The 136876-nt window shown below is 36.3% G+C and overlaps 1 protein-coding gene and 6 pseudogenes across 1 annotated transcript; 1 reads left to right on the forward strand and 6 right to left on the reverse strand.

Moving 5' to 3' along the window:
* Positions 1-5961: 5961 nt before the first annotated feature.
* On the reverse strand, positions 5962-8817 carry LOC125838378 (uncharacterized; annotated as a pseudogene).
* Positions 8818-29498: 20681 nt separating this feature from the next.
* On the reverse strand, positions 29499-31947 carry LOC125838332 (uncharacterized; annotated as a pseudogene).
* A 764-nt stretch (positions 31948-32711) lies between these two features.
* Positions 32712-40728, reverse strand: LOC125838379 (uncharacterized; annotated as a pseudogene).
* Positions 40729-45211: 4483 nt separating this feature from the next.
* LOC125838380 (violaxanthin de-epoxidase, chloroplastic-like) lies at positions 45212-47469 on the forward strand (annotated as a pseudogene).
* A 5272-nt stretch (positions 47470-52741) lies between these two features.
* On the reverse strand, positions 52742-93951 carry LOC125838381 (uncharacterized; annotated as a pseudogene).
* Positions 93952-96218: 2267 nt separating this feature from the next.
* On the reverse strand, positions 96219-99232 carry LOC125838382 (uncharacterized). Its single transcript, XM_049517454.1, has 7 exons — positions 98931-99232; positions 97774-97951; positions 97350-97530; positions 97191-97274; positions 97002-97109; positions 96504-96776; positions 96219-96320 (listed from the first exon to the last, which is right to left on the reverse strand). The coding sequence occupies exons 1-7, from the start codon at positions 99214-99216 to the stop codon at positions 96219-96221; spliced, it is 1212 nt and encodes a 403-aa protein (XP_049373411.1). The 5' UTR covers positions 99217-99232.
* A 1747-nt stretch (positions 99233-100979) lies between these two features.
* LOC125838383 (uncharacterized) lies at positions 100980-103409 on the reverse strand (annotated as a pseudogene).
* Between the last annotated feature and the right edge of the window lie 33467 nt (positions 103410-136876).

Genomic DNA, 136876 nt, shown 5'->3' on the forward strand with positions numbered 1-136876 from the left:
CAGAACTCGGTATGATCATTACAAATTTATAGTTATGTCATTTGGACTAACCAATGCTCCTGCAGCTTTCATGGATTTGATGAACAGAGTGTTCAAGCAGTACTTGGACTTGTTCGTTATCGTCTTTATTGATGATATCCTCATTTACTCTAGGAATGAGGAAGAACATGCAAGTCATTTGAGAGTTGTTCTGCAAACTCTCAAAGATCACCAGTTATTTGCAAAGTTTAACAAGTGCGAGTTTTGGTTACAATCAGTTGCCTTCCTTGGGCATATTGTGTCTAGTGAAGGAATTCTAGTAGATTCCCAGAAGATAGAAGCAGTGAAACAATGGCCCAGACCTACCTCTGCTACAGATATCAGAAGTTTCTTGGGTCTAGCGGGCTATTACAGACGGTTTGTGGAAGGATTTCCATCCATAGCCTCTCCATTGACTAAGTTAACTCAGAAAAAGGTTAAGTTCCAATGGTCAGATGATTGTGAGAAAAGCTTTGCAGAACTGAAAACTAGATTGACTATAGCTCCTGTCTTGACTCTACCAGAGGGTTCAGATGGTTATGTGTTCTATTGTGATGCATCCAAAGTCGGCCTAGGTTGTGTGTTAATGCAGCGAGGTAAGGTTATAGCTTATGCTTCTAGACAACTTAAGGTACATGAGAAGAATTATCCAACTCATGACCTCGAGCTAGCAGCAGTGGTGTTTGCACTGAAGATTTGGAGACATTACTTGTATGGTGTTCACGTAGATGTGTTCACAGACCATAAGAGCCTTCAGTATGTGTTCACCCAGAAATAGTTGAATCTTCGCCAGAGAAGGTGGCTTGAGTTCCTCAAAGATTATGATGTGAGCGTGCATTACCATCCGGGTAAGGCGAATGTAGTAGCAGATGCCCTTAGCAGACTATCCATGGGTAGTGTAGCACATGTTGAGGAAGAAATGAGAGAGCTAGCAAAGGATGTTCACAGATTTGCTCGCCTAGGAGTTCGTCTTATGAGCATATCAGATAGTGGTGTAACGGTTCAGAATGGGGCAGAATCTTCTTTGGTAGTAGAGGTTAAGGAAAAGCAAGACAGTGATCCAATCTTGCTTGAACTTAAGGGTGTAGTCCACAATCAGAGAGTGGAGGTTTTCTCCCAAGGGGGAGATGGTGTACTTCGCTATCAAGGTAGATTGTGTGTTCCTGATGTGGGTGAATTGAGAAAACATATTCTCGCAGAAGCCCGCAATTCCAGATATTCTATTCATCCAGGCGCCACTAAGATGTACTGTGATCTGCGGGAAGTCTATTGGTGGACTGGTATGAAAAGAGATATAGCAGACTTTGTGGCTAAGTGCCCCAATTGCCAGCAAGTAAAGGTAGAACATCAGAAACCAGGGGGTATGACTCAAGGGATTGACATTCCTACTTGGAAGTGGGAAGTGATCAACATGGACTTCATCACAAGTTTACCTTGTACTCGCAGACAACATGACTCCATTTGAGTGATTGTTGATAGGGTTACTAAGTCTTCTCGCTTTTTGGCGGTCAAGACTACAGATTCGGCGGAGGATTACGCCAAGCTTTACATTAATGAGATTGTGAGGTTGCATGGGGATCTTTTGTCTATCATCTCAGATAGAGGTCGTCAGTTTACCTCTCATTTCTGGAAGTCATTTCAGAAGGGTCTTGGTACTCAAGTTAACCTTAGCACAACATTTCATCCACAGACGGATGATCAGGCAGAGCGTACCATTCAGACCTTAGAGGATATGTTGAGAGCTTGTGTGATCGACTTCAAGGGTAGTTGGAACGATCACCTTCCTCTTATTGAGTTCGCCTACAACAATAGTTACCATTCCAGCATTCAGATGGCCCCTTATGAGGCATTGTATGGGTGTAGATGTAGATCTCCAGTTGGTTGGTTTGAAGTAGGTAACGCAACCTTGATAGGACCAGATTCAGTCCTTGATGCTATGGAGAAAGTGCAACTCATTAGAGATAGACTCAAGACTGCTCAGAGTCGCCAGAAGTCTTATGCAAATGTGAGAAGAAGGGAACTAGAGTTCCAAGTTGATGATTGGGTTTTCTTGAAAGTGTCACCTATGAAAGGGGTGATGAGATTTGGCAAGAAAGGGAAGCTCAGTCCCAAATATGTAGGCCCTACTTGAAAAGGATTGGTAAAGTGGCTTATGAGTTAGAGTTGTCAGCAGACTTAGCAGCAGTGCATCCAGTCTTTCACATTTCTCTTTTGAAGAAGTGTGTGGGTGATCCAGCATCCATAGTGCCATTAGAGAGTGTGGCCCTGAAAGATAGCCTTTCATATGAGAATGTACCAGTTGAGATTCTCGATCGTCAGGTTAGAAGGTTGAGAAACAAAGAAGTCCCTTCAGTCAAGGTTTTGTGGAGGAGTCAGTCCGTAGAGGGAGCTACTTAGGAAGCAGAAGCAGCCATGAAGTCCAAGTATCCTCACCTCTTTCCTTCCGATTCCATTCCAGCTTGAGGTAATAGTTCCTCTTCAGTTTTTCAGTCATTCATGTGAAAATTCAGTCTTAGAATCATGTTCCTTCAGTTTGTACTTGCATTTTCAGCGTATTTGCATGTTCTTGGAACTCAGTTCAGTTAGAAATTCAGTTCTCAGTGTTTAGTGGTAGTGATCGTAGCCCTCTCCCTCTATTTCAGCTAGATTAGTCTTCATTCGAGGACGAATGGTCCCAAGGGAGAGATAATGTAACACCCCGTATCCGAAAATAGAGATTTCAGATTTCTGGTGTTACAGATGGCACTCACGGACACCATCCATGGACCGTAGATGGACTCACGGTCCGTGCTGTAGGTCCGTGGTTCGTGACAGAAACTTCCCCAGAACTTAGTCAGAAAATTTGGCTAAGTCCCGACTCACGGACAGACCCACGGTCCGTAGATCAGACCACGGTCCGTGGTCTGTGTCCGTGGATCGAGACTACCCTTACCAGCCTCTGACACAAACTACGGTCGACCAACACAGACCGTCATTTGATCCACGGTCCGTAGGTCTGACCGTAGATTAGGTTAGCAGCTAGTTAGATGAAAAATATTGATGGGTAAACTTCAGATGGTCATAACTTTTAGTACAAAACAAATTATGTCTCCCATTACCTATGGTTAGATAGATAATTGAATTATCTTTCTAACTCCACTGAGCTTGCTAAATTCCGACCTCCGAGTAAAAAGTTATGCCCATTTTAGTGAAGCCCTGTTGGGCAGACTCGACCTACGGACCCAATCGACGGACCGTCGATACAGTCCGGTACGTCAGTCACTCCGACAACAGCTAATTCAGGGGTCTTTTGGTCTTTTCCTATTTCATTTAACCTCTAAGATACGTCGTTTAGACCCTAAATCTTGAGGTTTTAATCAGTTTAAGCCTAGAAACATAATTAGAACTTACCTTAGTCAAAATCATTAATCAAACTTAGAAAATTAGAAGCAAGAGAGGAGAAAAAGGTCAAGAACCCTAGTTCAAGAACGCAGCGAGGTTTCTTTAGTTCCAGCCCCGAAATTGAAAGATTTCTCTGTGGAATTCGTCACCAGGTATGTGGGATTTCACTAGTGGGTTCCTTTCGCCCATTAGGTCCTTAGAATTCAGTCAGATTCTTGACTCCATGATTATGAACAAACCTAGGGTTTCTAGAATTACAGCAGATCATCATGAATTAGTTATTTAAATGTTCCAAATCAGATTATCATGTTATTGCTCAGTTTATCGCATGAATTTCAGAACCCTAGCTATGTATTTCTTTAGTTCTTGAATTACACATGCTAGGTCAGATATTTCAGTTATTCAGTTTTACATGCCTCAGTTTATGAATGCATCATTATCAGATTAATTGTTGCATTCTCAGTTTGCATGTTCAATTTCGAGCTATCCAGTATTTACAGAAATTCAGTCATAACCAGTTAACCACTTAATTCATTGGGAGTAGCATAATACCGAGTTGGACTAGGGTTCAGCGTACCCATATAGTCCCAGAACTACGAGCCAGGTAGGTGTAAGTCCCCTCTGTGGGCAACATCAGTTTAGTGATCACGCCAGCATGCCTCTATACCTCTGGCAGGGTATATTGGGTCCTCTCGATGGGGCGTATAAATCGGACTCCACATTTAGCTTATGTGGTTTTATGTCGGTTATTAGTAGCTCCCACAGTTCAGTCAGACTCTATTGCATTGACCATATTTCAGTACAGTCAGTATTCAGTCTCAACATGTTATAAATTTGGTCATTGCATCAGTTAGCTCAGTATTTAGTTTTTTCAGTATCTATATCATGTTCAGATTAGTTCATTGCTTTATTGCTTTGTTCAGTTATATGTTCTTTTAGCTTTATTCTATTCTGCATGCTCAGTACCTTTCAAGTACTGACGCATACGTGCGCTACATCTTCTCGTGATGTAGGTTCAGGTATTCAACATCCAGATCACGCATAGATCGATTCCCGATCTTCAGTTCAGCAACATCAGTGGTGAGTCCTCATTCTTCGAGGACTAGTGACATGTTTATCTTTATCGCTTTCAGTCTTTAGTTTCAGTTTTTCTAGACCTAGTTGGGGCATGTCCCAACATTTCTAGTCAGTTTAGAGGCTTATTTTAGACATAGTTAGATTCAGCTTAGTATTTTGAGTTTGATATTTCTTTTGTATTAAACTCTCATATTTGATATATTCAGTTATAGTATATGGGTATTCCCCATCCATTCATATTTATTTATGATTTAGCTTCCGCATCAGTTTATTATCTTTAGTATGGTCATGATCATGCCAGCAGGGTTAGCTTGGGATCACTTGTGGTCCTAGGTCCCGTGTCCGCGTCTCGGGGGTAGCTCGGGGCCTGACATATACCAAAGACATCAACACATACAAATAGTAAATACCAAAAATACCCTTTAAGTAGTTGGTTAAATTTAGGATTTTAAAGACAATCAAAATAGAAGTACATTTTTAAAAGCATAAATGTACAGACACAATAATGCTAACACTAAACGAAACCCCTAAAATACTCCCTAACCCAAGGTACACAAGCAACAAAAAACTCTCCTTTCTGTATCGGTAGTAAAGTAAAGTAAAAGTAAAGTAATATATGCAAAGTATCTAATATGATTTAAATATTTTTTTATCAGGCATAACAAACATTTGAGATGAGATGTAAGACTTACAATATGCCCAACACTTTGAAGTAGAATTCAAGACTGGCTTTAGAATCCTCTATTGAAGAGAATGAATTTCCCATGAGACATATATATAATAGGGGTTCAATCCAAGCAAGAACTTACAGGAAAATGAAAGAGGAGCCAAATCTTTATCTATATAGATTGGCAATACACCTCCAGGAGGTGCAACATGTGAGTAATAATATATATTTTCATTTTACAAGTTTTTCTTTTTCTAGAAAAAGATTTTAGGCTAACATTGGTGTTTTCAGAATTTGAGGTTAAGTTTAGAAAATTCCAACCTTCTATATCTTGAGGGAGGACTTCGAACCATCTTTCAATATGTACCTTTTATTTATGGACTCATTAACACCCATAGGAAAACCAAATTAGAATAAAAATATTGATGGTGTATCTAGATTTTGCTTAAAATGCAATTGAGCCACGTAATTAAGTAAAAGCTAGAATAATATATATATATATATATATATATATATATATATATAGTTGCTATCTATGTTGCTCGGACTCTTCAAAAATGTCATTAAGTGTGTGTCAGATCCTTCAAAAGTAGTGCATTTATGATAGACCAGACACGGATGACACCACATTTTTGAAGAGTCTAAGCAACTTGGGTTGTTAACTGTTCAATGAGTTATTAGTGCCGAACATCATATGTAAAACGAAATGTGACAGCTCAAGTAAGATGCTCTATTCATTGCAGCTTAACAACAAAGCTAATTACAGACAAGAGGGAGCTGCTTGGATGGTAAGCAATAAGCACCCCTCACTTCCAACTCTAAGACTGTGAGTTCGAGCCATCTAACAGACAAATATCCCAAATTAACTTCAAGTTGTTTTTCAACATTTCAAACACCAGATCTTCATCCATTGTTTGCTTCTGCATTTTTGATAAGAGAATGAAAATCAAATCAAGTCAAGTCGATGCTTATACTAAGAATACTATGCTATGGTTTTGACCAACACCAACCAATGTTGATGTATCATGCAAAGACATCCAAAATTGGAAAACATAAAATAAAATGAGAAACGTAATTGCTTGTCATCAGGAGAAGAGAACCTACATGTAACTCTGATACAATTCCAGGCATTTTCAGGAAAATCTCCTGTGTAACCTCACCAGTTGAAGATTTGAACTTAGATCGATTTGCATGTCGAAACTTAAACCTAATTGATGAATTCATATATGATTTTGCAGTTGTGTGACCAATAGCATTAACAACATATCGACCTCCTGAAGAATGGCGCTTGTTTAAAGGATCTTAAACCACCCAGTAATTCTGAGTCCAAAATTGCAGAACCAATAAGATCCTTAATTTCATTAATCTCCTCATCCTGAAAAATGTGAAGAATTATCTAAAGCACAACACTCATAGAAAGACGTAATACTACTGTAAACACTCAAATAAGAGAATTACATACGACAGTTGTGAGAAGCTTGAAATCAAGAGTTTAATCCTTATATATAAAGGAACAAAAAGATCTTTTGATATAAAATATTCATCAACATCTTGAGCCTATAACCAACATCTCTGTATTTGAATGAAGTAAATAACTTATAGATAAAACCATCTTGATTTTCTTGGTATATACAAACAATCTGAGGTCTGAGGTCTTTCCAAGAATGCTCATGTCTGCAACCATGTGGCGTACTCGGTTCAACTCAATCTTAAAAATAAGGAGACAGGTATAAATATGTTAATGACAGTAACGCGAAATTGAAGGCATAAAAGGTTTAGAGTACTAACCTTATAGAGCTGAATCTTATTATGATCTTTTGCCACAGTACATTTGCAGGAAACAGTTGATTCTGTCCTGAAGTTATCAGAAAGCTACAAAACACACGGATAAAGAAAGAATATAGTAGGACGAAGACATTTTTTAGAAGCTTGAAAGTAGCATATACCTTAACATAGTATAGTTCTTTCCCTTGCACATATTCTAGTCCGAGATTCTCCACTACTCGATTTGCTACATAGTCCATAAATGAAGGAGGAACATCCGTATGGAAAGATCTTTTCATTTTTCTCAAAGTAGTTTCAGTCAATGAGTTTAGTTTTGGGCTATCTTTACCAATTGAAGAAGTCCTGCTTCACAAAGAACATGACAAGTATTTTGAAACACATATTTGTATACGAATAACCTAACAAACAGAGGCGTATTCAGGATTTATAGATAATGGGTGCACTATTACAAAAAGGTGGATCGAAGACATAAATTTGATCGGTTAGATTCTTTTACTGAAAACCATTAAAATTTTAAAATCATAGGTCCAAAATTAACTTTTATTTATCCAAACCAGTTACAAAATCTTAGAAAGAAAACTAAAACAAGATAGATAAAAAATTCAAATTTCTAACCTCACCTAGAGAGGTGCGCCCAATCATCATCGTACTACATTATATGATACTTCGAGTCTGGGTTCACGCATCTATATTTAAATATTTTTAAAAAATATAACACTACTATATATGATTTCGGGAGGGGACCATGGGTTCACGTGAACCCGGTGACCCCCTCCTGTATACGCCCCTGCTAACAAAATAATGCTTCAAACACAACAAAGTAAGCAGCATGATACATATGATATATGAGGTGTTTGATACATGCTATAAAAGATACGAAGTGATGTTTTTCAGAACAGAGAAGTGTTAAAATTTCTAATTAACATGACGATAAAAGCATAACATGTGAACTAAACGAAGAAGATCGACTGACCCATAAAAGAGAACTTTTCCAAAACGAGCAACTACAGACGGCTTTACTTGTGCCATATCACCTTCCTCCATCTCACGTTTCATATGTTGAAATGACAAAAGCAAATCCTTCTTCACATTGCAGCAATCAAAAGCCATGGTGTTTCTATAAGCTCATTCTTTATTCCTTCACTGCAACCTGGAAAAGTATAGATATATAGCTTAATGAGCATCACTAAAGCAGAGTCGAACCCATGATTTGAAGATTGACGGGTGCACCGCCAACATCGGCTAATGCACATTAGTGTATGATAATTTTACTAAACATAAAAATATAAAACTAATATATTAAAATTAGTTGTAGGTCACGTTGAAGAAGTTGAAAACACTATACAGGTACAAAACTAGAAACAATTGACAAAAAACATTATAAGAACCAAATTGAGTAAATATCTTAAAATGTCAGCAAAGTCATTGTATCAATAAAGTAACTCAATTTAATATTTTTATCATATAAAATGACTCAACCAAATTTGTCATAAAAAACAGGATGATCAGGTTAAATTAAATCATATCATATATGTAAATATATTAACTCCAATTCTTTTTACAGTATTTAACTACTCTACTCTTGTTGAATAAAAAGTAGTACCTTGATGAGTTGGAACCAAAGAGAGAGGCTGTAGGCCTGCTTTTGTCTCAAAGGACTCTAGTGAAAGAGGTTGGAAACTGACAAGAGATGAAAATCTCAATTCATCAGCTAAGCCAACAGAGAACCATTTTAAGATAGTATGATCAGTGTAACCGATACTCCGAGTGTGAGATTTGTTATCCTTTCTCTTGTTGAAAGCAGATCTGATGAGAGACTCCGGTGCCAGAGTTGGTTCAAGCGATGGCGATCCCTTTGTTTGCCTCTTGTGTGGCAGGATGTAAGACATTATAGTTGATCACTTGCTGCTAGCTAGGTGTTTGTGTTACTCACTTGTATAGAAGAAGAAATGTAATTGAACTTATACCGTAAATTCAGGGCCGCCTCTATATGGAAAAGGGCTAACCCATCGGTGGCCCCTTAAATTTGGCACGAAGTTTCACTTGGGCACCTTAAGTGGGCGATGTTCATTTTAGACACCTCATGCAGGGTCTCGATGTGTCATTTTGACACTTTTTGCTTACATGGCTTAGTGAGTGTAATACACTTGTTGAGCGCGCGTGAAAAACCTATTTAGTCGATTTTTTAATTATTTTTTTCTTCTTCTTTCCCATTTTCAGCCACCATTTTTGCAAACTTAACTATCCAACATGGTGAATAAAAATAGTTACAGTAAAATGATGAAAAATGATGGAAACTATTTTAGAAATTTAGGAATAGACCCATTTCAAGATTAAATATTAAATTATTCATGAGATTCTTTCTTGAAAGAATTTAATATTTAAGTAGGGGTATTTGGAGAAGGCGGGGGGGGGGGGGCAGGTGTTTCTGCAAATGGGTATGGGTTTTTGGAGAAGACAATTGGGGGTGGGGGGGGGCGGGGAGGGGGGAGGGCAGGTGTTTATGCAAATGGGTATGGGTTTTTGGAGAAGACAATTGGGGTGGGGTGAGGTGGGGGGGGGGGGAGGGGGGCAAGAGTTTCTGCAAATGGGTATGGGTTTTTGGAGAAGACAATTGGGGGTGGGGTGGGGTGGGGTGGGGAGGGGGGCAGGTGTTTCTCCAAAATGGGTATGGGTTTTTGGAGAAGACAATTGGGGGTGGGGTGAGGTGGGGGGGGCGGGGAGGGGGCAGGAGTTTCTGCAAATGGGTATGGGTTTTTGGAGAAGACAATTGGGGGGGGGGGCGGGGTGGGGGGCAGGTGTTTCTCCAAATGGGTATGGGTTTTTGGAGAAGACAATTGGGGGTGGGGTGGGGTGGGGGGGGGGGGGGTCATGTGGGGATTTTATTGATTTAATTTGTTTTAAAAAAATTATTTGGGCAAAAATCCACGTGTCATTGAGTCATTGGTTACTTTATATTTTTACTCAAAATTCATTATCTACAAATTGTTTTTGACAAATGTCGTCATTTAATTCGCCACTTTACATGTCATTCGCGAGTGTAATACACACACTTCATATATTTTTGTTGATTGGCAAAAAAGTGTCAAAATGACACAGCGAGACCCTACATGAGGTGTCTAAAATGAACATCGCCCACTTAAGGTGCCTAAGTGAAATTTTGTGCCAAATTTAAGGGGCCACCGATGGGTTACCCCTATGGAAAATGAAATAAGGCATCTTTCGATAGTGTAATGATTTATGATAAAGTATACCTTTTTTTTTTGTACTATATTGTTCTCTTTTAAACCTTTTTCGAATAGAAAAAAGGATAAAATATTAAGACCATGATATGTTACTGTGCGTCTGATTGATTTTTGGAGAATCGGACAACACCTATTACTAAAAAATAAAGAAAATAGAGTTGCTCTTTTTGTGATGATGGAACATTTTGGCGCTATAAATAATAGTCATGTTAAAGTGCTTGCTGGAATACTTGCATTATATTAATGAGCATTATGACGACTTTTGAGCTTCTACTAATTACACTTCATTGAATTACGACTACTAAATTTCATTTCATTTTAACATCCAACATAATAGTGTATCAAATATAATATTTGGAAAATATATTTCATATTTTTAATAAATTTGATTGTATACCCATAAGTTTTAAAAACTATCAATAAATCATAAGTTTGTATTACATAGCAAGATAGAAACGTCGACGTAACAAGATTCGTGACTTCCACAACAATTCAATTGGATCTTCGTTGCAACAAATAACAAGTAGTGTCCATGACACTAGAGCAATGTGGTAGTTCGGAGTGAGTGCAACAAGCATCATTCCATACATCGTGAAGTAGACGAAACACGTGACTTTATTACCCTGAGCCGATTGTTCGTCATTTTTATCAACAATCATATCATCACTTTCATATTCACTGAATATTTCATCGTTGCTTTGGTGTTCACATAAAAAAATATGTAATACAACGGAAACAACTACTACTATAGAGGGTGTTTTTGTAAAAGATAAAAGTTTGACGTAGAATTTGAATTTTTTAAAGCTCCCAAATAATGAGATTTTACCTAAATACTAGTTTATTCCTAGTATTTGGGAATTTGAGTTATTTGCCAAATAATGGTATATTGTATAGACAAACACTATTTGTCAAAAAAAATTTCAAATTTTACTTGGAAAATCTATGGTCAAACGGGTCCTAAATAAATGGATGGTGATGTTTGTTGATCAAAGTAACCGGAAATAGAGATGGACGGAGGTCACTTTTATAACTCCGATGTCCGATTTTTTTGTTCTTCTTGCAAATTTGATTAGGAGATTCAATATTTTTTAGAAAGATTGAAAAATAAAAAGGAAGAACCAAAACAAACAGAGTTATAAAAATGCTTAATGGGTGGAAGAAGAACACCATTAATATAGCCTACGTGGGTGGGGTGGCGTTGCATTCTTTTTGGGTATTAACATATTATTTTGAAAAAAAATATATTTTTAATTATTTTAATTTATGCATGTCAAGTGTCATTAGAAGAAAAAAAAAAAGGTACAAGTTTATTTTACCAAAAAAAATATTTAAAAAAATTTGGGACCTATTCACGCGCTGCTATGCAGTGGGATGCACTTATTTTGCCACATCAGCATTTTGTGCTTAATAGACACATGTTTTGAACAATTTAGGTGTCCAATAGGTACAAATTCGAGTTAAGGTGTTTAACTGAATTTGTGGACAACTTTAAGGGACACAAATGACTTAAGTCAATATTTCTATCGGACAGTTCAAATGATTTTCGATATTCATGTAGGCTGCATCCAACTGAAATATATGTTGGGTATTTGTGAGTTTCTTACCATAAATGAGTTTCTATTTTCCTAAAAGGAAAGCATATAGTCTCCATATTTGACTAATCCTTTTTTGTAGGAAATTTTGTTAGGATTCCATAAATAAATGTTTGTTCCTTCTAACGTACCAGCATTCACAATGTAGTCCTAGGGGCTAGAGAGTTGTATAGGGGGAAACAGTTAGATACAAGTGTTATGTTAACTCGTGTGTAAATCTCTTGGTATTTCGAGTAAATTGTGTGAGGTTATTCTTCTCTATATTTAGTTCTCTCTTTTTATATAGTGAATTGCTCATCTCCTTTGTGGATGTAGTTCAGTTGACCAAATCATGTTAAATCATTGTGTCTTTTGATATATTTCTCGTTTGTCTTTTTACTCATAATCTTTCGAGGTTTGTTTTGCTAGCTTCCACATGACACTTAATTATTTTGGTTCTAACAATATGATCCCGAGATCCCAATCCGACCTGAACAAAAATTAGAAAATATTCCTTCATAGAAAACACGCCCTAATTGTTTACTACTCATAATACTTGAGTACTTGACTATTGCATTTTTCTGGAGATTTTCAATCAAAATAAGTCATTATTAATATCAATTCACCAAAATAATATGTTTTTTTAAAAAGTTTACAAAACTAGTATAAATGTATTTCTCATGAATGTTTTAGGTTATATTTTATTCAAAAAAATTCAATGATAAAAAGACAAAAATCTGACGGAGTAAACAAACATAAAATGTTACTGTCAGTCAGGGGCGGACCTAGGTTCACTACTAAAAAACTGCCAAAAAAAAGGCGGTCAAAAGCGACGGACTGCGTCGCTTTTTTGGTCAAAATTGACGGAAAAGCGACGCAGCCACTTCCGACGCGTTTTAGCTCGATGCTTTTTGACTATTTTTTTTAACAAAAGCAACGGACTCCGTCGCTCTATTTTAATTTTATTTTTTTTTTAATTTTCAAAAGGCGACGCAGTCCGTCGCTTTTGTGGAAATTTTATTTTTGAAAATCCCAGAAAAGCGACGGACAAATGGACGCTATCCGTCGCTATTCTGGAAATTATTTTTTTGGAAAATCCAGAAAAGCGACGGACCAAACCACGCTGTTCGTCGCCTTTTCTGCAATTCTACACTATTCAGCTCAATCAATCACACACAATTATAAATAATCTACACAAAACATAAAACAACAAACTTGAAATAATATTCAAAAGTATCTAAATCACAATTTAAATACTTATAAAGTCTTTCAAAATTCGTTTCAAAATTTCATAAATGTCCAGAGATCTAAACTAGGGAGTGGGATCTACATAATCATCCTCATCATCACTGTCGTCGTCGGTGTCCTCGGGAGCCGAAGTAGTAGGTCGACGAGCGAGGTTCATTGCTTGTGCTTTGATTTGTTAAACGCTCTCGCTCATGCTTCGTTGTTCAGTTAGTCTTCTCTGCTCCGACTCTGCTAGTGCCGATGCAAGTTGTGCTATTTGAGCCGACATAGCAGCAATCTGAACACCATCAAGGGCCTCAGCTTGACGTGACGATCCATTACCTTCTAAGCCTGACTGGAGTCGTCTTACATCGTTTCGAGAGCCTAAACCATAACATCTACCCTTGTGTGTCCCCCCTACCACTTTTTCTTTCCAAATCTGAGTGAACAGTTCAGGTGTCATTTCGACCGAAATATCTAGATTCTCAGCAACGTACTGATAAAACTCATTCTACATATTAAATATAAAAAATGACATCAATATATATACATATCATAAATATATTCACTATTAATATATATTATTCATATCAATTAAATAACTTACAAAAGTTCGTTCGTCCCTTTCCTCCACCTACACATCCGGATCCGACTCATTTTCTTTCTTCCTGACATGAGTCTTCTTGAAAACCTCCGGTTCAATGGGAGTGCATCCCAATTCTTTTTCCTATAAATAAAAACTTTATAACGATATATATGAATCAACTAATTATTTATTTAAAAGTTTGAATTAGAACTTACCATCTCTCTTGTAATTGTTCCAACGGTCTTTGCACCTTCGGTGTGAAATGAGCCACCCTTAAGACTGCCTCTAGCCTCTTTGGCTTGTTCTGATATTGCATTAAACTTGTATGTGTTCCAATACAGACCCAATTCATCAATAACATGAGGCAACATCCAATCCGGACGTTCAACACTATCCCAAACTTTCTTTAGCCAGCTAGACAGTCTGGCGGATGCCCTCCTCTCAAATGTGGTAGTAATGACCAAATTGTACCTCGGCTCCCAAGTACACATAGTCTAAAAAAAATTGAACAACGTTAATTAGATCGATAGTAAAAAAAGTAAAGTATACTAAACTTAACTAAAAAATATATACCTTAAATTCATTAAACATCGCTTGGCGTATTCTATTTGGAATCTCGCTCCAAAAGTGATAAGCCTGTGTATAAAGTCTTTCTAACATAGTCTTTTAAAGCCCGGGCAACATCCTTTGCAGGATGCCACCTGCAAAACACATAATAAATATGTTAGTTCATGTATAATATATTAAAGTATAAGAAATAAATAAAATAAACTAACAAATAGATAACAAAACAAACTTACGATGATCCATCCGGCTCAATCATAACTCTACCAAATCTGTCCTTCTAGCCAGGAGCTAGAGCAGGCATCTCATCATCTGGTGTAGCACTAGGTCTAGCTGTAAATGAGGGTGATACATCAGGATGCACAAAACACTGAGTCAATGAAGGCGTACCAGCCATAGCATCTGACTTCTCGTTACTAGAATCTCTGATCCTCATGGCAGATAACTGAGGAGGTGTACCTGTGGGAGATGGAGTACCTGCCGATAAGGGTCGTGCTAGAAAAATAGCCTATAAAGGTAGGCCCTCGTAGCGTCGTGCATGCAATGCCTGTGAAGTAGAGGAAGTACCGACTGGTCGACGGTAAATAGGATAATATTATCGAGGATCCGCCGTACCAAATGGAATAGTAAATAAATGAGTATCATGGCTGATGCGCTCTGGCGCATAAGAAATAGATCCTGCAATATCCTCAGGATCTATGGGTCTCCTAGACTTCTTAATTTTAGCCTGTTTAGTCTGGCTAACTCCAAGATGCTCGTGATGTCTATCACCGTCACCTCCGGAAGACATCTGTATTTAAATTTACATGTATAATATATATAAAAATCATAATTTAAATAAAATTAGAAAAATACACTAACTTACATATATATATACTGGCTAGCTTTCATTCTACAATATTCCTCCTCGCTTGTTTCAATTCCATCATTCTCCCATTCTTCCTCCTCAGTTGTTTCATTTTCATTATCGTCCCATTCTTCGTCATCAAATGATTCATTTTCCTCATTCTCAGACATTTCTTCCTCAACATTCAGTATCTCTTTATCAGATACTTCTTCTAATATGTGTTGAGGATGTTGTAGTGTGGTTTTCAATTCAACATCAACTTGTTGTTGAACAATTGCAACATCATTTTGATACGCCATATCTGGGACATTGTCAATTTCAATTCTTCCCACTTGCTTACTTTTTATAACAACCCACCAATCAGCTTTGTCTCTACGCAATGGATATGGAGTGTTATACACTTGTTTAGCATTTTGTGCAATGATAAAATGATCATAACTTCTATATTTCCTGGTGTGCTTAACTTCAATTATATTATGTTGATGGTCCACCTTTGTGCCTCTATGTGATGGGTCAAACCACTCACACCGAAACAATACAATTTTCTTCCTAGGCCAACCTGAATACCTCACTTCAATAATTTCATAAATGACACCATAATATTCAATAGTTTGACCAGTACCATCAACATTACCTTGTATGTAGACATCACTATTATTTGTTTTCTTGTTCCTAGAAACTTCTTCAATTTGAAACTTAAAACCGTTGACACAATACTTATTCATTGTCAGTACTTTAGATTCAGGTCCAAGTACTACTTCTTTCACTAATTGCAAATGTTGGACACTTGAGTATTCATCGTAAACCTATGTGATTGTTATTTCAAGTAAGATGATTTAGTATAACATGAATATATTATATATTAAATACTTAGTGATTGCACACTTACATAGTTTCTCAGCCATTTGGGAAATTCTGTATATATGGCTTCATTACCCCATGGGTTTACGAACAAGCTGATCATTTTACATTCAAGTATTTTGTTAGTTAATGAACACTTATTAGTATGTAATTTGATAATATATTTTTAACACTTACTTGACATATGGTTGAATCTCTGGAAAATTAAGCAAAATATGTGTCACAACTGATTGCATTTCCATATCAGTGAAGCCTCACTTTCCACACTTTTTAGATCCTCGACCATTTTGATTAAAAATTGATATCGGTGGAAATAAAGGATCAATATCGCCTTCATCATTGCGATTGGGCTTGTTTCTCCTACATGACACATCATCACCAAAGTAATAAGAATAAAAATCACTAGTTTCTCTCCTAATATGACCTTGAACAACTGATCCTTCGATCCTTCCCCTTTGCTTAATCGTTTGCTTGGAACTGCCAATTTTTCTGCATGTATATATGTATATATATGTTAATAAAAGACTTGGTGAATATATATAACTTAGTGAATATTTCAAATGGATACCTCTCAAATGGATACATCCATCTTGTTTGAACCGGACCTCCGAGGCGGGCCTCTTGTACAAGGTCAATTGGAAGATGCTCCATCACATCAAAGAAACCACATGAAAATATCTTCTCCAACTTAGTAGTAGTAACAAGAATATTTTACTCCATCCTGTCTAAACTACTCTCCAACAACTTTCTAGAACACAAATCTTTAAAAAAAAGACTTATCTCTGTGACTGGTTTCCATATCATTTCGGATAGATGGCTAAAAGAGATAGGAATTAAAGTTTCCATGAACACATGACAATCATGACTTTTCATACCTATCAATTTTCCTTCATTCATATATGTCCGCTTTCCTAAATTCAAAGCATTGCCTCTTATAACGAGCATGTCCACAAAACTTGCAATTTTCTAATTCACTATCAGTCTTGTAAAACAACATGCAACCATTAACACAACAATGAATTCTATCATGCATCAATCCTAACTTGGAAACCAAACACTTTGTCTAATAGAAGTTCTTAGGTATGTTAAACTTTGGATTAACTAGTTCACCCAAAAGATCAACCATTGAGTCCATAGCCGCATTAGGAACATTCCAATCTGATTTAATATTCATTAATCTAACCGCAACTGACAAGGTAAAATGCGGACTCCCTTCGCATAGTCGTCAGTGAATGACTAGACTCTTCTAATTGATCATAGAAGCGTCTTGCTTCTTCATTAGGAGCTTCATCAAAATATTGTTCCAGTTTCATCCCACCTTGAACCCCGAAAGCATCATTGATCATTTCATGAACCCTGTCATGTTCAACCCTATCATGTTCAACCCTAATTTGACCATGTGGTGCAATCATATTATATTCATCCAAAGGCAGAGAATTATAAAACATACCATCCAATCCATCTCTTTCTCCATAGTCAATCCATACAAAATATCTAGGCTTAAATCCATTACGCTACAAATGAACCATAAATGTATCTGGTTTAAAAAAAGTTAAGCACTTACATGCACTACAAGGGCACCTAACCAATCCATTATTCTTGAAAATGTCAAGTGTCATTGTATGGTCAATAAAATCTCTAACACCGTCAATAAACTCAGGTTTCAAACCAACACCAGTTTCATAATGCATATTATACATCCACAAACGATGATCCATCTACAAAATATAAATATTCAATTATATTATAAATTAAATTTGATAATAATTTTACTACATTAATTCATTGTTAATATATATTTATAATAATTACTTAATAATTCTAATTAAGTTCAATTACTACATTGATTCAATTTCTAAAGTATATTCAAGTTCAATTTCTAAATTAAAATTCATATTATAAAAGTTAGTAGTTATATATAAAGTGCAAATCCAATAATTAGTTATATATTCAAATTCTAATTAAGTTCAATTAGTTCAAGATCTACAAAGTTAAAGCATAATTAATTAATCAATACTAATTAATTAAGTTCAAGTTCTAGTTAAGTTGATCAAAATTAAGTTTATATTAATTCCTAATTAAGTTTTCAAGTTATTATAAATTAATTAAGTTTAATAAAGTTCTAATTATTTTATATTAAGTTCAAATTAATTAAGGTCAATAAGATTTTCAAGTACTACAAAATTCTAATTAAGTTCAAATAAAATCCAAGTTCTAATAAGAATAAAAATTAAGTTCTAATAAATTAAAGTCAACAATATTTCAAGTTCATATTCCTAATTAAGTTCAATTTATAGTAAATTCAAGTTATAATTAATTATAAGTTCTAATTAAGTTGTAATTCAAATCCCTAAAATTCCAAATTCAAACTAGCTAGCTAGTGTCCCAAATTCAAACTATTAGTCCTAAAATATCAAATATAATTTAAACTAGTCCTAAATTCCAAATTCAAACTAGTCTTAAAATCACAAATTCAAAGTACTCCTAGAATTCAAAAATCAAACTAGTGCTAAAATCTCAAATTCAAACTAGTCCTAAATTCCAAATTCAAACTAGTCTTAAAATCACAAATTCAAAGTACTAGAATTCAAAAATCAAACTAGCTAGTGCTAAAATCTCAAATTCAAACTATTAGTAGTCCTAAAATCTCAAATATAATTCAAACTAGTCCTAATTAATTCCAAATTCATACTAGTCTTAAAATCACAAATTCAAAGTATACTCCTAGAATTCAAAAATCCAACTAGTGCTAAAATCCCAAATTCAAACTATTAGTAGTCCTAAAATCTCAAATATAATTCAAACTAGTCCTAAATTCCAAATTCAAACTAGTCTTAAAATCACAAAATTCAATTAGTTATATATATAACCTTCAAGTTCTAAGTTCAATTAGTTCAAGTTCTAAATTCAAGTTAATTCATATCTAAACTTAATTATATATAAACTTCTAATCCATGAATTGGTTATATTCAAGTTCAAGTTCATATATTCATCCATGACATTCAAACATTCAACATATATATTCATGATATTCAAACTAACTTCTAACTTATAACTTCAAAATAACAATTTACTGACTAACAATCATCAAATTTTACAAAAATCACAATTCACAATCAAATTAAAGAATTTCATATTCAGACTAGCACTTAAATAAAAAAAACTGAATTCATTTGCTAACAAACACAACCAATCATTCAATAAAACACAAATTCAATAACTAATTAACAAAATCAAACAATATACCACAAATTGAAAAAATTAAAACTAATTTGATGAAATCCTAACCTTAAATTAAAGGAGAAAGAGACAATGGAGAGGGAGGGCGGCAGCAGCAGCGGCGTCGGCGGCGGCGGCGGCGGCGGAAGGTTCGTCGGCGACTTGAGCGATTTCAGAGAGAATTTAGAGAGAAAGAAGAGAGAAGGAAGAGAGGAAAAATGGGGAAAATCGCGTTTGGTATGCAGATATTTTAAAGAAAGCAACGGACAATGTCTCTATGTCCGTCGCTTTTTTATAAAAATGTTTGACCAACATTTTGACCAAAAAGCGACGGACTAAGAGACATTGTCCGTCGCTTTCTTAAAATATTTGACCAGATATTTTGACCAAGAAGCGACGGACATAAAGATGTCGTCCGTTGCTTATTTAAAAATTAATTAAACAATTAAAATTAATAAAAACGATGGACGGCGTGGCTTTTTTTTATTTATAAATAATTATTTTTAATATAAAGCGACAGACTGCATCGCTATTTATATAAAATAATTAATTATTGATTATATATATATTTGGCGCAAAAATCCGCGAAAAAAAGTGACGGACTAAGAGATTCCGTCCGTCGCCTTTTGTAAAATAATTTAAATAATAATTTTTTTTAATTAAAAGCGACGGACGGTGTGGCAATTGGCATTGCTTCATGGAGCCACGCCATCCGTCGCTTTTTTGTCCATCGCTTTTTGACAGTTTTTTAGTAGTGGTTGTGTCTAGGGGGTTCACCCGAATCCCCTTGGTCGAAAAATTACGTTATATATATAGGGCCAAATTCTAATTTTATGTGTACATAAATTAATATGAACCCTATGAAAATAAGTGAGAAACTTTAGCTCAATGAATAAGGGGTTCATCAGTGGCTTTTACGTCGTGAGTTTGAATCCCATGCGCAACAATTCCTCTTCTCTTATTTTTTTACCCTTTTTAATGCATGGAATTGGGTCAACTTTTGGGCTTGGATCATCTTCTCTATTTCATTATTTTTTCTCTTTTATGTCTTTTATTTTTCTAATTTGTTTTTGTTTAAATTTATTAGACACATTTTTTTATTCTTCTTATATCTATTAGTCATTTTATTTCAACATTATTTTATGTACAACTCTTAAAAATGATGAATTATATATATAAAGATAAATTAGATGTAATTTTATGAAGAAGGTAAAAATCGTCAATATCCTTTTAATAATATATATTTAATAGAATTCATGTAATTTCTTTTCTATTTTTTCAATTCTATTTTAGAGAGATGGAAACTAAACTTATTTGATTTATTCGTCATTTTTTTTCCAACAAGTGATGACTAACCTAGTAAATTAAACTACATGTACTAAAAAATTGACAATGTCATTTATTTATCTTCTGAATATGCATTATAATATAAGTAAATCTATACTTACACACTTTTATAGAATCTTGATAATTTTCCTAGTAATATGTGTATGAATGGATACTAATTTAAAAAAATTTTAAAATGCAAAATAAAGTTAAACATTATAAAATAAAAGTATAAAAAGTACAAGAAATTTTAAGAATGTTGAATGGAGCAGGTAAAAGTAGGAAGAAATGCTTAATGCGGTACGATAAGGTAATATAAAGTTCGTGGGTTAAGGTACATATTTTTCTTCTCCTTCTCGCTTCCTTTTTCATCCTTTAATTTTCACATGTTTTAGGAATTAACTTATGTAATACAACTGATCCACTCATATTTTTTTTTTATCAACGTATCTTTGTTCTCAATATCTTTGATTAGTTTGGTATTAACTTTTATCAACCAATGAGATACCTTGTACAAAAAGCATGTCGGGGTTACTACGCTCACCGCGCACTTACATTACCACATGAACTTTTTCTTTAAATTTCGAACCCCCTGAGCTTAATTCCTGGATCCGTCATTGCTGTCAGTAAAGTTTTATAATTCATTACTATGAGGCACGTTTTACCACTAAAATGTGACTCATAGTAACATTTCTCTGAAATGGCTGAAAATTATAATTCAATCGTGTACATGTCTCCTCCAACTTTATTCAACTTTTCATTACTAAAATGGATATATATTTTGTACATACGCACGTTCACTTGAAAATATATATGAGTTTCTGATTTTCCCTTTTCATACGTAGACATGAATATTGGTCCGGTTTAATGTTTGGCTGTTGAAGAGGAATATCGTTACAGATTTTCTCCTTTGGCTAACTCTGCAGCTACTATATATTAATGTATGTACAATATATATATATATATATATATATCCATTTTAAGAGTGGAAAGTTGAATAAAGTTAAATGTTGCAGGTACAAGATTAAATTTTAATTTTCAGTTATTCCATAGAAATGTTACTGTGAGTCACGTTTTAGCTGTAAAACGTGTTTCAGAGTAACATATTATAAAACGTTATCGACAGCTACATTTTATGTCTACTTACTCCGTCATACCTTTGTCTTTTTGTCATTGATTTTTTTTTGAATAAAATATAAACTAAAATGTTACTGAGAAATACGTTTATACTAGTTTTGTAAAAGTTCAATAAGAAATATTTTATTTTGGTGAATTGAATTTAATAATGACTTATTTTGGTCAAAAATTCATTTTCGGAGATTTTTTAAAACCTTCTTCACTTTGAAGCAAACATGAAACATCAAAACAAGTTTCAACTTTACCTTTTAAAACCTTAGTCCAGATACTCTACGGACTTCACGTTTTCAACTCCTTTTTTACACTTGAACAAATTAAATTTGTGTATTATATATGGCCCCGCAAGTTGATGGATTTATCCCATTTAAATCATCTTTACTTCTCTTCCAAAATTTATGTTAAAAAAGTGAATAATTTTATCATAGTCTATGCTACATAGCTCAAGAAAGCAGGGTACAAAATCTAAGAAATCAATAAATGGATCAAGACAATTTTGACTAGCAACAGGGGCGGACCCATATAGAATCATCCGGGTGCTCGAGCACCCATTAACCTTATATCGTAATATATATACATATATTTATGAACAAATGGTTTGATTCGTCCAATGACTCTTATTTTAAATGAGTTTAAGTGTCTAATTGAAATATCGTCAGGTAAAAGGATCTAATTTACAATCCGAATCATATATAAGGGCCTCCCGATCATTCCGCCAGCAAAATTGAAAATGAAAGAAGAAAAGACAGAGACAAAGACTCAAAGTCTTTCCAACACTAGATGATTAACTTTCTTTTAATTAAAGGGACAGTCATTATGTCCCCTCTATTTTTTTTGGTTTTTTTTTTTCATTTCAATTTATTTTTGCCTCAAATTTCTTTATCTTCATATCATTTTTTTAAAAAAAATTAAATAGGACGTTGGGCCATTTTGTTTTAATAAAAAAATGATTAATTGTCTATAAATGCTAATCCAAAAGTGGCTGGCCATCTTCATATCATTTTATTTTTACACCATAAAAATATAATATTAAGCATTGTTGAATATTTGCTATAGGATTGCAAATTTTTTACTGTAGTAATTTTATTAAAATAGACCTAGTCAACTAGCTAGCTTAATTAGGAGTTAAATTCTATTTGAATTTTGAATAAATAGTATTTTATAGATTTTAGGAGTTTAGTATTTTCAGCAGATTTTTTTGCTAAATTTTCGGTTAGAAGTTATTAGTTTTTAATAAATTGTATTCTTATGCTGCAATGAAAAATATTAGTCTTTCACATTAATGTAACTTTTCTTTCTTATTTTTTATTCCTTTAATATTTTTATTCTTTCATGCAATTTCTATTCTTTTACAAACAATTGATATCTAGAGTCATTTTTCTTAAGGGACTTCCGAGTGAAGAGATTAATTCAAAAAATAGTTTTTCATGAATGACTCCATCTGTTTTTATGGTGAAAATTATCAATTATGGGCGGTAACAATGGAAACTTACTTGGAGGCTCTTAGTCTTTGGGAAGCTGTGGAACTGGATTATGAAATTAATCTGCTACCAAATAAATCAACCATAGCTCAAATCAAGAGTCACAAGGAAAAGAAAATCATGGAGTCTAAGGCGAAGGCAACTTTGTTTATTGTTGTTTCAATAACTATTTTCACAAGAATTATGTCTCTCACATCACCAAAAAAAATTAGGATTCTCTGAAGAAAGAATATGTTGGAGATGAAAGATTTCGAGAAATGCAAGTATTGAATTTATTGAGGGAGTTCGAGTTGCAGAGAATGAAAGACTTTGAGACAATCAAAGAATACTCAAACAGATTGCTTGGCATTGTCAACAGGTAAGATTACTAGACGTGAATTTAAAGATTCAAGAATTGTTGAAAAAATCCTTGTTACAGTGTCCGAAAGATATTAAGCATTTATAACCTTAGAAAATACACAAGATCTATCCAAGATGACCTTGGCAGAGTTGTTAAATACTTTTTAGGCATAGAAGCAAAGAAAACTTATGAGGCAAGAAGTTATGATTAAAGGAGTCTTAGTAGCTAGTCATAAAGCTCAAAACAAAGGTAAAATTTAGAAATTTTACTCACCTTGTGAGCACTATGGAAAAATGGGTCTTCCACCATACAAATGTTGGAAAAGACCATACATGAAGTGTAGCAATTGCAATCAGCTTGGCCGTGAAGAAGTCATTTGCAAAAATAAATTTGAGAACCATGATAGACGCACGTGTAGTCAATGAAGAAGAAGAGAAGGAAGAAGAGGAGGAAGAAGAAGAGGAAGAAGAGGAAGAAGAGGAGGAAGAGGAGGAGGAAGAGGAAGAAGAGGAGGAGGAAGAATGAGGAAAAAGACGAGGAAGAATAGGAGGAAAGAGAGGAGGAGGAAGAGGAGAAAGAGGAGAAAGAGGAATAAGAGGAGAAAGAAGAGGAAGACGAGGAAGAAGAAGATGAGGAGGAAGAGGAAGAAGAGGAAGATGAAGAAGAGGAAGAGAAAGAAGAGGAAGAGGAAGCCGAGGAAGAAGATGAAGATGAAGAGGAAGAAGAAGAAGATGAGGAGGAGGAAGATTAGGAAGAGGAAGAAGAAGATGAGGAAGAAGCCGATGAAGAAGAGAAAGAGGAAGAGGACGAATAGGAAGAGGGAGAGGAGGAAGCAAATGAGGAGGAAGAATAAGAGGAAGAGGTTGAGGAAGGGGAAGAGGAAGAAGAAGAGGAAGATGAAGAGGACGATTTGAGCATACAATTTCTGCTAAACCAACCAACATTATCAACATAATTTCATAGTTTGGAGTTGTGCTCTTAATTTACCAATTTGAGTAAACAACCTTACAAAATTCAATTTCTAAGTTGACGACGAAGCACATGTGACCATCTCATAGATGCAACTATCATATAGTTGCTAACGGTCCACATGGCAGGTGAACGAGCCCATATTCACCTTTTTATATGTTCCAAAAACCTCAGGGGATACAATCCCAACCTTAGCTGATACAATGATACAATCATTCATAAGAACAAGCAACACAAGAGAATTCTTGAAGAATCTTTTATTTCTTCATCATATAAGTCACGTGAATTCTCAATTACTTTTGCATCACATTGGACCGGGATGGCCAATCGGTCATGCCAACTGATCTTTATTTTTCTCAAACCTCCCGTAGAGGTGAGTTATGACATTTATCATTTTTCTCAAACTTCCCATAGAGGTGAGTTGTGGCATATACCCAACCCATAATGATTTTATCACAACTTGACTCATTCTCTTTCAGAATGGTCGAGCATTCACGATGCTTATCACAAGTCACATTCTCTTTAAGAAATGGACTAATCATTTATATGTGCTTCATAAATTTCACTATAAGCACATTGTCATGCCTATGCATGACCCACCTCGACATCACTTTGAAAGGTCAAGTGTACCACCACTTTATCTTTCTTTCTTTTGATGGAGGATTTTTATATTATTAATTCACACAACGACCACTGGTCCAATGACCTTTCATACCATTATGATGATAAGAATACCTTCACAATTTGAAGGCTATTTGGAGAACCCACAATGTTCTACCTTTCATAATTACCACAATGGTGACTATTATAATTTTGTTCATCTATGCCCTTATTCATACGTTCAATTACCTGTCATCTTTCAGACTTATTATTCACTGCTACTATATTCATATGATAGAATGGAGCAATTAGACGAATTTCAAACTTATCATGTACTGTTTCCACATTTGCTATAAGGAATGGAGCAAATTCAATGGGACAAACTTCATAATTTTTCATCAAAGCCTTAGTCATCATTATATCATCACTATGGTGCATTGAGACTCAAACTCAATGTCTTACCCTATAAGACGTGTTAGACCATAATTCTATGAGACTCGAATCCAATCCTTATCATCATGGTGAATCAAAACTCAAATTGATGTCTTACCCTCTTGGTGCGATATAACATGAATCTACTGTTTTATCCTCAAACAATTTTCATTATGGTGCATCTGGACTTTAACCTGATGTCTTACCCTTTTGGTGCGATGAGACTTAAATCCACTGTCTTACCCTTAACCATAAATATAATAGGCTGAAGTACAACATGACTCACCCTTTGAGTATTTCAAAATAATCAAAAATAATATTCAAACTCATGCTACTAAAACTTTGTACCTTCTTCCATTTAAGGAATTTTGTAGCATGCCATATTCAACTAGTAGTAGTATATACCATTGGTTCTTGGTCAATGTTAGTGACCGAACACTATTGTATTCCAAATCATAAAAAGATTCTAGAAAATATATACCTGATTTTATGTATATAATACATTGATTGTAGTAGTTATCATTTTTCCTTCTTGATTCTCATAACGAGATCAATCAGAACATGATCTAAAGTAAAAAACTAAAACTTAATCTTAAACGTGTTGTAAAATATAAGCAATATACTACGAATAATATAGACCAACGATATGAAGAGTAGAATGTAGAGATCATCTTATTCAAATGTCTTCATATCTCATGTGTGTGTTACAATGGTGAATGAACAAACCTATTTATAGGTTGAGTAGTTACTCCAAAAGTCACCTTATTAAGTGTCATAATAAATAGATACATTCTCATCCAAAAAAGGTTCACATAACCTAGGGAATACACATAGATGATAAGTATAAGTTTATGGATAAACTCAATGGACAATCCACTTAGTTCAATGGATAACAGTAATCGAATTTTAAGAAAAGGGTCATGTGAGATGTTAAAATTTTTGCTCATCTATGTTATTTATGTTTGAGAAAAGACTCATTCATATTTCATACCATTATTTATTAAGTTAAATGACATATATGAGTTAAACTTCGATGAGTCTTTTCTCAAAAGTCGATGATATATTTAAGTCTTTTCTTTTTCTTTTAACAAATAATTTAATTAATAATATGGAGGAATCATAATTGACCATATGTAAAAATGATTTTGTAAAACTGGAACTATTTTCAGTTAACAAATGATGATTTATATGAGTTTTTTCTCAAATGGAAATAACATAGATAAGCCAAACTTTTAACATATGGCATAGATGAACATTTTCTCAAAAATTCGGTAACATATTTAAGTCTTTTTCCTTTAATTAGTGGTGTGACTGAATCATAATTGTCCACGTATAAAAAATGGTTTTGCAAAATCGAAATTGTTTTTCCTTAACAAATAATGACATGAATGAGTCTTTTCTCAAACTGAAATGGTATAGATGAACTAAACTTTTAATGAATAACATAAATATATATTTATTCAAAGTTCGATAATATATTTGAGTCTTTTCTCCGGAAAAAAATAAATTAAGAAAATTAAATGAACATTCACATTACTAATTTTCTTTTTCTTTTGGTTAATCATATCACCACCTTTGAAGTTAATTCACCAATTTACACACTTTTGGAGCTAGGGCCTAGAATAAGAAAAACAATTTATAATATAAAACTAAATAAAAGAAAAGTGACGTGACATTCCTCTTTAGTAAAGTATTTTATTTATCTTTTTTTTTTGACAATTTTTTTATTTACTTTTTATTATTATACAAAAAAATAAAGTCAAATAGTACTTCTTTATTTATTTATATTCTTCAATATAAAAATTTGATTATCTTTATTTTTATTACTCTCATAACTTTTGATGATTATAACTTCTAAATCTATATATATATATAATAAACAACTTTATCTGTTCATTCTTATCCTTCAACTTTAATGTCCATTATTAATTGATACTTTATTCTTTATAAAATATTATAAAATATAACATTTAAATCAATATTTTGACTTAATATTATAGTATAAAGCAACGTATTATTACTACTTTCTCGGTCCAATAATACTTATCTATTATTGACTTTGCACACTTCTTAAGAAATTATAAATAAAAGTATAATTTTATCAGAAAAATTAATCATTGATTTCCTAAAGTGGACAAATATTACTATCTCTATCCCTAATTACTTGTCCACTTTTTTTTTTTTACTCATCCCTTTTTACTTGTTCATTTTGACAAATCAAGAAAGAACAATTATTATTTTTACTTATTTATACCCTCAATTAATTATTTTGAAAAAGGTAGAACTTTTTGAAAATCTTAAAATTTAATTCACCCACTTCATAATTAATAAAAGTAAAATGATAAACTCACCATGTCAATCATTGTTTTATTAATAAATGTGTTAATTAAAAAATGGATAAATAATTAGGGTTTGAGGTAATATTGTACGTTCCAAAATAGTATATAGTAGAAGAGTCTGCAAGACTACAAGCACACGGTCGACATATGTGCGCTTTGTGGAATCTAGATTAAGTTAAATGTTATTTTGATCATTGAAATAGTTGTAGAATGTAGACAATAAAATTCGCGTTCAGAAAATAATAATCAAGAACGAAAAATTATAGCAACAATCGTATCTATTAATTCAAAGTGCGAGTGTTACAATCTCTATGATTCCTCTGAATTCGCCTTTTCAAATATGAATTCAAGGGCTTTAAAGCTTGTTCTTGAATCTTCGATGAATTTGAACTTTGAACTTTATCTTGATCTTGACTTTTACTTGAATTCAAGGGCTTCGAGCTTGTTCTTGAATCTGATGGTCTTGATCTTGATCGTTCTTGAACTTGAATGCTTGAATTCTTAAACTTGTAGCTTTATAGAGAATTTTATGGCGTTTGTACCACGGATTTTCTTTAGCTTCTTGTTTAGAATTTTCTCTCCTTTCTGAATTATGAAGACCCCTATTTATAGTTTTAGAATAGATGAGTTGTGATTGGAACATGATTCCCTTCGGCCAATCAAATTTAAGTGACATGGCATATGGGCTTTATGGAGCGGGCTTGTCATCTTTGACACATGTCATGATCCTATTCGCTTCCTGTTTGACTTGGCATGCCATGTCATTTGCCACGTGGCACTAAAAGAATGGGCCTCTTAGGATAAGATGACATTGGACTTAGTAAATTGGGCTTATCTATAGCCCAAATCAATTAATTTTGACTTTAATCAAATTCATATTTATTGGAATTGAATAATTAGCCCAATTATATTAAGTAAAAATTAGGCAAATCACATAGTATAAGAAAGAAATTACTTCCTATCCCTACTCTTTCATTAATTACCAAAAATCCCTTTTTTAGTGTCTTTCGGATACATAATATAGCAGCGCAGATACTTTAATCAAAAAAGGGCGGATACTTAAATTATTAAGTTGTTGGCACGGATACTTTAATTAATAACGGGCGGATACTTAAATTAACGGGCGGATGCATAATATAGCAGCGCGGATACTTTAATTAATAACGGGTGGATACTTAAACTAATAAAGTATCCGGTTAAGTTGAATTGGGGGAAAATAAGGGATTTTTGTATTTTAGTAAAAGAGTAGGGAAATATTGAGAATAGGTAAAGTAATGTTGTGTACTTAAGTAATTTGTCCTTATATTAATCTATAATTTATTTAGGCTAATATATTTATGAATTTAATATATTCCGAATCATTTTATAAATTTATATTTAATAAATTTTAAATGATTACAATAGTAAACTTTAATAATTTAATATATTTAAAAATTAGATAAAAAAATATTATAATGTTGTTGTTTTCATGATTTATAGTGTCATTTATATATGTTGATCGTTATTTTTTAGGGTCAGACAGAGTCTAAAATAGACAAATATGAGTGAACAAAAGTATAAGTTTGTTTTACAAGATTTTCTTTTTGTAGAAAGAGGTTTTCAAGCTAATGTTGGTGCTTTCAGGATTCAAGCTGGTTCAGTTTATAATGTAATCCAACCATCTCTCCAGATGACCCTAGAAAACTTAATATGACAACTCAATAATAAGCTCAAGTAAGATGCTTTATTGCTTAACAACAAAACTATTAATTACAATCTCATCCAATGTTAACAACAAAACTGAAAGCAAATTGATAGAAAGTGAAGGCTGAAGGGGAAAAAAAACATGGTCAGCTTGAAGATCCATCCAACAAACAAAGATCCCATATTAACTTCAAGTTGTTTTCCAGCATTTCAAACATCAGATCTTCGTCGTCCATTGTTTGCTTCTGCATTTTTTGTAAGAGAATGAAAGTCAAATCAATTATTTCAGCAATGAAGCGAAAATTCACAAATTAAAACAGACAAAGGATTATCATTTCAACAATAAAGAAGCACTGCAACATTTTGTTTGTATTTCCGTGGCACATGCAAGTTGAGGTACTACCATGACCAACTATGAATTTCTTTGAAGACGTAACAAAATATGGATGTTTTCTACCCAACAGGAAAGCAAAACCTGCTTTGAAACAGTGGTAACTTTGTGTGGATAAATCAGCAAGTGTGGTAAATTAAGGATACAATATAATAGTCTAAGCTTATGATGATAGGAACACTACAATATGGTGTGGAGTAACATCATGTGTATCATCAATCATGCAGTGACATCTAAAATTATAAAGCAAAAATAAAAAAAGAAATGCTATTGCCTGTACGGAAAGAGAACATACTCGAAACTCTGATATAATTCCAGACATTTTCAGGATAATCTCCTGTGTAACCTCACCAGCTGAAGATCTGAAATCAAATGGATCTGCATGCCCAAGCTTAAGTCTAATTGAAGAATTTCTATATGATTTTGCAGTTGTGTGACTGATACCAATAACAGCATATCGACCACCTGAAGAATCCTTGCCAATGGGCCATCTCAACTCTCAAGCCGCCCTGAACTTCTGAATCCAAAATGGCAGAACCAATAAGATCTTTAATTCCATTAATCTCCTCATCCTGCAAAAATGCAAAAAATCACTGAGAAATATCCTTGGCTACAAAGAAAGCATTAGTGGTTTTCTTTCGTTTAATTAACATAAATTCATTCTAGAGGAAAACATAGAAAAGTTAATTGAATATAACTTACAGATAAAATCATGTTGATTTTCTTGGTATATAGTATCAACCTCAGATCTGAACTCTTTCCAAGACAGCTTATATCTGCTACCATGTGGCGTACTCTGTTCAACTCAATCTTAATTAATGTCAAAGGAAGTCGTTTTGTTGACGAATGATGGTGATAATTGTTATTGCTTTTTCAACTATATAAATAATTAGGTATTTTATGACATACTAGAATATGATTAATGAAGTAGTAACTAACCTTATAGAGCTCAATCTTATTATAATCTTCGGCAATAGTACATTTGCAAGAAACAGTTGAATTAAGTTGCAACCTATCAGAAAGCTACAAAAACAAAAGGATATATAGAGCTAAAGGAAGCAATATAGTAGGAGGAAGACATTTGTTTGAAGCTTGAAAATCATACCCGTATGTTGTTTCCCTTTCACGTATTCTAGCCCAAGTTTCTCAACAACTCGATCGGTGTTCTATGTAATCCATATATGCAGCAGGAGAATTTGCATAAAAATTCCGTTTCATTTTTCTCACTGTTGCTTCACTCAATGGGGTAGTTTTCAGGGATTCTTCACAAATTGAGGAATTCCTGCACACAGAGCTCTCGGAGTAAATGTTGACAGATGCAGTGTGATTCAGGACCTAACAAGCCAATGCTTCAAAGACTACAAACAAATATTCGTGATTAATATTGAATTCAAATGACACATTGTTTCCAGTTGTTATAAATTTCTAACATTCGCCATAAAAGTTAACTTGTGATTACAAGAAGACTGACCTATAAAAGAGAATTTTTCCAAAACGAGCAACTACAGACGGCTTTACTTGTCCCATATCAGCTTCCTCCATCTCACGCTTCATATGTTGAAATGTCAAAAGTAAATCCTCCTTCACATTTGCAGCTACCAAAAGCCATGGTGTATCGATAAGCTCGTTTGTTATTCCTTCACTGCAACCTAGAAAAACATAAATATTTGAAAAAAAACTGAAATAATTAAGATCTCAGAAGCATAAATCAAATGTGAATTCATGAATCTAATGTGTATATTCAACCATGTTCATCACTGCAACTCGATCAGCAATTCAATTCAATATAGGGTTGTACACAAATCGAATATGTAGACAATTAGAAATTGATGCAATTTCACATACATTAGGAAATACATATCTAAAACTACTCTTCCGGTCCAAAAGAAGAAAGTTATACCTTCCATTAGAACCAACGATAGAGCTATTCTGTCTGAATTTTGATCGAAGTATTCTGCAGAAAAAGGTTGGAGGCTGACAAGAGATGAAAATCAAGAATAATCAGCCATGCCAACGGAGAACCATTTCAAAATGGATTTTTTCCCAGAAAAAATGGTTTTGCCGCGAAAATTGTTCTGCTCCCCAAACAACTTGAGATTAAGGCTCTTTCTGAAGGTATTAGGAGTCAGAAAATCCGGTGCCGGAGTTGGATTTAACGATGGAGAGCCCTTTGTTTGCCTCTTGTGTGGCGGAATGTAAGTCATTATATTTGATCACTTGCTTTGCAATTTTGGTGAAAACTGAGTTGCTCTGTTTGCGTGATCATGGAACATTTTAGCGGTATAAATAATATGTTAAACTGCCCGCTGGAATACTTGAATTTTGAACAGACGCATTATATTAATGAGCATTAACATCTGGGTTGATGACCTTTTGAGCTTCTACTAATTACAGTTCTACAATGGTTCATTGAATTACGAGTACTAAATTTGATTTAATTTTGAAAGCTAAAAAGTTCATTTAACATCCAACATAATGGTGTATCAAATATAATTCTATTGGACAATTCAAATGATTTTCGATATTCCTATAGCCTGCATGAACTGAAACATATCTGAGTTTCTTACCATAAATGAGTTTCCTTTTCTTAAAAGAAAATCATAAAGTCTCCATATTTGACTGATCATTTTTTTTATGGGAAAAGGTTTAGAGTTAGTTCATTCTAACTGAGCAACATTCACAATGTAGTCCTAAAGGCTAGAGAGCTTTGTGTAGGGGAGAAACGGTTAGACACAGTTGTTATGTTAATCCTTGTGTGAACCTTTTTGTATTTCGAGTAAATTGTGTGAGATTATTCTTCTCTACATTTTGTATTCTCTTTTATATAGTGAATTGATCATCTCCTTTATGGATGCAAGTCGGTTGACCGAACCACGTTAAATCTTTGTGTCTTTCGTTATATTTCTTATTTGTCTTCTTACTCATGGTATTTCGAGGTTTGCTTTGCTAACTTCCGCATGACACCTAATTATTTCGATCCTAACAATATAATCCCGAGATCCCTCAAGACCCGACCTGAGAGAAAATTAGAAAATATTTTCTGGACATAGCAAACACATCCTAATTGTTTACTGCTCATAAAACTTGCCTCTTGCAATTTTCTCTCACTTTATACAAACACAAATACAATTTATATATTTGTGTTTGTATAAAAGTGAGAGAGGTGAGGGAGAGTGGCGAGCGAGATTAGGGAGAGTGACGAGCGAGATTTCTGGGGAGAGAGGCGAATGACAAGTGTTTGCTACATATTAGAATTAAATGAAACTGTGGTAATAACATTTAATTTGAATTAATAATTTGCTATTTTATACAATTTTTCCAAATAAAAAATTGATGGTACTGTGTGTGTTTCATTAGCACCTAGTTTTGTACCATACCTATGCTTTGTCCACCGCCTTGAACTTCTTTCGTCGCATGAAAACTTCTTCTCCTAAATTGGACTCGGTCGGGTAGAAACATGTTGGAGGAACCAGTTCTTTGCTTACACTCCCCTTTCGTCAATCATCAAAATCTCGTTCGATCCAACACATTAAACAAAAATGAAACTGACCAAGTAAAACCTAATTCCACTAATACTAAAAAATAAGACCATGATATGTTACTGTGCTTCTGATTGATTTTTGGAGAATCGGACAACACTAAGGTAAAATGAACGTCCATTGTTTGCTTCTGCATTTTTTGCAAGAGAACGAAAATCAATTCAATTATTTCAGCAATGAAGCGGAAATTCACAAATTAAAACAGAAAGGATTATCAGCATTTTGTTTGTATTTCCGTGGCACATGCAAGTTGAGGTACCATTCAGACATTCACTACCATGACACGAATTTCTTTGAAGACTAACAAAATTTGGACAAATTCTACCCAACAGGAAAGCAAAACCTGATTTGAAACAGTGGTAAGTTTGTGTTGCTCCAGTTTTTTGGATGAAATTGTTCATAATTCAGAGGATAAATCAGCAAGTGTGGTACAGGATACAATATAATAGTCTAAGCTTATGATGCTAAGAACACTACAATATGGTTTGGGGTAACATCATACCATCCATCATGTGTATCATGCAGTGACATCCAAAATTATAAAGCAAAAAGAAATGTTATTGCAAGTACGGAAATAGAACATACTCGTAACTCTGATATAATTCCAGGCATTTTCAAGAAAATCTCCTGTGTAACCTCACCAGTTGAAGATTTGAAATCAAATGGATCTGCATGCCAAAGCTTAAATCTAATTGATGAGTTTCTATATGATTTTTCAGTTGTGTGACCGATACCAATAACAGCATATCGACCACCTGAAGAATCCTTGCCAATGGGCCATCTCAAGCCGCCCTGAACTTCTGAATCCAAAACAGCAGAACCAATAAGATCTTTAATTCCATTGATCTGTTCATCCTGTGAAAATGCAAACTAAATCACAACACTCATTAAATTCTACAAGGAAACATAGAAAAGTTTATTGCATAACTTACAGATAAAATAATGTTGATTTTCTTGGTATATAGTATCAACCTCAGATCTGAACTCTTTCCAAGACAGCTCATATCTGCTACCATGTAGCGTACACTGTTCAACTCAATCTAAATAAAAAGGGATTCATGTCAAAGGGAGTCGTTTTGTTAACGAATGATGGTAATAATTGTTATTGCTTTTCCAACCATATAACATACTAGAATATGATTAATGAAGAAGCAACATGAATAAAATAGTAACTAACCTTATAGAGCTCAATCTTATTTTAATCTTTGGCAACAGTACATTTGCAAGAAACAGTTGAATTAGGTCGCAACCTATCAGAAAGCTACAAAAACAAAAGGATATATAGAGCTAAGGGAAACAATATAGTAGGAGGAAGACATTTGTTTGAAGCTTGAAAATCATACCCGTATGTTGTACAATTCTTTCCCTTTCACATATTCTAGCCCGAGTTTCTCAACAACTCGGTGTTCTATATAATCCATAAATGCAGCAGGAAAATTTGCATAAAATTTCCGTTTCATTTTTCTCACTGTTGCTTCACTCAATGGGGTAGTTTCCTGTCACGCCCCGAGCCTACACCCTGAACGTGACCGACACTCGAAGACCATTGCTGGCCCCCAACCGAACCCTTGGCCTGACTTTCTTAACTCAGCGGAAACTTAACTCGACAGCATAACTCAATGCAATGCAAGGTTATAAAACAACCTAACTGATAAAATCTGGCCACAAAGGCAACTCGAGTCCCAAAATAGAATATTTACATATATACATAGATGAGAGACTCAAAACCAACTGACTGACTGTCTATGAAGCCTCTATAATACTGAGATGCATGTTGGGACAGACCCCGCAACATCCTAATAAAACAAAACCAAAAGAACAACATAATCGAGTCCTCCGGAACACAAAGAGGCTCACCACTGACTCTGGAGTGCTCAACTGGATCAACGGTGTACTGAATGCTGACCCTGGGTACCTGCGTCTGCATCGTCATAAGATGCAGGCCAACTGGCATTAGTACATTGAATGTACAAGTATGCGAGCTGGAAGGCTAAACCACAACTTAAGCTTGGAAGGAGTACAAAGGAACTCTTACCTTGGCTCTGTTCAACTCATGAATAACTGAACTCAATATATAAAGCAATAAGACACATGCAATATATAAAGCTTGTAAAATAGTGTAAACAACTTAGTTCGTTAAGGATAAAACTGTAACATCCGACAATTTGAAATAGCTTTGAAGAGGCTTAGGATTGGAAATTTTCATTTTTGGAAAGAATTTTAAAGTTTTGGAAATTTGGCTAAGTATGGAAAAGGTGAGTTTTTGGCCAAACTTTGATCGGTCGTAACTTCTAGCTCATGATGAGTTAGAAGTTTTTCCAGTTATGGTTGCATAGCCCTCGGAACGATCTTTCCAACGCCACCGAGTTTGCTCAATTCCGAGTCCGTATGAGCGAGTTATGACCTTTGAAAGTTGGGCAGTTGACAAGGAAATCCGTCCGGGAATCATTAAGGGCGTTTTGGTCTTTTCCCTAGCCTTTTATTTTGGTTTTATAAATGTGTTAGGCTGATCATTTTGATCAGTTTTACCATTTTAAAAGAAGTGAGAGTGAGGGTTTTGAGAGAAGAAGAAGAGAAGAAGAAGAGAAGAAGAGAAGAAGAGAAGAAGAGGAGATCAAGCAAGGAGATCATCGTGGATTTTTCGTCGGGGGTGATCCCTACCAAGGTATGTGAGCTTTTAGTGTTGGGTGATCCTTTCCCCCACATGCCAAACTCGTTTTATTTTCGAGAAAAGATGGATTGTGTTTGTTGAAGTTGTGAGTTGTTGTGGTTGAAGTTGTTAGAGTTGTTAAAGTTGTTAGTTGTTGAAATTATTGTTGGTATTGTTGTTGGTTGTGATGTTGAGATTCTTGATGATTTGGGACTTGTTTCCGGTTGGGGTTTTGAGTTGAAATCTATTGAATGTTGAGGGATTTCATGTTTCTAAGTGATTGGGGTTGGAACCCTTGAAGTTAGAGAGTTTAGAGTTGGAAAAATGAAGGAGAAAAGTCGGGCTTCTTACATGAAACAAGTCCGTGTCGCGGACTTGTTCCCTCTGTGAACAAAATCTGCTCCGCGTCGCGGACAGGACGCGGACTCCACTGTTTTCAGAATTTATTCTCAAAAATTTTCTTAAGTTTGGTTGTTCCAAATCATTCCTAAATCATTCCTAAACATCATGAGGTCCCTCCAAACACCAATCAAGTCCTTGAATCCATAATTAAATTCAAGAAAGTTAGTTTCCAATTCAAGTGAAGTTAAGCTTAGAAGTAAGTAAGTCAAAGCAAGTCTTTAAGGTTTTCCAAGAGTCTTCATTGAACGTTTTAACTTCATTCTAAGGCTCAAGTTCCAAGTTAAGTATAGAGTTTCAAGTCAAGTCAAAGTAAAGAGTTCAAGTAAAGTAAGGAGTAAGGAGTCGAGTCCATTTCTCCAAAGTTATTAGGGAACTATGTACTTCCCAAAGAAGTTCTAAATGTTTTTACATTTAAGTAAGAAAGGAGCCATGTTCTCCAAAGAGCCTTCGGGCTAGTTTTTGAGTAATTATCTCATATCAGCAGGAATAATTATGTTTTAAAAACATAAGAGCCAGTACATTTTTGGGAGTAGTATTGAGCACCGAGTTGGGGGAGCGTTCAAAGAACCCACAGCCCCCATAGAACCATGTTAGCCACCATGGGTAGAAAAGGGTCATGCTTTTTAGATGAACCCTTTTCAGATTAGACTAGTGGATCCATTAGGCAGTTCAGGTCTTATACCTTTGGCCGGGTATAAGATGCTCTGGCAGCGTGAGGTCGATCGCTGTATCATCACTATAGCTCTTATGTGATGGTTGTCGGTTAGAGAAGCTCCCACAGCAGTTATTGTATTTTCATACTCAGAGATTATTGTATTTTTATATACATCAGTTCATTGTATTTCTATATACATTTCAGGCTTATTGTATCTTTGTGTACACACAGAGTTTATAACATGTTTTAAACAGTCTTTCTTTATATCGCACTTGTTTTAAATTGCCTTATATAGAAAGAATGTCAGTCAGGTTGAGTTGAGTTGAGCCAGGTAAGCTATTCAGTTTCTCCCAGGTTTCCTTCTAGCCGTTGTTGCTTAGCTTTCCAGCTTGCATACTCGTACATTCCATGTACTGATGCCAGTTGGCCTGCATCGTTTCATGATGCAGATCCAGGTATCCCAGATCAGCAGCCTGTGCGTCGTTGATCCAGCTGAGCACTCCAGAGTCAGTGGTGAGCCTCCTTGCTTTCCGGAGGACTCTATTACTTCGTGTTCTTAGTGTTGTCTTATTAGGATGTTGCGGGGTCTGTCCCAACATCCATCTCAGTAATTTAGAGGCTTCATAGATAGACAGATAGACAGTCAGTCAGCTAGTTTTGAGTCTCTTATCTATGTATATATGTAAATATTCTATTTTGAGATTCGAGTTGCCTTTATGGCCATATTTTATAAGTTAAGTTGTTTTGTAATATTGCATTGCATTGAGTTATTCTGTTGAGGTTTCCGCTGAGTTAAGAAAGCCAGGCCAAGGGTTCGCTTGGGGCCAGCAATGGTCTCCGAGTGCCGGTCCCGCCCAGGGTGTAGGCTCGGGGTGTGACAAAAACGATAACAAACTCAACTTTACTTATATAAAAGTAATATAACTTTAGTGGGAGATTCTTTAACCGACAATCACCATTATGAGCCCTAGTGGTGATACAACGTTTTACCTCATGTTGCCCAAGGACTATCCTATACCTTGCCGTGATATAGGAAGCTAACTTTACTAAGTGGATCCACTAGCTTAATCTTACGGATTCATCTAAAAAGTATGACCCGTTAACTCCCATGTTGGCGCATGGTTCTTATGGAGAGTTGAGTTAATATGAACTCGTGTCCCCAATTCGGTGCTCAACACTACTCCCAAAAATACTTAGCTCGTAAGTGTTTTAAACACATCTTTCTTTATTTGAGATAATTACTCAAAACTTTGCTCGAAGGCTCACTTGGAATCGATGTTCCTTTTTCTTGAAAATTAGCCCAAAGGCTCTTTTGGAATCATAGTTCCTTTCTTACTCAAATGTAAAAACATTTAGAAACTTCTTTGGGAATACATAGTTCCCTAATACTTTTGAGAAATGAACTCAACTTTAAACTCTTGACTTAACTTGAAACTCTTGACTCTTTACTCTTTTCTTGACTTGGAAACTCTTGAGCCTTAAAATGAAGTTAAAACATTAAATAAAGACTCTTGAACCACTTTAAAGACTTACCTTGACTCACTTCTTTAACTTCTAAACTCAACTCTTAACTTTACTTGACTTGGAAACTAACTCTCCTTGAATTGGAATCATGGATTCAAGGTGTTTGATCACGCTTTATGGACGAGTTCTTGACGTTTAAACGTACCTTGGGGTGTTGGAAACAACTAGGGAACATAGGTACAATACCTAGGAATATGCATGAGAAAGTGGGGAAGGAATGGGAAGACTTGGCGCTCTGAGAGGTGCGGAGCGCCAAACCAAAAACTTCAGAGGGGTCTGGTTGGGGCTCTGGTAGGGGCGGCGCCCCAAGGGCTGGACCTCAGAGTCCCTTTTGGGGCGCGCTGGCTGGAGCGACGCCCCAACCCTTTTCCCTGAAAACTTGACTTTTCTCTTTCATTTTCCAACTCTAAACCTCCCTTACCTTCAATGGTTTCAACCCCAAACACTAAGGATCATAAAAACCCTTAACATACAATAGATTCAACTCAAAAACACCACCGGAAACATACACCAAACCAACAAGAACTACAACACAACATTACTACAACTTTAACAATTCCAACCAACAACTTCAATCAAACATAATTAATCTTTTCTCGAAATTAAACGAGCTTGGCGTGTGGGGGGAAAGAACCAACCCAACACTATGAACTCACATACCTTAATAGGGATCACCCCCGAAGAAAAACACGACGATCTTTACGAAGTTTGCTTCTTCTTCTCGTTTCTCTCATTTTCTCTCAAGAACCCTAACTCTTACTCTTTTTAAAAAGGGAAAAACTTTTCAAAAATCAGTCTTACACCTTAACATATGTCCAAATACAAGGCTAGGGAAAAGACCAAAATACCCTTACAATTTCCGGACGGATTCCCTGCCAACTGCCCAACTTCCAAAGGGCATAACTCGCTCATACGAACTCAGAAACGAGCAAACTCGATGGCGTTGGAAAGACCAATCCACGAACTTTGCAACCATAACTGGAACTACACCTAGAACATCCTGAGATAGGAGTTATAACTGTTCAAACTTGGCAAAAAATTCATTATTTTCCATACTTAACCAAATTTTCCAGATTTTTGAATTCTTTCCAAAAATGAAAATTTCCAATTCTAAGCCTCTTCATAGTTATTTCAAATTGTCGGATGTTACATTTCCAGGGATTCTTCACATATTGAGGAATTCCTGCACACACAGCTCTCGAATTAAATGTTGACATATGCAGTGTCATTCAGGACCTAAAAAGCTAATGCTTCAAAGACTGCAAACAAATATTCGCTATTAATATTGAATTCAAATGACACATCTGTTGCGATTCCAGTTGTTATAAATTCCTATCATGATGATAAAACTTAACTTGTGATTAAAAGAGGACTGACCTATAAAAGAGGACTTTTCCAAAACGAGCAACTACAGACGGCTTTACTTGTGCCATCTCACGCTTCATATGTTGAAATGCCAAAAGCAAATCCTCCTTCACATTTGCAGCTACCAAAGGCCATGGTGTATCGATAAGCTTGTTCGGCATTCCTTCACTGCAACCTAGAAAAGCATAAATATTTGAAAAAAAACTGAAATAATTAACATCTCAAAAGCATAAATGTAATGTGAATTCATGAATCTAATGTGTATATTCAACCATGTTCATCACTGTGTGTCGATCACCAATTCAATTCAATATAAAGTTGTACACAAATTGAATATGCAGACAACTAGAAATTGATGAAAATACAGATACATTAGGACATACATATCTAAAACTACTCTTCCGGTGAAAAAGAAAAAGGTTATACCTTCCATTAGAACCAACGATAGAGCTTTTCTGTCTGGATTTCCATCAAAGTAGTCCGCAGAAAAAGGTTGGAGGCTGACAACAGACGAAAATCAAGAATAATCAGCCAAGCCAACGAAGAACCATTTCGAAACAGAAAATTTTCTGTAAACGATGGTCTTTCCTCGAAAATTGATCTGCTCCCCAAACGACTTGAGATTAACGCTCTTTCTGAAGTTATTAGGCATAAGAAAATCCCGTGCTGGAGTTGGATTCAACAACGGAAAGCCCTTTGTTTGCCTCTTGTGCGGCGGAATGTAAGCCATTATATTTGATCTGTTGCTTTGCACTTCTGCTGAAAATTGAGTTGCTCTGTTTTGTGACCATTTTGGCGTTATAAATAATACAGCTACTTGCTGGAGTACTTGAATTTCAAACAGACGCATTATATTAATGAACATTAACGTCTCGGTTGACGACTCTTTGAGCTTCTACTAATTACACTTCATTGAATTACGACTACTATATTTGATTTCATTTTAAAAGCTAAAAAGTTCATTTAATATCCAACATTATAGTGTATCAAATATAATTCTATTGGACAGTTCAAATGATTTTCGATATTGCTGCATCGAATTGGAATTTGTGTTGGGTATTTGCTCTGAGTTTATGAGTTTTTCTTTGCCTTGAGTTTATGAGTTTTTCTATTCTTAAAAGAGTTTGATAAAGTGGAAGTCTAACAGTCTTAACAAGTCATCTAAAACATCAAATAAGTGGTTGGGGAGTCACTCATACACCACATACATCATCCAAAAACTAGAAAGATATATAAAACAAGTAAAAGTGTCTCGGTCCTCAAAAAATGAGGACTCACCAACTCTTGAATTTGATAGAATGATCAACTAGCCATGAGTGTGAGAAGTGGGAGCGTCGGACCCTATATTAATGAGACAATGTAGACACAAGTATGCATTAGTACATGAAATGGACTAAATATATGGAAATATGCATATATAGACATGGTATCATGAAGAACTTAAACACGTGAGATATGACCAACATTTGAACATTTAAAGTCTTAAGGAAACAACATATATTTCATAAGATATGGTCACACATTTAAAATAAGAGACATAATGTCACGCCCCGAGCCTACACCCTGGACGTGGCCGGCACTCGAAGACCATTGCTGGCCCCCAAGCGAACCCTTGGCCTGGATTTCTTAACTCAGCGGAAACCTAACTCAACCGAATAACTCAATACAAATGCAAGGTTACAAAACAACTTAACTTATAAAATATGGCCACAAAAGCAACTCGAATCTCAAAATAGGATATTTATATATATACATAAATGGGAGACTCAAAACTAACTAAATGACTACTAGACTGTCTATGAAGCCTCTAAAATACTGAGATGGATGTTGGGACAGACCCCGCAACATCCTACTAAAACAAAACTAAAAGAACAGAACAACCGAGTCCTCCGAAAAGCAAGGAGGCTTACCACTGACTTCGGAGTGCTCAACTGGATCAACGGTGTGCTGGATGCTGATCCTTGGTACCTGCGTCTGCATCATAATAAGATGCAGGCCAACTGGCATCAGTACATGGAATGTACAAGTATGCGAGTTGGACCGCTAAACAATAACTTAAGCTTGAAAGGGATACAAAAGAGAACTTACCTTGGCTCTGTTCAACTCATGAATAACTGAACTCAATATAGAGCAATAAGACACATGCAATATATATAAAGCTTACAAAACTATTTAAAACATGACAACAAAAATCATATTTATAATATCATGAAAATACCATGCTTCCTTTTGAAGTCTACTTGTGCAATGCATGAATGAAGTCCCATACCCCCATCCACACTAAACAGAACTTCTCAAGGAGCCAAGCTCTTTCTACTGTGGGAGTTTTCTAACCGACAACCACCACTATGAATCTAAGTGGTGACACAGCGTCTTGTCCACACTGCCAGAACTGTCATATACTTTGCCGTCATATAGAATGCTATTGCTTAGTGGATCCACTAGCTTAACTTTCGTGATCAACTAAAAAGTATGATCCGAGAAATCCCATGTTTGGCTACATGGTTCTTATGGAGAGTTGAGTTAATATGAACTTGTGTCCCCAATTCGGTGCTCAAGACTACTCTCAAAATACTTTAGGTCATAAGTGTTTTAAACAAATCTTTCTTTAGTTGAGATAATTACTCAAAACTTAGCCCAAAGGCTCTTGAAATACTCTTTCTAAAAAGACTATCTCAAAACCATATTTTAATATGATCATTGATGACTCAGGATATTCATACTGCTTAAACATTTATGGTATATCTAGAGACCATACTGTTTAAACATTGATGACATACTCGATTTGTCATACTAATCATGTTTTAGAAACTCTTTTGCAAAACTCATCTTTTCTCAAAAAGAGATAGTACTCAAACTTCTCAAAACTCTTTTGGAAATCTCAGTTTCCTCTAATCTTAAATGTGAAAACATTTATAAACTTCTTTGGGAATACTTAGTTCCCTAATAACTTTTGAGAAATGAACTTGAGTCTTACTCTTGACTTAACTTGAAACTCTATACTCTTTACTCAACTTGAAACTCTATGCTCTTTACTTAACTTGAAACTCTATGCTCTTTACTCAACTTGAAACTCTATGCTCTTTACTTAACTTGAAACTCTATGCTCTTTACTCAACTTGAAACTCTATGCTCTTTACTTAACTTGAAACTCTATGCGCTTTACTCAACTTGAAACTTGAGCCTTAAAATGAAGTTAAAACGTTCAATGAAGACTCTTGAAAACTTTGAAGACTTACTCCTTAATTTCTAAGCTTGGCTCTAACTTCACTTGACTTTGAAACTAACTCTCCTTGAATTGGAATTATGAATTCAAGGTGTTAGATCACATGTTATGGAGGGATTCTTGATGTTTAGATGTACTTTGGAGTGTCGGAAAGAACTATGAAACATAGGTATAATACCTAGGAACATGCATGAGAAAGTGTGAAAAGAATGGGAAGACTTAGCGTCCTTGGCGCTCTGCAAGGCGCGGAGCGCCAGCCCTTGAAGCTCAGAAGGGGCCTGCTGGCATTCTGAGAGACGTGCCATGCCAGGGGTAAAACCTCAGAACCCCTGTTGGGGTGCGCTGGCTGGCGCGACGCCCCAGCCTTTTCCCCCAAAAATCCGACTCTTCTCCTTCATTTTTCCAACTCTAAACCTCCTTAACTTCAATGGATCCAACCCCAAACACTTAGAATCATAAACCCCTCAACATACAATAGATTTCAACTCATAAACACAACCGGAAACATGTCCCAAATCAACAAGAACTTCAACACAATCACAACCAACAACTTCAACAAATACAACCAACAACTTCAACAAACATAATCAATCTTTTCTCGAAATAAAACGAGTTTGGCGTGTGAGGGAAAGGATCAACCCAACACTATGAACTCTCATACCTTAATAGGGATCACCCCTGACGAAATCCACGATGATCTCCTTGCTTGATCTTCCCTTTCTCTTCTTCTTCTCCTCTTCTTTCTCTCTTATCTCCCAAGCCCTAACTCTCACTCTTACTCTCACTCTTTAAAATGGGACAAAAATGATCCAAAAATCAGTCTAACACCTCAATATAACCCAAAGAAATGATTAGGGAAAAGACCAAAATACCCTTAAAATTTCCGGACGGACTTCACTTCCCTGCCAACTGCCCAATTTCCAAAGGGCATAACTCACTCATACAAACTCGGAATCAAGCAAACTTGGTGGCGTTGGAAAGATCATTCCACAAGCTTCGCAATCATAACTGGAGCTACACCTAAATCATCCTGATCTAGGAGTTATGTCTGTTCAAAGTTGGCCAAAAACTCACTTTTTCCCATACTTAGTCAATTTTCCAGATCTTTAAAATTCTTTCAATTTTCCAGATCTTTAAAATTCTTTCCAAAAATGAAAATTTCCAATTCTAAGCCTCTTCAATTATTTCACATTGCCGGATGTTACACATAAGAAAGCTTTTGAAGAAACATATTCGTTTTCGTTTTTTTGGGTATTAGCTTTAAGCGACAAAAAGACCATGAGAGCTATATCATGGAATTTGATATATCCCTCGTACCGAAAGAAGGGGATTCTACTTGCCAAGGTAGAATCCGTACACATCATCTTTTGCTAAAGTGGATCTACTAGCTAGGTCATTTAAAACGATCCTACAGGGGATGTAGTTGGGGACTAGAGATTGCTACCAGAGACTACCCTATTTGAGCCTCCACCTCAAATCCCTCTCGGTGCTAAGTCTAAATCCCAACGGAATAGATAAGAATCAAATATCATTATAACATAGGAAAGACAATGATCAATACTAATCCTCAACTTAAAAATCAAAACATAGAATAACTCCTTAAATTACAATTCAAGCATAGGTGAGAAAACCTTTCACCAATATGAATCTATATGTGAGAAATACATTTCATAATCATGATCATAAGACTATGTCTTATGTGAGAAAACCTTTCACAACAACATTGATACTTTCATTTAAAAACACCATATCATCATAAACATCATTTTTATAAGACATGCATAATTCTTCAAAATTCATAGTTCATGAGTTCATCATAAGTTCATAATTGAAAGTCATGGATCATGTTTGAGATATGGAGGGGTGAGTTCTTGATTGATTGTGAACTATACCCCAAAACCTTTAGTTGGAATTGAAGATAAATGTGGGAGCTGGTTAAAAATTTATCTGCATTTCAATATTTGACCTTAAATCCTACTTATGTATTATAGAATTTCAATCTACTTGTGAATGCGGCGAAATTCTTGGCTGTGAATCTGATAGTAAGATTTGATATGTACTGGTGTGCAACACGCGCGCGCACACACACGTAGAATATGCATCTTGGACCAATCAGCCTGATATGTGAGCGTGTGTGTTGCACAGAGCAGATATCAATCAGAAAGATTTAGAAGATAGCACAATCTGATATACTTTATTTCTATAGGTTGGAGTTGGTGGTCATTCGTTTGAATAATGGTGCTTGCCCCTCATTCAAACTTTCTGTGCAATCATGAAACCATCAAATGTCAAGTTGGATCAAAGCTTCACAGTCATACAAGATTTGGCTGGGGTAGAGCAGATTACTTTGGTAGCATAGTCATAGTGAAAATTTGTTCCAGAAGACAGCTGATACCTACGTACTTGCAGAAATCTCCTAGAATGCGCTGTGGTTTGGATTCTAGAGGTCTGCAACTATCATCACGGGGGAAACAAAATCTTTCTTCTGCACATAGCATTAACCAGAATGTACCTAAGATGAGTTTTGATAAAATTTTATTCAGTTGATTCTCTTTTACTACTTTACGAAGGAATGCGGGGATCTAGCTCTCTCCTCTGCATCCTCTTCTTTCTCTTTGCTGACAGAAGTCCTCTATTTAGGGAAATACAATATGCAAATTTCCAGAAGATGCAGCTTTGATGGTCTGGAAGAAATGGGGCCAAGCAATTGTAACTCTATTCATTTTGTCAGTTGCTTCAAAGACTGATGCTCTCAAAACTTGTACTTGCTTACTGAAAGAGTGCAGGTAATGCTTTTTCATCTAATTCCTTTCTGATTTTGAGACTGTTAAGACTTTCTGTGTACTAATTAGGCCATGAGAATAGCAGTATGAATTTGACTTAGTTTCAGGAAGTATTTTCAGACCATTATGGTGGTAAAAATAACTGATACTGTTGCTGTGCTAGGGATGCAGGAAAGTTTCTACCAGTATTCCATTTTCCCTGTAACTTAAAAGATAGCTTAATTTGTCTCGATGAATGTGCCAAAATTTGATGAACTTGTAAAGAGATAGTCACACAAATGTCTAAGGTTTATTTTAGACCACAAAATTCGGAAGTCTTCTATTCTTTCTTAAACTTTTTGCTAAGTCAAACGGTCCAACATAATTAGGACGGAGGGAGTAGTATTGATGAGTTTCCACCTCCATTCCAGCATGCATGTCTGACACTCTTAGGTGGCTTATCGAAGTATTATGCTTTCAGGATAGAGCTTGCGAAGTGCATCGCAAACCCTGCATGTGCAGCTAATGTTGCTTGTCTCCAGACTAGCAACAATAGACCTGATGAAACGGAATGTCAGGTGTACGTCTACAAACATCTTATTAAAACTGAATATTGATTTGATCACACTTATGGAATATGGTGCAGATAAAATGTGGTGATTTGTTTGAAAACACTGTTGTAGGTGAGTTCAATGAGTGTGCAGTCTCCCGGAAAAAATGTGTACCTCGTAAATCTGATGTTGGTGACTTTCCTGTACCTGATCCAAGTGTTCCCGTCCAAAAGTTTGACATGAATGATCTTAGTGGAAAATGGTACATCACTCGCGGCTTAAATCCCACATTTGATGTTTTTGATTGTCAATTGCATGAGTTCCATACAGAAGGAAACAAACTTGTGGGAAAACTGACTTGGAGAATAGGGACACCTGATGGAGGATTTTTCACTCAATCAGCAGTGCAAAACTTCGTGCAAGATCCAAAGTATCTTCACTACCAAGATGACTGGTACTTCCCTTCCTACCTCTTTGATATCGTATCTCCATATTGTTTGTACTTGCATTGCGATTCACCTAAACACATTAATCGATTTTCTCTGCAGGTATATTTTGTCATCCAAAGTAGAAAACAGTCCAGATGACTACATATGTGTGTACCATAAGGGCAGAAATGATGCATGGGATGGATATGGCGGTTCTGTACTTTATACAAGAAGCTCAGTTTTGCCTGAAAGCATTATATATGCCTGAGTTGCAAACTGCAGCCCAAAAAGTTGGTCGTGATTTCAACACGTTCATAAAAACAGACAATACTTGTGGCCCTGAACCACCCCTTGTTGAGCGTTTGGAGAAGAAAGTGGAAGAAGGAGAGAGGACAATCATAAAAGAAGTCGAGGAAATAGAAGAAGAAGTTGAGAAGGTGAGGGAAAGAAGTCAGCTTATTCAGTAGACTGTTTGAAGGTTTCAAAGAGCTGCAACAAGATGAAGAAAACTTTATAAGAGAGCTCAGCAAAGAAGAAACGGATATTTTGGATGGACTTGAAATGGAAGCAACTGAAGTAGAAAAACTCTTTGGAAATGCATTACCAATAAGGAAATTAATGTAAATATTGCTAAGAGAGTAATATTAGAAACTATCCAAATACAGAATGTATAGCTTGTATTTAATATATTTATCTTTTTGCCTGGAATAGATTCCTCATATATCATGTAATGCTTCTTGTTACAATGAAAATGAAGAAGAACTTCAGGTCTACAAGGTGTAAACAATAGGAAATAGGAGCTGTAAATTGCAACAGAAAATCTGAAATTGAAGCAGAAGGCTTAAGTTTTCTTGAGTTCAATTTTTTCACAAGATGTTTCATTACATATGGTGTATTTATAGATAAAGTGTGAGAATTACAACCACATAATAAGCAAAATATCTCACACCAAACTATGTACCTATGTGGCTCACTAACCACCACACATTTTAAATCAAGACCAACATATCTACTACAAAATATCTCCAACCTAGGAGTTTCTAGATAATTCTTACTTTTCTAACATATCTAGTACAAAAATATCTCCAACCTAGAAGTTTCTAGACAAATCTTAATTTTCTAACACTCCTCCTTAAGATTTTTCATTGAAACTCCTTGCAACAACCTTTGAAACTCAAACTTCTTAGTGGAAAGAGCCTTGGTCAGAATATCAGCCTGTTGATCGTCACTGATGCAATGTACCAACTTAACTTCACCATTCTTCTCCGCATCTCTTAAAGCATGAAACCTTATGTTGATATGCTTTGTTCTTCCATGCTGCCCCGGATTTTCAGCCATCGCAATGGCTGATTTATTGTCCACATAGATCACTGTTGGTTCTTTTGGCAACAAATTCAATTCCAACAAGATCTTTCTTAACCAAATTGCTTGATTTGTAGCAGATGCAGCAGCCACATACTCGGCTTCTGCTGAAGATTGTGCTACAATATCTTGCTTCTTTGTGCTCCAAGAAAAAATGCCTGAACCAAACGAAAAACAGTAACCAGAAGTGCTTTTGTAATCATCCAAACATCCACCCCAATCACTATCTGAATAGCCAATAAGAGATCCATTCTCCACATTTCTATACCAGATTCCATAATTAATCGTCCCTCTAATGTACCTTAACACCCTTTTAGCGGCTCCAAAATGCTTAGTGCTGGGACTTTGCATATATCGAGATAACAAACTGACAGCGAACATTATGTCTGGCCTAGAAGCTGTTAGATACAATAGACTTCCAATTAGACTTCTATAAACTTTTGGATCTGCCCTCTCTTCGCCATCATCCTTCATTAATTTTTCATTCACAACAAGTGGAGTTGCAACAGCTTTGCACTTGTCAAGCTTGAACCTTTTTAACAGATTCAAGGCATACCTCTTTTGGGACAAGAAAATTCCTTCACAAGATTGAGATATCTCCATTCCCAGGAAAAACTTCATTTCTCCTAGATCGGACATCTCAAAAACTTTTAGCATTTCATTTTTAACTTCTTGAACTGCAAGAGGATTTTCACCTGTAATAATCAAATCATCGACATAAACTGATATCATAATCAACATCCCATCCGCTTGTCTTTTGAAGTACAAAGTAGGCTCATTTAGGCTTCTGATGAAGCCTTGTGACAGCAAATGAGAATCCAGCCTACTATACCAAGCTCTTGGGGCTTGTTTAAGACCATAGAGAGCCCTTTTAAGCTTGTACACCTTGTCTTCTTCACCTGCAACTGTAAAACCTTCAGGTTGTTCAACATAAATGTCTTCCTCAAGCACTCCGTTGAGAAATGCAGATTTTACATCCAAATGGAAGATTTTCCACTTGTATTGTGCTGCGAGAGCGACTAGAAATCTTACTGTCTCATGCCGTGCAACAGGAGCAAACGTTTCTCCAAAGTCCACTCCAGGCTGCTGAGAATAGCCTTTAACTACAAGTCTAGCTTTATGCTTGAAGATGGAGCCATCTGGATTGAACTTTGTTCGATAGACCCATTTGACACCGATAACATTCTTCTTTTCTGGCCTATCAACCAACTCCCAAGTATCATTTTTATTAATCATGGCAAGTTCCTCCTTCATTGCTGAAATCCACACTTTGTGGTTTGCTGCTTCTTCAAATGAGGATGGTTCAACAAGAGCAAAATTGCATTGCTCATAAACTTCTGCTAGTGATTTGGTCTTCAAAACAGGAGAGTCTGTAGTCAATTCAACATCTGAATTGTTTTTTGTTCCAGAAATAGGACTAGAGGGAGTATCACCTTTTTGCTGATGTGGAGTTGCAGCTGAAGTATTCCCACCTTGGTTCTTCACAACAATATCTCGATCCCAATCATAGTGGCTAGACTCATCCACTATAAGATCTCTACTAACAAACACCTTCTTACTACTAACATTGTACACTTTGTATCCTTTTGCAACTGTACTATAGCCCAACAGAACACACAGTTCTGCCTTGCTATCTAATTTGCCTCTTTTAGCATCAGGAACATGTGCATAGCATACCGAACCAAATACCTTCAAGTGTCTTGCAGACGGCTTGATACCCTTCCATGCTTCAAATGGTGTCATGTCTTGGACTGCTCTAGTTGGTAATCTATTTAGCAAATAGACAGCGGTATTGACTGCTTCAGCCCAAAAGTATTTAGGCATCTTCTTTTCTGCCAACATGCATCTCGCCATCTCCATTACAGTTCTGTTCTTCCTCTCAGTAACCCCGTTCTGCTGTGGAGTGTAGCTAACAGTGAATTGTTGTTGGATACCCAAATCTTTACAATACTTGCTGAACTGATACGAAGTATATTCAGTTCCATTATCGGATCTAATATACTTCAATTTACAGCCACTCTCCCTTTCTACCATAGCTTTGAATTCTTTGAAAACAGAAAACACTTGATATTTGCTACTAAGAAAGTAGACCCATGTCATTCGAGTCAGATCATCTACAAAGAGAACAAAATACTTGTTTCCACTCAAAGAAGCCGTCCTCATTGGTCCACATAAATCTGTATGAACCAACTCTAGCTTTTCCTTAGCTCTCCAAAGACTTCCTTTAGGAAAGGATCGTCTACGCATTTTACCAAATTGACATGACTCACAAACATCTCTACACATGTCAATTTTGGGTACTTCAAGCACCATACCCTTTGATTGCATATACACCAGTGAGCTAAGATTATAATGACCGAACCTTTTGTGCCAAAGCCAAGTATCACTCAATTCAATATTAAAAGAGCAAGTATCAATAGAATAGCATGAAATTGGAAAGGAATTGTCAATCATGCTAATTTTAGCTACTTCACATCCTTTAGGATCATGAATGACACATTGTTTATCCTTAAAATTAAGAGAATAATTTTTATGAAGTAATTGAGCAACACTTAACAAGTTTTGTGTCAAATTTGGCACATAAAGAACATCATTAATAATTTTCGTACCTTCGTCAATAGGAAATTTTACTGACCCTCTACCGTGAGCTTCCACCAATGCGCCATTTCCAAGCTTCACTTTGGTTCTATCAGATCTGTCCAAGGAAACAAACAGATTTTCATCAATTGCCATGTGCCTTGTGCACGCGCTATCAATATACCATTTACATTGGTCAATATGTGATGTGTGCGAGGCCATGAAAACCTCCTCCTCTGATTTTCCAACTTGGTGATCATCTGCGAAATTCACTCGATGGGAAGACTGGCCACTTTGATTTTGCTTTTGCCTACAATACTTCTCAATGTGACCATACTTCTTACAATATCTACATTGAATTGGAGACCTCTTTGAATTCTGCCAACAATTCTTCTCTAAGTGGTTTGTCTTCTTACAAATGCCACAAGGTGGAAATTTTCCTTTTATCGACAAATCACCTTGGTTTCCACCAGATTTTACCTCTCCAGATTTATCCAACCAGACTTTTCTGCTTTCCTTTTGATGTTTGAATTTATGCCTTGCTTGAAAGGCATCTTCCACTATCCCTTCACTTCTCATACTGACCCGTTGCTCTTGGACTTGCAATTTGGAGATTAGTTCGGCTATTGTAAGAGTAGTCAAGTCACAAGACTCTTCAATAGCTGAGATTTTTGATTCAAACTTGTCTGGAAGGCTGACCAAGATCTTCTCTACAACTTTCTGATCTGGAAAGGTTTCACCAAGTATTCTTATCTGGTTCACAATCTCCATCAGCTTTGAAGAGTATTCTTTCACACTATCTGAGTCTTTCATCTTCAAAAGCTCAAACTCTCTCTTCAATGCTAAGAGTCTAACAGACTTTACTCTACTGCTGCCTTCAAACTCCTCCTTTAACTTATCCCAAGCCTCTTTGGCTGTTTCACAAGTCATAATCCTCGTAAACATCACGTCCGTAAGACTTGAATGTATGCAGGTGAGAGCTCGTGGGGATCTAGTCACCAACTCATCATACTTCTTAATTTCATTGAGAGTTGCATTAACTCTCAATGGCTGGACAGCAGGTTCTCCAAGCTCAACAACTTCCCATAAGTTGAGAGCCTTTAGATAAGCCTTCATTTTGATAGCCCATATGTGATAATTCTCTCCGGTAAAAGTCGGAGGACCTGTCGTTGGTTGATTTTCAGGTGCCATGAAATTTTTTTCAGCGAGCAAATTCAAGAAAGAACAGAAAGTAGATGAGCGAAACAAACAAAATTTGATTCAGATCCCTTAGGAAATAGGCTCTGATACCATGTTACAATGAAAATGAAGAAGAACTTCAGGTCTACAAGGTGTAAACAATAGGAAATAGGAGCTGTAAATTGCAACAGAAAATCTGAAATTGAAGCAGAAGGCTTAAGTTTTCTTGAGTTCAATTTTTTCACAAGATGTTTCATTACATATGGTGTATTTATAGATAAAGTGTGAGAATTACAACCACATAATAAGCAAAATATCTCACACCAAACTATGTACCTATGTGGCTCACTAACCACCACACATTTTAAATCAAGACCAACATATCTACTACAAAATATCTCCAACCTAGGAGTTTCTAGATAATTCTTACTTTTCTAACATATCTAGTACAAAAATATCTCCAACCTAGAAGTTTCTAGACAAATCTTAATTTTCTAACACTTCTCTCTTAGAGGCATAAATAATACATCTTCTCCTTTAAAATCCCATTACTGATGCCACTAACATTAGAGGCCTTGGTTCATTTCATTCTATACACAAAACTATATAGTGCAAACAGCATTCAACATTTTGAGTTTAACAATTCAGTTATCTACATCTATACATTCCACCACTGCAAACTACAAAAGGTAACTTTCTTCACCAACCGAACATAGCTTGTGAGTAGCAGTTTCTGCAGATATTTTGCAAAGAGAAAGTGAAGGACCATGAAATATGGTCAGCTTGAATAACCATCATGCAAACACTGATCCCAGATTAACTTCAAGTTTTCTTCAAGCATTTTAAGCACCAGGTTTTCGTCAATCGTTTGCTCCTGCATTTTCGGTAAGAAAATGTATTAAATTAATTATTTCAGTAGTGAAGAAACAGAAAGGCTTATCAACTGGATTGGAATCAGTGATGAAATTTTGTTGCTCCAGCTGAACTGGATGATATTTTGCCCAAATGTATTACCAATAGAAATATACATAATTGTTCATTAGAAGAAAACCTACCTGCAATTGGGATAAAATCCCAGACATTTTCAGGTTAGCTTCCTGTGCAACCTCACCAGTTGAAGATCTGAAATCAAATGGGTTAATGGGATATACATCAAAGCAGAGACATTTTGGAACCATAAAGCACCATTAGATAACAAATGGTAGTGGAGGAAAATAAACTCTTTGAAGAACAAATGCAACACTGGTACACACAAGGACAATTTAACCTTTACTGGAAACTATTCTATCACAAGTAGTTACACTGAGCTGATAGGTAACCAAGCCAAGCTGGAGGTAGCAAAGTTAGTTTGGAATTCAGTGTCACTGCGAAGACAAAGGTTCATTATGTGGTTATCAATACAAAATAGATTGCTTACAAACGAGAGACTGCTGAATATGAATATACAAGTAGAAAACAGTACATGTTGCATGTGTCAAGACTAATCCAATTTATTTGGAGTTTATTTTATTGAATTAATCTTATTAATATATTTTGAAAATTTAAACTTAGATGCCGTTACTTTATAAAGTTATTTAATGATTAAAAAACAACATTAAATAAAAATAATAATCTTGTTTTGATTTTGTTAAAATAAATAAATAAAATAATAAAATGAAAAAATTGTAAATGAACATCTTCTTCAACTATGTAACATAGGTGGACTATATAGTTTGAGTGGTCCCAAAAAGCTACATGGATATTCAGATAAATAGTCCCTTATCTTTATGTTAAGATTCAAAGTTATTCTTAGTTTTCACATAAAGCACTAAAAGTCTCTCATGTTAGCAGTATTGGTGTACTTTTGATCGTCCCTCGAATTTTTGCCAATTTTTAACATTGATTTGTCCACAATTTTATTTATGGAACGCTCAATCATATTTTTACATATCTAGTAGAAATAATAACTCCATATAGAGAAGGTGAGAAGAACATATTGACATATGACGTTGCAAGAAAAGAAAATATTGTACTACTGAAATCGACGTAATTAATCTCTCGATTTTAGCTACAATAATATTTCTACTAAACAAAACAAGATGTTCTTATTCTTACCTTCTCCCAAATGGAGTAACTATCTATCTATCTATATATATATATATATATATATATATATATTAAATTGTGGATAAAATCAATATTAAAAAATAGATAAAAAATTGCAAACATGTGAGACTATTAATGCTCCATGTGAAAACTTAAGGATGACTTTGAGTTTTAACTCAAAGATAAAAGACTATTTTGGGTCTTTTCTCAAATGAAATAGTTAACAACTTTGAGGCTCTTTTAATGAGTTAAATTAGGCTGCCTTTATTCATCATAAATATATACAGAAGACATCAACACATACAAATATTAAATACCAAAAATACCCTTTAAGTAGTTGGTTAAATTTAGGATTTTAAGGCAATCAAAATAGAAGTACATTTTTAAAAGTATAAATGTGCAGACACAACAATGCTAACACTAAAAGAAACCCCTAAAATACTCCCTAACCCAAGGTAAACAAGCAACTCAACTCTCCTTTCTATATAGGTAGTAAAGTAAAATAAAGTAAAAGTAATATATCCAAAGTATCTAATATGATTGAAATTTTTTTATCAGGCATAACAAACATTTGAGATGAGATATAAGACTAACACTATGCCTAACATTGGTGTTTTCAGAATTTGAGGTTTTTAGAAAGTTCCAACCTTCTATATCTTGATGAAGGACTTCGAACCATCGTTCAATATCTATCTTGTATTCATGGACTCATTAACACCCATAGGAAAACCAAATTCGAATAAAAAGGATCGATGGTGTATCTAGATTTTGCTTAAAATGCAATTAAGCCCGTAATTAAGTAGAAAGCTAGAATCACATATACAGTTGCTATCTATGTTGCTCAAACTCTTCAAAAATATCATTAAGTGTGTGTCAGATCCTTCAAAAGTAGTGCATTTCTGAAGGACTAGACACAGATGAGGCCACATTTTTGAAGAGTCTGAGCAACTTAGGTTGGTAACTGTTCAATGAGCTGTTAGTGCCGAACATCATATGTAAAACGAAATGTGACAACTTAAGTAAGATGTTCTATTCATTGCAGCTTAACAACAAAGCTAATTACAGACAAGAAGGAGCTGCTTGGATGGTAAGCAGTAATTAAGCACCCCTCACTTCCAACTCTAACACTGTGAGTTCAAGCCATCTAACAGACAAAGATCCCAAATTAACTTCAAGTTGTTTTTCAGCATTTCAAACACCAGATCTTCGTCCATTGTTTGCTTCTGCATTTTTTTTATAAGAGAATGAAATCAAATCAAGTCAAGTCAAGTCTATGCTTATGCTAAGAATACTATGCTATGGTTTCGACCAACACCAACCAAGTTATATGTCACGCCCCGAGCCTACACCCTGGGCGGAACCGGCACCCGGAGACCATTTCTGGCCCCAAGCGAACCCTTGGCCTGGCTTTCTTAACTCAGCGGAAACCTCAACAGAATAACTCAATGCAATGCAATATTACAAAACAACTTAACTTATAAAATATGGCCATAAAGGCAACTCGAATCTCAAAATAGAATATTTACATATATATATAGATGAGAGACTCAAAACTAACTGACTGACTGTCTGTCTATGAAGCCTCTAAAATACTGAGATGGATGTTGGGACAGACCCCGCAACATCCTAATAAAACAAAAACTAAGAACACAAAATAATTGAGTCCTCCGGAATGCAAGGAGGCTCACCACTGACTCTGGAGTGCTCAGCTGGATCAACGACGTGCAGGATGCTGATCCGGGGTACCTGAATCTGCATCATCAAACGATGCAGGCCAACTGGCATCAGTACATGGAATGTACGAGTATGCAAGCTGGAAAACTAAGCAACAGAGGCTAGAAGGAAATCTGGAAGAAACTGAATAGCTTACCTGGCTCAACTCAACTCAACCTGACTGACTTCTTCCAATATAAGGCAATTTAAAACAAGTGCGATATAAAGAAAGACTGTTTAAAACATGCTATAAACTCTGTGTGTATACAAAGATACAATAAGCCTGAAATGTATATAGAAATACAATGAACTGATGTATATAAAAATACAATAATCTCTGTGTATGAAAAATACAATAACTGCTGTGGGAGCTTCTCTAACCGACAACCATCACATAAGAGCTATAGTGATGATACAGCGATCGACCTCACGCTGCCAGAGCATCTTATACCCGGCCAAAGGTATAAGACCTGAACTGCCTAATGGATCCACTAGTCTAATCTGAAAAGGATTCATCTAAAAAGTATGATCCTTTTCTACCCATGGTGGCTAACATGGTTCTATGGGGGCTGTGGGTTCTTTGAACGCTCCCCCAATTCGGTGCTCGATACTACTCCCAAAAATGTACTGGCTCTTATGTTTTTAAAACATATTTCTTCCTGCTGATATGAGATAATTACTCAAAAACTAGCCCGAAGGCTCTTTTGGAAATCTCAGTTTCCAACCTTGTTTAAATGTAAAAACATTTCTTTAAAACTTCTTTGGGAATACATAGTTCCCTAATAACTTTGAGAAAAGAACTCAACTTTAAACTCTTTACTCTACTTGAACTCTTGGCTTGATGTGAAACTCTTAACTTAACATGAAACTCTTAACTTAACATGAAACTCTTAACTTTTGACTTGACTTGAAACTCAATACTTAACTTGGAACTTGAGTCTTAGAATGAAGTTAAAACGCTCAATGAAGACTCTTGGAAAACCTTAAAGACTTGCTTTGACTTACTTACTTCTAAGCTTGACTTCACTTGACTTGGAAACTAACTTCGCTTGAATTGTAGTTTTACTTGACTTTTGGAAGTACCTTGGAGTGTTGGAAACAACTAGGAAACATAGGTATAATACCTAGGAACATGTATGAAAAAAGAAATGGTGAATGAAAGGGAAGGATTGGTGTCCTTGGCACTAGGAGAGGTGCAACAGCCCAGCCCCTTTTTCCCCAAAAATCCGACTTTTTCCCCTTGTTTCTTTCCAATTCTAAACCCTCTCAACCTCAAGGTTTCAGCAGCAACACTTAGAACCATAAAGACCCTTATTATACAATAGATTACAACTCAAATACACAGCCCAATCCTGTCCCACAACCAACAATAACTTCAACAACACAACTAACAACATCAACAACAACTAACAACTTCAACAACTTCAACAACAAATCCAATCTCTTCTCAAATCATAAAAACGAGCTTGGTATGTGGGGGGAAAGGATAAACCCACACTAAAGACTCACATACCTTGATAGGGATCACCCCCGACGAAAATCCACAATGATCTTGACCAATCTTGTTGATCTCCTCTTTCTTCTCTTCTTCTTCTCCTTCTTCTCTTCTTCTTCTCTTGAACCCTAACTCTTTCTCTTTCAAAATGGGACAGAATGATCCAAATATCAGCCTAATACAACAATATAAGCTCAAAAGAAATGATTTGTGAAAAGACCAAAACGCCCTTAAATTTCCGGAACGGAATCCCTGCCAACTGCCCCACTTTCAAAGATCATAACTCGCTCATACGAACTCGGAATTGAGCAAACTCAGTGGCGTTGGAAAGATCGTTCCACAAGCTTCGAAACCATAACTGGAACTACTCCTAACTCATCCTGAGCTAGGATTTATGACTGCTCAAAGTTGGTCAAAAACTCACTGATTTCCACACTTAGCCAAATTTCCAAATTTTTGAACTTAGCCAAATTTTCCAGATTCTGGACTGCCAAATTTCCAGATTTTAAATTTTTTCAAAAAAAAGACTATTTCCAAATTTCAAGCTTCTTCATATTCATTTTTAAATTGTCGGATGTTACATTATATCATGCAGAGACATCCAAAATTAGAAAACATAAAATAAAATGAGAAATGTAATTGCTTGTCATCAGGAAAAGAGAACCTACACGTAACTCTGATACAATTCCAGGCATTTTCAGGAAAATCTCCTGTGTAACCTCACCAGTTGAAGATTTGAATTTAGATCGATTTGCATGTCGAAACTTAAACCTAATTGATGAATTCATATATGATTTTGCAGTTGTGTGACCAATAGAATTAACAACATATCGACCCCCTGAAGAATGGCGCTTGTCTAAAGGTCATCTTAAACCACCTGGTACTTTTGAGTCCAAAATGGCAGAACCAATAAGATCCTTAATTTCATTCTTCTCCTCGTCCTGTAAAATGTGAAGAATTATCTAAAGAACAACACTACTCATAGAAAGACGTAATACTACTGTAAACACCCAAATAGGAGAATTACATATGATAGTTGTGAGAAGCTTGAAATCAAGAGCTCAATCCTTATATATATATATAGGATCAAAAAGAGCTTTAGATATAAAATATTCATCAACATCTTGAGACTATAATCAACATCTCTGTATTTGAACAAAGCAAATAACTTACAGATAAAGCCTTCTTGATTTTCTTGGTATATACGAACAATCTTAGATCTGAGCTCTTTCCAAGAATGCTCATGTCTGCAACCATGTGACGTACTCGGTTTAACTCAATCTTAAAAAAAAGGAGATAGGTATAAATATGTTAATGACAGTTACACGAAAGTGAAGGCATAAAAGGTTTAGAGTACTAACCTTATAAGGCTGAATCTTATTATGATCTTTTGCCACAGTACATTTGCAGGAAACAATTGATTCAGTTCTCAACTTATCGGAAAGCTACAAAACACACGGATAAAGAAAGAATACAGTAGGACGATACCTTAACATAGTACAGCTCTTTCCCTTGCACATATTCTTGTCCGAGATTCTCCACTACTCGATTTTCTACATAATCCATATATGAAGGAGGAACATCAGTATGGAAAGATCCTTTCATTTTTCTCAAAGTAGTTTCAGTCAATGAGTTAAGTTTTATGCTATCTTTACCAATTGAAGAACTCCTGCATCACAAAGAACATGACAAGTATTTTGAAACACACATTTGTATACGAATAACCTAACAAAATAAGGCTTCAAACACAACAAAGTAAGCAGCATGATATATGAAGATCGACTGACCCATAAGAGAATTTTTCCAAAACGAGCAACTACATACATTTGTGCCATAATAGCTTCCTCCATCTTACGCTTCATATGTTGAAATGACAAAAGCAAATCCTTCTTCACTTTTGCAGCAATCAAAAGCCATGGTGTGTGTATAAGCTCATTCTTTATTCCTTCACTGCAACCTGGAAAAGTATAGATATATAGCTTAATGAGCGTCACTAAAGCAGAGGTGAACCATGATTTGAAGATGACAGATGCACCACCAATGTCAGCTAATGCACACTAGTGTATGATAATTTTATTAAAAATAAAAAATATGAAACTATTAAACTAACATATAAATATGAATTAGATGACTCTACTAGATAAAATTTTCTTTTGGAGAGTGTGGTTTTGAACTTCAGTTTGCACGGAGGTCACAACTTTGAAACTAGCCATTCCTAGTAAATGGGATTCAAGCCTAGTCCCCTCACATCAGAGGTGTACCAAAATAGGTTGTCTCTTTTGGTGCCTAATAAAATGTATGTATATATATATCTACAACACATATATATATATATATATATATATATATAGTACCTTGATGAGTTGAAACCAAAGAGAGAGGCTGTATGCCTGATTTTGTCTCAAAGGACTCTGGTGAAAGAGGTTGGAAGCTGACAAGAAATGAAAATCTTAATTCATCAGCCAAGCCAACAGAGAACCATTTTAAGATAGTACGATCAGTGTAACCGATGTTCCAAGTGCGGAATTTGTTGAAATCATATCTCATGTTAAACAACGGTGCCGGAGTTGGATGAGCCCTTTGTTTGCCTCTTGTGCTGCGGAATGTAAGACATTATACTTTATCAGTTGCTTTGCACTTCTGCTGAAAATTGAGTTGCTCTGTTTTGTGAACATTTTGGCGCTATAAATAATAGGCATGTTAAAGTGCTTGCTGGAATACTTGAACAGACGCATTATATTAATGAACATTATGAATCAATGGTGTATCAAATATAATTCGGTTGACCACCTTTGAGCTTCTACTAATTACACTTCTACAATGTTCATTGAATTACTACTACTAAATTTGATTTAATTTTAAGAACTAAAAAGTTCATTTAACATCCAACATAAGGGTGTATCAAATATAATTCTATCGGACAGTTCAAATGATTTTCGATTTTCTTGTAGGCTGTATGGAATATGTGTTAGGTATTTGTCATGAGTTTCTTAAGTTTTTCTTTTCTTAAAAGGAAAACATAAAGTTTCCATATTTGACTAGTTTTTTTCTTGTAGGAAAAAGTTTAGGACTCTATGAATAACAACATTCACAATGTAGTCCTAATGGGCTAGTGGCTAGAGAGTTTTGTGTAGGGGGAGAAATAGTTTGACACAAGTGTTATGTTAGCCCTTGTGTGAACCTCTTTGTATTTCGAGTGAATTGTGTGAGGTTATTCTTCTTTACATTTTGTATTCTCTTTTACATAGTGGATTGCTCATCTTCTTCGTGGATGTAGGTTGGTTGACTGAACCACATTAAATTTTTGTGTCTTTTGGTATATTTTTCGTTTGTATTCTTACTCATGGTATTTTGAGTTTTTCTTTGCTAGCTTCGGCATGACACCTAATTATTTCAGTCCTAACAATATGATCCCAAGATCCGAATCCAACCCCAGCTCAAGACCCGACCTAAGAGAAAATTAGGAAATACTCCTTCATAGCAAACACACCCTAACTGTTTACTACTCATAATACTTGCCTATTGCAATTTTCTTGAGACTTTTTCCTTTATTTAAAACATTCTTCACTTTGAAGCAAACATGAAACATCAAAACAGGTTTCAACTTTACCTTTTAAAAACCTTAGTCCAACTACTCTATGGACTTTACGTTTTCAACTCCTTTTTTACACTTTAACAAATTAAATTTGTGTATTATATATGGCACCGCAAGTTGATGGATTTGTCCCATTTAAATCATCTTTACTTCTCTTCCAAAATTTATGCTAAAAAAGTGAACAATTTTATCATAGTCTATGATACAGAGCTCAAGGAAGCAGGGTACAAAATCTAAGAAGTCGATAAAAGGATCAAGAAAATTTGGCTACCAATTGGGGGGAACCATATGAGTCCTCCGAGTGCTCGAGCACCCATTGACCTTGTATCAAAAGATAAATATATATTTGTGTAGAAATTAAGAGGTATTTGTATAAAGTAAACATAGAGCATTGAGTGAACAAATGGTCTGACTGGTCCAATGGCTCTTGGTGGGTGCTTAAGGCTCTTTTAGTGTTGTTGAGCCTAAGTTTGAATCTCACTTTTAACATGTTTTTTTAAAATATTTTTTGACTCCGCCACTATTCAAAGTACCCACAATCTTAGAATTCTAGATCCGCCTATGTGATAAGTCTGAGATTTGGACTCATTTGAAGCTTTTTTTAGTTCAACAAATAGCGTCTTCAATGCCTTTTTTATGTCCATATATGATGATTTATTGTTATTTTGTAGCTATGAAAGTTCAAGGACAAGGTAAGGACGAAATCACACAAAAAGATGCTTAAAATATGAAACAAAAATGTGAAGTTGATGCTTACCAAAAGGTACTCAGTGACTCGCCGAGTGTGTCAGACCTCACAAAAAATAATAGTCTTCGACTAAAATGCTCGAGCCAGGTCGATGAGAAGATGATGATTCACCGAACTTTGTCGGCGAGATGACATTTGCTCGTTGAAAATGACAGAACATTTGGGCTAAATTGAAGGCCAAAAATGCGAGTTTGGGTGATTCTAATCGACTCGCCGAATGTGAACAGTGATCTCCATTGAACTCGCCAACTGTGGCTCAAATATCTGAAGCTAAATCTATCAAGAGGCGGGAAGATGATAAAGTCGGGGACTGACCAAATGAGTCGGCGATGGGGTTATTTAATGAAATTTGGCTAAGTTTTAGAGAAAATATAAATAGCCAAATAGAGATAAAAATACATTTTTGAGCATACATTTTTTTTTTATCTAAGACTTTATGAAATTAGGGTATAATAGTACTTTCTATTTTCTTGAGTGAGAAGTAAGCTTGTAACCCATTTTTTGTGAAATTCGAAAGTGGGTCTTGTTGTTGATGTTAAGTTTTGATGATTTAACAAATTTCAAGATCTAATAAGGGACCAGATCCATAAAAGACTTAGTTTTCTGGTATTGGGACTGATGATAAGAGGAATGAACGAAACCAAGGGACGAAAGTTGAAGTGGTTGGATATTAGTTTGTTATCATAAAAAATGGAGGAATTGTTATTTTAAGTTGATTTAAAGTTTTGATGATTTAACAAACTTTCGGATCTAACAAGAGACTTGGTCGAGGAAAGACTGCGTACAAGAAAAGGAAAAAAGATAGGTGTACTCTACACTCTGTAAAATCTAACATGGTTGGTGCACGACTTTTTAGAGTAGCAGGCTCTCAGCCAATGGCTTTGATCCAAGAGTTTGTGTCCATTTGATAATAGTCTCTTCTCCAAAGACACAACTTAAGTTTGGGCAAACAAAGCTTTGATTTCTGAAAATTCATAAGCTCACAAAGAAAAAATCATATTCAAGGAAGAACACTACTCATACTCAACAAGGGACCTGATGGAGTACTGAAGCCTCTTTTTTGTTGTCACACCCCGAGCCTACACCTTGGGTGGGACTGACACTCGAGAACCATTGCTGGCCCCAAGCGAACCCTTGGCCTGACTTACTTATCAGCGGAAGAATTAAACACAAGAAATAGTCTCAAAGTATAACTCATGCAAATGTCTTTAAGAAATATTAAACTTAGCCAAAATGGCAACTGAAGTCTCAACCATTAAAACAGGAAATATAAAACTCAAGAACTAACATTTGACTGTCTTGAAGCCTCTATACAACTGAGATGGATGTCAGAACAAGACCCACAACATCCTAATAAAACTAAAACTACTAAAAGCAATACAAGGGATCCTTCGAAAAGCAAGGAGGCTCACCACAAGAATCTGAGCACTCAACTGAATCAATGATGCGTTGGATGCTGATCCTGGTTACCTGTGTCTGAATCATAATAAGATGCAGGCCAAAAGGCATCAGTACATTGAATGTACGAGTATGCGAAGGGAATTCTAAAACAAAACATAAACTTGAAAGGAACTGAAGAACTTACCTGACTCAACTCAACTCAACTCAACTTGACTGAATTCATTTCAATATAAATAAGTATAAAGCAGGTGCCATATAAAGAAAAACTTTTTAAAACATAGATGCCAACTCTGTGTATTTTGGAAATACAATGATACTTTGTATGTATGCAAAGATACAATATAATTATGAAATGTATATAAAAATATAAATAAAATGTGTATAGAAGAATACAATTACTTATGTGGGAGTTTCTCTAACCAAAAACCATCACTTAAGAGCTATTGTGATGATACAAAATTTTGCCTCACGTTGCCAGGGCCGTCCTATACCTTGCCAAGGGTATAGAACCTGAACTACTAAGTGGATCCACTAGTCTATGCTAAAAAGAACTAAAGGAATCATCTAAAAGTATGACCCTTTTCTACCCATGATGGCTACATGGTTTATTGGGGTTGTGAGTTGTTTGAACTCTCCCCCATATCGGTGCTCAATACCACTCCCAAAATACGATACTAGCTCTTATGTTTAGAAACATACTTATTTATGTGATTTGAGATAATTGCTCAAAAACATAGCTCAAAGGCTATCTTGGAAATCAAAGTTTCCTCTCTTGCTTAATTTAGAAAGTGATTACTCTTTTCTGAAAACTAGCACAAGGGCTCTTTGGAAATCAAGGTTTCCTTTCTTGTTTAAATGTGAAAACATTTTAAACTCTTTGGGAATACATAGTCCCCATATACTTCTTTGAAGAAATGAACTTCAATCTTTACTCTTTACTCTTTACTCAACTTGAACTTAAAGTCTTAAAACAAAGTTAAAACATTTGGAAAGCTCTAAGAACTTCTCTTGACTTGACTCTTACTTCTCTTGACTTTGATCTTAACTTTCCTTGAATTGAATTATGGATTCAAGGTTCATGATCTCATGTTTATGATGATTTCATGATGTTTAGACGTACCTTAGAGTATATAAATCGATTGGAAAACATAGGTACGTTACTAAGGAACTAGTACGGAAAGAATGAGGGAAATTGGGGTAAACTGGTGTCACTGGCGCTCTTAGAGGCGCGAGGCACCAGAGCCTAAAGTTCAGAGGACCCTGCCTGGGGATCTGAGAGGAGCGACTCCCCAGAGCCCAAAATTCAGAGAGCTCTGCATGGGGCTCTGAGAAGGGCGACGCCCCAGGCCCCTGCCTAGGTGCCTCCGACTTTTCTTCTTCGTTTTAAAATTCTAAACCCCCTATTTCGACTTGTTTTTTTCCCCAAACACTTAGAATTAACTATACCATCAATATATGAAAGATTCTAATCGAATTCACACCTAAAATCATGGATTTGGATCAAACAACTCCTCAACAATTTCAACGAATCAAGAATTCAAAGGAACTTCAACAAACCCATCAAGAACTCAATTTCTAAGATTTCAAGAACTTAAATTCGCTAAAATAAATCATGATTGGTGCGTGGGTGAACTAACCCAACGCTATGTGATCTCACATACCTCGTAGGGATCACCCATTGACGAAATCCACAAGATATTCTTCAAGAACTTGAGAATTTCCTTGCTTCTCCTTCTCTTTTCTCTCCTCTAAAACCCTAACTCAATTTTTCAAAAGCGTAAACTGACCAATTTCAGTTTAGACCCCTAAGTAATTACCAAAATCGAACTAAAATAATAGGGTAAGGAAAAGACCAAACTACCCTTCAAAAATCCGGTTTTGACTTTCCTTATTTGAACAACACAACTTCAAATGGGCACATCTCACTCATACTAACTCGGAATCACACAAACTCGACAGTGTTGGAAAGATTATTCTAAGATATTTCCTAAGATATTTGGAAAAAACACCTAACTCACCCAGATATAGGAGTTATGGTCATTTGAAGTTGACCAAAAACCCAAACTTAACTCTACTTAACCAATTTTCCATATTTTTATTCTTTCCCGAAAATATTCTTTCTAATTCTAGTTATTTCTAGTTACGGGGTGTTACAATATCTCCCCCTTGGGAACATTCGTCCTCGAATGAGATTACCCTCAATAGGCTAAGGGTGTAACATGTAACATTCAGCTTAAACACCCAACAAGCAATGCAATTACAACATGCTAGCTTATAAATCAAAGAGTACTAAGAAGAGAATTAGTACCTTGGTCTGGAATTTCTCCGGTTTCAAAGAGATGTGGATATTTCTTCTTCATATCTTCCTCAGCTTCCCAAGTAGCTTCTTCAACAAATTGGTTTCTCCAAAGGACTTTGACTGATGCTACTTCCTTAGTCCTCAATTTGCGAACTTGGCGATCTAGAATATGAACTGGAATCTCTTCATAAGATAAGCTATCCTTGATCCCAATATCTTCAGTTGGTATGATCAATGAAGGATCTCCCATGCACTTCTTCAACATGGAAATGTGAAATACCAGATGAACCGCTGCTAACTCTTGTGGTAGCTCTAACTCATAAGCTACATTACCAATCCTTTTGGATATTTGGTAAGGACCAATATATCGGGGACTAAGCTTTCCCTTCTTACCAAATCTCATAACACCCTTCATGGGTGATACTTTCAAGTAGACCCAATCATCTACTTCAAACTCTAACTCCCTTCTCCTAACATCAGTGTAGGATTTCTGACGACTCTGCGCCGTTTTCAACCTCTCTTGAATCAGTTTTACCTTCTCCATAGCTTGATGAACTAAATATGGTCCTATCAATCCAGCTTCACCAACTTCAAACCATCCAATAGGAGATCTGCATCTTCTCCCATAAAGATCTTCATAAGGAGCTATTTGGATGCTAGAGTGGTAACTATTGTTGTAAGTAAATTCAATGAGAGGTAAGTGATCATCCCAATTACCTTTGAAATCAATCACATAAGCCTTAAATATATCCTCTAAGGTCTGAATAGTACGCTCTGCTTGCCATTTGTCTAGGATGAAAAACAGTACTTAAGTTCACCTTTGAACCCAAGCCCTTTTGGAACGACTTCCAAAACTGTGCAGTAAATTGCGCACCTCTATCTGAAATAATGGAGACCAGAACTCCATGAAGTCTAACTACTTCTTGAAGATACAACTTAGCATAATCTTCTACTGAATGGGTGGTCTTTACCGACAAAAAATGGGCTGATTTTGTCATTCTATCAACAATCACCCAAATAGAATCATGTTCCCTGCGATACCTTGGTAAGCCTGTGATGAAATCCATATTAATCATCTTGCACTTTCATTCCAAAAGTTCTATATTCTGAGCCATACCCCCTGGCCTTTGGTGCTCTACCTTAACTTGTTGGTAATTCGGACACTTAGCCACAAAATCTGCAATACCCTTCTTCATAATACTCCACCAATAAACTTCTCTCAAGTCACGATACATCTTTGTGGAACCCGGATAAATGGAATATCTAGAGCTATGAGCTTCCTCCATGATCCTCTCTTGGAGTTCATCCACTATTGGTACACACAATCTACCTTGATACCTCACTACACCATCCCTCCCCCCCTTGTTCAAAAACCGTTACTTTTTGCTTATGAACACTTGCCTTCAATTCAAGCAAAATTGGATCTTGGTCTTGCTTCTCTTTAACTTCAGATACTAATGATGATTCAGCCCTATTCATCACCGCTACTCCTCTTTCTGTGGAATCCATTAGGCGAACTCCTAGGCATGCAAGTCTGTGCACTTCCTTTGCTAGTTCTTTCTTATCTTCCTCAAAATGGGCGGTACTACCCATAGATAACCTGCTCAAGGTATCAATAAGAACATTAGCCTTACCTGGGTGATAAAAAATACTCATATCATAGTCCTTGAGTAATTCTAACCACCTCTTTTGTCTGAGATTAAGTTCTTTCTGAGTACAGACATACTAAAGACTCTTGTGATCGATGAACACATCCATATGAAAACTAGAAAGATAATGACGCCATATTTTCAAAGAAAATACTACGACAACCAATTCTAATCATGGGTTGGGTAATTCCTCTCATGCACTTTCAACTGTCTGGAGGTATAAGCTGTAACTTTGTCATTCAACATTAATACACAACTCAAACAAACTCTAGACGCATCACAATAGACAACAAAGCCTTGCGTACCTTCTGGTAAGGTCAAAACTAGGGCAATAGTTAACCTCTTTTTCAATTCCTAAAAGCTTTTCTCACAAGCTTCAGACCATTGAAACTTCACTATTTTCTGAGTTAACTTGGTCAAAGGGGATGAAATAGATGAGAACCCCTCCAGAAACCTTCTATAATAGCCAACTAAACCTAAGAAACTCCTAATATCGGTTGGAGATGTGGGTCTAGGCCAATTCTGCACTGCCTGTATTTTCTAGGTATCAACTTTAATTCCCTCTCCAGACACAATGTGGCCTAAGAATGCCACCAACTCAAGCCAAAACTCACACTTAGAGAACTTGGCATATAACTCTATATATTTTAGGGTCTGGAGAACTATTCTGAGATGACTAGCATAATCTTCTTCATTCCTCGAATAGATTAGTATGTCATCAATGAAAACGATAACAAACATATCTAAATAAGGTTTGAATACTCTATTCATAAGGTCCATGAATGTTGCAGGTGCATTGGTCAAACCAAAGGACATAACTAGGAACTCATAATGACTATAACGGGTCCTGAATGCTGTCTTTGGAAAGTCACATTCCCTTACTTTCAACTGATGGTAGCCTGATCTGAGATCTATCTTAGAGAAACAGGTAGCACCCTGAAGCTGATCGAAAATATCATCTATTCTTGGAAGAGGATATTTGTTCTTGATGGTAACCTTGTTCAACTGGTGGTAATATATACACATCCTAAGGGAACCATATTTCTTCCTCACAAATAAGATCGGAGCACCTCAAGGTAAGACACTTGGTCGAATAAAACCCTTATCAAAGAGATCTTTCAATTGTTCTTTAAGCTCTTTCAACTCTGCTGGTGCCATTCTATATGGCGGAATAGATATAGGATGAGTATCTAGAAGAACATCTATACCGAGGTCTATCTCTCTCAGGAGGGACTCCGGGTAGATCATCTGGAAAGACTTCTGGAAACTCTTTTACTACTGAAACTGACTGAATAGGAGGTATCTCAACACTAGAGTCATTAACTCGGACTAACTAATAGACACACCCCTTGGAAACTAACTTTCTTGCCTTTAGGTACAAAATAAAACGACCATTAGGCACTGCTGAACTACTTTTCCACTCTAAGACTGGCTCATTTGTAAACTGAAACTTGACAACTCGAGTTCTACAATCAACTGATGCATAACAGGCATGAAGCCAGTCCATATCAAGAATGACATCAAAATATACCATGTCTAACTCAACTAAATCAATTATGGTACTCTTGTGATTGATGGAAACGAAACAATCACGATAGACTCTCTCTGCTAGAATAGACTCATCAATAGGTGTAGAAACACTGAAGGGTTCACTAAGTTGCTCAGGAATAACATTAAAATCTATCGCAACATACGGAGTTACAAAGGATAAACTTGCTCCTGGGTCTATCAAAGCATAAACATCAAGATTAAAGACTTTGATCATACCAGTGACAACATCTGGAGAATTCACTTGCTCTTGCCAACTAGTGATAGCATAAAGATGGTTTGCTCCTCCACTAGTACCAAAAGTAGCTCCTCTAGGTGCAGCCCTGTCTGGTGGAGCAACTACAGAAAATTGGGTTATATTACCTCTATACCATTAACCTGCTTGTTCTTTGGACATTCTCGCATGAAATGACCGTTCTGGCCACACTTGAAGCAACCAGTGAATCCTTCACGACATGTACCTGAGTGGTTCCTACCACACTTAGCGCAGACAGGAGGCTTACTACCCCCTTGTGACATGCTACCTTGGGAGTGCAGATGCACCAACAGATGATGGAGAAGGTCCTTTCCGCTTATGTTGGATAGAAGACTGGTTCACATTACTCTTTTGCTACCCAGATTCATTCCCTGATGCCTTAGCCCTCTTATTGTTAAACCCCTCCATCCCTCAGCTTGTCCTCCTCAACTTGTTACACATGGATCATCAACCTTGTTATGCTCATGTCACCTATTAGCATGGCTGTCTTACTTTTCTTATCTGACAGACGAGACAATCCTAATAATAAACTCATCTTGCTCCTCATGTCGGCAACCATTTCTTTGCTTTTCTTAGCTTACGGGGAAAGAAATGCCCCATGAAATCACTCTCAAAATAGTCCAATTCACAATCGGTTACGCGCAAGCACGAGTTAGAAAGAAACTTTTTAGAGATCAAACTCTAACGCATGAAATGAGTGTTAAAGAAGTGAGAAAATTTCCTAAGTGTTGCAGCCTCCTAATTATAGATGTGGCACGCTTCACACCAAAAACTAGGACTCTACAGACACGACTTCATAGACTCCCTAGGACTCTTGAACTCTGGGCTTTGATACCAAGTTTGTCAGGCCCCGAGCCTACACCCTGGGCGGGACTGGCACTAGAGAACCATTGATGTCCCCAAGAGAACCCTTGGCCTGACTTACTTACTCAGCAGAAGAATTAAACACATGAAATAGTCTCAAAAGATAACTCATGCAAATGTCTTTAAGAAATATTAAACTTAGCCAAAATGGCAACTCAAGTCTCAACCATTAAAACATAAAATATAAAACTCAAGAACTAACATCTGACTGTCTATGAAGCCTTTAAACAACTGAGATGGATGTCGAGACAAGACACACGACATCCTAATGAAACTAAAACTACTAAAAACAATTAAAAGCATCATCTAGAAAGTAGGGAGGCTCACCATAAGACTCTGAGTGCTCAACTGAATAAAACATGCGATGGATGCTGATCCTGGTTACCTGTGTCTAAATCATAATAAGATGCAGGACAAAAGGCATCAGTACATTGAATGTATGAGTATGCGAGGGGAATTCTAAAACAAGACATAAACTTGAAAGGACCTGAAGAACTTACCTGGCTCGACTCAACTCAACTTGACTGAATTCATTTCAATATAAAGCAGTATAAAACAAGTGCAATATAAAGAAAATCTTTTTAAAACATAGATGCCAACTCTGTGTATTTTGGAAATACAATGATACTCTGTATGTATGCAAAGATACAATATAATTATGAAATGTATATAAAAATATAAATAAAATGTGTATATAAGAATACAATTACTTCTGTGGGTGTTTCTCTAACCGAAAACCATCACTTAAGAGCTATTATGATGATACAACATTTTGCCTCACGTTGCCAGAGTCGTCCTATACCTTGCCAAGGGTATAGAACCTGAACTACTAAGTGGATCCACTAGTCTATGCTAAAAAGAACTAAAGGAATCATCTCAAAGTATGACCCTTTTCTACCCATGATGGCTACATGGTTTATGTGGGCTGTGAGTTATTTCAACTCCCCCCATATCGATGCTTAATACTACTCCCAAAATATGTTACTAGCTCTTATGTTTAAAACCATACTTCTTTATGTGATTTGAGATAATTTCTCAAAAACATAGCTCAAAGGCTATCTTGGAAATCAATGTTTCCTCTCTTGCTTAATTTAGAAAGCGATTACTCTTTTCTGAAAACTAGCTCAAAGGCTCTTTGGAAATCAAGGTTTCCTTTCTTGTTTAAATGTGAAAATATTTTAAACTCTTTGGGAATTCATAGTCCCCATATACTTCTTTGAAGAAATGAACTTCAATCTTTACTCTTTACTCTTTATTCAACTTGAACTTTAAGTCATAAAACAAAGTTAAAACATTTGGAAAAGACTTTTGGAAAGCTCTAAAACTTCTCTTGACTTTGATCTTAACTTTCGTTGAATTGGATTATGGATTCAAGGTTTGATCTCATATTTATGATGGTTTGATGATGTTTAGACGTACCTTAGAGTATAAAAATCGATTGGAAAACATAGGTACGTTACTAAGGAACTAGTGCGGAAAGAATTGGAGAAAATGGGGTGAACTGGCGTCCCTGGCGCTCTTAGAGGCGCGGGGCGCCAGAGCCCAAGGTTCAGAGGGCCCTGCCTGGGGATCTTAGAGGGGCGACGCCCCAGAGCCCAAAATTCAAAGAGCTTTTGCTTGGGGCTTTGAGAGGGGCGACGCCCCTGCCCAGGTACCTCTAACTTTTCTTCTTCATTTTTCAACTCTAAACCCCCTATTTCGACTTGGTTCTTTCCCCAAACACTTAGAATTAACTATACCATCAATATACGAAAGATTCTAATTGAATTCACACCTAAAATCATGGATTCAGATAAAAAAACTCTTCAACAATTTCAACGAATCAAGAATTCAAAGGAACTTCAACAAACCCATCAAAAACTCAATTTGTACGCTTTCAAGAACTTAAATTCGCTGAAATAAATCATGATTGGTGCGTGGGTGAACTAACCCAACTCTATGTGATCTCACATACCTCGTAGGGATCATCCCTTGACAAAATCCACAAGCGATTCTTCAAGAACTTGACGATTTCCATGGTTCTCCTTCTCTTTTCTCCTCTTCTTTTCTCTACTCTAAAACCCTAACTCAATTTTCAAAAGCGTAAACTGACCAAGTTCAGTTTAGACCCCTAAGTAATTACCAAAAATGAATTAAAATAATAGGGTAAGGAAAAGACCAAACTACCCTTCAAAAATCCGGTTTGACTTTCCTTATTTGAACTTCCCAAATTCAAATAGGCATATCTCACTTATACAAACTTGGAATCATGCAAACTCGGCGGCGTTGGAAATATTATTCCAAGATATTTCCTACGATATTTGGAAACACACTTAAATCATCTTGAGCTAGGAGTTATGGTCGTTTGAAGTTGACCAAAAACCCAAACTTAACCAATTTTCCAGATTTTTATTCTTTCCCAAAAAGACTCTTTCTAATTATAGTTCTTTCTAGTTACGAGGTGTTACATTTGTATTTTGAGTTTTGTGTCTTATATTGTAAATATACTCCTAAGTTATAAAGGATAGTAGATCAGTTGCTTGTCTATGTCTTTAGTTTGAGTCGTAATAACTAGAGTTAGCTAGTCGAATCATCTATGTTTTAGTAAAACCTCTTTACATCATTGTTTTGATGTTCTCTTGGGTAGAGTTTCCTAGAAGTGTTAACTAGAGTTCGTTGATGTGTGGGTACAACAGAGTTGCTGCTTGTTTATGCTTTTCTCTTCGAGATCGGAGTTGGTGGCTAGAGTTAGCCTTGTTGTGTTCTTGAAGTCTAGATCAACTAGAGTAAGTTGGTTTAGTGGGAAATATAATTATTTCTTAGTTATCCTTTGTAGTAGAGTTGCTACAGTAATTTCTAGATTGCAAGAGTTTGTAGTCTGAAACTTTCTTCCATTTTGAGTGAAATAGAGTTTGAGTGGAAATCCCGTGAGTAAAGGTCGTGGTTTTCACCTTCCTTGAACAAGGGGGTTTCATGTAAAATCCTTGTGCCTGATCTACTTTTAGCTATTTATTTTCCGCACTATTACTCTATCGAGGGATCTAGTCCAGGGATCACTAGTGGACACATCCACTCTAACAGGTATCTTAAATTGAAGTTGTAAATTAACAATATGTTGACTAAGAATGTTTTTGGTATATTTTTCTTTCACTTTTAACATAATTGGTTAAAACCTCTATTCTAGTAATGTATAAATGAAGTTAGATTTTGATTAAATTGGTGGAGTAATGTGTATTTCTCTGTTTTATTTCGATATCTATGAATTAAAATTAATTATCATGTGTAAATTTATGAATTGAAGTTGCAAACATAATTCTACTTTAGATCTTTATATATTACTTGAGAGAGAGTATATATGAAGTGGGTAATTGATTTGATGATTACATTATTAGTTTGGATTTCCTTATTTTCTTGAGAAATAAATTTGGGGTTTCATCTCTAACTGCTAGACTTACTCGAGAGAGAAGATTTATGTCAAGGTAATGGGTTGATTAGTAGATTATACATAGGAATATCCAAGATGCATTCTTGTAATAAACATATTGTAATTGAGAAATGCAATATGATTTTGAGATTGACCCAGCCTATCATGGGTAATCACATTGATAAACCTTTTTAAATCGATACCTACTTCTGCACACTCCTAGATTGTTACTCCGCTTGCTTGCTAAACACTCATTTTAGTTTATTGTGTCGAAATTGGTTGATAAACAAATCTTAATTTAATATTTGGAATTTATCCACCCTTCTTACCAGCTATCTACTATGAATTAGGACACAATTTGTCACGCCCCGAGCTTACACCCTGGACGTGGCCAGCACTCGAAGAACATTGTTGGCCCCCAAGCGAACCCTTGGCCTGGCTTTCTTAACTCAGCGGAAACTAACTCAACAGAATAACTCCATGCAATGCAAGGACATAAAACAACTTAACTAATAAAAATCTGGCCAAAAAGGCAACTCGAGTCCCAAAATAGAATATTTACATATATACATAGATGAGAGACTCAAACCTAACCAACTGACTGACTATCTATGAAGACACTACAATACTGAGATGCATGTTGGGACAGACCCCGCAACATCCTAATAAAACAAAACTAAGAGAACAAAACAACCGAGTCCTCCGGAAAGCAAGGAGGCTCACCACTGACTCTGGAGTGCTCAACTGGATCAACGGCGTGCTGGAGGCTGATCCGGGGTACCTGTGTCTGCATCATAATAAGATGCAGGCCAACTGGCATCAGTACATGGAATGTACGAGTATGCGAGCTGGAAAACTAAGCAACAACTTAAGCTTGAAAAGAGTGCAAGAGAACACTTACCTTGGCTCTGTACGACTCAAGAATCACGGAACTCAATATCTGAAGCAATAAGACAAATGAAATATATAAATAGCTTGAAAAGAGTGCAAGAGAACACTTACCTTGGCTCTGTACGACTCAAGAATCACGGAACTCAATATATGAAGCAATAAGACAAATGAAATATATAAATAGCTTGTAAAACAGTGTAAACAACTTAGCTCGTTAATGATAAAACAATAACAACTCAACTTTGCTTATATAAAAGTAATATATCTTTTGTGGGAGATTCTTTAACCGATAACCACCACTATGAGCCCTAGTGATGATACAACGTTTTACCTCACATTGCCCAAGGACCATCCTATACCTTGTCGTGATATAGGACCTTACTTTACTTAGTGGATGCACTAGCTTAATCTTACGTGGTCATCTAAAAAGAATGACCTGTCAAGTCCCATGTTGGCGCATGGTTCTTATGTAGAGTTGAGTTAATATGAACTCGTGTCCCCAATTCGGTGTTCAATACTACTCCAAAAAATACTTTGGCTCATAAGTGTCTTTAAACACATCTTGCTTTAGTTGAGGTAATTACTCAAAACTTAGCCCAAAGGCTCTTTTGGAAAACATGGTTCCCCTCTTACTCAAATGTAAAAACATTTATAAACTTCTTTGGGAATACTTAGCTCCCTAATAGCTTTTGAGAAATGAACTCAACTTTAAACTCTTGACTTAACTTGAAACTCGATACTCTTTACTTGACTTGAAACTTGAGACTCTTTACTTAGATTGGAACTCTATACTCTTTGCTTGACTTGAAACTTGAACCTTAAAACGAAGTTAAAACGTTCAATAAAGATTATTGAAAAAACTTTAAGGACTTACTTTGACTTGCTTCTTTAACTACTAGACTTGACCCTTAACTTCACTTGACTTTGATATAAACTCGCCTTGAATTGGATTATGGATTCAAGGTATATAATCACACGTTTATGGATGAGTTCTTGACGTTTAGAAGTACTTTGGAGTGTTGGAAACAACTAGAAAACATAGGTACAATACCAAGGAATGTGCATGAGAAAGTATGAAAGAATGGGGAAACTTGGCGTCCTTGGCGCTCTGCAAGGTGCGGAGCGCCAGCCCTCAAAGCTCAGAAGGGGCCTGCTGGCTCTCTGCTAGGCGCGGCGCCCCAAAGGCTGGACTTCAGAGTCCCTTTTGGGGCGCGCTGGCAGGCGCGACGTGCCATCCCTTTTCCCAGAAAACTCAACTTTCCTTCTTCATTTTTCCAACTCTAAACCTCCTTAACTTCATTGGTTCCAGCCCCAAACACTAAGGATCATAAAATCCCTCAACATACAAGAGATTCAACTAAAAAACACAAACAAATAATGTCCCAAATCAACAAGAACTTCAACAACACAATCAACAACACAACCAACAACTTCAACAACACAACCGATCTTTTCTTGAAAATTAAACCAGTTTGGCATGTGGGGGAAAGGACCAACCCCAACACTATGAACTCACATAATTTAATATGGATCACCCCCGACGAAATCTACGACAATCTTGGCGAATCCTTGCTTCTCCTTCTCTTTTCTCCTCTTCTTCTCCTCTTCTCTCAAGAACCCTAACTCTCATTCTCACTCTTTTAAAATGGGACAAACTGATCTAAAAATCAGTCTAACACAACAATATAACCAAAAGAATTGGTTAGGGAAAAGACCAAAATATTAAAATTTCCGGACGGATTTCCCTGCCAACTGCCCAACTTCCAAAGGGCATAACTCCCTCATACGAACTCGGAATCGAGCAAAATCGGTGGCGTTGGAAAGATCGTTCCACGATCTTCGCAAACATAACTGGAAATACACCTAAATCATCTTGAGCTAAGAGTTATGACTGCTCAAAGTTGGCCAAAAACTCACTTTTTCCCACACAACCAAATTTCCAGATTTTAAATTCCTTCCAAAAATGACTATTTCCGATTTCCAGCTTCTCTATAGTTATTTCAAATTGTCGGATGTTACAATATCTCCCCCTTGGGAACATTCATCCTCGAATGAGGTTACTCTTACAAGGCTAAGGGTGTAACATCAACTCAAACACCCAACAAACAACCATTCAAACAACAACAACAATAACAACATGCTCACTACAATTTAAAGAGCACTAAGAAGGAAATTAATACCTTAATCTGCATTTCCTCCGAATTAAAAGAGATGTGGATATCTCTTCTTCATGTCCTCTTCGGCTTTCCAAGTAGCTTCCTCAATAAATTGGTTCCTCCAAAGGACCTTGACTGATGCTACATCTTTCGTTCTCAACCTTCGAACTTGGCAATCCAAAATCTGAACAATAAATTATCTTGATCCTAATACTTTCAGTTGGTAAGATCAATGAAGGACTGCCTATGCACTTCTTCAACATGGAGATGTGAAATAACGGATGAACCGCTACTAGTTCATGTGGTAGCTCCAACTCATAAGCAACATTGCCAATCCTCTTGGCTATGCGGTAAGGTCCAATATATCGGGGACTAAGTTTCCCCTTCTTACCAAACCTCATAAACCCCTTCATGGGTGAAATCTTCAAATAAACCCAATCACCTACTTCAAAATCTAACGCCCTTCTCCTAACATCAGTGTAGGATTTTTGATGACTCTGTGCCGTTTTCAACCTCTCTTGAATCACTTTCACCTTCTCCATAGCTTGGTGAACTAAATATGGTCCTATCAACTGTGGTTCACCAACTTCAATCCATCCAATAGGAGATCTACATCTTCTCCCATAAAGAGCTTCGTATGGAGCCATCTGGATGCTGGAGTGATAACTGTTGTTGTAGGCAAACTCAATGAGAGGTAGGTGATCATCCCAATTACCTTTGAAATCGATCACACAAGACCTCAACATAGCTTCTAAAGTCTGAATAGTGTGCTTTGCTTGCCCATTAGTTTGAGGATGAAAGGCAGTACTTAAGTTCACATTTGAACCCAAGCCTCTTTGAAAAGATTTCCAGAACTGTGCAGTAAACTGTGCACCTCTATCTGAAATAATGGAGACTGGGACTCCATGAAGTCTCACCACCTCTTGAATATATAACTTGGCATAATCTTCTGTTGAAAGGGTAGTCTTTACTAGTAGAAAAGGAGCTGATTTTGTCATTTTGTCGACAATCACCCAAATAGAATCATGCTGTCTACGAGACCTTGGCAACCCTGTGATGAAATCCATATTGATCATCTCCCACTTCCATTCCGGAAGTTCTATCCTCTGAACTAAACCACCGGGTCTTTGGTGTTCAACTTTCACTTGCTGGCAATTTGGACACTTAGCAACAAACTCTGCAATGCCCTTCTTCATGCCATTCCACCAATAAACTTCTCTCAAGTCACGATACATCTTTGTGGAACCCGGATGAATGGACTATCTGGAGCTATGAGCTTCTTCCATAATCCTCTCTTGGATTCCATCCACCATAGGTACACACAATCTACTTTGATATCTCAATACACCATTTCCCCCTTGTTCAAAAGCTAATACTCTTTGCTTTTGAACATTTGCCTTCAATTCAAGCAAAATGGGATCTTGATCTTGTTTCTCTTTCACTTCTAACACTAGTGATGACTCGGCCCCATTCGCCACCGCTATTCCTCCCTCTGCAGAATCTATATATCTGTCCCAGGTATGCCAGTCTGTGCACATCTTTTGCTAACTCTCTCTTTTCTTCTTCAATATGGGTGGTGCTTCCCATAGACAACCTGCTTAAAGAATCAACAACAACGTTAGCCTACCTGGGTGGTAAAGAATACTCAGGTCATAATCCTTGAGTAACTCTAACCACCTCATTTGTCTGAGATTAAGCTCTTTCTGAGTAAGCACATATTGAAGGCTCTTGTGATCAGTAAATACATCGACATGCACACCATACAAGTAATGACGCCATATCTTCAATGCAAATACTACAACAGTTAACTCCAAGTCATGGGTTGAGTAGTTCTTCTCATGAACCTTCAACTGTCTGGAGGCATAAGCTATAACCTTGCAATTCTGCATTAAGACACAACCCAAACCAATTCTAGATGCATCACAATACACCACAAAACCTTGAGTACCTTCTGGTAAGGTCAAAATTGGAGCAGAAATCAACCTCTTTTTCAATTCCTGAAAGCTTTTCTCACAAGCTTCAGACCATTGAAATTTCACTGTCTTCTGAGTCAACTTTGTCAAAAGAGATGCAATAGACGAGAACCCCTCAACAAACCTTCTATAATAGCCAGCTAATCCCAAGGAACTCCTAATTTCAGTTGGAGATGTGGGTCTAGGTCAATTCTGCACGGCATCAATCTTTTGAGTATCAACTTTAATTCCATCACCGGACACAATGTGGCCTTGGAACGCCACAAACTTAAGCCAAAACTCACACTTAGAGAACTTGGCATACAACTCCTTATGTTTCAAAGTCTAAAGAACTATTCTGAGATAACTAGCATGATCTTCTTCATTCCTTGAATAGATTAGTATGTCATCAATAAAGACAATAACAAACATATCTAAATAAGGTTTTAAGACTGTTCATAAGGTCCATGAAAGCTGCCGGTGCATTGGTCAAACCAAAGGACATGACTAAAAACTCATAATGACCATATCTGGTTCTGAAAGCTGTCTTTGGAATATCACATCCCCTTACTATTAACTGATGAAAGCCTGATCTGAGGTCAATCTTTGAAAAACAGGTAGCACCCTGAAGCTGATCGAAAAGATCATGAATCCTCGGAAGAGGGTACTTATTCTTGATGGTAACCTTATTCAACTTGCGGTAGTCTATACACATTCTAAGGGAACCATCTTTCTTTCTCACAAACAAGACCGGAGTTCCCCAAGGTGAGACACTTGGTCAAATGAAACCCTTATCTAGGAGATCTTTCAACTGCTTTTTCAACTCTTTCAACTCTGCTGGTGCCATTCTATAAGGCGGAATAGAGATAGAACGAATATCTGGAATGAGATCTATGCCGAAATCTATTTATCTCTCAAGAGGAATTTCGGGTAGATCATCAGGAAAAACTTCTGGAAATTCTCTTACAATAGGAACTGACTGAAAATGAGGTATCTCAACACTAGAGTCATGAACTCGGACTAAGTGATAGACACAACCCTTCCAAACTAACTTTCTTGCCTTAAGGTACGAAATGAAACAACCCTTAAGCACGGCTGAACTACTACTCCACTCTATGACTAGCTCATTCGAAAACTGAAACTTCTCCACTCGCGTTCTACAATCTAATGATGCATAACAGGCATGAAGTCAATCCATACCTAAAATGACATCGAAATCTACCATGTCTAACTCAACCAAATCAGCCATGGTGCTCTTGTGATTGATAGAAACAGGACAATCACGATAAACTCTTTCTGCTAGAATAGACTCCCCAACAGGTGTAGAAACACAAAAGGGTTCACAAAGTCTTTCAGGAAGAACATCAAACTTATTTGCAACATAAGGAGTTACAAAAGATAAACTTGCTCCTGGGTCTAGCAAAGCATACACATCAAAAGCAAAGACTTTGATCATACCAGTGACAACATTTGGAGAGTTCTCTTGCTCATGGCGATTGGTGATTGCATAAAGGTGGTTTGCTCCTCCGCCGGTACTAGAAGAAACTCCTCTAGGTGCCATCCTGTCTGGGGGAGCAACTGAAGAAGATTGAGCCCTACTGCCCAAATTTCCACTACCTTGTTTATTCTTAGGGCACTCCTTCATGAAGTGACCCTCTTGCCCACACTTAAAACAACCTGTCTGGCCATCACGACATTTACCCGGGTGGGTTCTACCACACCTAGCACATGCTGGAAACAAACTACCTCCTTGTGCCACACTACCTGAAGACTGAGCTGGTCTAGCCTTGAAATCCTTCAAATTCTGACCATTATGATCACCTCTGTATCGAGGTGCAGGTGCTCTAGCAGATGATGGAGCAGGTCCCTTTTGCCTTTGCTGAAAGGATGGACGGTTTGAATTACCTTTCTGCTGCCCGGACTCATTACCGGTCTTAGCTCTCTTATTTCTGAACTCTTCTCTATCCCTCAGCTTCTCTTCCTCAACCTACTGTACATAGACCATCAACCTTGATATGTACATGTCCCCGATAAGCATTTCAGCCCTACCTTCCTTACTCGACAACCGAGACAGCCAGCAACAAACAAACTCATTCTATTCCTCATGCCCGCAACCATCTCCGGAGCATAGCGGGATAGTTGTGTGAACTTCAGACTGTACTCATGAACACTCAAAGACTCCTGCTTAAGTGTGAGGAACTCACGTACCTTGGCCTCTCTTAATTCTCGAGGAAAGAAACCCCCCAAGAAAGCTTCCTCAAAACCGGCCCAACTCGTAGGTGGTGCATTCTCAACTCTGCCCCCTTTCCACTGGTCGAACCAAGTTCTAGCGACATCCTTCAATTGATACGCCGCTAGTTCAACCCACTCAGTATCTGCCACATGCATCACATCAAAAATCTTCTTCAACTCCTCAATGAAGTTCTCTGGATCCTCAGTAGTACTCGAACCCATAAAACTCGGAGGATTCATCCCCAATAACTCACGAACCCTTGAGGTGTCAGCTTCTTCATGTCGAGCTTCCCTTTGCTGACCAATCTGATTAGTTACAGCTTGACTCAGAATTTTAATTGCCTCACTGAACTCGGCATTAGAAACTTCCCCTTGATGTTGCACTCCCGGTGCATAAGGTAACTCTTGCTCATCAACATAAAGTCTAGGAATACGCCCTCTGCCAACTCTTCGTGGAGGCATGACTATCTGAAACACGCTCAAGCACGGATTAGAAAGAGACTTTTTAGAGATCAACTCTAAAGCACGAGATGAGTGTGAAAGAAGTGAGAAACCTTCCTAAATGTTGCAGCCTCCCAATTATAGATGTGGCGCGCTTCACACCGATAACTAGGACTCTACAGACACGGCTTCATAGACTCCCTAGGACTCTTGAACTCAGTGCTTTGATACTAAGTTTGTCACGCCCCGAGCTTACACCCTGGACGTGGTCAGCACTCAAAGACCATTGATGGCCCCAAAGCGAACCGTTGGCCTGGCTTTCTTAACTCAATGGAAACTAACTCAATAGAATAACTCCATGCAATGCAAGGACATAAAACATCTTAACTGATAAAAATCTGGCCAAAAAGGTAACTCGAGTCCCAAAATAGAGTATTTACATATATACATAGATGAGAGACTCAAAACTAACCAACTAACTGACTATCTATGAAGCCTCTATAATATTGAGATGGATGTCGGGACAGACCCTGCAACATCCTAATAAAACAAAACTAAGAGAACAAAACAACAGAGTCCTCCGAAAAGTTAGGAGACTCACCACTGACTCTGGAGTGCTCAACTGGATCAACGGCGTGCTAGTGGCTGATCCGGGGTACCTGTGTCTGCATCATAATAAGATGCAGGCAAACTGGCATCAGTACATGGAATGTACGAGTATGCGAGCTGGAAAACTAAGCAATAACTTAAGCTTGAAAAGAGTGCAAGAGAACACTTACCTTGGCTCTGTACGACTCAAGAATCACTGAACTCAATATCTGAAGCAATAAGACAAATGAAATATATAAATAGCTTGTAAAACAGTTTAAACAACGTAGCTCGTTAATGATAAAACAATAACAACTCAACTTTGCTTATATAAAAGTAATATATCTTTTGTGGGAGATTCTTTAACCGATAACCACCACTATGAGCCCTAGTGATGATACAACATTTTACCTCACGTTGCCCAAGGAACATCCTATACTTTGCCGTGATACAGTACCTTACTTTACTTAGTGGATGCACTAGCTTAATCTTACGTGGTCATCTAAAAATAATGACCCATCAAGTCCCATGTTGGCGCATGGTTCTTATGTAGAGTTGAGTTAATATGAACTCGTGTCCCCAATTCGGTGCTCAATACTACTCCCAAAAATATTTTGGCTCATAAGTGTCTTTAAACACATCTTGCTTTAGTTGAGGTAATTACTCAAAACTTAGCCCAAAGGCTCTTTTGGAAAACATGGTTCCCCTCTTACTCAAATGTAAAAATATTTATAAACCTCTTTGGGAATACTTAGTTCCCTAATAGCTTTTGAGAAATGAACTCAACTTTAAACTCTTGACTTAACTTGAAACTCGATACTCTTTACTTGACTTGAAACTTGAGACTCTTTACTTAGCTTAAAACTATATACTTTTTGCTTGACTTGAAACGTGAACCTTAAAATAAAGTTAAAATGTTCAATAAAGACTCTTGAAAAAACTTTAAATACTTACTTTGACTTGCTTCTTTAGCTACTAGACTTGACCCTTAACTTCACTTGACTTTGATCTAAACTCACCTTGAATTGGATTATGGATTCAAGGTATATAATCACACATTTATGGATGAGTTCTTGACGTTTAGAAGTACTTTGGAGTGTTGGAAACAACTTGAAAACATAGGTACAATACTAATGAACATGCATGAGAAAGTATGAAAAGAATGGGGAAACTTGGCATCCTTGGCGCTTTGCAAGGTGCGGAACGCCAGCCCTCGAAGCTCAGAAGGGGCCTGCTGGCTCTCTACTAGGTGCGGCACCCCAAAGGCTGGACTTCAGAGTCCCTTTTGGGGCGCGTTGGCAGGCGCGACGTGCCACCCTTTCCCCAGAAAACTCGACTTTTCTTCTTCATTTTTTAAACTCTAAACCTCCTTAACTTCATTGGTTCCAGACCCAAACACTAAGGATCATAAAATACCTCAACATACAAGAGATTCAACTCAAAAACACAAACAAATCATGTCCCGAATTAACAAGAACTTCAACAACACAATCAACAACACAACCAACAACTTCAACAACACAACCAATCTTTTCTTGAAAATAAAACGAGTTTGGCGTGTGGGGGAAAGGACCAACCCCAACACTATGAACTCACATAATTTAATATGGATCACCCCCGACGAAATCCACGACGATCTTGACGAATCCTTGCTTCTTCTTCTCTTTTCTCCTCTTCTTCTCCTCTTCTCTCAAGAACCCTAACTCTTTTAAAATGGGACAAACTGATCTAAAAATCAGTCTAACACAACAATATAACCAAAAGAATTGGCTAAGGAAAAGACCAAAATACCCTTAAAATTTCTGGACGGATTTCCCTGCCAACTGCCCAACTTCCAAAGGGCATAACTCCCTCATACGAACTTGGAATTGGGAACATTCGGTGGCGTTGGAAAGATCGTTCCATGAGCTTCGCAAACAAAACTGGAACTACACCTAACTCATCCTGAGCTAGGAGTTATGACTGCTTAAAGTTGGCCAAAAACTCACTTTTTCCCACACTTAACCAAATTTCCAAATTTTAAATTCCTTCCAAAAATGACTATTTCCGATTTCCAGCTTCTCTGTAGTTATTTCAAATTTTTGGATGTTACACAATTTGAGTTCATAATTGAATTCTTTCATATACCACTCCTTGTGGGAGTTGACCCTGACCTCTGGGTAATTCGATTGCTAACAACGATTTGCTTATTTAATGGTTTTACAAGTAATTTGAGCATTATAAAAAATGGCGCAGTTGCCGAAGAGTGGTTCTTAGAAATCTTCTAGTGAAGTAATTTTTGAACTGATTTAATGTAGAAGAATAATCTTACCATTTGTTACATTGTTTTTCTCTTTATAGGTGACAACATGCGTGTCATTGAAAACAATGATTCTAGCCAATATGAGAAAAATGATGTTGTGAATTTCAATGCAATAGGAAGCACATGAACTATCCAGTTACCCCCAACTGTGGGGAATGCTATATTTCATGTAACCAGAACCATTCTTCAATTGCTCTAAATAAAGAAAATATTTAGGGGTCTAGCTCATGAGGATCCCTATGAGCATATTCACAACTTTGTGGATGCATGTGGTCCATTTATTTTCAAGAATATCACCCAAGAGTCCATCCTATTGAGGTTTTTCCCCTTCTCTCTAATGGGAAATCTTCAAAATGGTTGGTTGAATTACCAAGGAACTCAATCACTACTTGGGAAGAGTTAATTAAGGTATTCATTAAGATATTCTTTCCTCCTTCGAAGATGGTGAAATGTAGGGACTGTTGAGTTTTAAAAGGTGTAAATGGAAAATGAAGAGTTGCGACTTTTATGAAGAGTTGTGACTTTTATGAAAAGTTGCGACTTTTATGAAGAGTTGTGACTTTTATGAAAAGTTGTGACTTTTATGAAAGGTTGTGACCTTTCCGAAATATTGTAACTTTTCCAAACGGTTGTGACCTTTCTGGTAAGGCACAATAAGAACCTTTTCACACTACCCTTTGTTTTCTATAAATTGAGGAATTTCCTCTCATTTTAAAAGAACCAATTTTCTAGACTTCTTCTACTACAACTAAATCTAGCATTCTAATTGTACTTTACTTCCGTTGAGTGGTTCGCTGATGTTTGCGTAATCAAGACACAACTTCCAATGCAAGTGTCTACGATCGTACAATAGTAAAGTAACCCAACCAAGGGTTCGAGTCGAGTCCCAAGGGAGTGGGCTTGAGAATTAATAGAAAAATAAAATTAAGTTCTAGTTAGTCATAGCTAAAAACATTATCGAATGTAAACATGTTAAATCTAAGGGGTGACGCAAGCATCAATTATCAATGGGGGTTTGTGATAAATAAGCAAAAATAGCACAAATGCAAAGAGTACTAATCAAGGAGATGGGATTCTTGGGATGTGAGAGAAATACGGGATAAACTAAACGATTGGGTACATGCTTTTGATAATAAATTCGTTGAATATTTGTGACTAGGCTAGACTATAGTGGGGTAAATTCTCTCTCGAGCAACTTACTCCGAATCAAATTGGTTCCTCTCGAAGACCTACTTGCCGCATGAAGAACAACCTCCTCTTTAGCCCACTCACTCTCTCGAGCTGAGTGTGTGGGAGAAGGACTAGGGTTCATTCTCTCGAGCTGAACCTCATGTCGACCCACTCCCACCGGCCATCAATTTACTAGTCTTAGTTTTATGACCTCTCTCTCAAACAAGCTGAAAACACAAAGGTGAAATCGTATTTGCAACTATGATTTCATTAAGTTCCACCTCAACTACTAAATGCAATCACATTTACACAACAAATAAACCATCAACAAGCAAGACCCAACATATAATCTAACCCATATTCACAAAATCACACCCCAAGAATTGGGGTTTTAGCTAGACATGTAAAAGAGATAGAAATTTATACCAAAATGAGTTTGCATTCAAATGGGTATGAAGATTTAAGTCTCAAAACAAGAAAAGAATGAAGAATCCACAAGACCCAAGTCCAAATGCTTGGAGTTGAAACCCTTTGAATCTTCAAGTTCTTCAAAACCCTCTCTAAACTTAGAACTCAAAATTCTATGTTAAAAATTATATATTAAAAAATAAATATTAAGCTACAACTCTCAACGAGTATTTATAATTTTCAAAAATCTGTGTTGCAGCGGATCATTCGGCGTCGTTAGTCGAGATCGCCGATTAACTTGGTGATCCGCCCTTTGGTAGGTTTCATCGTCGTGCTGCTCTATCCTTCAGCATCATCGTGTTTTGGATCATTGGGCGACATAGTACTAATTCGCAGAACTGCTCAGCGATACGCCGACTGGTCCTTTTCATCACCGATTTGATCTTTTCCTTCAAGGCTTCGCACACTGGAACAAAAGGCGAGGATAAGACCTTTTCACGACTCACCGAATGGGTTCGATGATACTCAGATCTTCATTTGTTCGTTCTTTCAGACGCCTTTATTTCCTTTTTGCTAAGTAGTGTTCATAGTTTCCCTCAAACTCAAAATACCTTAAACTTAAGGGTTTTCATCAGATATTGAGATAGAATATGCATTTGAGGACACTAATTCTATCAAAATATAGCCCTAAATGAGTTCAATTTGTGGACTCATCATTCCCTGACACCATGGTTTTTGGTACCGATACACCGGTGAGTAAGATCGTTCTATCCTGGGAGGATATATTTCATTAACCTCGGGTACTTGAGGGGAATAATTTCCTTAAGGGGACATTGCGCATTCAGTGGGCTCGATTTTCTTCTTTGAGAAAAATATTTTGTATATTGTTTCTAATTTGTTTCTTATTTTTTTTCTCTACTAGTTTTAATTTTCTAGGTTTGAAAATACTCTAACTTTTGTTGTTTCTTACAAAGTTCTTCAAAATTTTGTTCTAAGTATCTTAGGAATACAGGATGAACAACAATCTTAAGGAAATTAATATACTATTGGTATTTCTATTGTATTCTACTAATTGAGGGAAACAGATCATGGAAGTAGAAGATTAATGCACTGGTTCTCCAGAATTTGGTGCTTTGTTTAGAAAGGTCAAAGTGAGAATGTACTAGAAGAATTGGTGGTATTTCGGTTAAAGATTACACCAAGTAGCTTTCTTATTATTTATCTAAGGAGAAAAATAGTTTCTAAAAGTTAACAGTTTTGATATTTATCATGTATGTCTTTGGAAAAAGATTTGCAAACCATATGTTTTGGAATTAATTTTCCTTGGCAAATAGTATTGCCTTTAAAATTCTTTAGTTTGCAGGATGAGAGATGCACATTTTTGTTTGATAAAATAGTATGTCAAAATGTTATAGTTGGAAGGCTATTTGAAAAGAAAAGCATTGTTATGTGATAATCTAAGAATATGTTTTATCTGTTTGGAGAAATAAAAAACTTTTGTAGTTTTGTACTCCGTGTGAAATTAGATTGTGTCTGATTGTTGTAGACTAAAAACTTTTGTTGTTTTCTACTCTGGATAAATTGGACTATGCAATTGGTTTGAAGAATATGAAAACTTCACCTAATAAGCCAGTGTTGTACTTTTGATTTTCTACAAACTTCATTGTTAAATAGAAAAAAATGTACAAAAGTTTTTGTTTGTATTCTAAATAGTAAGTGGTATGTCTCATTGTGATTAAAGAAAGACCAATGACTTAAAGTTTGTGATTTTGTGCCTGCAATAGGTGTCTCTATGGAATGAACTTTGACATTATGTAAAGATTGTCAAAGGAATTTGAATCACTAAAATTCTTTTTTAGAATAATGTTTTCAAAAGATGTTTCATATTGCCGATGACATTTTGATAGTATGGAAAACAAATATGTGGAAAAACTATTTTCAAATTATTTAAAATGTGGGGTTCTTTGCTTATGATAAAGATAAAATTAGGCTTGGTGTCTAATTTAAATTTAGAGCAATAGATATGAAATTCAATGATACTTTTGTATTATAGACCCACAAAATTCTTGGAGTATATTTGATATTGTGGTTGTTGAGTTTTTTTTTTACTAGTATATGGTGTGACTAGTATGAAACTACCAAATTATATATATACTTGTTCAAAATAATTGTGTTCTTTTATGAAAAAGTGTCACTTAAAATGTTGTGATTTTTCATGAAAAGATATGTCTATTAAAATAAAAGTATTTGTATAGACATGAATATTGGTGAATAGTCATTTGTCATGTTTTGTAAAAGAAGCATTTGGATTATATTGCCTTTATTGGATCCGATGAAACTTTGTTCATGGGTAATTCTAGAACAATCAAATTGAAAGTTATGAGAAGGTCCTTCTAAAAAGGACATTTGGCAAGGTGATGATTCTAAACAATGTTTGTATCACACAAAATTATAAGAAATAGGAACAAATATTTGTGAGAAAAACTACCTCGTGGAGAGCTTTCCAAACTCAATATTTTTATTTGTTCTTACTTGCTTGAGTCAAATTGTTTGTGACATGAACACTTAGGACATGTCAATTACAAAACCTTGTAAGGAAAACTGATCAACTTTGAGGTTTTGCCTAACTTTGAGTGCAATAAATAAAAATGTCAAGTTTGTGTGGAATCTAAGTATGCTGAGCATTCTTATAAATCTGTTGAAAAGAATTCTAATCCCTTTGAGTTGATTTACACTAACATTTGTGATATAAGTCAACACCATCTCGTGGTGGGAAAAAGTATTTCATAACTTTCATAGACAATTGCATTAGAAACGACTATGTCTATTTGCTGAATAGTAAGGATAAAGCAATAGAAACGTCTAGAAAATATAATATTGAAGTTGAAAATCAATTAGGAAAAAGATAAGAAGTGATAGGGATGGATATTATAAATCTCATTTTACAGAAATATGTTTGAAAAGTGGAATTATCCATCAACTGTCGTCCTATTCACTTCAATCTAATGGAAAATCGAATGTTGAAAGAAAAGATGGATGCATTACTTATAAGTTCAAGTTTACCGCCAAACTTGTGTGGAGGAACTATCCTTACTGCAAAAGGGAACAACAAAAAAATTGTCTTTTCAGAAAAAAAGTAACTTTGTTTGTTTAGGACATAATATATTTCATATGAGGAATAGAAAGGAAGGAAATCCAACTTGAAATATTTCAAAGTGTGGGGGTGTCTAGCCAAAATCCAAGTTCCTATTCCTAAAAGGATTAAAATAGGACCTAAGAACTGTGGACTTTAATATTACACTTGAGTAGTCTAGTGAAATGTCTAAAAGACCTTGGAATGAACAAAAGTAGAATGTACTTAATAAAGAGATTCATATGCGTTGTAAATGTCAAAGGACATCTACTACCTTCGAATATGATTTTGTAACATTTTCTATGTCTTATGTGGACTCATCTTTTTGGGAAGATGGTGTCAATAGTGAGATTGGTTCAATCTTGAGCAATCCTATTGGAAGTTGGTTGATCTTCCTCCAGGAAATAAATATTTGGGTTCAAATGAATATTCAGAAGGAAAATAAAAGTCGATGGAACTGTTGACAAATATAAAGCAAGACTTTTTGTCAAAGGCTTTAGACAAGAAAAAAGTCTTGATCTTGTCTACACATACTCGTCAGTAACTAGAATTACATTCATTCGGATGTTGATATTATTAGCTGCAGTATATGACCTCCAAATTCATCAAATAAATGTGAAAACAACTTTTTTAAATGGAGAATTAGAGGAAGAAATTTACATGGAACAACCCAAGGGTTTTGTGGTTCCTGGTAAGAAAAGAAAGTGTGTGAACTTGTTAAGTCACTTTATGGACTAAAACAAGCACCCAAACAATGACATAACAAATTTGACCAAACCATGTTGGAAAATGGATTTAAGAATGATGGAAGTGATAAATGTGTTTACATTAAAATCACAAGGTCATTGTTTGTTTGTATATTGATGACATTTTGATCATCAGTAGAGACACTAATGGCATAAATGGTACTAAAAGTATGCTAGAAAGCAAGTTTGATATGAAAGATCTTAGAGTTGCTGATGCGATCTTAGGTATAAGAATTCTTAGAACTCCATAATGTTTAGCATTGCCACGGTCTCGTTGCATTGAAAAGGTACTTGACTAGTTCAAATATTTGAATTTCAATATTGTCAAAACTCCAATAAATGTGAGCTTTGCATTTCAAAAGAGTAAGGCGAAAGTGACTCACAATTGGATTGTGCTAGAGTATTGAGAAGTATGATGTATATCACGAAGTGTATGCGATCAGATATAGCATGTGCTATTAATGATCTGAGTTGGTTAACGAGTGATCCCAATCGAACTCATTGGATGGCAATGAAAAAGGTTTTGGGGTATTTAAAACATACTCAAAACTATGTCTTGCATTATAACAATATTCAGCAGTATTAAAAGGATATAATTATGCAAATTGGATCACCGGGATCAAATGAAGTAAAATCCATGAGTGGATATGTATTTACTATTGGAGGAGGAGCAGTCTCTTGGAAATCTTCCAAAAAGACATGTATCGCTAGCTCTACAATGGTCTCTGAGCTAGGTGCTCTAGATAAGGTCGGTGAATAAGTTAAAAGACTAGAATTTCTTGATAGATATTCTTTTTTTGGTTCAAACCTTTTGCATCAGTATGAATACATTTTGATAGTCAAGATGCAATAGGTAGGGCATGGAGCATGACGTATAACAGAAAGTCTCGTCATATAAGACATAGACATTATACCATTAGAAAACTACTCTCTAGTGGAATTATCACAATTGACTATACAAAGTCAAAGGATAATGCGTCGAATCCACTTACAAAAAGGCCTAACTAGAGATAAAGTTGAAAGATCATCTAAGGGAATGGGTTTACGGCTTAGGACAAGTCATCATGGCAGTAACTCTACCTAGCAGACTGGAGATCCCAAGAGCTAGGTTTAAGGAGAAAAACAAAGTTGTGACTAACGGTTCAACATTGTCAACCAACTCAATCCATTTTAATGATGAAGACAATGCTCAGGAACAAGGATACAACATTAAGGCTTGTTAATGAGTTAATAAAGCTTAAAGTTTTTAATGATTTGCTAAGTTTGGAAGATTTGACCAAATAGTGTATCTACACGATAACACGGTTAGAAATCACCTATGTGAGTGTGAAGTGTAAGCCGATTCAAAGAGGATGATTGTCAAAAGCCCATCTCTCTATACACTCATGAAAATAGGAGGTGTTCATGGCTGAAACGAACACAACCGTAAGAACCATAAATTGTAAAGGGTTGATTCTGTGACATATGGTTGTCTAGGTAAACACCAAAGCTTGATTGTTCAAAGATATCAAATCTACCGATTGACCGAGTATATCCGACATATGTTCACAATGGATAGTTCAAAGGGAAATCTACTTATCTAGATATATGCAATTAAGTCTTGCTTGTAAAGTACACACACTTGTCAGTTTCTTTATTTTGGAGTCATTCCCCATTCATGCGGGGGATTATTGGGTTTTAAAAGGTGTGAATGGAAAATGAAGAGTTGCGACTTTTATGAAGAGTTGTGACTTTTATGAAAAGTTGTAACTTTTATAAAAATTTATGACTTTTATGAAAGGTTGTAACTTTTTCGAAAGATTGTGACTTTTCCAAAGGGTTGTGACCTTTCCGATATGGCATAATAAGAACATTTTCACACTTCCCTTTGTTTTCTATAAATTGAGGGATTTTTTCTCATTTTAAAAGAACCAATTTTCTGGACTTCTTCTACTACAACTAAATCTAGTATTCTAAGTTTAGTTTACTGCCATTGAGTGGTTTGCTGACACCGTGGTTTTAGGTACCGATACACCAGTGAGTAAGATCGTTCTATCCTGGGAGAATATATTCCATTAACCTCGGGTACTTGAGGGAATTCCTTAAGGGGACACTTTGCATTTAGTGGGCTAGATTTTCTTCTTTGAGAAAAATATTTTGTATAATGTTTCTAATTTGTTTCTGATTCTATTTTCCCTACTAGTTTTAATTTTCTAGTTTTGAAATTACTCTTTAAACTTTGTTGTTTTTTACCAAGTTCTTCAAAGTTTTGTTCTAAGTATCTTAGAAATACAGGATGAACAATAGGGACAACATCCAAAAAAATTAGCGGGGAAGTTGAAAGTTATAACGTGAAAAATAAGCCCGTTCTTTATATATGGAATGTCATGTAGTAATAACAATGAATTGAAATTCAACCTAATAAGCCCAGCTCACAGGTATCTGAGCAAGAATTTCCTCCTTGTATCCACAAAACAATCCCCCGTCGATACAAAATAACATTATGATTTATGGGGTACAAGTACTACAAATTAAGCAATAGCACTTGTTCATGATACATATGGTTATAGCGCGAGAATTATTACTTCCTTGAATTAAATCTAACACCTTTTTAATGATTGTAGTTTGTGCAAGTCCATATCATTGATGTTGCTTGATTTTGGAAGAGAAGTCGGTTTTTCTTATATTTAAGAAAAATAAGTTGATTTGAAAAACATTTTAAGTCAACCAAAATGAGAAAATTGAAAAACAATTTCAAAAAAATGTTTTCCTCCATACCAAACACACCCGTAATGTTACTAAGATTTGATGTCACTTTGATGTTTTTCTTTTCCTCCTTGATTTTGTCTCGAGAGGGGAGTATTTTCCAGTCAAAAGTTGGACTCGGGTGCCTAATCTCTCTCTCTCTCTCCAAACTTGAGTGGTCAAGAAGGAATCAATTCTATGTGGGTGTTTTTTGGCAGGGTTATATTTATTTTGTTTAGTTTATTTTTAGAAAAGCTATATGGACTAAACTTAACTAATCACTATGGGAAAATTATTAACACACATAAATTAGTAGTGGTATATATTACCTTGATTAGACTTTATACTAAAATTGATCTTGCATTTTATCTTCTTTTTTTTCATTGGGATTAAACTGTTAGCTAAAGGGTTCCTCATCTATGTTGTCACACAAGAAATGGTGAATAAGTATTTTGACGCACTCTTTCAGGAAGGAAAAATTATCTAATTACACAAATATTTGTATCATATTTACTAATTCTCTCTAGTTTGAAATAACTACGTTTTATTTCACTAATTAATAATTTTATATCAAATTTCAAGTCATAAACATTTAGATAGATACGTGTTTTAATTTTTACTATCAGATATACTAAAACAGGGATAGAGACGAGCGAAAACAGGAGGGAGACGAGGGGGATTTATTTATGTATTCCAAATACATGATACATGTATCTAAAGTGGTTCATGTATCTAGTGTGATTCACATGTATCTGAGATATCATATACACGAGTGAGATAGGAGAGTGGCCATCGAGATTTGTCTATGCATCATAGATACATGCGAATTCATTTGAATACAGTGTATATAGAACAAGTTACACTTGATTTTGACTTCATGTATTTCAAGATACATATATCTAGACGTACTTTAACGTATCAAAATTTGGTAAGATTCGTAATATTGCAAATTAATATGTATTTAAGTTTTATTAATTTCTAAACTAGATGTTCTTATTCTCACCTTCTCCCAAATTGAGTTCTTATTTATATTAAATATATAAAAAGACGATTAAACATTTCATACATAAATTTTGGATAAAATCAATGTTAAAAAATAGGCAAAAGTTTGAGGGAGGATTAAAAGTGCACAAATATTACAAACATGTGGGACTATTAGTGCTCCATGTGAAAACTCAAGAATGACTTTGAGTCTTAACTCAAAGATGAGAGCCTATTTTGGGCCTTTTCTCAAATGGAATAGTTAACAACTTTGAGGATCTTTTAATGAGTTAAATTAGGTTATACTATCATTTATTCATCATATGCAAAATGGTCTAATGAATCGTTATACTTGTACGCGTTTGTATTATGGATCCCTCTATTTAACCCTTTATCAACTGAACCCTTACACTCAATCAAAAGGAGATTTTTAAACCCCTCTTATCATGTATGTAGTTCACCCACCCTTAAATAAATGATATGTCAAATCCACGTCACCTAAATCAATGACATGTCATAACTATCTTTATTAACTACTTTTTAAAACTATTAACCAAAATTATTTAATAAAAGATAAAATAAGAAAATTTAAATTTATTCTTTAAAAGTAAAGTTTGAAACTACATACATTATCTCCTCATTCCCACCTTGAAACCGTTAAAATCTAAAGCCTTCCTTGTCGTCTTCATCTCTGTCACTGTCGCAGATCTTGACGGCCACCACATGTACTCTCTTCCTCACCCCTCTTCATCTCCGCCGCACCATGGCCAGGGGCGGAGCCAACATGTCTTTAGGGCTTCATACCCCCTTTGGCGGAAAATATTACTATATATACATGGTTAACATTATTTTTTAGATGTATATAATAGATGTCGAACCCCCTTCGACTAGTTCGTATGTTTACTCCTTCGGATTTTGAACCCTCTTATTGAAAATTCTGGCTCCGCCACTGACATGGCCATCAGATCTGACCGGAAAAACCTCTTTGTTGTTGTGATCAGATCCCACCCTCACCCGCCTCATTCTCCTTCCACTGACCTGCGCCGTCTCTCTTTCATTCCATTGCGAATTAGTGGTCTCCGGCGAGCACAATCACCTCTGCTCTCTCCCTCTGCCGGTGAATCAATTGATTCAAGGAGGTGCCAATGACAAGATCTGCTAAAGAAGATGATAAGAGTGTGAAGAAGAAAGAAAAAGGGGTCAGACATGGATGGAGATGAGATGGAGATGGCTAAAAATGGAGGTGGAGTGGCTTAAGAAGAAAGGCTTTTTTTAGTTAATTTTTTTTAAGAAATTATTATTATATTTTTTTAAAGTTAAATAGGATAGTCACTCGCCTTAACAAGAGTGAATTCACACACTTTTGCCAACTCAACCATCTTGATGCCTCATAAGTCTAGTCAATGGTTAAAGGGGTTGATAAATTGTGTTTTATTAAGTTTAAGAGTTCAATTGATAAAGAGTTAAATAGAATGGTTCATAATACAAACTCATACAAGTACAAAGTCTATTAGACCATTTAACCTTCATCATATGCAAAAGACATCAACACATACAAATAGTAAATACCAAAAATACCATTTAAGTAGCTAGTTAAGCTTAGGCTTTTAAGGCAATCAAAATAGAAGTACATTTTTAAAAGCATAAATGTACATGCACAACAATGCTAACACTAAAAGAAACCCCTAAAATACTCCCTAATCCAAGGTAAACAAGCCGCTCCACTCTCCTTTCTGTATAGGTAGTAAAGTAAAGTAATAAAGTAAAAGTAAAGTCAAGTAAGATGCAAAGTATCTAATATGGTTTTTTGTAAACAAGCCGCCCACTATTGTTTATATTTAATACACTTTTTGATACAATTTTAATACAATTTTTCAGAACTTCATCTAATATTCAATTTTAATACAACTTAATACAGATTTATAACAAATAGTTATTAAAGCTAAAATTATGTCATATATGATAATAAAAATAAAGTAACACTTAAAAGCGTATTTAATCAAATAAAATATATTATATATGTAAAAATTCCTTAAAAATTGAGTTGATATGTAACTCAAATTGATTTTCAAAAAATCTTGTTAAAATATTATATAATTTATTTTTTATTTTATATGTTATATCTAGTTATAATAAAGATTTTTTTATTAGGTACTAAAAACTTATAAAATAACAAATAAAGGTATTAAAACTTAGTAAAAATTGGGCGGGTTGAATTATATGAGCAACTTTCACATATAGCAAACACAAAAATGATATTTGTATGTTATAGCTATAGTTTGCATAATTGCGCTCCATATAAAACTTTATGTTTGCTATGGCTATTTCGCTATACATATATACAAAAGAAGAAATTGTATAATCTGTTTCGATATACATATACAAGACAATCAATTGTATAATCTGTGTTTGTATAAAGAGAGAAAGACAAAAGAAAACTGGGTAGGGAAAGATCGTACTTGTATAATCATAAGTGTACATGACGAAAATATATGCATTTGTATTTGTATATACAATTTTCTCTCGCTTGATACAAACACAAATGCAATGTATACATTTGTGTTTGTATAAAGTGAGAGAGGCGAGTGAGAGTGGTGAGTGACATCTGGGAGAGTGGCGAGCGAGCTGTGGGAGAAGGGAACGAAAATATATGTACATATACAATTTTCTCTTGCTTTATACAAACACAAACACATTTTATACATTTGTGTTTGTATAAAAGTGAGAGAGGCGAGCGAGACTGCCCAGCGAGAACGAGAGTGGCGAGCGAGATTCACCAGGGAGAGAGGCGAAATAGCAACAGTTTGCTATGAGGTACAATTAAATCAAACTATGTTTATAGCAGTTAATTTGAATTAATAGTTTGCTATTATATACAATTTTCCCGAATTATAACCTGTTACTAACCCGTTACCTAACCCATTATTGCCCAAACAAATTTGGGTTGGGTTAGGTCTTGGCCCATTTATAGTCTTGACCCATTTTAACCTGCCCAAATTTAACCCGACCCACCCAACCTTCTATATCTTGATGAAGGACTTCAAACCATCTTTCCATATCTACCTTGTATTCATGGACTCATTAACACCCATAGGAGAACCAAATTAGAATAAAAAGGATCAATGGTGTATCCAGATTTTGCTTAAAATGCAATTGAGCCACGTAATTAAGTAGAAAGCTAGAATCCTATATACAGTTCCTATCTATCTTGCTCGGGCTCTTCAAAAATGTTATCACACAGTTCCTTCTAAAGTAGTGCATTTTTTAAGGATCCCAACATAGATGATGCAATATTTTTGAAGAGTCCGAGCAACTTAGTTTGTTTAATTGTTCAATGATTTATTAGTGCCGAAGATCATATGTAAAACGAAATGTGACAACTCAAGTAAGATATTCTATTCATTACAGCTTAACAACAAAGCTAATTACAGACAAGAGCGAGCTGCTCCGATGATAAGCACCCTCACTTTCAACTCTAAGGTTGTGAGTTCAAGCCATCTAACACACAAAGATCCCTTATTAACTTCAAGTTGTTTTTCAGCATTTCAAACATTAGATCTTCGTCTATTGTTTGCTTCTGCATTTTTGGTATGAGAACGAAAATCAAATCAAATGATCAAGTCAATGCTTATGCTAAATACTATGCTATGATTTCGAGCAACAGCAACCAACGTTGATGGCATGCAGAGGCATCCAAAATCAGAAAACATAAAATAAAATGAGATTCATAATTGCTTGTCAAAAGGAAAAGAGAACCTACGGGTAACTCTGATACAATTCCAAGCATTTTCAGGAAAATCTCCCGTGTAACCTCAGCAGTTGAAGATTTGAATTTAGATCGATTTGCATGTCGAAATTTGAACCTAATTGATGAATTCCTATATGAATTTGCAGTTGTGTGACCAATAACATTAACAACATATCGACCCCCCGAAAAATGGCGCTTGTCTAAAGGCCATCTTAAACCAGCCGGTACTTCTGAGTCCACAATGGCAGAACCAATAAGATCCTTAATTTCATTAATCTCCTCATCCTGAAAAATGTGAAGAACTATCTAAACCACAGTACTCACAGTAAGACATAATACTATTGTAAACACCCAAATAAAAGAATTACATACGACAGTCGCGAGAAGCTTGAAATCAAGAGTTCAATCCTTATATATAGAGGACCAAAAAGAGCTTTTGATATAAAATATTCATCAACATCTTGAGCCTATAACCAACATCTCTGTATTTGAATGGAGTAAATAACTTACAGATAAAACCATCTTGATTTTCTTGGTATATACAAACAATCTTAGGTCTGAGCTCTTTCCAAGACAGTTCATGTCTGCAACCATGTGGCGTACTCGGTTCAACTCAATCTTAAGAAAAAAGGAGATAGGTATAAATATGTTAATGACAGTTATGCGAAATTGCAGGCATAAAAGGTTTAGAGTACTAACCTTATAGAGCTGAATCTTATAATGATCTTTTGGCACAGTACATTTGGAGGAAACAGTTGATTCAGTCCTCAAGTTATCGGAAAGCTACAAAAAACACGGATAAAGAAAGAATACAGTAGGGTGAAGACAGTTTTTTAGAAGCTTGAAAGTAGCATATACCTTAACATAGCACAGTTCTTTCCCTTGCACATATTCTAGTCCGAGATTCTCCACTACTCGATTTTCTACATAGTCCATAAATGAAGGAGGAACATCCGTATGGAAAGATCCTTTCATTTTTCTCGAAGTAGTTTCAGTCAATGAGTTAAGTTTTAGGCTATCTTTACAAATTGAAGAAATCCTGCATAACAAAGAACATGACAAGTATTTTGAAACATGCATTCGTATACGAATAACCTAACAAAATAATGCTTCAAACACAACAAAGTAAGCAGCATGGTACATATGATATATGAGGTATTTGATACTTAATTGCTATAAAAGATATGAAGTGTTGTTTCTCGGAACAGAAAAATATTAAAATTCCTAATTAACATGACGATAAAAGCATAACATGTGAACTAAATGAAGAAGATCGACTGACCCATAAAAGAGAACTTTTCCAAAACGAGCAACTACAGACGGCTTTACTTGTGCCATATCAGCTTCCTCCATCTCACGCTTCATATGTTGAAATGATAAAAGTAAATCCTTCTTCACATTTGCAGCAATCAAAAGACATGGTGTTTCTATGAGCTCATTCTTTATTCCTTCACTGCAACCTGCAAAATTATAGATATATAGCTTAATGAGCATCACTAAAGCAGAGGCGAACCCATGATCTGAAGACAATGATTGCACCACCAACGTCGGCTAATGCACGTTAGTGTATGATAATTTTACTAAACATAAAAATATAAAACTAATTATAATATGCTAACGTATAAATATGAATTAAATGACTCTACCAGATAAAATTTGCTTTGTAGAGTGGTGGTTTTGAACTTCAATTTGCACCGTGTGATCACAACTTCGAAACTAGCCATTCCTAGCTAGTAAATGGGATTTGAGTCTAGTCCCCTCACTTCAGAGGTGTGCAACGTTTAAACCAATATACCAAAATAGGTTGAGTCTCTTTGGGTGCCTAATTAATAAAATATATGTCTATCTCAAGGTATATTATATACATAAAAATAATATGCTGCACTTTTTTTAAAAATTTTAAATCATGCAAATTAATCCCTTGTTCAATAAAATTATCGAGAGACGCTTTAATCAATATTTCCAATCATTTTTGCTTCAATATTTATATATATATAAAAAAAAACAATTGTATCAATTAAAGCAACATAAGAATAGAAAAATCATCTGAAAAAAAAAGTTTTTTCTACTTCCCCCCCTTATCTCCGTTAGGAAAATTAGTATTTCCAGGGTTTTCTTAGATATTAGACACAACCCAACCAAAATTGAATTCATCTTGTAGGTCACGTTGAAGAAGTTGAAAACACTATGCAGGTACTAGAAACAATTAATGAGCATTTGCCAAAAAAAAAAAAAAAAAACCATTATAAGAAGCAAATTGAGTAAATATCTAAAAATGTAGAGTCACTCAACTATGTTAGTATTTTTATCATATAAAATCATTCCACCAAATTTATCATCAAAAACACATTTCACCCCTATAATTTTGGATATCAAAAACGATGATCGGGTTTATAATTAAACAACACACACACACACACATATATATATATATAGTACCTTGATGAGTTGAAACCAAAGAGAGAGGTTGTAAGCCTGCTTTTGTCTCAAAAGACTCTGGTGAAAGAGGTTGGAAACTAACAAGAGATGAAAATCTCAACTCATCAGCCAAGCCAACAGAGAACCATTTTAAGATAGTATGATCAGTATAACCGACATTCCTAGTTCGAAATTTGTTATCCTTTCTCTTATTAAAAGCAGATCTGATGAGAGACTCCGGTGCCGGAGTTGGTTCAAGCGATGGCGAGCCCTTTATTTGCCTCTTGTGTGGCGGAATGTAAGACATTATAGTTGATCACTTGTATGGAAGAAGAACTATACCGTAACTTCAGAGCCGGTTATTATGGAAAAGGAAACAAGGCATCTGTCAATAGTGTAATTATTTATGATAAACTATAGCTTCTTTTTTTTTGTACTATATTATTCTCTTTTAAACCTTTTTCAAATAGAAAAAAGGAAAAAAAAAATTAAAATATCTAATCAAATTTTAAGAATAGGGTCATCGAATAGTGGTAAGGATCATCCTTTTTTTTTCAAATGGAAATGACGTAGATGAGATAAACTTTTAACAGATGACATAGATGAACATTTTCTGAAAGTTTGATGACATGTTTGAGTCTTTTTCCTTTAATTAATGACGTGACTGAATCATAATTGACCACGTATAAAAATGATTTTGCAAAATCGAAATTGTTTTCCGTTAAAAAATTATGACTTGAATGAGTTTTTTCTCAAACGAAAATGATATAGATGAGTCAAACTTTTAATGTATAACATAATTGAGCCTTTTTCTCAAATTTGATGACATAGTTAAGCCTTTTCTCTAGAAAAAAAATTATGAAAATTAAATGAACATTCACATTACTAATCTTCTTTTTATTTTGGTTAACCATATTGACCTTTGGAGTTAATTCTGCCAATTTACTCACGGATAAAGCTAGGGCTTAGAGTAAACTAGACAAGAAAAGTAATATGATCCTACTCCCCCTTTTTTTTTAATCAAGGATCCTATTTTTTTTCTCTCATTCTTTTGATATGTTTTCTTTTTATTTACTTCTTATTATTATAAAAAATAAACGTATCACTTATTATTTCTTTTTATATTCTTCAATATAAAAATTTAATTATCTTTATTTTCATTACACTTTTAATGATCATAACTTTTAATTTTTTATTTTTACTTTTGATGACAAGGGAAATCCGCAACCGCTACCTTTTGGGTGCACACAGGGTAAAACCCCCAGTCCTATGCAATAGCTTACAAACCACATAGGAGAGATAAGCCACACTAGGCAAACCCGGTGCTACGAGCTCGACCCAGAAGGCAAACCCCTTACTTTCGCTGGCAAGGAGTTTCGAACTTGAGACCTCCAAAATGGAAGTCCCACGCCCAAACCACTTTTAATGATCATAACTTTTAAATTATATTTATACTCATGCTCAAGACAACTCTTCTATTCATTCTTATCCTATAAAAACTTTAATGTCTATTATTGATTGATACTTTATTCTTTATTAACATTTAAATCAATATTTTGACTTCATAGTTATATAAAGCAACATATTACTTTCTCCGTCTCATATTAGATAGGCACTTTCAACTTTACACGGTAATTAAGAAATCATTAATACATTGAAAGACTTGACCATTTTGCCTTTTGTGTATATCAATGCACATTAAAATGAGTTACAAAAAATACACATAGAATATAGGAATGATTAGTATTGGGAATCCAAAGGTCATATTAATTGTTGGGGTAAAATGGTAAAAAATTAATTAATTCTATCCTAATTTAGTAAGTGCTCAAATAATATAGGACAAACATTTTTAATATGATGCCCATCTAATATGGGATGGAGGAAGTACTATTTACTATACTGCGGAAGAGTCTACAAGCACACATGTCATGATCAACACGTGTGCACTTTGTGGAATCTAAATTAAGTTACCAACATCTTGTGCACTGCTTAATTCGTGCCATTCCAAAACTACACATATATAGTGCAATAACATTTCAGTGTTTTTGTTCGAAGGGGCACGAAACATGGTCAGTTTGAAGAACCATCCAACAAACAAAGATCCCATATTAACTTCAAGTTGTTTTCCAGCATTTCAAACACCAGATCTTCGTCCATTGTTTGCTTCTGCATTTTTTGTAAGAGAATGAAAATCAAATCAATATACTCCAATAGTCTACGCTTATGATGCTAACAACACTACAATATGGTTTGGAGCAACATCATACCATCATGTGTATCATGCAGTGACATCCAAAATTATAAAGGAAAAAGAAATGTTATTGCAAGTACGGAAAGAGAACATACTCGTAACTCTGATATAATTCCAGGCATTTTCAAGAAAATCTCCTGTGTAACCTCACCAGTTGAAGATTTGAATTCAAATGGATCTGCATGCCGAAGCTTAAATCTAATTGATGAATTTCTATATGATTTTGCAGTTGTGTGACCGATACCAATAACAGCATATCGACCACCTGAAGAATCCTTGCCAATGGGCCATCTCAACTCTCAAGCCGCCCTGAACTTCTGAATCCAAAACAGCAGAACCAATAAGATCTTTAATTCCATTGATCTGTTCATTCTGTGAAAATGCAAACTAAATCACAACACTCATTAAATTCTACAAGGAAACATAGAAAAGTTTATTGCATAACTTACAGATAAAATAAGGTTGATTTTCTTGGTATATAGTATCAACCTCAGATCTGAACTCTTTCCAAGACAGCTCATATCTGCTACCATGTGGCGTGGCGTATGCTGTTCAACTCAATCTTAATAAAAAGGGATTCATGTCAGAGGGAGTCGTTTTGTTAAAGAATGATGGTGATAATTGTTAATGCTTTTCCAACCATATAAATAAGTAGTTAATTAGGTATTTTACAAGATACTAGAATATGCTTGATCAAGAAGCAGCAGGAACAAAGTACTAACCTTATAGAGCTCAATCTTGTTATAATCTTTGGCCACAGTACATTTGCAAGTAACAGATGAATTAGGTCGCAACCTATCAGAAAGCTACAAAAACAAAAGGATATATAGAGCTAAAGGAAACAATATAGTAGGAGGAAGACATTAAACTTGAAAATCATACCCGTATGTTGTACAACTCTTTCCCTTTCACATATTCTAGCTCAAGTTTCTCAACAACTCAGTGTTCTATGTAATCCATAAATGCAGCAGGAGAATTTGCATAAAATTTCCGTTTCATTTTTCTAACATTTGCTTCACTCAATGGGGTAGTTTCCTGGGATTCTTCACAAATTGAGGAATTCCTGTACACATGCAGTTTGATTCAAAGACTACAAACAAATATTCACAATAAATATTGAATTCAAATGATACATTGTTGCGATTCCATTCGTTACAAATTCCTAACATGATGACAAAACTTAACGTGTGATTAGAAGAAGACTTACCCATGAAAGAGAATTTTTCCGAAACGAGCAACTACAGAGGGCTTTACTTGTGCCATATCAGCTTCCTCCATCTCATGCTTCATATGTTGAAATGACAAAAGTAAATCCTTCTTCACATTTGTAGGGGATAAGGGTGTAAAAAATATCCCAACTTTGGTCGAATTTGCTCTTGCGATACTAAACTTTCATGAGGACCTATTACCTCCCGAGACTATTTAAAATCGTATTTTAAACATATATATTTGCCCATGTGGACATAAAAAATAATGCAAAATTATAAATAGTAATGTGTCCACGTGGGCACATATATACCTTTAAAATACACTATTAAATAGTCTAAAGAGGTAATAGGTCCTCATGAAAGTTTAATATTGCAACAACAAATTCGACCAAAGTTGGGGTACTTTTCAGACCCTTATCCCCATTTGTAGCTATCAAAAGCCATGGTGTATCTATAAGCTCGTTTGTTATTCCTTCACTGCAACCTAGAAAAGCATAAATATTTGAAAGAAAACTGAAATAATTAACATCTCAAAAGCATAAATGTAATGTGAATTCATGAATCTAATGTGTATATTCAACCATGTTCATCACTGTGTGTCGATCACCAATTCAATTCAATATAAGGTTGTACACAAATCGAATATGCAGACAACTAGAAATTGATGAAAATACAGATACATTAGGACATACATATCGAAAACTACTCTTCCGGTGAAAAAGAAAAAAAAGTTATACCTTCCATTAGAACCAACGATAGAGCTTTTCTGTCTGGATTTCCATCAAAGTAGTCTGCAGAAAAAGGTTGGAGGCTGACAAGAGATGAAAATCGAGAATAATCAGCCAAGCCAATGGAGAACCATTTCGAAACAGCAAATTTTCTGTAAACGATGGTCTTTCCTCGAAAATTGTTCTGCTCCCCAAATGACTTGAGATTAACGCTCTTTGTGAAGTTATTAGGCGTAAGAAAGTCCGGTGCCGGAGTTGGATTCAACAACGGAAAGCCCTTTGTTTGCCTCTTGTGCGGTGGAATGTAAGCCATTATATTTGATCTGTTGCTTTGCACTTCTGCTGAAAATTGAGTTGCTCTGTTTTGTGAACATTTTAATTTGGTGCTATAAATAATACAGCTGCTTGCTGGAATACTTGAATTTCAAACAGATGCATTATATTAATGAACATTAATGTCTCGGTTGACGACCCTTTGAGCTTCTACTAATTACACTTCATTGAATTACGACTACTAAATTTGATTTCATTTTAAAAGCTAAAAAGTTCATTTAACATCCAACATTATAGTGTATCAAACATAATTCTATTAAGCAGTTCAAATGATTTTCGATATTGCTGCATCGAATTGGAACATGTGTTGGGTATTTCGATCCTAACAATATAATCTCGAGATCCTAACCCGATCCCGACCTAAGAGAAAATTAGAAAATATTTCTGGACATATCAAACACATCCTAATTGTTTACTACTCATAAAACTTGCCTCTTGCAATTTTCTCGAGATTTTTTAAGACCTTCACTTTGAAGCAAACATGAAGCATTAAAACAAATTTCAACTTTACCTTTTAAAACCTTAGTCCAAATACTCTATGGACTTTACATTTTCAACTCCTTTTTTACACTTTAACAAATTAAATCTGTGTATTATATATGACCCCGCAAGTTGATGGATTTGTCCCATTTAAATCATCTTTATTTCTATTCCAAAATTTATGTTAAGTGAATAGATCATAGTCTATGCTACAGAGCTCAAGAAAGTAGGGTACAAAAACTAAAAACTTCAATAAAAAGATCAAGACAATTTTGAAATCGATACACACTTCCGCACACTCTTAGATTGTTACTCCGCTTGCTTGCTAAACACCCATTTTGGTTTAATGTTTCGAAATTGGTTGATAAGAAAATCTTAATTTGATATTTGAAATTTATCCACCTTTGTTACCATATATCTACAATGAATTAGGATACAATAATTTGATTTTGTAATTGAACTTTTTCATATACCACCTAGTTGGTCCCGAGGGGCAAACGGACGTATTTTCAAGTTCAAAATAACCCCAAAGCATGTAAGCCCAGCTTTTACCGATTTTCGTATGATATGTTCATGAATTTATGGTGATCTGGAATTTTGGCTTGTTTTTTACCGAATTCTTTTATGCACATCTGTTAAGACCTTAGTAATGGAGTTAGTTGGTCCAGATGGACAAACGAGCCCCAAAGTAGGTAAACCCAGATTTTGCCGATTTTCGTGTGCTATAGTCCGTGGGTTTTTGGTGATCCGAAATTCCAATTTGTTTTTGGCCGAAATTTTTCATGGACGTCTGTTAAGACCTTAGTAATGGAGTCAGTTGGTCCTGATGGGAAAACAAGCGCATTTTCTAGTTCAAACGAGCCCCAAAGTAGGTAAACCCAGATTTTGCAAATTTTTGCGTGCTATAGTCCATGGGTTTTTGGTGATCCAAAATTCTGATTTATTTTTGGTCAAAAATTTTCATGGACGTCCGTTTAGACCATAGTAATGGAGCCAATTTGTCCCGAGAGGTAAACCGGTGTATTTTCAAGTTCAAAAAAGGCCCAAAGAAGGTAAATCCCAGATTTTGCTGATTTTCGTGTGCTATAGTCCATGGAATTTTTGTGATCCAGAATTTCGGCTTGTTTTTTACACAAATTTTTTCATAGACATCCGTTAAGACCTTAGTAATGGAGCTAGTTGGTCCTAAGGGGCAAACATGTGCATTTTCAAGTTCAAAATAACCCCAAAGCAAGTAAACCTTGATTTTTTTGATTTTCGTTTGCTATAGTCCATGGATTTTTAGTGATCCATAATTTCGGGTTGTTTTTGGCCGAAATATTTCATGAACGTCCGTTAAGACCTTAGTAATGGAGCCAGTTGGTCCCGAGGGGTAAACAGCCGCATTTTCAAGTTTAAAATAGCCCAAAGCAGGTTAATCCAGATTTTGCCAATTTTCGTGTGCTATATATAGTCCATGGATTTTTGGTGATCTGGAATTCTGGCTTGTTTTTTGCCAAAAATTTTCATGGACGTCCGTTAAGACCTTAGTAATGGAGTCAGTTGGCCCCGAGGGGCAAACAGGCGCATTTTCAAGTTCAAACGATCCCCAAAGACGGTAAACACAAATTTTGCCAATTTTCGTGTGCTTTAGTCCAGGATTTTAGGTTATCTCAATTTCGGTTAGTTTTTCGCTGAAATTTTTCATGGACGTCCGTTATGACCTTATTAATGGAGCGAGTTGGTCCCGAGGGCAAACAAGTGGATTTTCAAGTTGAAATGAGCCCCAAAGTAGGTAAACCCATATTTTATCGATTTCCGTGTGTTATAGTCCATGGATTTTCGGTGATTCAGAATTCCGACTTGGTTTTGGTTGAAATTTTTCATAGACATCCGTTAAGACCTTAGTAGTGGAGCCAGTTGGTCCCGTGGGGCAAACAAGTGCATATTCAAGTTCAAAATAGCCCCAAAGTAGGTATATCCAGATTTTGCCAATTTTCTTGTGCTATAGTACATGAATTGTTGGTAATCCAGAATTTCGACTTTTTTTTTGCCAAAATTTTTCATGAACGTCTTTTAAGACCTTAGTAATAGATCCAGTTGGCCCGAGGGGTAAACAGACACATTTTAAAGTTAAAACAAGCCCTAAAGCACTAATTTTACCAATTTTTGTGTGCTATAGTCCACAAATTTTTGGTGATCTAGAATTCCAGCTTGTTTTTGACCAAACTTTTCATGGACGTCCAATAAGACCTAAGTAATGGAGCCAATGGGTCCCGAGGGGCAAACAAGCGCATTTTTAAGTTCAAACGATCCCCAAAATAGGTAAACCTAGATTTTGCCCATATTTGCGTGCTATATAGTCCATGGATTTTTGGTGATCCGAAATTTTGGCTTCCCTATGCCAAAATTATTCATGGACATCTGTTAAGACCTTAGTAATGGAGCAAGTTGCTTCCGATGGATAAACAAATGCATTTTCAAGTTCAAAATAGCCCTAAAGAAGGTAAACACAGATTTTGCCAATTTTCGTGTGCTATAGTCTATGGATTTTTGGTGATTCAACATTCTGGCTAGTTTTTGGCCGTGTGTTTTCATGGATGTCCGTTAAGACCTTAGTAATGGAGCTAGTTGGTCCCGAGAGGCAAACAGGTGATTTTCAAGTTCAAAAGAGCCCCAAAGCAGGTAAACCCAGATTTTACCGATTTTAGTGTGCTATATAGTCCATGGATTTTTGCTGATCTGGAATTCTGGCTAGTTTTTGGCTAAAATTTTTCATGGATTTCTGTTAAGACTTTAGTAATGAAGACAGTTGGTCCCGAGGGGAAAACGGGTGCATTTTCAAATTCAAACGAGCTCCAAAGAAGGTAAATCCAGGTTTTACCGATTTTCATGTGCTATAGTCCATGGATTTTTGGTGATCCAACATTTCAGCTTTATTTTGGCCGAAACTTTTCATGGACGTTCGTTAAGACCTTAATAATACAGCCAGTTGGTCCCGATGGGCAAATGGACGCATTTTCAAGTGTAAAATAGCCCCAAAACCCTGATTTTACCGAATTTTGTGTGCTATAGTCCACAATTTTTGGTGATCTAGAATTCTAGCTTGTTTTTGACCAAAATTTTCATGGACGTCCAATAAGACCTAAGTAATGGAGACAATTGGTCTCGAGTGGCAAACACTCACAATTTCAAGTTCAAACTAGCCCCAAAGCAGGTAAACCAAGATTTTGCCGATTTTTGTATGCTATAGTACATGGATTTTTGGTGATCCAGAATTTCGACAAGTCTTTTGCTGAAATTTGTAAGGGACGTCCGTTAAGACCTCAGTAATGGATCCAGTTGGTCCCGAGGAAAAAATAGGTGCATTTTCAAGTTCAAACGAGCCCCAAAGCAGATAAACCTAGATTTGTCCAATTTTCGTGTACTATAGTCCATAGATTTTTTGTGATCCGGATTTCAGCTTGTTTTTAGCTGAAAATTTTCATAGACGTCCATTAAGACCTAAGTAATGGAGCCAGTTGGTCTAGAGGGGAAAACGAGAGCATTTTCAAGTTAAAATTAGCCCCAAAATAGGTAAACCCAGATTTTGCTAATTTTCATGTACTATAGTCCATGGATTTTTGGTGATTTGGAATTCCGGCCAGATTTTGGACAAAATTTTTCATGGATATATGCGAAGACCTTAGTAATGGAGCTAGTTGGTCCCGAGGGGCAAACAAGCACATTTTTAAGTTCAAACGATCCCTAAAACAGGTAAACCTAGATTTTGCCCATTTTTGCGTGCTATATAGTCCATGGATTTTTGGTGATCCGAAATTTCGGCTTCTCTATGCCAAAATTATTCATGGACATCTGTTAAGACCTTAGTAATGGAGCAAGTTGCTCCCGATGGATAAACAAATGCATTTTCAATTTCAAAATAGACCTAAAGAAGGTAAACACAGATTTTGCCAATTTTCGTGTGCTATAGTCCATGGATTTTTGGTGATTCAACATTCTGGCTAGTTTTTGGCCGTGTGTTTTCATGGATGTCCGTTAAGACCTTAGTAATGGAGCTAGTTGTTCCCGAGAAGCAAATAGGTGAATTTTCAAGTTCAAAAGAGCCCCAAAGCAGGTAAACCCAGATTTTACCGATTTTAGTGTGCTATATAGTCCATGGATTTTTGCTGATCTGGAATTCTGGCTAGTTTTGGGCTAAAAATTTTCATGGATTTCTGTTAAGACTTTAGTAATGAAGACAGTTGGTCCCGAGGGGAAAACAGGTGCATTTTCAAGTTCGAACGAGCTCCAAAGCAGGTAAATCCAGGTTTTGCCGATTTGCATGTGCTATAGTCCATGGATTTTTGGTGATCCAACATTTCAGCTTTTTTTTGGCCAAAACTTTTCATGGACGTTCGTTAAGACCTTAATAATACATCCAGTTGGTCCCGATGGGCAAATGGACGCATTTTCAAGTGTAAAATAGCCCCAAAGCAGGTAAACCCAGATTTTGCCAATTTTCGTGTACTATAGTCCATGGATTTTTTGCGATTCGAAGTTTCGACAAGTTTTTGGCCATAATTTTTCATGGATATCCGTTAAGACCTTAGTAATGAAGTCAGTTGGTCCCGAGGGGAAAACAAGCACAATTTCAAGTTCAAACTAGCCCCAAAGCAGGTAAACCTATATTTTGTTGATTTTCGTGTGCTATAATCCATGGATTTTTTATGATCCATAATTTCGACTTGTTTTTGGCCGAAATTGTTAATGGACATCCGTTAAGACCCTAGTAATGGAGCCAGTTGGTCCTGAGGGGAAAACATGCGCATTTTCAAGTTCAAAATAGCCCCTAAGCAGGTAAACCCAGATTTTTGCCAATTTTCGTGTGCTATAGTTAATGGTTTTTTGGTGATCCAAAATTTTGGCTTGTTTTTGGTTGAAAGTTTTCATCGGCGTCCTTAAGACCTTAGTAATGGAGCTAGTTGGTCCCGATGGGTGAACTGGCGCATTTCAAGTTCAAAATAGCCCCAAAGCAGGTAAACCCAGATTTTGCCTATTTTCGTGTGCTATAGTCTTTGGATTTTTGGTGATTCGAAATTATGACTAGTTTTTGGCCAAAAAATTTTCATGGACGTCCCTTAAGACCTTAGTAATGGAGCTAGTTGGTCCTGAGGGGCAAAGACATTTTCATGTTTAAAATACCCTTGAAACAGGTAAATCCAGATTTTGCCGATTTTGTGTGCTAGTCCATGGATTTTTGGTGATCTGGAATTGTGGCTTGTTTTTTGTCAATTTTTTTATAGACGTCCATTAAGACCTTAGTAATGGAGCCAGTTGGTTGTGAGGGGAAAATAGGTGCATTTTCATGTTTAAAATAACCCTAAAGCAGGTAAATCCAGATTTTGCCGATTTTCGTATGCTATAGTCCAAGGATATTTTGTGATCCAGAATTTCAGCTTGTTTTTGGTCAAAATTTTTCATGGACGTCTATTAAGACCTTAGTAATGGAGCCAGTTGGTCCTGAGGGGCAAACGAGCGCATTTTCAAGTTTAAAATATCCCCAAATTACTTGTTAAATGTTGAAAATTGGTTTAGATAGTACCATTGGAATGATGGTGTGTGAGTGTGTAGTTAATTTTAACTTGAATAAATGGGTTTGTAAGGTCTAATTGAGAGTTTTGACGTAGGTTTTTATTGTTTCTTTGTGCTGAACTTTAAATTTTGCATAATCGAAACCCTACGAATGATGAACTATCGAATAATATGTTGAAATACATGTTTAGACTTAGATTGGTTGTAGATTGTTAAGTTTAATGTGTTATGTGAAATTTTGGAATTCAATACCTGTTACACGACCATAACCGATGGAATGTAGGTCGACCTACGGACCGTAGGTTGTGGTCCCTCACTAACCCTACTCAAATTTTTTGCTAAGTTGTGAACCAGGGTGTGGCCTACAGTCCGTCGTTCTATCGACGGACCATTCTGCACATTCGTGGTTCCAACTACAGAGAACCAAATATGGACCTCCTGACCTATGGAGGGGACCCACGGCCCATCATTCCATCGACGGACCATAGTTACCCAACGTAGGTCACAAAAAAGTCACTGTGTGTATTTTTTAAAGAAATTGTCTAGTCCTAAGGGTGTTCTAAAATTAATATGTGGTTCTTTTTGACTTGTTTTAGTAGTAACTAGTCTTCCACGGGTACCATGGCTCCAAAAGAAGCACTTGTTTACTTTAGAAAAGGCAAGTCCAAGTTGGTTGCACCCTCACATTGAGTCATTCAAGATTCCAGCGGAGATGAGTACACACCGGGGTAAATGAGAGCCCCCCCACTGCCCCTGTGACCATAAGGCGCCTGAACAGTAAGACAATTGTATCTGATGAGGAGCATCCCTCCTCCACCACCCCTGTAGTTTCCCCTTAGTATGAGGAGGGGCCCAACATGCTGATGAGTCGCAGTCCGGCTCTACTTCTAGCTTCACACTAGCCTCTGCCTCCAAGGCCACTAGCTCTAGAGAGGCTCATGGCCTGCTTAGCATACCCATGTACCCTGTTCTTATTACCGCCGAGCCAAACATGTGGTGTGTCGAGGGCCATATCAAATATACTATGATGGGAAGAACTGGAACGAGCACCAGAGGCAGACCCGTACCATTACTCAGGAGCGCCGGGTACTTATAGTTAGCCTTCACATTGTGCCCACTATTAAGGAGCTTTTCAAGACGCACAAGTGTGAGTGGATGGCACAAAGTCCAGGGAAATTCAGTGATGAGATGGCCCGAGAACTCTATGCCTCATACGTCGCCACTGTCCGTTACTCTATTTCTAAACGAGCTAAACTACTAGCTCAGCCCCCACTTCAAGCTACTTTGGTGCAGATTTTTTTCGTTGATATCTCCGAGACCACTATCCGTCAATTCATTTATGGTCCAGACCACACTTTACCAATTAATACAGCGGCGTATGAATACATAATGGGCATGGTTCAGAGTGGGGCATTTCAGAGGGATACCGAGAAAATAGCGAGTTTACTCCGTTGGATGACCCGTCATATTGCCGTTGAGGGGGAGTGTATCGAGTGGGTGCACAATATGACTTTGCCTATTAGAAAGGCTATTCTAAGTTTCACTGTGAAGTTTTTTTGGACCATTGTGCGTACCAGACTGTCCCCTACTCAGGTGGACAACGTGGTTACTTGGGATCGGGCTGTGATGTTGGCAGCACTAAGATTCATGAGAGGGCCTTCAAGACCACCACCACTTTTCCTTTTCTTTGTCTCATATTTCATCTGTGCAGGGAAGTTGGGGTGCCTATTTGACATTATTATAGTCTAATAGAGGTGATCAAGACTGTGGACATTGGCCTTATTAAAGACGATGCAACCTTGCTGCACCATGAAGGGATCCACAGGTTAACCTACCTCCCTTAGGTGCTGATCTTGCTGATGATGTGGAGCAGATTCAGGTTGATGAGACCGCCATACCTCCCACTACTGCAGATGCACATGTTCCCCCTTCTACTGCCACTAGTCAGGCTACGAGTTCATCTTGAGCCACTCTCTCTTCAGGATCCATTGTAATTCCTCTGGCCTGAGTGTAGAAGTTAGAGAATTAGATGGCCACTCTGCTGTAGCACATAATGTCTTGGATGCTGCGATTTGTGGAGAAGTCTTAGTCTCGTATGTAGCAGATGATAGATTAGAAGATTCAAGCGGTCCACAAGCGCCTAGATGCCTTTGGGTTGAGAGTTTTGGAGTGGCCTGCCCCTACCATTGATGTCACCGCTTTCCAGATAAAGTTGGCTAGACTCCGTGCTGATGTTGATGCCCTTTTAGCCCCCGCTAAGTTTATACCAGAGCCCGCACATGAGGTTGAAGATGATGAGGTGGTGATGTCTGCACTCTTCGGTGATACTGTGCCTCCACCCGACCTCTCCCAAGCGTCTGGGAAGCGACACAGTTCTTTTGTACATACTTCCGATGACAAGGAGGCTCGGCGAGCTAAGAAGAGGGAAAGACAGGAGATTGAGGCTGCCCAGCGACATTCTTTGTTCGATGAGGAGTTGCATTTGAGGAGAGCTCGTGAGATTGAGTTTGCTGGTGCATTGGGTTTGAGGAGCACTATTGATGGTGTTCCTGCTGTTGATGATAACATTACTGATAATGTCCATGCTGCTGATCCAATGGGTTTTGGGAAACCGGACACACCCACCTCTTGTGGATCTTCGGTGCATATGTGCCAGAGTTTTGCTTCACCCTATACTTTACTTTTCTTTTATCTGTGCATTGAGGGCAATTACACCATAGTTTGTTGGGGCTGGGGTAAATAGGTTGTGAGTGATATGGTGAAGTCTGAGTAACCCAACTCATAATCCTCCCTTGGGGTTTTCTTGCTTGTGTTCTTTTTCCCCAAGGGACTGATTTACTTTTATGTTGAACTGATATGTTTAGGATTGTATATGTAGAAGTAAGTAGAAGAATGAAAGCATAATGGCATAAGATCATGAAATTGATACTTGTCCAAAATTTTGAAATATGCTAGATCTATAGGCTTAATGAGTTGAATATGTTGGATCTTCATGTGACATGATTACGAACTGGTATGTAGCATGACTTAAGCTAAAATTTGAACTAGATAATTTAATAATCTGGTAATGAAACAATGTGCCAAGTGTGTGTGAGTGGATTTTGCGTATTCATACTGTATGTGCCAATCTAGAACTTGCCCCATTGGTCCTGTGAAGATAATCTAGGCTAGGAATTGAGAAATGATCATAGGCCCTTGTTCTAACAAGTCCACTTAAGCCTAAAAAAATCCAACCAAAAGAAATAAATTCTCCCTTAGATCAAAATGTTTGAGACTAATGTAGACCACTTCTTTCAAATACACGTAACTCACCTTCCCTAAAAGACTGTTTGGCCTTGGTCCCTCTTTGGACATGTGCACCTTAAATTATGACAAAAGCCTAAGTTGATGCAAAATACATAAGTTGAGGATGGCTATGAAAAAGGAAATTGAAAGAAAAAGGGTATGAAAAGAGTTGTGTGTAGAAAAAGGAAAAAGATAGAAAAATATGTGACTGAATTCAAAAGAAACAAAAAGAGTGAAAATGATGATGAGAAAAAAAGAAAGAAGAAGTAAAAGAAAAAAAAGAGAAAAAAGTGAAAATGAAAAGCGATAAAGTCAAAGTCACATCTGTGCTAAAGAAAGTCAAGGAAAAGAGCAGAAAATAAAAATATGTCAAAATTGGTTGAGGAAAGAGGTAAATATCCAATGTAATGTCAAAGAGGGCAGAAAAGTCACTAAAAATACCCAAATGTATCCTACCTAACCCTAAGACTATGTTGCAAGCTAAGAAAGTTATAGTGATTCCAGTGATTAATTTGGAGAGTCTGTGTAGTAAAAATAAGGGCACGCCTGTGGTATTGAGCACTAACAGTATTTGAATTCACTTCTAAGTGTGAGTTTTGACTGAATCCTTGAACTTAAAAATCAAATTTGTTGTGTGAATGAGGATTTCTTTGAAGTGAGGGAACTAGTTACATTGTTGGAAAGTTGGTACCTTGGTGATTGCTAAAAGTGTATGTGATGATGTCTGTTGGTCGGTCTATGTCATGTTTTGATACGCATGAGTTAGATTATTGAGTCTATACTGAAATATTTGCACTAAGTGAACGACTTGATTGAGAAAGCCACGTGATTGCTTGAATTGTATGTTTGCTTCTACATAAGTATCGTTTAGAGTTCAAGTGTGTCGCTTGAGGACAATCAACAAATTTAAGTTGAGGGTGTTGATATACCTTAAGTTTACGGTATTTTTGATGCATTTCACTTAAAATTTGTGTGTGTCTTGAGCTATTTTGTTATTAGGTATAATTTTTTTATGTAATCTTTTACATGAAATTTTGGAAGTGGTTGAGAGAAAAAAGGACTATAATTTGCAGCGACAACAACCAACTAAGCCAACCACGGACCTTAGGTCCAGTGATGGCCCCTAGGTGGTGCAACGTAGGTGAAGTTCAGGGAACTCTAACCAAGTGTGAAACCAGGAAGCCAATGATGGATCGTAGGTTGAGTGATGACCCGTCCTGCACATCCGTCGATGAGATCAGAGATATGGAGTTCCAGTACCTGAATCACGGAGGTGACTAATGGACCGTAGGTAGAACCACGGTCCGTAGGTCATGGCGTCAGTCAAAATCGCGTCCTAGATCAATTTTCCTTATTTTGTTTCCTAGTTGGTTTAGGATTTAAAACTCTATAAATATGGGTTGTATTTTCCGTTTTTGGGGAGACATTATTGTAGCCTTTTGTTTTTTGGTCTTTTGGAATTAATTTGCAAACTCTTAGCAATTTAATTTCCAGAAGTTGGTTTATGCAATTACACTTTGAATTTCAATTCAAGATTTTGGTTTTCATCTATTCGAATTGCAAGTTCATGAATTATTTTAACCTAATTATGAGTTGTGAACTCTCAAGCATGAGTAGCTAAATCCACAACTAGGGTTGTGGGAACCATGGGCAATTAACAACATATGAAAAATAACTAAGTAATTCTTGAATAGTGTTTATACATGTATTCTTAATCTTTTCGTTTAGAAGTCTTTCTAGCGATGTACAACGTTAGAACTCGCCTTGTTCCTATTTGCCTTACCAAGGGGGTAATGAATGAGAAAAATATTAAACAATATAAATTTAGTTAAGGATTTGCTACTATCTAATAGTCTGACTTTAATTAATTGAGGAAAGGGTGAATACCTTAAGTTAATTGACACGATGACTAATTTGGGGTGAATGTGAGGGTTATAAGTAAAGCACACATTCGTAGATTTACCAAGTCGCGTGACAATTCCCTACGATCATTACCAATCTCTTAGGGATACATAATTTACTGTTAGGGTTTTGCCCTGATTTTATTACATTATTTGAAGTTTATTTTTTCCTAAAAGAAAAGACAAAACATTACAATAAATGTTTTAACTTTTCTTGAAAGGAAAATATAATTTTCTTTCATATTTGGTTATTCTTTCCTTGGGAGAAAAGTTTTGAACTATATAAATTGAAGACTCATCTTCTCATATCAAGAACAATATAGAACCCACAATGTAGTCGTTTAAGAGTCTTGTTTATGGTGAGATTTTCTCCTAAACATATTTGTGCTTTTTTAATATTAGTTTTCAATATGTAGGTCGCTTGACCAAACCATATGAATAATATGTCTTTAGTATGCTTTTATTTGTCGTCTTATTTGTCAAGCATATGATTTGCAATTGTGAGCTTCCGCATGACGGCCTAATCACTTTCAAACCCATCACTTACCGGCATTGCATTTCAAACACTAGGATATGATTACTCTTATTACGTTTACTGAGTTAAGAGCTTATGGGGATCACATATGCCCTAGTTTTCATTTTATATTGATATCTCAAATTGTGAATCTTGTTTACTTGTTACATAATCACTCAAATCAACAATCTGTTATTTTAGTTACAAAACCCCCTGTTTACTTTTCTCGGAAATAGTTTGACTAAAGAGAAAGAATTGTGAGTTAGGTTTAAGTCTGAACCATATTCCTCGTGGGATCGACCCAAACCTACAAGTTGGGTTCTTTACTTGACAACGATTACTTATACTTCTTTAGGGAGGTGTAATTTTAGCGTATTAACAAACTTGGTAATCAAAGCACAAAGTTTAGTGTGGTCTTAGAATGTCTCATAAGCCACGTCTAGTAAAGTCTTGTTCATGAGTGTGATGTACGCCACATTTATGAATGAGAGGCTACAAGATGATTAGGAAACTCCACTTCTTTCATTACTCTTAAGTTGTGAGATAGAGTTCAACTTTATAAGGTCTCTGTCCTAATCCTTATCGTTTGTTCTTTAGGATATGGTGACTCGAAGAGCTTATACTAAAAGGAATGTGACGGAGAATGCAGAACAAGAAGCTCCTCCCCAAGCTCCTCAAGTTTCGGTCGATCCTTTGGCCAAACAGGTATTGAATACGGAGTTTAGGGCTGCTTTTCAAGTGTTGGCTCAAGTTGTGATAGCCTAAGCCAATAGGGAGGTTGCGGTTCCCGTGAACCCAAATGTGGATACGACGGCTTCTAGAGTGAGGGACTCCATAAGGATGAATCCTCTAGAGTTTCATGGTTCTAATGTTGAGGAATATCCTCAAGAGTTCATTGATGAAGTCTATAAGATTTTGATGATCAAGGGAGTTACACCGGTGGAAAAGGCAGAGTTGGCCACTTATCAACTAAAAGGTGTGGCTCAAATATGGTATAACCAATAGAAGGAAGGGAGACCAAAAGATGCAGGTCCTCTTGATTAGGAGAAGTTTAAGGCCGCTTTTGTTGATGAGTTATTTCCCCTTGAGATGAGGGAGGCTAAGGTACTTAAGTTCATTAATCTTCGACAAGGAAGTATGAGTGTGAGGTAATATGCTCTAAATTTCACTCAATTGTCAAAGAATGCTCCAACTATGGTTGCAGATTCAAGGGCTAAATGAGTAAGTTTGTTTTGGGTGTGTCTGAAATGGTGGTTAAAGAGTGTCGAACCGTTATGCTCATTAATGACATGGACATCTCTCATCTCATGGTGCATGCACAACAAATTGAGGAGGAGAAACTTAAGGAAAAGTCTATAGAGTTAAAAAGGGCTAAGACCGGAGATGGAAATTTCTCTCATGCAAGGTCCGATGGACAAGGTCGTCCTAGATTCCGACAAAGGTTTTACGGTCAAGGCTCCTCTAATGCTCCACTCAAGTTTAACCAAGATAGGGTGTCTAACCCTAAGTCTCAAGGAGGTAATGGTAGTAGATCTTCATTGCCTAGGTCCAATTGTACTAAGTATGGAAGGAAGCACAGGGGAAAGTGCCTAGCCGAAACGGATGGTTGCTTTGGTTGTGGTAAAAATTGTCACAAAATAAGGGATTGCCCAATACTTACGGCTAAAGGAAGAGAGGGCAATCAAGCAACTACTAGTGGTGTGGGTTCCAATGCACCTAAGCAAAACCAATTTTATGCACTTCAGACTTGTGGTGAACAAGAGGGTTCCCCCAATGTGGTTATCGGTTTATAGAAAGTTTTCCAACTTGGGTGCTACCTTGTCTTTTGTGATGGCGTATGTGGCTATGAGGTTTTATGTTCTTCGGATATTGTTAGATTCGTTTTTTGTCTCTACGCCTATTGGTGATTCTATTGTGGCTAAGAGTGTTTATAGAAAGTGTCTCGTTTCCTTGTCCTATAGAGTTACTCTTGTTGACTTGGTAGAACTTGATATGTTAGATTTCGATGTTATCTTGGGTATGGATTAGCTACACTCATGGTATGCTTCTATCGAATGTAGAACTCGTGTAGTCAAGTTTCAATTCCAAAATGAGCCTATCATAGATTGGAAAGGGAGATATTATATGCCTAAGGGTCAGTTTGTCTTTTATCTTAAAGCTAGAAAGATGATCTCTAAGGGTTTCATTTACCATCTAGTTAGGGTAAGGGATGTAGATTCTAAAACCCCTACTCTCGAGTCGGTCCCTGTTGTTAATGAGTTTCCGAAAGTATTCCTACATGACTTACCCGATATTCCTCCCGAGCGGGAAATAGACTTGGGTATTGACCTTCTCCCAGATACGCAACCTCTTTCTATTCCTCCTTACTGTATGGCTCCGGCAGAACTTAAGGAGTTGAAACAACAATTGAAAGATTTGTTGGATAAGGGTTTCATCCGACCAAGTATCTCTCCATGGGGTGCTCCAGTTTTGTTTGTTAGAAAGAAAGATGGTTCTTTTTGGATGTGTATCGACTATCGTCGGTTGAACAGGGTGACCATTAAGAATAAGTATCCTCTTCCAAAGATAGATGATTTATTTGACCAACTTCAAGGAGCAAGTTATTTCTCTAAGATTGATCTCTGATCGGGTTATCACCAATTGAGGGTGAAGGATATGACATTCCAAAGATGACTTTTCAAACTTGGTATGGTCATTATGAGTTTTTGGTAATGTTGTTTGGGTTAATTAACGCTCCAGCGACATTTATGGATTTGATGAATAAGGTGTTTAGATAGTACTTTGGCATGTTTGTGATTATGTTCAGTGATGATATTTTGATCTATTCAAGGAGTGATAATGAGCATGTTTATCATTTGAGGATCGTGTTACGAATTCTTAAGGACCAACAACTTTTTGAAAAGTTTAGCAAATGTGAATTTTGGTTAAGGTCCGTAGCTTTCCTTGGTCACATTATTTCAAGTAAAGGTATTGAGGTATATCCATGGAAGACGGATGCGGTCAAGAGTTGGCCTAGACTTCTAACTCCTTCTGATATTAAAAGTTTCTAGGGTTTAGTCGGTTACTATAGAAGGTTTGTTGTAGAATTCTCCTTGATTGCCTCTCATTTGACGACTTTGACTCAAAAGAAGGCTAAGTTCATAAGTTCCGAAGTGTGTGGAAAGAGTTTTCAAGAGTTGAAGGATAGACTATTGAAGGATAAACGTACTTTCGCTCTGGTGTTGACCTTACCGGAAGGGACAAATGGTTTTGTGGTTTATTGTGATTCCTTGAGAATTGGGCTAGGGTGTATGCTTATGCAAAATGGGAAAGTTATTGCCTTTGCCCCAAGGAAACTTAAAATCCATGAGAAGAATTATCCTACTCACGACCTTGAGTTAGTGGCGATCATTTTTGCCTAAAATATTTGGAGACTATTTGTATGGAGTACATGTAGATGTGTTTACCGACCACAAGAGTTTGCAATATGTATTTAATCATAAAGATCTAAATCTTCGCCAAAGAAGGTGGCTTAATTTATTGAAAGATTACGATATGAGTGTTATCACCTCGGAAAAGCAAATATGGTGATGGATGCTCTTAGTCAGTTGTCTATTGGTAGTGTCACCCATATTGAAGAAGAAAAGAAATAGTTGGTTTGAGATGTTCATAGATTGGCCCGATTAGGTGTTTAGTTAGTGGACTCCACCAGGGGTGGTGTTATGGTTCACAATGGGTCCAAATCATCTTTTGTGGCGGATGTGAAAGCCAAGCAAGGTCTTGATCCAATTTTGGTAGAATTGAAAGAGGCGGTGCTTAAGAAATCCGTTGAGGCTTTCTCCCAAGGTGGAGATGGTGTACTTAGATACCAAGGTCGGTTATGTGTTTCGAATGTGGATGACATGAGAGAACAAATTATGACAGAAGCCCATAGTTCGCAGTATTCCATTGACCGGAAGCCACCAAAATGTACCATGATATACGGGAGGTCTATTGGTGGAATGGGATGAAGAAAGATATTGCGAGATTTGTGGCTAAATGTCCAAATTGCCAACAGGTAAAAGTTGAGCATCAGAAACTCAGAGGTTTGTCCCAAGATATTAGCATTCCTACTTGGAAATGATAAGACTTGAATATTGACTTTATTGTTGGTTGTGCCTCGCACCCGGTGACAACATGATTCAATTTGGGTGATAGTAGATCGGATGACGAAATCGGCTCATTTCCTTCCCGTTAAGGTTTTCTACTCGGCAGAGGACTATGCCAAGTTATACTTGAGAGAAATGGTAAGGTTGCATGAAGTACCTTTGTTTATTATTTCCGACCGTGGTAGCCAATTCACTTCACAGTTTTGGAAATTGTTCCAAAGGGGCCTTGGCACAAAAGTAAGCTTAGCACGACCTTAAATCCCCAAATCCTTGGGCAAGCGGAGCGTACTATCCAAAATTTGGAAGAAATGTTAAGGGCTTGTGTGATATATTTTAAGGGTAATTGGGATGACCATTTTCCATTGGTTGAGTTTGCTTACAATAATAGTTATCACTCAAGTATCGATATGGCTCCATTTGAGGCCTTATATGGTAGGAGGTGTAGATCTCCCATATGATGGTTTGTGGTGGGTTAAGTTTCCCTAATAGGTCTAGAATTGGTACATGAGGCCATAGAGAAAGTTTGACTTATAAGAGTAAGGTTGAAAATGGCTCAAAGTCGGCAAAAGTCATATGTCGATGTGAGAAGAAGGGACCTTGAGTTTGATGTTCACGATTGGGTTTATTTGAAAATCTCACCCATGAAGGGTGTAATGAGGTTTGGTAAGATAGAGAAGCTTAGTCCTCGGTATGTAAGCCCATATCAGGTTTTGAGACATGTTGGTAAGGTTACTTATGAGTTAGACTTGCTAAATGAGTTGGTGTCGGTGCATCCTGTTTTCCATGTCTGTATGGTTAAGAATTGTGTTGGGGATCCGACATCCATAGTTCCCCTAGAAGGGTTGGGAGTTGATGAAAGTCTTTCTTATGAGGAAGTTTCGGTAGAGATTTTAGACCGGCAAGTCAAGAAGTTGAGAAATAAAGAAATAGCTTCCGTGAAAGTGTTGTGGAGGAATCAGTTAGTGGAGGGTGCTACTTGGGAGGTCGAGGCGATATGATGTCCCGATATCCTCATCTTTTTCCTTCTACTCCTATTCTAGCTTGAGGTAATGAGTTCCTCTTGGTTTGTCCTTGTTTTAGGAGTCTCGTGTTTCCATGTTTTTTTATGTTATGCATGTTCATGAAAAACTTGTGTTTTGAAAGAAAATGAGTTTATATGATTAATTTTCCTAATGTTACGTTGTTGTGCGTTGAGTATGAGTTGCCTTTAGACTTCATGAGATGAATTGATGAACATACATCTATGCTTTTTGAGAACAAATTGCATATGAGCTCCATGAGATTGTGTTAAGTATGCTTTTGACTTGGAAAATGTAGTTTCCCTTTGTAAAAGAGTAATTTTGGAAATTCATGCATATTGGGTTGATAGATGTAGTTCCTATTTCCTTATGATGCATTAAGTATGATTAACTTGGATTTGAAGTTTCCTCCTTGTATATGTGCATTGCATGCATGATGGGCTGATAGAGTTAGTTTCACTCCTCTTATGATGTTTTAAGAATGTCCTAGCTTGGAATCGATAGTTCCTCCTTGGTTAGATGCTTTGCATTGTTAAGTTGGGTTGTTAATTCATCTCCTAATCTTTTAGAACTAGTTTGAATCTCATTCGAGGACGAATGATCCCAAGGGAGAGATGTTGTAACACCCCGAATCCAAAAGAGGGCACCATAGCAGATTTCAGCACTTCCAGGTCCCATCCACAATGGACAACCACGGCCCGTAGGGTGAACCATGGACCATTGATGGGTCCGTGGATAGCCTAACAAAAAACAGAGCCAGGAAGGACCACAACCAGGACCCATGAACCGTCGAAGGGTCCACGGCTCGTGGCTAGGGGAACCATAAGTCGACCAAAACTCTCTGACCATCATCTACGGTACACCAGGACAGGCCATATGTCAGACCACGGTTCGTCGACTAAGGTCCGTAGGTGGAAGGTCGGTGACAGCTGACAGTTATTTCAGGGGCAGTTGGGCCTTTTTCTAATTAAATTAGTTCCTACACTATGCCGTTTTACCCTTCACTAAGACCCCTATATAAGTATTTTCAACACCCAAATTAGCCCATTCACTTCATTCTTCCAAATTCACTAAAGAAAACGAAATCTCCTTTCCAAATATTTCTCTCTCTAGAAACTTGAAGAAGAAGATTTAACCCAGGGTTTCAAGTCAAGGTATCAATTCCTCCAATGAAGGCTAGCTTTTGGATTTAAGGTATGATATTTTTCATCCATGGATTCCTTTTATTCATGGAGTTCCCAAATTCCTCTATTTCTAATGGTAGATTCCCCAATTAAGTTAGGGTTTTCTTCAATTATCATGGGTTATTTGCATTATTGATTTAAATGATTGAATTATGATCACTTATGCATGAATTGATGAAATACAGTGATTTTATGATGATTTACAAATGAACCCATGTAATCCCCATGTTTTTTCAAGTTATGAATCATATGATGTAGGATTTGATCTTCAAGGAAGAGTTTTATCAAATTAAGCATGTATTGCAAGCTTTACATGTATTTATGATGAAGTACATATCTGACCCATGTTTTCTATGCATTGTGCTTGAAAGTGGGTTTTGAACCTCAAGAGGTAAATTATGGACTTATGCATTTTCTTAGAAATCTATGCAAATGTTTTAAGGGTGCTTTGAGAGTAAAGTACCAATGATGATGTTGTGTTGTGAAAGGATATTCTGATAAACATATAATAGCAATATGTGAAAGGTTTTATCACATAGAAAGGATTCTTAGGTTGAAAGACATTCTCACCTAATTGAATCAAAAAGTAAGAGCTATCCTAATGAACTAGCTTGGAGTGGTTGTCCAAGGGAACCTTGCCATGATTAATGAAGTCAAGTAAGAAAAGACTATTCCATAGGATTTATGCTTAGCATCGAGAGGATATTGACAATGGGATGGAAGCTCTCCCATCGTAGAGGTCGAGTTTCTAGAAACAATCTCATGAGATGGAAGCTCCCTCGCTAGTAGAGGTTGTGTTTATAGTAGCAATCTCATTATCCCTTAACTATGTGCTCCCGTAGGTTGATTAGCTAGTGGATCCACTTAAGCTAGAAGTTCATGGTTCTACCTTTGCAAGTAGGACAACCCTTTTCGGTGTGGGAGACATTGGGGGATCATGTTATAGCTCACATGATCTCTATGTCGGTTAAGGTTGATTCCCCACAAGTAATAATGAACTAAGGTTACTTCAAGAAGTATCACATATGAGTTCAAACGTTTTAAAGATGAAGTTAGCTTGCATTGACATGATTTATGACTTATGTTTCTAACTCTTCTATATCATGTTATAGCTTGGACAATTGCACGTCATGAAATGAAATGTCCCTTTTAGAATGATTTAAATGTTTTATGCATGGCTATCATACTTGGTACATTGTTTTGTACTAACGCATACTCTTGCCTACATTTCTCCCAATTGTAGGGTCCGACATTCAGGGTCATCAGTTTCGTGGCTAGAGGTTGACTTGAGATATTACGAGCTTTGGTGAGTCCTCATGCTTCAAGGACGGACTTTCATTCTTATAGTTTCTTTCATTTATTTTGGACATGATGATTGGCCTAGGCCCAATTTCATTCTATTGTATCAGATGGCTATGATAAGGACAAATGTACTAGACTTCTGCCTTTGCTTTTATAAAATGTTTTGGAATTGGACTATTATTTTACTCTTATTGTTCTATTTCTTATGTTATGAGAGCTAAGTGGCTTGTATGGAATCTTTCGAGGTTATATACGCCATGTTACATCTAAGGGGACTCCTGGGTCGTGACAAGGTTAAGTTAAGGAGGGAAGGGGTGGATGAGTCTTAGATTTGAACTTATTTGAGGCCCTTTTAGTTTAACAAATAGCTTCTGAATGTCTTTTTATGTCCATAGCTGATGATTAATTGTTGTTCTGTAGCTATGAAGGATCAAGGATAAGGCAAAGATGAAATTACACAAAAGAGCCTAAAAACATGTAAAAGCGCAAAAATGTGAAGTTGATGCTCACCAAAAGGCACTCCGTGACTTGCCGAGTGTGTCAGACCTCACCAAAAATGACAGAGTTTTCAACTATAATGCTCAAGGCATGTCGGTGAAAAGATAGGCTAAATGGTGAGCTGTCAAACTCTGTCTGCGAGATGACAGCTGCTCACGAAAAATGAAAGAACATCGGGGATGAATTGAAGGCAAAAAAGGCAAGCTTGGGTGATGATCGATGACTCACCGAATGTGAACGACAGGATCTATCAAGCTCACCAACTACAGTTTAAACACAGCTATCAAAAGGATAAAGGAAGATCAAGTCGGGAACTCGCCGAATGAGTCGGTGAGCCCAACTAACATCGCTAACTGGGTCATTTAATGAAATTTTGGCTAAGTTTTGGGTAAAATTTTAATAGCCAAAAAGAGAGAAAAATACATCTCTGATCATACATTTTGGATTCGAAACTTTGTGAAATATGTGTATAATAGAACTTTATATTTTCTTGAGTGAGAACCAAGCTTGTAACCCATCTTTTTGGTAGAATTTAGAAGTGGATCTCCTAAATTGAAGTTTTAAATCAACAATCTGATTGCTGAGAATGTTTTTGGCATATTTTATTTTACATTTTATATACATGATTAGCCAAAACCCCTATTTTAGGGGTGTGGAAATGAAATTGGATTTTAAATCAATATGTATTGCTCTATTCTGTTTTGGATTTTATGGATTTTTATTGATTATCATGTGTTAATGTAACACCTCAGAAGTTGGAAAGTCGAAATGAAAAAGATAGTGCAGAAATCTATTTGAGAATTGGTTTTTACAAGTCCATCATATGAATCGTAGGAAGTTCTACGGGTCTTTGGAAGGAAACCGTATAACTAGGGTAGAGCTTTTTTGGTAAAACTAAGTTTCAGTACCTCATTTGATGGATGAAAAGGACGGCCCATCATCCTTTATACCAGTCGTAGATAGGCCTTGTAAGTGAGTTCCAAACTTGATGAAATTTTGAGGGTTAAGTTGGTTTCTACCTTTTGTGTCTATAGTTCGTAGGAAGACCTACGAGTCGTTGATAGGTTCCGTCAAAGTTGGTCCAATTTTGAAAGTTTCTATACTTTTCTACCATTGACTAGTACGGACCGTAGGTCCAAACCATAGAAAGGGGTCGACCGTTATTTTAAGGGGCTTTTAAGTGTTTTTCTAATTTATTAATGCCTTAACTAGGTTGATTTGGTCATAATCCTAATCTCTATATAAGTTTTTTAAGACCTAAAACTACCCATTCTAAATCATTCATTAAACCCCTAAATTCCCTTCAAGCTTCCCCCTCCAAATTCCCTTAAATTGAAGGAAGAGCAAATTAGGGTTTCAAGCACCAAGATATTAAATTCGCCATAGCAATTGGGCTTTGAAATCTATGGTATAAAATTATTCACTTATGGAGTCATTTCCTCCATAGGGTTCCTAAAATCTCAATTTTAAAAAGTAGATTCTCAAATTAAAGTTAGGATTTCATTCAATCTTCAAGGGTTCTTTTCAATTATGATTCAATCAATTGTTTTCTATATTTTTATGCATGAATTGAAGTAATTATATTTTTTTAAAGTTGAATTCGCATGAACTGATGCATGTCCATTATTTTTAGACTATGATCATATAATGAAGCTTATGAACTATGAAAGATGAATTTACGAAGATATGCATGTTCTTTTATGAAATTAATATAAATGGTTTGAGGATGCTTTGAAAGTAAAGCATCAATGTTGTTGTTGTTGTTGCTGTGAAAGGTTTTCTCACATACTACTAAGAACATGATTGTGAAAAAGTTTTCTCACAAAAGAATTCATAAGGTCGAAAGGTTTTCTCACCTAAGTTGAATCAAGATTAAGGAACTATTCTAAATAAAATTTAGCTTGGATTGATTGCTTAATTGTGTCTTTCCATGGATGATGAAATGAATAAGATTAATGACTATTCCGTGGTATTTTGTATTAGTACCGAGAGGATATTGAGATGGAGACTCTCTCAGTAGTAGAGGTTTGATCTCTACTAGCAATCTCTTTATCCCATAACTATGTGCCACCATAGGATGATTGTATCAGATAAACATTAGCTAGCGGATCCACTTTAGGTCAGACTCATGATTCTTACCTTGGCAAGTAAGGACATATCTTTTCGGTGTGGGATAGACACTGGATTCCATATTATATCTCACATGGTCCATGTTGGTTACATGGTAAACTTCCCACAATAATAGACTAAGGTTACTTCTAAAGTATCTCTCGAGTGATTTAAAGATGTTTAGCTTGCATTGACCATGATTATACTTTATGTTTGCTAACCCTTTTGTATTATGATTTAGCTTTGTCATTGCATGTAACATCCCGTATTCTAGATAGAATAGAAATGTAGATTCCAGAAATTGTAGCTGCCACCAACGGTGCGACCTACGGACCATAGAGTGACCCACAGACCGTAGGTGGGGTCCGTGGTTGGCCACCTGCAGCTCCCTTCCCAGAACCCCATAATTTTTCATCCAAGTCTTGACCCACGCCAGGACCTACAGACCGTAGGTGGGACTATGGTCCGTGGACTAGGTCCATGGTTCAGACTCCCCAAAACCCCAGGAAAATTCATCTAAGTCCAGAACCACGCCAGGACTTACAGACTGTAGGTGGGACCACGGTCCGTGGTTCAGACTCCCCAGATCCCATCCTCTGAAGCCAGTCGATGACTGACCAGGACGGACCATAGGTGGGACCATAGTTTGTGGACCAGGTTCATCGGTGTGCCCCGACAAATTTTTAGTTAGGATCGTCTTTGTGTTTTCCGTATGTGTTGGACACCTAAACTACGTGGTTTTAGTCAGTTTTAGCCTAGTAACTTAATTAGAACTTACTCTAATCAACTCATTCTCCAAAATTCATCCAAGTTGAATGAAAAGAAGGAGAAAGAGTTTTAGCCTAGTAACAAGATTTCCTCCAATTCCAGCCTCGAAATCAAAAGATTTCTTCGTGAAATTCGTTACCAAGTATGTGTGATTTCACTAGTGGGTTACTTTCACCCATTAGGTCCCTAGAATTCAATTAGATTCTTGATTCTCTATATCATGTTTAGACCTAGGGTTTCTAGAATTTCATATTTATGTTGTGATTTTGCTGTTAGACTAATCCAAATCAGAATATCATGTTTTCGTATAAATTTTTCTTAGTTCTTTGCATGAAACTCAGAACCCTAGTTCTGTAGATTTGTTTAGTTCATGAATTACACTTACTATGTCAGATTATTCAGATATACATGCCGTAGTTAAGAATGTTTCATTATCAGTACATTAATGTCGCATTTTCAGTTAGCATGTCTGTATTTTGAGCTATTAAGTATTACAGAAATTCAGTTATAATGTGTTACTTACATAATCAGTTGGGAGTAGGCTTAACACCGAGTGGACTAAGGGTCAGTCACCCTCATAGTCCCAGAACTACGAGCCCCCGTAGGATAAGTCCCCTCTGTGGGCAATATATTTACTGATCACGCAATCATGCCTTTATACCCCTAGCAAGGTATATTAGGTCATCTCGATGGGGCAACACATCAGACTCCACAAATAGCTCTCGTAATTTTATGTTGGTTAATAATAGTTCCCACAGTCAGACTCTAGTGTACAGGTTATCAATTATAGTTCAGTTTGTTGGGTATGTAGCAAGAGTTAATGGGAAATGGAGGGAAGATGAAAGAGGAACTTGAAAAAGTTGGGAACTTGGAAAGTTGAGAACTTGAAAAGTCCTCTTATGCTTTATTGAAAAGACATTGAAATAACATTTGTCCCTCATCGATGGTGAAAATAAAAATAGGAGAGTTTAAATATACAAACACTCCTATTAATTGTTAAAAGGGCTGGAAAGAGGGATTCCCTCACGCCGTCGTCGTCGTCGCTCGCTCGGCTCGCCTTTGGTTTGGATTTGGATTTGGAAAAATGATCGATCGAGAGATTATTTTTTGGACAAAGTTTGTTTTAATTATTTTAGTTAATTATTTAATTAATTAATTAAATTAAATTAAATGGCCAACGTTTTAATTAGTCAATTAACCGATTCAATTAATTAGTTAATTGGCCCGACCCGACTCGGATCCACGCGCGACCCGTTTTATTTAAATCTTTCCCGTTGGAAGTGACTGTTCTAAAAGGGTTGTAACTTTCAGAAACAACCATGACCGTTTGAAAGGTTGCAAACTTTCATGAATGGTCGTGTGGATTCTAAAAGGATTGCAACCTTTCGGAACCAGTTCCTCTTGCCTATAAATATATTGATTCCTCAAACTTATTCCTTACGAATTTTTTTGATTTCTTCTTCTTCTTCTGGACAAAATTTCTTCGTGTACTTTACTGCTGTTGAGTGGTTCGCTGACACCAGAGTTTTGGGTATCAATACACTGGTGATTGAGATCATTCTATCCTGGGAGGACATATTCCAAATCAAACCTCGAATACTAGAGGGGAATAATTTCCTTAAGGGTACACTGTGCATTCAGCGGGCTTGATCTTTTTCTGATTCTGTTTTTCTAGATTGTGGTACGTTTTTTACAGATTTCAGTTTTGTCAATTAATTTATGTTCATCTATTCTTACTAGTTTATTAAACTTTGGTTATTTCGTGTTTCTGCAAAGTTTATTGAAATCAATAATTCTGGTTTTTTTTATACATAGATTGATAACAATCTTAAGGAAATTATTTTAAACTTTTTAATCTGTGTTTCTGGTGGAGAGAAAAACCTTTGTGGTTTTATACTCCTGTTAAGTTTGCAACTTAAATTATTGCTTACTGAGTCATTTGTATCAATTTCTGTTTGTTACAGATTTTGAAATGTCTAATGACAATGTTACGGTGGCTGTTGCTGCACCAATCCGAACTGCTGTACTCCCAGCAGAGAAATCGGGAAAATTCTCTGGTGTGAATTTCAAAGGATGGCAACAACAGGTATTTTTCTGGCTTACCACTCTTGGTCTGCAGAAATTTACCAATGAAGTAACTCTAGTGCCTTCTGCTGAAATGCCAGACAGAGAAAAAATCATGATTATTGAAGCATGGAAACAGGCAGACTTTCTATGTAAGGGCTACATTTTGAGTGCGTTAGAGGATGACTTATATAATGTCTATAGTGCAATGACAACTTCGAAAGAATTGTGGGATGCACTTGAGAAGAAATATAAGACAGAAGATGCATGCTTGCAAAAGTTTGTGATCGCAAAGTTTTTAGACTATAAAATGTCAGATAGTAAAACTATTGGATCACAAAAGCAGGAACTTCAACTTATTTTCCATGATCTGATTGCTGAAGATATGGTAGTAAATGAAGCGTTTCAAGTGGCTGCAATGATCGAGAAGTTACCTCCTTTGTGGAATGACTTCAACAATTATTTAAAGCACAAATGTAAGGAAATAACGCTTGAAGATCTTGTGATTTGACTTAAGATTGAGGAAGATAACAAAACCACTAAAAAGAAGTCTCGTAAGAGTTCGACAGTAATTGGAGTTAATATTGTTGAAGAAGCTCCTACCAAAGACAAGAAAAGAAAGAAGTCCAACAGACAGAAGTCAGAACAGGCTAAGAAAAAGTTCAAGAGCAACTATTACAATTGTGGTAAGGCTGGTCACAAGTCTTCTGACTATCGTGCTCCAAGAAAGGACAAAGACAAAGACAAAGGCAAAGGCAAAAGCCAAGCAAACATCGTGGAAGAGATGGAAGATGCAGATGACCTGCGTGCAATGATCTCAGAGTGCAACTTAGTTGGAAATCCCAAGGAGTGGTTTCTCGACTCAGGTGCCACTCGACATATTTGCTTTGCGAAAGAAGCATTTGCAACATACACTCCTGTTGAGGTTGATGAAGATTTGTTCATGGGACACATAGCAACAACAAGGATTGCAGGAACTGGGAAAGTAATGTTGAAGATGACATCCGGCAAGGTGTTGACTCTGAACAACGTTCTGCACGTTCCTACTATTAGGAAGAATTTAGTTTCTGCTGCACTGCTCATTAAAAACGGGTTCAAGTGTGTCCTAGTTAGTGACAAAGCTGTAATAAGTAAGAATGAGACGTTCTTAGGAAAATGCTACCTCACTGAGGGCCTCTTCAAACTGAATGTAATGGTTGTTGACAATATTAATAAGAATTCTGCTTCTGTTTACTTATTGGAGTCAAATGATTTATGGCATGCCCGTTTGGGACATGTAATACAAAGCCTTACGGAAATTGGTTACTTTAGAAGTATTGCTTGATTTTAAATGCGATAAATCGAAATGCGAAATTTGGGTGGAAAGTAAGTTTGTTAAACATCCTTAGAAGTCTGTTGAAAGAAATTCAAAACCTTTAGACTTAATTCACACAGATATATGCGATATGAAGTCGACACTATCTCGTGGTGGGAAAAGTATTTTATAACTTTTGTTATGTATATTTGCTTAATAGTAAGGATGAAGCAATTGATGCATTTAAGCAATACAAAAATGAAGTGGAAAATTAATTGAATCTAAAGATAAAAATGATTCGAAGTGATAGGGGTGGAGAATACGAATCTCCTTTTGCTGAGATATGTTTGGAATATGGTAATATCCATCAAACTACTGCACCATATACACAGCAGTCTAATGGTTTGGCTGAATGGAAGAACAGAACATTAAAGGAAATGATGAATGCCTTAATAATCAGTTCTGGTTCACGAAGAAATCTATGGGGAGAAGCCATCCTTACGGCTAACAAGATACTCAATAGGGTACCCCGTAGCAAAACGCAATCAATTCCATATGAGTTATGGAAATGAAGGAAACCCAACTTGAAATATTTCAAAGTGTGGGGGTGTCTTGCCAAGGTAGAAGTTCCTTTACCTAAGAGGGTGAAAATTGGACCCAAAATAGTGGATTGTGTATTTATTGGATATGCTGTGAACAGTAAGGCCTGCCGATTTTTGGTTCACAAATCTGATAGTCCTGAAATTCATGTGAATACGGTAATTGAGTCAGATAACGCTGAGTTCTTTGAACACATTTATTCGTATAAAACTGAATGTGAGTCAACAAGTGAAAGATCTAAACGACCACGGGAAGAATCAAAGGAAAATGCACAACCTAATGAAGATCCTAGGCGTAGTACTCGCCAACGGAAATCCACTTCTTTCGGACCAGATTTTGTGGCATTTTTGCTTGAAAATGAGCCTCTAACATTTAAAGCAGCTATGTTGTCATCTGAGTCAATCTATTGGAAAGAAGCAGTCAATAGTGAGATCGAATCAATTTTAAGTAATCATACTTGGGAATTGACTGATCTTCCTCCAAGAAATAAACCTTTAGGATCAAAGTGGATCTTTAAAAGGAAAATGAAAGCCGATGGGACTATTGACAAATATAAGGCTAGACTTGTAGTCAAAGGATATTGACATAAGGAAGGTCTGGACTACTTTGATACATACTCTCCAGTAACAAGGATAACATCAATGAGAATGTTAATAGCACTAGCGGCATTGCATGATCTTAAAATCCACCAAATGGATGTAAAGACAACCTTCTTAAATGGAGAATTGGAGGAAGAAATTTACATGGAACAACCTGAAGGGTTTGTGGTTCCTGCTAAAAAAGAGAAAGTGTGCAGACTTGTGAAGTCGTTTTATGGGCTCAAGCAAGCACCCAAACAATGACATACTAAATTTGACCAAACAATGTTGGCAAATTGATTCAAGATTAACGAATGTGATAAGTGTGTTTACATTAAAAATGTTCTGAATCATGAAGTCATCGTTTGTTTGTATGTTGATGACATGTTAATAATGAGTAAAGACATTGACAATATAAATGCTACTAAGCGCATGCTGTCCAGCAAGTTCGATATGAAGGACTTAGGAGTTGCTGATTTGATCTTAGGGATCAGAATTCTCAAAACTCCTCAGGGACTAGCATTATCTCAATCTCATTATATTGAAAAAATATTGGATAAGTTCAAGTACTTGAATTTCAATGTTGTCAAAACTCCAATTGATTTAAGCTTTACATTTCAAAAGAATGTAGGTAAAAGTGACTCTCAATTGGAATATGCCAGAGTGTTGGGAAGTTTGATGTATATTATGAATTGTACGCGACCAGATATAGCATGTACTATTAGCAAACTGAGTCGGTTCACTAGTAATCCGAATCAAACTCACTGGATGGCAATGAAACGTGTGTTGGGTTATTTGAATCATACACAACACTATGCTTTGCATTATAATAAATATCCTGCCGTGATTGAAGGATATAGTGATGCAAATTGGATCACCGGGTCAAATGAAGTAAAATCCACAAGTGGTTATGTGTTTACACTTGGTGGAGGAGCAGTCTCTTGGAAATCATCCAAACAGACATGTATCGCTCGCTCCACAATGGAATCTGAATTTATTGCCTTAGATAAGGCCGGTGAAGAAGCTGAATGGCTTCGTAATTTCTTAGAGGATATTCCATTCTGGCCCAAACCTGTGGGACCTATTTACATACATTGTGATAGTCAAGCAGCAATAGGTAGGGCAGGGAGCGTTATGTACAACGGGAAGTCTCGTCATATACGACGGAGACATAATACCGTAAGACAACTCCTCTCTAGTGGAATTATCATAATTGACTATGTGAAGTCAAGCGATAATGTGTCAGACCCACTAACGAAAGGCCTAGTGAGAGAGGTAGTTGAAAGATCATCTAAGGGAATGGGTTTACGGCTTAGGACAAGTCAGCAGGGCGGTAACTCTATCTAGCAGACTGGAGATCCCAAGAGCTAGATTCAAGGAGAAAAACAAAGTTGTGACTGACGGTTCGACATTGTCAATCAACTCAATCCATTCTCATGATGAAGACAATGTTCATGAATAAGGTTAAGACTTTAAGGCTTGTTAATGAGTTAATAAAGCTTAAAGTTTTTAATGATTTGCTAAGTTTGGCAGATTTGACCAAATAGTGTATCTACGAGATGACACGGTTAGAAATCACCTATGTGAGTGTGAAGTGTAAGCCGCTTCAAAAAGAATTTTATGTCAAAAGCCTATTCTTTATACACTCATGAAACCAGGAGGTGTTCATGGCTGAAACGAACACAACCGTAAAAACCATAAATGGTAAAGGGTTAATTGTGTATATATGGTTGTCTAGGTATACACCAAAGCTCGACGGTTCAAAGATATCGCATCTACCAATTGACCAAGTATATCCGACATATGTTCACTACGGAAAGTCCAAGGGGAAACCTACTTATCCAGATGCAATTGATTCTTGCTTGAAAAGTACACACTCGTCCGTGCATTCCTTATGTTATAAACATTCCCCATTAATGTGGGGGATTGTTGGGTATGTAGCAAGAATTAATGGGAAATGGAGGGAAGATGAAAGAGGAACTTGAAAAAGTTGGGAACTTGGAAAGTTGAGAACTTGAAAAGTCCTCTTATGCTTTATTGAAAAGACATTGAAAAAACATTTGTCCCTCATCGGTGGTGGAAAGAAAAATAGGAGAGTTTAAATATAGAAGCACTCCTATTAATTGTTAAAAGGGTTGGAAAGAGGGACTCCCCTCGCGCCGTCGTCGTCGTCGCTCGGCTCAGCTTTGGCTTTGGCTTTGGAAAAATGATCGATCGAGAGATTAATTTTTGGACAAAGTTTGTTTTAATTATTTCAGTTAATTAATTATTTAATTAATTAAATTAAATTAAATGACCAACGTTTTAATTAGTTAATTAACCGATTCAATTAATTAGTTAATTGGCCCGACCCGACTTGGATCCATGCGCGACCCATTTTATTTAAATATTTCCCATTTTATTTGAATTTCCCGCCATTGGAAGTGACTGTTCTGAAAGGGTTGCAACTTTTAGAAATAGCCATGACCATTTGAAAGGTTGCAAACTTTCATGAATGGTGGGGTGGATTCTGAAATGATTGCAACCTTTCGAAACCAATTCCTCTTGCCTATAAATACATTGATTCCTCAGACTTATTCCTTACGAATTTTTTTGATTTCTTCTTCTTCTTCTGCTCAAAATTTCTTCGTGTACTTTACTGCTGTTCAGTGGTTCACTGACACCAGAGTTTTGGGTATCAATACACTGGTGATTGAGATCATTCTATCCTGGGAGGACATATTCCAAATCAAACCTCGGATACTAGAGGGGAATAATTTCCTTAAGGGGACACTGTGCATTCAGTGGGCCTAATCTTTTTCTGATTCTGTTTTTCCAAATTGTGGTACGTTTTTTACAGATTTTAGTTTTGTCAATTAATTTCTTTTCATCTATTCTTACTAGTTTATTAAACTTTGGTTACTTCTTGTTTCTGGAAAGTTTATTGAAATCAGTAATTCTGGTTTTTTTTATGCACAGATTGATAACATATACTTGGTGATTGCATTTAGTTAACTCAGTATTCAGTATATTTCTGTATTTACATTCAGTTCATGTTATATCATTGCTCTTATTACTTTGTTCAGTTATGTATATATATATATATATATATATTGTTCAACTTTATCCTCTCCTCCATGCTCAGTACCTTTCAAGTATTGACGCATACTCTGCGCTACATCTTCTCGTGATGTAGGTTCATGTCCTCAGCATTTAGATCACGCATAGATCAGTTCCCGATCTCCAGTTCAACAGTATCAGTGGTGAGTCCTCATTCTTCAAGGACGATTTTCATGTCTTTTATTCATTCATTCTTGTTTTAGTTTCAATTTTGCTAGAGTTAGCTGGGGCATGTCCCAGCATCTCTAGTCAGTAGAGGCTTTTATTCAGACATATTTAGATTCAGTTATAGTTGAGTTTGATCTTTTATTTGTTATTGAACTCCCAGTTTTATAGATATTCAGACTTAGAACGGGTATTCCCCATCATTTCTCTTTATATCATGTTTAAGCTTCCGCACAATATTTCTATGTTCAGTAAATCTTTAAGTATGCTTATGATATGCCAGCAGGATTAGCTTGGGGTTACTCGTGATCCTAAATCCCGTGTATACGTCAAGGGGTAGCCTCGGGGTGTGACATTGTGATATACCGTGAGTTTACGGAATTTCTAATACATTTCACTTACAAGTTGTGTGTGTCTAGGGCCTTTTTATATTGGTTTTTATGTGTTTTATCATGTTTTGCAGGAAAGGCGTTCAGGTGCGGAAGTTTAGAGACACCTGAAGGAAATGCAGAAAAAGGCATCCACGGAGGTCATCTACGGACCGTAGGTCCATTCACGGTCCGTAGGTGATGACCGTAGATCAGCAGGCATAGTGTTGAGGAAAAATCAGGGAAATCTGACCAAGTGTGGAACCACGGTGCCCATTGACGGTCCGTAGATTGATCTACGGACCGTACTATTGATCCGTAGAGTGAGACTGCGAGGGTTCCAGTACCTGATTTTTGAAGATTCTAAGTATGGAGCTACGGAAGGGATTGACGGACCATAGGTCGATCTACGGTCCGTGCTGCTGGTCCGTCGTTTGCTTCAGAGAAGCTGATTGTTGGATGCTGAAATATTTTCTAAGTCCCGAGTGACGGAAGGGACTTACGGACCGTAGATCCATCGATGGTCCGTAAGTCAGTCTCGTGGATCGAAGACGCGTACCTGAACAAAACTTTCCTTAATTTGTTTCCTTTTTTATTTAGGATTTGTTTTCTATAAATAGGACATGTAAACCTAGTTTTGGGGGGTTAGACACTATTATTCTATTTTTGCCTTGTAACTTTGGAGATTAATTTGCAACCCTAGCAATTATTGATTTCCCAAGTTCGTTTTGAAGATTTTGGCTTCGCAATTCAAGTTAATTTTCTGGGTTTATTATTCTCTTTACGTAAGTTCATGATTTCTTCATCTCCAATTATGAATTGTGTTCTTGCCAATATGAGTAACTAAATCCACAACTAGGGTTGTGGGAACCATGATCAATTAACAAAGTATGACTAGTAAATAAGCAATTCTTGACTAGTATTTTGCATGCATTGATAATTCTTTCGTTTAGAAGTCTTTTTAACGGTGGCCAACGTTAGAACTCGCCTTGTTACTACTTGCCCGACCAAGGAGGTAATTAACATGAAAAGAATTATCAACATAGATTTAGTGTGATACTATCTAATAGGCTAGTGTCGATTGGTGCGAAGTAATAACTACGCCAAACATTGATTATGATGTCTAATATGAGGTAAAGGTAAGGGTTAGTAAATTATACACACGTAGCCGGACAAAGGTGCGGGGTGAAATTCTCTAGATGCCGAACCAAGGATTTAGAGATACCTAACTTATCACTTTGCATGTAATACACTAGAAAAGGATTGCTATTACTAGGATTACTGCGTTATGAGATTATGGGGAACACGTGTACCCTAGTTATTTCTCTTATCTTGATAACAACCAAAGTTGAGCTTAATTATTGATTACTTATTAAGTTCTTACTATTTGTTTCACACAAGCACAACCCCCCTTTTTATTACCTGCTTCTGCAAATAATTTGACTAATTGAATATAATTGTTGGTTAAAAGTAAAGTCTAAACCATTTTCCTCGTGGGATCGATCTCAACCTACAAGTTGGGTTCTTTACTTGATAACGATCGCTTATGCTTCTGAAAGGAGGTGTAATTTGAGCCTATCAAATTTTGGCGCCGCTGCCGAGGAATCTGGCTTTTAGATTTAGTTTTAACTACAATATTGAACGTTAGTCAAATATTTCCTAATTTTGCTTTTTTTCTTTGTTTTTGTCTCTCTTAGGTTCCGACTCTAGTGTATGCCAAGTACACGGAGCCAAGGCGAACCACTTACTCCGTACGATCCAGAGTTGAACAGAACTTTGCGAAGAAGGAACAATCAAGGACTTCCAGTTCATCCTATCGGAGGAAATCTAGATGAAGCAGTTGAGTTACAGCAGCCAAGAGTAGTTGGTGGGGAAAACCGGGGTCTAGCTGAAAATCAATTGGGAGATGCAGTGAGAGTGCATGGTCCACCAGGCCCACAACACCATGACAACTATCGGGGCAACGTCGACATAGCAGACTCTGATGGACCCATCGTCCTACCTCCTCTACCTCCAAGGCACACATTTGTGGTGACTAGTAGTTTGATGCAGATGCTTACAGCAAGAGGCTTATTTTCAGGATCGCCATCGGAGGATCCACATGCTTACTTAGCCAAGCTCAGGGTGGTTTGCAAAAGTTGTGTAGGTAGACCAGACTTGGATATGAACGTCATTGGGTTACGAGTGTTCCCTCTGTCACTGACAGGCGATGTTGCAGTATGGTTCACTGAGCTTCCTTATAACTCAATTTTCACATGGGACCAACTAGCAGAGGTATTTAAAGCAAAGTACTATCCAGTGTCTAAGAAGCTCAATCACAAAGATCGGGTCAACAATTTTGTGGCATTACCTGGAGAGTCTGTGAGTAGCTCGTGGGACAGATTCACTGCTTTCGTAAGAAGTGTCCCAAATCACCGTATTGACGATGAGTCACTGAAGGAATATTTCTATCGAGGACAGGATGATAACAATAAAGCAGTACTTGACACTATTGCTGGAGGTTCATATGTTGATTGTACATACGCACAGATTGCTAAAA

The sequence above is a fragment of the Solanum verrucosum genome, unplaced genomic scaffold (assembly GCF_900185275.1).
Source record: "Solanum verrucosum unplaced genomic scaffold, falcon-dt-bn FXZP01000150.1, whole genome shotgun sequence".
In the NCBI taxonomy this organism is placed as follows: Eukaryota; Viridiplantae; Streptophyta; class Magnoliopsida; order Solanales; family Solanaceae; genus Solanum; species Solanum verrucosum.

Bases quoted from the DNA above. Each gene is read 5' to 3' on its own strand.
- LOC125838382 (XM_049517454.1), bottom strand. From the start codon at position 99,216: ATGTCTTACATTCCGCCACACAAGAGGCAAATAAAGGGCTCGCCATCG. The intron at 96,777-97,001 runs GTAAGTTATTTA...CACATTTTTCAG, and splicing joins AAATCAAGATGGTTTTATCT to GATGAGGAGATTAATGAAAT. The intron at 96,321-96,503 runs GTAGGTTCTCTT...CCAAAAATGCAG, and splicing joins GAATTGTATCAGAGTTACCC to AAGCAAACAATAGACGAAGA.